The sequence below is a fragment of the Coffea eugenioides genome, chromosome 1 (assembly GCF_003713205.1).
Source record: "Coffea eugenioides isolate CCC68of chromosome 1, Ceug_1.0, whole genome shotgun sequence".
NCBI classification, from domain to species: Eukaryota; Viridiplantae; Streptophyta; class Magnoliopsida; order Gentianales; family Rubiaceae; genus Coffea; species Coffea eugenioides.
The window spans coordinates 1,638,645-1,782,823 of NC_040035.1; the positions used below are offsets into that span (position 1 = coordinate 1,638,645).

The following is a 144,179-nucleotide window of genomic DNA, read 5'->3' on the forward strand; positions in this document are numbered from 1 at the left end:
AAGGTTAATCAAGAGACTTGCAAAGCTCTTACCTGGTTTCTGTGTATGACGCAGGTAAATTAATCTGACTCAAAATAATGCTGTCACAAAACGTTTGACCATTTTTCTTCCTAATCTGTATCATCAGCCTGATATTCTGAATTTAAAGGCTTTCGGTGCATAATTTCATGACGCGAGGATTGTAAGTGTCCTGATCAATCCTAAGCCCGGAATCTTCATACTGTTGCTCAGATATTGGAGCATCATGTTTCTGATACTTCTGGCTGGCGGATGCAAATATTTTGTGTTTCTGCTGAAGGATTAAAGTAGTATTTTAAAGACTTCGGCTATCATTTGGCCAAGCTGAAGCTTGGATATCCTTCAGCAATCTGCTAGTCCTGCGTCCTAGTGATGTTGTTATTTGTGCATAGCGATGGCTGACATCAGTAGATGCTCAAAACCTTGCACATACTGCATCAACTTCCCTCACAAGTTAGTATAGAAGTCCATTGTACCTTGCAATACAAAAAAACAGGAAGCACAATGAGTTTGAGAAAGATAACACGATTCTCGTGTTGTTGATTCTCTGTTTGTTAATGTATGGGGATTGTACTTTCAAGGCATCAAATAAAAGAGTTTCCGATCTTCTATAGCTCTCTGTCGAACTTCCCCCAACTCTTCGCGTCAAAAGGCTCTAAGAGCTATAGACTGAGTCTTTTGTTACTCAAAAAAAGAAAAGAAAAGAAAAAAAAAAGTAAAGTAAAGATTGTGTTAGTATGTGAATAAGTCAGCTTGCCGGTTTGTGATCTTAATGTCGAGATTTTAGTTAATAGTTGGACCATTTGCTGATACATGTGAGCAACCATTCCTTTTTCTTAGATCATTTTGCCTTAAATTGGAGGAGTTGGTGGTTAGGAAGCTAATTGGGGTGATTTGTCTTTGATCTTGACCTGTGATGCTTGATATATGTTTTTCTTGGTACCTTGGCAATACGGCAGTTGGAGCAATGCCCATTTTTAAATATTGGTGTTATTTGTCGTCCCCATGCTTGAGGGCAAGCATGATTTAGGTGTGGGGGGAATTGATAGGGTGTTAATTGTTGGTTATTTTATTGTTAATTTTCCCCTTTATCCTTGCCAAATATTGTTTTAGTTATTAATATTTATTTATATTTGGTATTGGACTCAATTTCAGGAAATGGAGCAGAAAACTACAAAAATGAGGAACTTTTCAGAGATAATTGAGATTTCAAACTACCGGGCTCACATGGTGCTACAAAGAGATTGCATTTCCTTTGCTGATTAGGAGATTAGAGTCCTACAAGTAATAGGAAACAAAACAAGAAGGAAAGCCTCGGTTGGTGCAGGAAGCTTTGGGAGGACTTTTGCTCTCAATTGTGTGGGGACCACGGAGAAAAGAAAGGCATTAGTCTATTATTTAGGAAGAAACGTACAGAGGCTAGGAAGTCCTACTATCAATAGGAAACAAGAAGGAATTCGGAGGGTCCCATCTTTTGGATTCTTTTCTCTTCTTATTAGGTTAGAAGACTAGTCACGGGGGATATATGGAATTAGAGGCTGAATAGCCGGAGGACTGAGTTTTTTACTTTCGACAGTATCATGTTGGGAATTTCCTCAACAATGAAGAACTGAATTCTTATTTTCTAGTCAAGGGGACAATTGACGATTTAGTTCGACAATTACTGTGAGATCGAATCTGTTTTAATTATTTTCTTCATTTATTGGTATTTATATGTTCCTTGATTTTAATTGCTATGGCCTTGTGTATGATTGATTAGTGCGCAATAATTAATTATTCATATAGGCTATTTTTGCTAAATAGGGGTAATTGAATCCGTAATTGTTCGTTATCTCTACCTCAGTAGCAACTGGCATAATTGGGTTTATGTCAGGGGAGCATATGATCTAGCTTAAACAAACCCTCGTAGCGTGTTTGTTGGTTAGGATTGTGCCTTTCTAATTATTAATGCAATCTAGGAATTAAATCCTACGGTCGTACCTAGGGTTATTTTTGGGTTAGAGAAATAGCTAACGGTCGTACCTTAGCTATCGAGAAATTAAGGAAGGGTTGGTTGTTTATCGCGTGCATGACAACTATAACTAATCTATTACTAAATGTTGGAATTATTTCTGCATCAATGATTAGTGCATGAACCATTTCTGAAGTGTACCCTTGGCTAGAGCTTCTCTTAATTATTTCTTTGAATTAATTACTTCCTACATTTAATTTGTTTAATTGGCACTTAATCTCAAAACCCCCTATACTTTGAACTCTAGAAGAAACGAATTATCCCCAGTCCCTGTGGATTCGACCTTGCTTATCACTATCTACAGAAATTATATTTTATTTAAGCAGGTATTTATTATTGCACAGGTTCGACCCCTGTCAAAAGGCATAGGTCATGGCTACAATTTGACATCAGGTAACAAGTCCCTGAGCCATTCCACATGCCTTTTTACTTGCAGTAGCCAAAGCTATGAATTCAGCTTCCATGGTGGAATGAGCCATCATGGTTTGCTTCTTAGAAGCCCATGAGATTGCACTACCTGGCAATGTGAATATCCATCTGGTTTTGGAATTCTTGTCACTCATCTGAATAAGCTTCAAGTACTACTAGAAATTTATTATAAAAGAGTCCTAGACTCTTAGTTCTTTGAAATAGCCAAAAGTCCTCTCAATGGTTTTCAATGGTCCACACTAGAACTTTTAGTATATCTACCAAGTCTATAAACTACATATGAAATATCTGGTCTTGTACAATGCATTGCATACATCAAACTTCCAATTGCACTAGCATATTCAAGTTGAGCAATCGGATTTCTAGAATTTTCATGAATCTTCAAACTAGGATCAAAGGGAGTACTCACTTCTTTGCCCTTAAAATTTTGAAACTTGTTCAATATCTTATCAATATAGTGAGATTGACATAAACCATTACCCCTACTATGTTTCCTAATTTTGATACCAAAGATAGTATCTACCTCACCAAGATCTTTTATTTTAAACCTTGAAAAAAGATACTTCTTAGTATCCTCTACGTCTTTTATATCATTACTAACAATTAGCATATTGATAGGTGTTTATTATGTATGTTTTTAAGTAGCATTAGGTGTTTACTTTTGGTATAAATTTGGGTTTTTGTGGTGTAATTTGCTTTCTAAGTCTCTAAATTTTGCGAGCTTCATTTGAGCAGTATAATGTGCAAATTTTGTTAAATTTTGAAGATTTGAGAAGTGTTATAAAATTGGATCAAGAAGGATTCATTTAACTTTATTACTACATGATTCAACGATGATTTGGAGAGGTAATAGAGCATCAAATGCAAGTATTATTAGTGCAATGCATGAACAAAACGTATACACCTTCTCTTGCTCTTAGTATTGAATTGGAGCAGAAAAGAATTAAGAAGAATTTACCAAAGTGAATACGTGAACTCCAGCTCAAGTATTCCACAACTCACATATTCTCCCCTATTTTTTGTAACTTATTTTATAATATGCCCTGCTTTTACACTACTTTCGAACTCAATTCTGGCAAAGAATTTCAGCTGTATCTGCTCTAGGCACTCTAAACTTTATGTCATTTCATTAAGCACTTTTTTTACTCTCTTAACAACTATATAATGCAAGAATCATTGAATGGGGAGGGTGATCTTAGTGAGAAGCTCAAGAGCTTAGTTCTAGCTTGTTCTTATTTTTTATAGCTAGAAACTTGTAAGACACTTAGAGATTTCATTGTACAACTCATTTGTTGAAGGAATAGAAAGGAATAGAAAATCTTGGGAGCTTGTTCATCATCTTGGCTAAACTTTCTTTATCTATCTCTTTACTTGGGATTCAATACATGCTTATGTAATGAAGCAGTGTTCTTTCTTATCTTATATCACATGAGTAACTATACTTCTATACCTAGGGAGTGGATGAATCTTGTGGCTACTTGATATGAGTTGAACATGATTTGCACTTGTTACCTTTTGTATTAACTTGTCCATTTATGCATACTTATCAGTTGTTGTTGTTCGATCACCAATAACAAGCTCTTAGTTGTTGTTACACAATGAAAATTGGTAATAATGATGGAACAACATAAATGGAGCTTAAGGAGTAGATCATAAGCATAAAGGTGCACTTAAGTGGATTGTCTTTGCATTTCATGAAGAACAAAAGGGTATATCTAGTTATTCACCATGAGAATAGGAAAAACTAGTCTAATCTAGGCCACAACATCTTGAGAGTGAGTTTTGGTAATTATGGAAATGAATCACTAGATAAATAAGAGTAATAATAAGAGGTCTATTCACTAAATCTATTCACTTGTATCTTATGTGCCATAAGTGGATTCTACACCTTAAATTCAAGTATTTAGTGAATTTCCTCCATTGTTTTCTTACAAGTTATCTAGTTAAGTTAGTTAGTAAGTAATTGTGATTGATTTTACTTTCATTAATAATTAATCTAAATAATAGAGTAAGTAAGGATCTAGTACTTGCAATATTTGCTTATTGAGGGATCGACCTGATATATGTCCTAAATTATTATTTTGACCTGTATACTTACAGTCAAATGGGTATATTTTGGATTTAAACTTGCACTTATATTAAAAGCCCATCACGTTTTTTATGTCGTTGCAGGAGAGCGGCAATAGTAGGGTCTAACAAGTATTATTAATTTAGATATTTTTATTAGTTTAGTTGAACTTTGTGCTATTAGTTAGGCTAGAATATTATTATTTTTTTAGATATAAATGCTACCTTATATCTTTTCTTCTTGTTTGTAGTGCATGCACCGAGTTTCACGTTTAGTTGCTCATGCTGAACCGATAATTGAAAGAACACTATAAAAACAAAGAAGGCATTACCACAAGAGGAGGAAGAGGTACAAAAACATATAGAGAGTATCTATTGAGTTGCCTTTTGAAGAAGAAATAGTGGACAACGAAGCAAATAAGCGAGCTCTTAAAGACTTTGCTTTGTAGGGACTCAAGTTTTACAAACAAGCATAGTAAGGCCTATGGTAAATGCTAACAATTTTGAAATTAAGCCATCACTTATTCAAATAGTTCAACAATTTCAATTTGGAGGTAACGCCATAGAATATCCAAATGCACACTTAGCCATATTTTTAAAAATTATTTATGATACCATTAAAATGAATGGAGTGAACGAAAATGCTATTAGGCTAAGGCTGTTTCATTTTCTTTGCATCATAAATCCAAAATTTGGTTGCATTCTCATGCTCCAAATACTTTCATCACATGGGATGATTTATCTAGAGTATTTTTGAATAAATATTTTTCACCGGGTAAAACGTCTAAGTTTAGAACAGACATTACTAGTTTTAGCCAACAAGATGGTGAATCATTGCATGAAGATTGGGAAATGTTTAGGCATTTGCTAAGAAAATATCCATACCATGGACTTCCTAATTAGCTTATTGTCCAAACATTTTACAATGGCTTATCTTTATCAACTAAAACTACAATTGATATAGGTGCAGGTGAAGTTTTAATGGGTAAATCACCCCAAAAACTCAAAACTTAATAGAGAAAATGACGGCAAATTACTACCAATGGGCTAATGAGTGAGGTAACTCTAGAAGGCAAATAGGTATGATAGAAATGGATGCTCTTAACATGTTGAGTGCCCAAATGAATAATGTGATAAAATTTTTAAGTAAATTAACCGGAATTGGTTCTAGTTCTACACCCAATGTAAATGTTGCTTGTTGTAATATATGTGGAGAAGAGCATGACATTAACAATTGTGTTGAATGTGAGCAAGTACAATTTGTCAATAATTATAATCGAATAAGTCAAAACAACCCCTACTCCTGCACATATAATCCGAGGTAGAGAAATCATCCAAATTTTGGATGGAAGGACCAAGAAGTTCAACAAAGGCTAAATAATCCACCGAAATTTTAATCAAAACAATAAAATGTGGAGGACAAGCCAGCTTAGGAGATGGCAATTGAAATACTAGCCAATGTGTCAAATGACAAAATTAATAAGTTAGCTAGTGCTATCACCCAAAGATTCGAAACAATTAAGGGAAGAATGGACCAATTGACTAGCATGTATAGAAATGTAAAGGTCCAAGTAGGGCAAATTGCAAATTTTATTAACTCAAGAAAATCGGGAGAATTACCGAGTAAGACCAAAATTAACCGTTGAGAGCATGTCAATACCATCACTTTTAGAAATGGTAAAACGGTAGAGGGACCTAACTTTGGTGATTCTAGTAATGAAAAAGATAAGAAAATATCTAATGAAGGGATAAATGACGGGTTGGTGATACAAGTGAAATTTAAATCGAAAATACACCTATTTAACTGCAAATATATAGGGCCAATAGCAGTTTAGGGCATATATCGGATCAATCTTACAAGAAGCAACTAACGCAAGTACTAGGTCCTTACTTACTCTATTATTTAGACTAAATAACCATCAAAGCAATAGAAATCACAATTACTTTCTAACTAACTCACTCACTAGCTAACTTGCAAAAAATGATGGAGAAGATTCACTAAATACTTGAGTTTAGGGAAGAAGAATCCACTTATGGCACAAAAGCTATAAATGAATAGATTTATCTCTTGTGACTACTCTTGTTTAACTACGGATTCATTTCCATATTTACCAAAACTTACTCTTATGATGTAATGGCCTAAACTAGACTAGTCTTCTCTATTCTCATGGTGAATAACTAGATCTACCCTTTCATTCTTCATGAAATACAAGAATAATCCACTCAAGTGCACCTCTATTCTCATGAGTCTACTCCTTAAACTCCATTTATGTTGTTATATTATTATTACCAATTTTCATTGAATAACAATAACTAACAACTTGCTATTGGTAATCAAGTAATAACGAGTGATAAACATGAATAAATGGACAAGTTATTACAAGAGATAACAAGTGTAGATCATATTCAACTCGTATCAAGTAGCCATCAGTTTCATCTACTCCCTAAATCTAGAAATTTAGCTATTCGTGTGATATAAGGTAAGAAAAACATAATTTCATTGCATGAACATATAATGAATCACAAGTAAAGAGATAGATAAAGAAAGCTTAGCCAAGGTGATGAACAAGCTCCCAGGATCTTCTATTTCTTCAACAAAATGAGTTGTACAATGAAATCTCCAAGTGTTTCTTACAAGTTTCCATCTAGATAGAATAAGAAAAAAACTCTCACTGAGCTCTTGAGCTAAAAACTAAGAACTCTTGCTAATGAGTAATCATCCTCTCTCTCTTCAATAATTCTTACTTCTATAATGTTGAGAGAGCCAAAAAGTTACTAAACGATATGACAGAAAGCTTTTTTTCTTTTCCCTGAAGATTCTTGAGCATGTGCAGCGGAAATTTTGTGCTAGAATTAGCTGAAAAATAGTGCGAAAGTAGAACAAGTTGCAGAACAAGTTGCAGAGAAACAGGGGAGAACACACGACCTTTGAATACGCGGCCTGAGCTCGAATATTAGGGGTTGAGTATTCGGTTTAGGTTCACTTGGTTGCTTCTTTTATGCTCCAATTGATCACTAAGATCACAAGCAAGATGTCCATGTTGTTGTTCATGCATTTTACCAATAAAACTTGCATTTGATGCCTTATTTCCTTTCCAATTCATCGATGCACTAATGGACTTTGAGCGACAACGTCTCGATCCAACTTTTATATTTTGTCTCAAATCCTGCAAATATAACCAAATTTGTACATTAGTCTGCTCAAACGAAACTTGCCAAATTTAGAGTCTTAGAGAGCAAGTTACACCTTCAAAATCTTAATTTATACCAAAAATAAATACATAATGCTACTAATAGATATATATAATAAACAATTATCAAATTCTCTCACACTTAAATCATTGCTTGTCCTCACGTAATAAGAAAAATGATCCAACAATAATTTAATAAACGAAATGAACCAAGTGAACTTGAAATTCAATCTCTCTGAACTGGGCAAACTTTCATTATGCAACCTTAATTGTCTAGCCACCGTCAAAGCTATTAATGATACACTAGCACCTAAATCACATAATGCTTTAGAAAATTCAATGTTACCAATGCTGCATGGTGTAGAGAAACTCCCCAAATCCTTCAATGTTGGTGGCAACTTATTTTGAATTATGGCACTACACTCCTTTATTAGAGTTATTGCTTCGCAATCCTCCAATTTCCTCTTACAAGTCATGATCTCCTTCAGAAACTTTGCATAAGAAGCAATCTACAAAATAGCATCAACAAAAAGAATGTTAATGTGCAATTGTTTGAAAATTTTAACAAAATTTTCAAATTCCGTGTCAAGTTTATTAGGCTTAAACCTTTGAAGAAGTGGAACTGCCGGAGGATAGGATCGATAGAGGAAGACGAAGATTGATCAACAACTTGATTTTCCCTACTATTCTCTCCTAGACTTGCCTCTTGGTCCTCTCTCTTATCTTCTTTTTCTTCACTTTCATTTTTTTCTTACTTTCAACCACAAAAGGATTTTTTTTAATTGTCTACCACTACGTAGAGTAATAGCATTAACATGCTCTCTTGGATTCACCTCCGTTTTATTCGGTAACTCTCCTTGATTCTTACTGTTAATAGAGTTGGTAATTTGATCTACTTAGACCTCTATGTTTCTATACATAGTTGTAAGTTGGTTCAATCTTCTCTCAATTCTTTCAAATCTTTGGGTGGTAGCACTAGCTAACTTATGAAATTTGTCATTTGACACATTGGCTAGTCTTTCAATTGCCATCTCTTAAGCCGGTTTGTTCTCCACATTTTGTTGTTTTGGTTAGAATTTTGGTGGATTATTTGGTCTTTGTTGCACTCCTTGATCTTTCCATTCAGAATTTGGATGATTTCTCAACCCTGGATTATATGTGTTGGAGTAGGGATTGTTTAGAGCCTTCCGATTGTAATTATTAACAAATTGTACTTGCTCACTTTCAACGCAAGTTTTAGTATTATGCTTAGGGGTGACAATTTCTGACACGATCCGAAAACACGACACAAACCTAACACTAAATTAATGGGTTTGGGTTGAGGTTTCGGGAGTTCGGGTCAGAATCGGGTCAAACCCGATGAACCCGAAAAGAAAATAGGTCAATTTCGGGTCAACCCGTGGTGACCTGATATGATCTGATATAACCCATTTACGAATTAAAAATAATTTAATAAACATAAAAATTATTTTATCTAACTAAACTAAATCATTCATTTTTTTCAAAAGCATTAATTACTTAATCCTAAATGAATTTATTTAACTTGTGTGAAGTTGAAATTATTATATTTGGACAAATAATATATTATATTATTTTTTACTTTTATGGTATTTTAATTTTTTTTATTTGGTTTGGGATAAAACACTTTTACGATGTTTAATTTATTTTAGATTTGGTTTGAAATTATTTATTTAAACTTTTATTACTTGATAATGTAATTAATTTTGTGATAAATTGATTTTATTAGAAATTACAGTGATAAATTAATAAATTAAAATTAAGTTTCGGGTTATTTCGGGTTTACCCACCAACCTAACAACCCGAAATTTTCGGGTTTGTGTCAGGTATCCTAACCCGTTTCTGGTTGGCGGGTCAGGTTCAGGTCAACAGATTTTTTTGTTATACTTGGACCTCAACCCGACTCGCCAACCCGAACTCGACCCGATTGCCACCCCTAATTATGCTCTCCTCCACATATTTTACAATAAGTAATACTTCTATTGGTTGTAGAACTAGAACCAATTCCGGTTTGTTTACTTAATAATTTAATCAAATTGTTTATTTAGATACTCAGTATGTTAAGAGTATCTATTTCGATCATACCAACTTGCCGTTCAGAGTTACCTCGCTCATTCACCCATTGGTAGTTATTTACTGTTTTTTTCTCCATCAAGTTTTGAGATTCTTGGGGTGATTTACCTATTAGAGCTCAACCTGCGGCTACATCAATCGTAATATTAGTCGAGAGAAATAAATCATTATAGAAGATTTGAACAATAAGCCAATCAGAAAGTTCATGATGTGGACATTTCTATAACAAATCCCTAAACCTTTCGAAAAGTTCGTGATGTGGACATTTCTGTAACAAATGCCTAAACCTTTCCTATTCTTTATACAATGATTCACTCTCTTGTTGCCTAAAATTAGTTTTGTCCATTCTAAACTTAGTCATTTTACTCGGTAAAAAGTATTTATTCAACAATGTTCTAGATAAATCATCCCATATAGTGAAAGTATTTGGACCATGAGAATGTAACCAAATTTTGGCTTTATCATGCAAAGAAAATGGAAACAACCTTAGCCTAATAGCATTCTCACTCACTCCATTCATTTTAATTATGTCACAAATTTTCAAGAATGTGGCCAAATGTGCAATTCGATCCTCTATGGTATTACCTCCAAATTGATATTGTTGAACTATTTGAATAAGTGATGGTTTAATCTTAAAATTGTTAATATTTACTGCAGGTCTTGCTATGCTTATTTGTGAACCTTGTGTTCCTGGTTGATATTGTTGAACTATTTGAATAAGTGATGGTTTAATCTCAAAATTGTTAATATTTACTGCAGGTCTTGCTATGCTTATTTGTGAACCTTGTGTCCCTGGTAGAGCAAAATCCCTTAAAGTTTGCCTATTTACTTCATTTTTTGCCATTTTTTCTTCAAAAAGCAACTCAATAAATATTCCTTCTAGGTGTTGGTATTTTTCTTCCTCCTCTTATGGTGTACGCCTTTTCTATCGTTGGAGTGTCCTTTCAATTTTCAGATCAAAAGGTGCAACTATGTGTAAAGTTCAGTGCAAGAACTAAAAACAAGAAGAAAAGATATAAGGTAGCAAGTGACGAGCGCGGGGTATACATATAACAATTAAACTCATCCACACTCAAGTTTTACATTTATAAATTCTAAATATCCTACATGTGATTTTTCGCAAATATACGAGTTGTTTATTGAGCATAGGGGTATTAGGTGTTGATCCCACAGGGAAGATTGTCAACTACCGATGATTTTCGAACTTCTTTATTATTTAGACTATCACAAACGTAAAAGATTAAATCTACACTACAAACATGAAATAAAAGTAATAAAAATAATAACACAAAACTCTTAGAGGTATGGAATTCCTAACTACTCTTGCAAATGAAATTACTGGTTAATCGAAAACATATTCACAGGAAAACATATTTTGTGTATTTTAAGTATGTTTTATTATTTAGTTTTGGTGTGATTTATTTATTTTTATAGCTAATGAACTAGGTTTCTAGTGAAAATATGCATTTTATGATTTAAGTATGAAAAATTGCATTTCTATGGATTAAAATTGTGAAAACTTCATATATTTGTAGGTTTCAATGATTCAATCAAATGGAATGATTTGAGAAGATAATTGGATAATTGTTGATGATTTAAAGTAATTTAAAGACAACATGAGATACCAAATACTCAAGAGATGAAATGCAATTAAATACAAATGAAATGTTCAATTTCAAAAAGTTGGTTTGTCATTCTTAAGTGCTTGAGGACAAGTAATGGTTCAAGTGTGGGAGCATTTGATATGTTCATATTTTGTGTGTTTCAAGTGTGTTTTATTAGTTAGTTTTGGTGTGTTTTATTCATTTTTATAGCTAATTAACTAAGTTTATAGTGAAGTTATGCATTTTATGGTTTAAGTGTCAAAAATTGCATTTCTATGGATTTAAATGTTGAAAACTTCATGTTTTTGTAGGTTCAATGATTTAATAATCAAATGGAGTGAATTAAGAAGATAATTGGATGATTTTTGATGATTTAAAATGATTTGAAAAGAATATGAATTGCAAAATGCTCAAAAGAGGAAATGCAATCAAGTATAAAAGGAAGGGAGTTTGATAGTTTTGACACCTATTGATATTTCGACTATATCTTGAGTTACCAAGATTAGATTGAGGTGATTCTTAAGTCACTTTGAAGCTAACATATAGCTCTACATTTTATATGAAAATATCAAAATTTAGTTCATGAGTTTTCCTTGTCAAAAAGTAAAAATACAATCAGCCATTTTCATTGTCAAAAGTTAAAATAGGGGATTGACCAAATAAGGGTATTTTGGTCATTAGATGATTTTTGAAGCATTGGAAAGCTAACTCAAATGTTTACCATTTTCATGTTTTGTACAAGAGCTAGTTTAGCATCCATCATCAAGAAAAGTACAATTGAAGTTGGATAAAAAACAGAGCAAAAAGAGATTTGAAGCTGAAAGAGAAAACCTGCAAAAGAGAAAACTTGACGTTAGATATGCAAGCTTAGGTCACGTATTCTCCCCTATTTTCTACAACTTGCTCATCAACTTATTCTGGATTCACACAACGTTTTCAACTATTCCTCAGTTCAGAATTTTGGCTATAGCTATAAAGAAAAGTGTGAAAATTTGGAGAAACAACTTTTGGGAGTTTCAAGAGCCAAATTTGCCAATTAGAAACAACTCATTTATGGCTTGTATTCCTCTATAAATAGGGTCTTTTTAGAGCTTGTTTAATAACTTTGGAAGGCTAGAGATACTACCAAAATATAGTTTTCATTAGTTTTTTTTTAATTCATTAGTTTAGTTCATTACTATAATATAGTTAGTGTAGTTTATCTTTCTTGTACTTATAGTTAGATTTGGATGAAGAATTGAGAAGCAAAAATAGAGAGTTGGTGCTCATGTGACAAGGGTGAACTCTCTCCTATCACTTTCTTTTTTGTATTTGAGTTCATGTTTAGCTATAATACAAGTATGGTCTGTTCTTTCATGTCTTTTCTATTTCGCTAAAATTTATACCTAGAGTTATTGATGAATTTTTCATATCCTGTTAGTGATATTTACTTGATTAATTGAGGATATTATTTTGAACAAGTTATTTATCACTTTTGTTTTTCTAATCATGATTAACCGGGCATTAATTGTGATAATCTTAAGGTATTAATTTTGCAATGAGAATTGAAATTTAACACTAGCTCAAAGAAGTAAGGGAGTTCACTCATGAGAGTAGAGGAGCACCTTTGTGACTTTAGTGAATTATTTCGTGTAATTTTATGCAAAAAAAATGAACTTGTAGTTAATTTCATAACCACGAGAGTAGGTATAACTTAGTTACAAATATAGTTGATTCACCACGAGAGTAAGTTTCATATACATTAGAAAATTACACCATAATTAGCTAATATAATAACATTGAATTAACTGGTAATTTCATTTGCAAGAGTGGTGAGGAATTCCATAACTTTAGGAGTTTTCTATTATTATTTGTATTACTTTTATTTCATGATTATAGTGTAGATTTAATTTTTTGCACGGTAGTAGTCTAAATAATAAAAGAGCTTGAAAACTATCAGTAATTGACAATTTTCCCGTGAGATCAATATCTAATATCTCCTATACTTGATAAATGACCTGTATTATACAAGCTTTGCAGAAAAGGGGTTGTTTAGATTTTATTAAAATTTAGTACATAGTAGAACCTTGTCAACTAGTTACGGATATCATGACCTAAGGAGCTTTCATTTGCTATTTTCTTGCATAGTTTAGCATAATTTTTATTTTTTTTAATTTGTTGATCATTTAAATAATGGAGAATCTCTAGTAGTACTAGTTGTCCATTCTTCCTTGTGGGTTTGACCTTTAATAGTTCTCGACCTATATACTTGCAGAAAATCACGTGTGGGGTATTTAGGAATTTAGAAATGTAAAACTTGATTGTGGATGAACTAATTGTTTTATGTATGCCCCGCACTCGTTAGTGTTCTTTGTCCAAAAAGCATGATCTGTGCTTCCTAAACAAATTCTGGAAAAAAAAAATCACAATATTGCACCACAGTGTTGCTTCAATTATGACATTAAGCAGAAACATAAGCCATAGAGATGTTTGGTCTGGTAACTAGGGCAACATTTTATCACTCAAAATCCTATAAAGAGCAAAAATTAAGCCAAATTCCATTGATTAGGCCATAAAGAACACATACAAGTGCATATGCCACTCTACATTTAGGCAAAATTACATGACTCAAACATACTTGCAAACTTGGACCAATTCCCTTGTACTTCTAGTAAGTCGAGTAGAGATATTTCCAAACCACATACCTCCTCATCTTTCTTCAAAAATGATTGGAAACCATAGCCTGATGTTGCAATTGGAGGATGTCAAAAGTGCAATAAGATGTTTTAGAGGTTCCAAGCACCTGTTTGTTGCTCCTGTTTATGAAAAGCACCTGTTTATTGCTCATTTAAATTAAAAAATTTCTAATTTTCTAATGTTTGAATAAACAAATAAGTTAAAATCCAACAAGGTATTATGGTAAATGTATGCTAGTTTACCTTGAAAAATTCAACACTTAGCAAGATTGGACACCTAGAATAATCAATTGTTAGCACAAGTGCATCATGAATCTTAGTTTTGGGTGGAAAGCTATAACCTATTGTCCAAATGAGAAAGGCATTGCATGATCTAGCAGCAGTGCTTCCTTGAACCTTTGAATGAGGACTTAGAAACCCTTGCGTGTGAATACATATTCTTACAGCACATAATCTTTGAATTTCTTCCGAATCACTGTTACTGCTATCTTCAACATCGAGCTTCCACCATCAAATCTTCTCTTCTTTTGAACCAAATTACATTTCCAAAAGATAGATAAAAAAAATCAAAATAGGCTAACAAAAATTTAGCCAAATCATTATCTTCATTTCTACATTCTGAGCTCTGCAGGACATAACACTTTTAGTTTTTCTACATGGTGTTTGAGAGGCCTCCATCAATGTTAGTGCAAATTAATGAGCAAAGTAAATGTAAGTGGTAACCATCTTCATCTATGAAACCTGCCAGCTCAGTGACAATAATTTCTTCCCTTTGACATTCTCACAAAAACAACAGGGAATCATGTTTTTTTTCCCAACAAGATGATGTCTACTTCCTAAATAGATTCAGGAAAAAAAAACATCACCATGTTACATTATGGTAATATTAAACGTAAAATTAGCCACGTTAAACCATGTCATACTTCACTCCTTAAGAGAACAATTGTCTACCACATCAATATCCATACATTTTTGCTTGGAAACCACTGCTTCTTTCATGTTCCAACATAGCCCATGAGACATTTGTCTAAAATGCTAAAATATATGTTTCTATAAATATTTTATCATGGGCAAGTAAGTTCTTATGCAAGTAGGAATGGAAAAATCACCAATCTACTAGATAACCAAAAATGAAAGGCTAAAAAACAGAGCATAACAAACCCAAAATGAAGTAATGGTAGCAAAAGTCAATCAAATTTCCACAAATTGCCCTTGTGATTCTTTCTAAAAAGAAAGTGATAATCAAAGCTAAATGTTTAACTAAATGCTGAAGGAAGAGTAAGATGATAATCTTTCCTCTCTTTCCACGATGATGTCCTAAACTAGAGTTTGGCAAACTAATTCGAAGAAAAATTACAAAATTTATATTCATGTACTGACATTCATAAATTTTCTGATTGACTTCTTTTAGCTGACTGATTTCTCCTGATAGACTTAAATCTTTGGGCCAAACAAAAAATCTGAAAAGGACAACCGTTTTCAGAAAGAAATAGGTAATGGATGTCAACATCTTTTTAGTGTTGGCAAGTAATTTCCTTCTTCCTTCAATTCTTAAGAGTAATTTATCAACTTCCATTGAGTGGGCATGCTGGAACATGCTCATCTAACCTAACAAGTGGATACTTTGTGGCAAAGTACCTCTAATTAGGTGAAACCATGTGAAACATTTATCATTGATCTCCCACCTTCATTAGTCTTCTAAAATGTTACATATTTGAAGGGGGTTTCTTAATAATTATAAATTATTTTTAGGTTTGCTAGTCTTTCTTAGCTAAAACAAAACAGATAGAATGCTACAATAACAAAACCTATTTATTGATCATTCAAACTGCAAATTTTTGGATTGTGACTATTTATCTTAAAGTAGACATGCCAAAATAATTATGTTAGCTAAGAACCAAGAAGGTGCACAGTTGTATCATGAGTCTCTCTTGTTCTTGAGTGGAAATGTATAACCTGTTGTCCAATTTACAAAGGCCTTGCAAGATCTGGTGGGACCTTTGAACGAGGATGTAGAAATTCTTGCTGCCGCAATTGCAGCACCAAAACTTTGAACTATTTTCATCCAAATGAACGACTGACACTGCAATCACATGCTTCATTTATGTCGTCCAAATGATTGCCAATGCTGTCTACAATGTCTAACTTCTTTCCATCAAATCTTCAAATATTAGCACGTCCAGTTTTCTTCAAGCAAGTCTTGTACCTTGATAGCACTCCAGTACCAGCTACCACGCTCCCCTCTAATTCTTCTCAATCCATACGGCTTTCTACAAGCCTGGCACAAGCCACTCTGTTTTCAGCATGCTACAAGGAGAAAAGGTTCAATATTTGATTTATTTTGTTAAATACTTCCAGAAAATAGATTAAAAAAAAAAGGAAAAGCCATTGAAACAGGCCAATAGATATGCAGTCAACATTTTTTACCTTCATTTCCACATTCTGAGCAATATATGGCATTCTGGTGGGAAAAATCACAAATAACTACCTTCCATCTTCAAAAACTGACTGATAAGTGAAATTAACTCCTCCCTTTTGACATTCTCATAAGAACAACACGGGAACCTTGGTGTTCTTTGTCCAAAGAGCATGATCTCTACTTCCTAAACAAATTCTGGAAAAAAAATCATAATATTATGTCACAATGCTGCTTCAATTATGACATTAAGTGGAAACATGAGCCACGGAAAGGTTTGGTCTGGTAACAATTTATCACTCAAAATCCTAAACAGTCAACAAATTAAGCTAAATTCCATTGATTAACCCATAAAGAAAATACACTAGTGCAGATACCACCCGACATTTAGGCACAAACATACTTGCAAACTTGGACCAATTCCCTTGTACTTCTAGTAAGTTGGGTGGAGAAATTTCCAAACCACATACCTCCTCATCTTTCTTCAAAAATGATTGGAAACCACAGCCTAATGTTGCAGTTGGAGAATGCGAAAAGTGCAATAAGATGCTCTAGAGGTTCCAGGCTGACTCTGCCTGGAGCACACTTTTGAGCCTTTCGCAATGTTTTAGGCACTATCACTGCTTGCTGCTTCACTGACACTTGTGGCCTACAACGCCATAATATTATCAATCCAATTCATAAGACAGAAAAGTAGCAAGTTATAGTATCTGAATTTTAAAAATTTTAAAAGATGATAAGAATTTATAGTTTTAGCAGCAGCCTAGTTCCTCTGCAAACAATTTCAACTTGATCGACATTGAGCTAATTTTGTGGGAATCATAATGCAGAGTCTTACAGAGAGATAACGGTGAATATTAAGAACATATCCATCTATTAAATGCCAGCGGTAAAAACAAAAATTGTAACGTTCTCCCCATTGGTTTTAATGTTGTTTGGAAATATCAGTAACAAAAAAAAAAAAGAACATACCCCATTGAAGCTGAATGTTTACGCTTGCAATGTTAGAGGTAGAGGAATAGATATTTACAGAGAAAAAGAGTGAGGGACAAATGCGGATAGAATAAGACAGTGAAGAACAGCGATATCCAATAATGAGAAGCAATTAATCAAAATTATGCAGTGAAATCTTACCGGATGGCTCAGAAAGATGACTTTTAAAGAATTTCAAGCTCTGGAATATTAGAGATCTTGGGCCACTCGGAGTCGGAGCCGCTTTGAGGAGTGCATCTTTCGGTTAATAGAGGACAAAAACGAATTTCCAGACGTCTTAATTTGAGGCGTTCCATGGCAGCTATGGAGGGTAAATATTCAAGCTCTGGGAAATCCCACAGGTGTAGGTATTCAAGAGATGCAAGGTTCCCAAGCCAATCTGGTAAGGCTTCGATTGCTCCGAAGAAACTTAGAGATAGTGATGTGATGGCACTCAAGCATTGAAGCTGATGTGGCAGAGATTTCGTGTCAGGCATTCCACAGAAAGACACGTGTCGGAGTGTTGATAAAGATGCTAACCCAGCCCAATCAAATTCGATTGCAGAGTCATCTGAGAAGGGACCAATCTTCACTTTCCTTAAGCTGGTAAGATAGAGAAATCCACTAGGCATCTCAGTAATCAAGTTGGAACACCAGTATAACGAGAAGCTCTCGAGAGAAGGGGTTCGTTGCAAATCAAGGGGAAAGGAGACCAGATTGCTGCAATTGAACAAACTCAACTCTCGGAGAGACGTACACGACTCGAACATCTCCACTGGTAATCTTGTTAATGCATCGCACCAACCAACAGTAAATTGCTCAAGAGACTTAAGGAGGCCTTTCTGTCCAAATGAAATTTTAGGATTTGGATATCCAAATGAATCAATTCTCGGGCACTTGGATATCTCCAAGTGCTCTAAAGCTTGAAATTGATAAAGATCTTCTGGCAACTCCCGTAAATTGCCACAAAAATCGACTGTCAATCTCTCAAGACAAGCGGCGCAACTCATTCCTCTTAATGTTGTTATATTATTGGCTAATTTCAATTCTACACGCTGAAGAGTTGGAAAAAGACAGAGTCGCTCAAGCATGTCAGTAGGTAGACTGTCACAACCATAAATACTCAAGCTGCTCTCTGGTCGTTTCACAAAATTTAGAGACTCAACGCGTTGACGACCACCACCGCTTAATTCAAGGGACGAGAGATTGGCTATATTGCTCAAAACCTTTTCTGCCAGCAAAACATGGCAACTCTTTTTGATTTCCAATACGTCAAGACTTGGGAAACGACCTGGAGTTGGAATGGTGGCCAGCTTGGGGCAATCACTAATATGCAACTTTTCCAGCACGGGAAACACATCCATCACATGTACTTCACCTGCGGTTGACATCATTTCGTGTGCGTCCTTCCACTCTTCCAAATTTTTCATGCTTTCAAGAGAGAGTTTTTTAAGGGCTGGAAAGAATGTTTGTCTGCTAATAGTGCTTAAACCTCCTGATCCGCCGTCCTCCTCAGCACTTGTACTGTAGAATGAAAGCCCAATGCATGTTGTGTTTTCCAATCCAGTCAGATAGAGGCGCTTGAGGAATGGTAGCTGTCCTAGTGCAGGGAGTTTTCTGCATCTTGTGCAATCCGCCACCCGCAAATCCACCAGTGATGTCAATGTCAAATTCATGAACCATTTTGGAAACTGATCACCCATGAACTTCAAAATTTGTAACTCTTTTAAATTTGGGTGAGGTTGGAGGCCTTCCAACACATCTTCATCACAATTATCACTTTCTCGATCCCTATTGCCCCACTCAAATACCAACCGATACATATTTGGCCTTTGAGATAGGTTCGCTAGTTCAGCATCATCTTTGCCATTTACCAATTCAAGATTTCTAATCTCCAAGGTGCCTTTAAGATCTTGCAAGGTTCCAAGTTCTTGGATACCACGTCCATCCTCTTGACGACCTATGTTAAAGAACTCTAACGTTTGAAGACAAGTCAATCGTCCAATCCTGGATGGCATTTGGATTTTCCGCCCTGCATGATCATAATAGTGAAGATGTCTCATGCTAATCAAATTGCTCATCTTCTTTGGCAAACCTTCTTCAAGCATGTCAATTCTCAGTGTTTGCAAACTATAAAGTTTGCAAAGAGATTTTGGCACAGTTCTAATCATAGAACCTGAAATGTCAAGTAAGTGTAAATGTATTAGTTTGCCAATGGAGGTCGGCAACTCTTTGGCATCTGCTCCAAACAATTTTAGGACATGCAAGTATTTGAACTTTGATAACATATCATCAGCTATGCCACCCCCCAGAAATAATGTGCGAAGTGATGCTGATGTTTTTTCATTGATGGTTTCTACCATTCTTTCGGATGAGCATATCGCAAGGTAACGGTCCTGATTGCTGCTGCTACGATTCAAAACTGATTTTGCAAAATCATGCACAAGGTCATGCATTTTATACCATATTCTCCTCTCCTCTTTTACTTCTTCCAATAAGGAAGTTTGCAGCAAAATTCTCAAATACTCACATCCTATTTTCTCCATCATTCTTTCATTTCGGGAATCCGGTTGAAGAAAGCCTTCAGCCATCCAAAGTTCAACTAGTGGATCTTGTTCCAATTCAGTATCTTGATAAAAAATTGAGCAATATGCAAAACATTTCTTAACCGGTGCAGGTGAGAGATGATCAAAACTCACCTTAATTATTTGCTCGATCCCACCCTGATCTCCATGCAACAGACTCTCCTCCAAAATAGACAGCCACTCCTCTTTTCTTTTTTTAGATAACAAACCTCCAATTAACTTTGCTGCCAGAGGTAGACCGTCACATCTTCTTAAAACTTGGCGCGTCATGCCTTCCAATTCTTTTGGTACTTCTTCCCCTACATTTGCCCATTTTTTCATGATAGACCAGCAATCATTATCGCATAGCTTTCCCAGCTCATGGCGTGTCAAATTGATCTGCGGATGTCTAGATAGAATAGTTGCCACTTCTTGCAGACGAGTGGTAACAAGACACCAGCTCCCTTTCTTCGGTTTGAGTGCCTTCAATGTGGTGAAAAAGTCATCCAACAATCCTTCTTGATCATTCCACAAATCGTCAAGAACAAGCAAATATCTTTTTTCCTTAAGTTCAGTTTCAATTCCGTCAACTATTACTTGCCTAATATCCACTTCAGCCTTTTTTCCTGTTGACGATTTTAGAATCATTTTGAAGAGCTCCATGATTTCAACTGGTTTAGCCACACAAACCCAAATTTTTTTGTCAAAATGATTATCAAACTGTGGAGTGTTGAAAACGGCTTTAGCTAGAGTTGTTTTTCCTAATCCTGGCGGGCCGGTTATGGAAATAACTGAAATACGATCACTTTCAGATTCGGTCAACAACTTCTTAACTATTTCTGATTCATCCTCGTCTCTTCCTAGGACATCACTTCGAACAATCTTAGAGTCGGTCTGTGGGCTTGTTGTGGCTCCAGCAGCAATAGTAGCGAATGGTTCTTCAACGGGGCGCTTGTAGGCCAGTCCCAAACCTTCGGCATCCCTATGGATCCTCTCAAGGTTCGTGTTGATCTCCCTGATCGTTGAAGCCAACCTCGAACGAAAACCAATTTTATTAAAGAATGAAAAGCAGAAGAGTACCTTCTTTTTCGTGAGTTGATTTTGATACTTCACCTTCCGACGAAGATTTTCATAGTTGAGCTCGTCCAGCACATTGTCAGCTTTGAAAACCTCTTCTTCCAGCTGCTTGAGCCAATTTTGCACCCCAACAAGCTTCGGATCGTGGCTATGCATTTCCTCATCAGCACCGGCCAAGAAGCCTCGGATCATTTCAGCAGATCTGTTGAGTCTCTCCAGCTCCCGTGGGAATTCACGGACCAGACTAACCTGATCAGCGGCAAGGGAAACAACCGTCTGCAATGCAACCCGAATAGTAGCACTAACAGCAGCATCAGCCATTTTTTTTTCCCGCTTGGGATTGGAATTAGGATGAAAGTGTTGTGATATCGATGATGGTGATGGGGGGATGCTTTTTGCGATGAGACGCGAAAGGAATGGTTCAACTTTAGCAGCTAAGAGCAAAATCTGTGGAGGCTAATTAAAACTTGCAACTTGCCCGGCTTCAACTTCTTCCACTTTTAGCAATTTGCCCGGCTTCACCCTGCAAAGCTACACTAAAGACGTCACTTACAAAGTTTTACCGCTTTACTGTGACAATTTGTAGCATGTGTTAGCCAACTTTGGCTCTCTCATTCCTCCTTGTCACAATGCAGCGAGAGAGCAGGTACTAATATAAAATTGGCTTAACTTCTAACTCATCATCTTGTAGTTTCTCTCTTATCCGTTTTCTTTTTAACTCCTTCCGAATCCAATTAAAAATGTGATACTTTTGAATTTTAAAATGTCTCAAAATATTTATCATTTTATTAAACTCAAATTTACTTTTGATCTCTTTTTTTTCAAGGTTTTTTTTTCCATGTTTATCAATATTTCGCATTAAATTTAAATTTAAAATTTGAATTTTTTAGAACAATTTTAGATACAAATCTACTAACATCACCGTCAAGTTACTTACTATCCTTAAAAAAGTTTGATTCTCGAAATATGACAAATAATAATTGGAGCAGAGGGAGTATTATTTTAATTTCCATCAGTTGTGCTTGTATACTCAAATACAATGATGATTTCTTAATTGAATTTTGGTACTTTGTATTGCATTTAGTTATTTTAAAATTATAACACATTGCTTTTTTACCATTAAAAACTTTTGAAAGGTTTTTAATTTCCCCCCACAAACTCAATAGTGCAAAATAGCCCTGTTGAATTTATATATATATAAGATAATGAACAAAAAGGATTAATCACTAGAGGGAAAATTTTGTACAAAAGAACAATTGCTGACTTCTAATGATATAAATACACACCAATTAAACATAGTAAGTAATATGGACTTAATTAAAATACTCCCTTCGTTCCCGAAATTTTTGCTGCATTTTAGGATCTCTGCATTTATAATTTCAATAATGCAAGAACCTTAAATGATTTGGGTTTAGATTCCAGTAATACCCTGCTTGGAGTTTCCGGTGTTCATGCGTTTTTGAATGATAAAAGAATCACAACTTGTGACAAATTGAAACTGTTTTTGGCTCCTTGCAATCAAATTGAAATAAAGTAAAGGGTCAATTAGCACTAATCTCCAATGAGATCTTGCATCCCTACATTTCACCAAAAGGCAACCAAGTAGTATCATCCAAATACACAATTTCCAAAACACAAAATCACTAGTTATATCAGCAGCAGCATCAGAGAAAGGGAGGGAGGTTTCAGCAGCAAATAAGTAAAATCTGTGTGGAAGCTCTGAAGAAAGGATAAAATTTGGGTTATGAAACAAGTTTGGTCAATTGTGGCGGCCTTTAGTTGTTTAAAAATTCCATTATTTTTGTTGTTAGGAATTAAAAAAACAAACGAAAGTGATTTCAAATCATATCAGTAGGTAGGACTTGTTTTAAGTATTGCTTGGTCAATAAACCTAATAAGTGTGATTAATCTCTCTAGTTTAATTTAATCATCATTCACATCAAGTCATGATCACTTATTGGCGATTTTGTGTTCATTGGACGTACGGACTATTTCTCTTTTCTGTTTTCTTATGTTAATCCGTGAATAATTAACATCATCTAGATGAATAATTAAATAGAACAATCTTGTTTGCTTCTAACAATTTTAGTCAAACAAATAAACCTTGATTTCAATTCTTACCTATCCTTGAATATCAGCATCTAATCGCTTGCATGTGATGACTTCCCAATTTAAAAGTAGTGCTTATTGGCACACTTAACTGCCTCAACGCGTATAAGTGTAGTTCTTTGAAGTCTTCTTACCATAATATTTTGAGTTGTTATCACTTTACCCCCTTCAACTATATTACTACTATCAGTTTACCCTCTAACATTTTCTTTTAGTCATTTCACTCCCATAAAACATTTTTATTAACCGTAGGAATTACTTGCTTGTGAAATTGAGAAAGGATGAGAAATTGAATTGATCTAATCAAAATTATGGTATAATTGGTTCTCTTTTACTTGATATTTTGAGTGCTTGAGCGCAATTAAATGATTGCATAATGGTCATTTAACTTGTTTTGAGAAAATGAATTTGAATTATGCACATATGTTTAATTTCGAAGTGTTGGTTTGTAATTCTTAATTGATTGAAGACAAACAATAGTTCAAGTGTGGAAGAATTTGATAAGTGTGCATTTTATGTATTTTAAATGTGTTTTTTTATTTAGTTTTGGTATGTTTTATCCATTTTTTACAGGTAATGAACCGGTTTCTAGTGAAAGTTTGCATTTTATGGTTTAAATGTGAAAATTACATTTCTATGGACTAAAGGGGTGAAGACTTCATATTTTTGTAGAATTCAAGAATTCAATCATAAATTAGAATGATATGAGAAGACATTTGAATGATTGTTGATGATTTGAAGGGATTTAAAGAGAATATAAAGTGTAAAATGTTCAAAAGAGGAAATACAATCAAGTATAAAAGAAAAGGAGTTTGACAGCTTCAATTTCTATTGGTATTTCAACTATATCTCGAGTTATAAGTTTTAGATTAAGGTAATTCTTGAATCATTTTAAATCAAACACATAGCTCTACATTTCTTATGAAGATATCGAAATCCAGTTCATGAGTCTTCCTAGTCAAAATGTCAAAATACAGTTGGTCATTTTTTGTTGTCGAAAGCTGAAATGGGGTTCTGACTAGGCAAGGGTAATTTGGTGATTTATCAGTCTACAGACTTCCAAATCAGATTATTCTTAAAGCATTGGAAAGTTAACTCAAAGTAATATAACTTTCATATTTTTCACAAGAGTTAGTTAAACCTCTTTCATCAAAAAAAATATTAGTGGAATTTTGTGCACAAACAGAGCAAATTTGAAGACTGACCAGAAGGCAAAACATGGGCCAAATACGCGACCTCAAACCATGTTTGCTGAGGTCATGTATTCTTCAACTGCAGTTACAACTTGTTCTGCTACTTGTATTCTATTCACACAAACTTTTTGACCAATTTGTCTATATAAATTTCTGGCTAGATATGAGCAGGCAAACATAGAGACTTTAAGAAACATTTTTTGGTGATTTCGAGAGACAATTTTGCCAACTAGAAACAACTCTCTTTGACCTTGAGTTCTCTATAAATAGAAGCCTTTGGAGAGCTTGTTTAATAGCTTTGGAAGGCTAGAAATGCTACCAAAAATGTAGTTTTCAATAGTTTTTCTTAATTTATTAGTTTAATTCATTACTATAGTATAATTAATATAGTTTTTTCATCTTGTACTTGTAGCTAGATTTGGATGAATATTTGAGAAGCAAAGATGGAGAGTTGAAACTCATGTGACAAGGGTGACTTCTCTTCTACCACTTTCTCTTTTGTATTTGAGTTCATGTTTGACTATATACAGGTATGGTCTTTTCTTTCATGTTCTTCATGTTTGCTAAAGTTTATGCCTAGAATTATGGATGAACTTTCTATACTTGTTAGTGATGTTTAATTGGTAATTCAATGATATTATTTTGAACAAGTTGTTTGTAACTTTTACTTTTCTAATCATGATAATCATTAATTGTGATAATATTAAGGCATTAAATTTGCAATGAGAATTGGGATTTAACACTAGTTTAAGGAAGTGACAAATCTAGGGAGTTCACTCACGAGAGTAGTGGTGCATCTATGTGGGTTTAATGACTTGTTTCATGTAATTTCATAAAAGGAATGATCTTGTAGCTATTTTCATAACCATGAGAGTAGGTATGATTTAGTTACAAGTATAGTTGATTCTTTACGAGAGTTGGTTTCATATCATATATTTTACGTGTTTGAAGTGTGTTTTATTAATTAGTTTTGATGTATTTTGATTGTTTTTATAGCTATAAACTAAGTTTTTAGTGAAGTTTGCATTTCATGGTTTAAGTGTGAAAAGTTACATTTTATGGATAAAAGTGGTGAAATTTCATATTTTTGTAGGTTTAATGATTCAATTATCAGTTGGAATGAGTTTAAAAGATAAATGAATGAATGATTGTTGATGATTTTAAAGTGATTTAAACAGAATATGAAGTGTAAAGTGGAAATGCAATCAAGAATAAAAGAGGAAAAGTTAGACAGTTTGACATTTGTTTGTATTTCAGTTATATCTTGAGCTACACGCATCAGATTGAGATGATGTTTGAGCTATTTTGAAGATAACACATAGCTCTACATTTCTTATGAAACATCTAAAACCATTTCATGAGTTTTCCTAGTTAAAATGTTGAAATAGAATTAGTCATTTCTTTTGTCGAAAGTTAAAATAGAGTTGTGACCAGTCAAGGGTATTTCGGTGATTTCATAGTCTACATAACTCCAAATTGGATGACTTAAAGCATTGGAAAGTTAACGCAAAGGCCTGCAACTTTCTTGGTTTGGAAAAGGACTAGTTCAGCCTCCATCATTAAGAAAATATCAGTTAAATTGGTGCTAAATTCACAGAAATGAAAACGTAAGTTCTAAATACACGAGCTCAAGTTACGTATTCATGAGGTCACGTATTCTCCCCTGTTTTCTGCAACTTGCACATCAACTTGTTCTACATTCATACAACTTTTTAACTCATCTACAACTCAAAATTTCATCTGTAAAAAAGAGTGTGGAAATTTGGAGAAACAACTTTTGATGATTCCAAGAGCCAACTAGCACTAACTTTAACATGATTACTTGGAAGTTTAATCCTCTATATATAGGGGCCTTGGAGAGCGTATTTGACAACTTTGGAGGGCTAGAGACACTATCAAAATGTAATCTCTTCTTCACTAGTTTTTCTTAGTTTATTAGTATACTATAGTTAGTATAGTTTTCCCATCTTGTACTTGTAGTTAGATTTGGATGAAAATTTGAGGAACAACAATGGAGAGTTGGAAGTCATGTGACAAGGGCGACCTCTTTCCTATCACTTTCTCTTTTGTATTTGATTTCATATTTAATTATAATGGAAGTTTGGATCTTGTTTTCATGTTCTTGATGTTTTGCTAAAATTTATGCTTACAGTTATGGATGAATTTTCTATATTTTGTTTGTGATATTTACTTGGTTATTTGATAATATTATTTTAAACAAGTTATTTATCACTTTTGTTTCTCTAATCATGATTAATGGGTCATTAATTGTGATAATCTTAAGTTGTTAAACTTGCAATGAGAATTGGGATTTAACACTAGTTCAAGGAAATGCTAAACCTAGGGAGTTTACTCATGATAGTAGAGATGCACCTATGTGGATTTAGTGACTTATTTCATGTAATTTCATAGAAAGAATAAATTCGTAGTTAATTTCATAATATGAGAATAGGTATGGTTTAGTTACAAGTATAGTTGATTTACTACGAGAGTAAGTTTCGTATATATTAAAAAAATTACGTCATAACTAGTCAAGATAATACTCTTGAGTGAACTTAGCATTAATGAACTTATCAGTATTATTGTACCTAAATCCACTTGAGAGCAATATAGATTCAAATTTCTCATGCCATTGCATGTTTAGGTGGTTGTTTCAAGCCACATAATCATTTAATTAGCTTGTATACTTTCTTTTCATTTTCAAGCATAACAAACCTTTTAGGTTGTTTCATATGCAATCTTCATCCAAATCACCATTTAAAAACGCTGTTTGAATATTCATTTGATGTACAAACAAATTGTACAATAAAATTAGGGACAATAGCACTCTAATGGAAGTTATTCTTGTAATTCGTACATATATTTCAAAATAGTCTATTTCTTCCTTTGTTTAAATTCTTTAACTACTAACTTTGCTTTAAAGGTTAGTAAAGATCTATTCGTGGCATATTTTCTTCTAAATACCCACTTATAATCTATTGGCACTACAAGAAAATTGTTCATCAGTGACAACACAAAGTCATCACAGAACATACAAATATCGTCACAAATACCTCTTATTGACGACTTTTTGATCGTCACAAAGTCGTCACTAAATCCCCGTCGGTAAAAGTAAACAGTGACGACCTAAAATGTCGTCACTAAATAGTTCTCATTAGTGACGACTTTAAGTAGAGTATTTTTGACAAAAGATCAATTCGTCAATAAAACACTTCCAGATTGTCGTCACTAATGACAACTATTTAGTGACAACTATTTGGTCGTCACTAAATAGTTGTCATTAGTGACGACAATCTGGAAGTGTTTTATTGACGAATTGACCTTTTGTCAAAAATGCTCTACTTAAAGTCGTCACTAAAAAGCACCGAAAGCCATTGTATATAACTATTTTACTGACAACAATTGTCGTCACAAATGTAACTTAGATTTAGTGACAGTCTCTGTTGTGATAAGGAGTTTTTATTTTCTATTTTGTGACAACTTTTTTTTGTCATTAGATAATTTCATAATAGCTTAATAGTCATAATTTGGCCTGTAATCATTGCTAAATCATTGATTTTAAACAAACCATACAAATAAACATGAACGATTGATAACCAAAAGTATTTGCATTAGATTACATGGTAATAATATAGCATTCTCAAATGCCAAATTCAAGTGTACATTGCCCAACTAATGCCTACAAAAATAACATTTGTCCAAAATATCACTTGTACATAAGGTACATTTACAAAAGAAATCACAGTTTAAGAAATTGAAGAACATCTAAATGAACTACTCCATGAGCAAAAGGCAATTTTGTCTTCAACATTCTTCAACCATAACCATAGATATCTTCCAAAAGCTAGTATGAATAGCATTTATCTGTCATAAAAGAGTAAAAGAAGTAGGTAAGGGGAGGAGTACAATAATAAAGAACAAGTAATGAGACTTAGATTATTAAGACAAAAATTACAATTCATTAAGAACCTCATATAATTTGGGCCCACATATTACAACACCAGCAAGAAGTTAGAAATCACAATCCAATCTATACAAATACAACACTGCATAAGCTCAACTAAAGAGCTCTCTAAAACAGTTTTTTTTAATTTTCTTTCTTCTTCTTTAAATAGCTCAACTTATTGAACAATGAAATTGGACTCCCACAGTAATTATTGTTTAATGTTTATGCTTTTGGTTGTTTATATATTAAAACTAGGTGATTGCTTCCCACGCAAGGCGTGGGAACTTTAGACCTGTTAGTAAGGTTGTATTTGTTATTGTAATATTTTTAATATTTTAGATGATGAAAAGAGTGATGTGGTGTGTATCGTGAACTTGGGTTGGGAGTGAAAAGGAGTATTAGTCAAAAATATATTAGTTCAAAGAGTAGTCATGTACTAATACAAAGGATACAGCCAATGCAGTAATGATGATTCACAAGAAAAAGGAAAGCATGATATTTACATATACAGCAGTAATTTAGTATAGATGATTCAAAAGAAAGAGGCTCCTTTGACGTTCAAATACATTCCATTAACATGTAACAACAACTCAGATGACAATGAAATAAATTCACAAGTACCAATCACTTGGTCATTACTGCAGTAACAGTTAATGGAAGTAGCAAGATATTGCTACAACTTGATCACATGCAATTTTTTTTTTTGTTCTGGGTTCACAAGGAATGAATTCATAAATTATGAAGCAGCAAAATAAATTCACAAGTACCAATCACTTGGTCATTACCGCAGCAACAGTTTCAATACCAACAGTTTCAACTTTCTTGAGACAATCAAGTTGCATCTTAAGTTTGCAAAATATCAAGTTTTACATGTCCATTAAAAATTTTAAAAAGTACCTTTGCTTTCATCACCACCTTTCCGGCTTAGAATACCTCCTTGAACACCACCCCCATAAGCCACTGCTTCATCTGGTTTTACAGTCTTTTTGGGTTCCTTTCCATCAAAGTAGTCTTTGAGAAGTTATTAGACTTTTGGGATCCTGGTAGCCCCACTAACAGGAACAATTTCATGCATCTGGTGGTTCTCCAAACCAGCATCCCCCATAGCCTTCTTGACAAGTCCCATGTTTTTGCTAAAGAGGTCATTGTTCAACTCGTCAAATCAAGCATGAGTCCTAACTTGCTGCTGGCTGCTTAAAGCTCTTTTGGCACGTTCAGCTTCCCTCAGTTTTCCAAGCGGTCTATTGTGGTTGCTGATGTTCTTTCCATGTTTCTTGTTAATCAACTTGATGAAATATTCTATAATCCTTTGATGAAAGCCTTTGCCGACAATAAAACAGAGCAATTAGAACCATATGAAAGCTTTTTATAAGAAATGTAACTAATAAAACTTATACAAGAAATTGGTTGCTTTAATCATTGTTCAATATTTTGCAAAATCAACAGTTAATTAGTGTAGTTAGATAAACTTTTTTAATTCGTAGTTAGACAGGCAACTGCTGCTGCTCTGGGTTCATTGATAGTCCTAGCAACATTCAGCCCAGCAATAATACCTGCATTCTTTGTTGCCTGCCTCTGGGCATCATTGAAGTAAAATATGATTCAACGAGTAACTCTAGAAATTGAACTATACCGGGAACAGTTACCACAGCATCCTTAATTTTCTTTGCAAGGAAAGCTTCAGCTGCTTCTTTCATCTTAGTTAAAACCATTACACTAATTTCCTCAAGACTGAAGACTTTAACCATACTATCCTTAATTTTCACCTAGATATAAGGTTTTCCATCCTTGTTCACAATCTTACAAGGAACGAGCTTCATATCCCTCTAAACTTCATTAGTCTCAATCCTGTTATATAACAGTTAAGACTTCAGTGAGCATATGTATACACACCAAAATGTTCCAGCAAAAATGATAAATACACGAGTGTGCCTTACTTTCATCCAATAAGTCTCTTGACATCAAAGATAGTTCTTTCAACATTAACATCGAATCAGTCTTTCGCTACCAGCAAATGCAATCCATGATGGCTTAATACGATTCCTTGGTCATTTGCTGTGATTTCAACATGACCATTTTTGTAAATATGAGCACATGAATAGGTAGTTCCAAGATCTATTCCAATGACTATTCCCAATTTTGCAGCTTATTCTTTGGTGATGGAAATTGTAGATAGACAGCCTTTTGCACCGAAAATATTATTGGAAAAAGTAAAACTCTTATGTATAGTTTTTGAGAGAAAAAAACTAAAACACTGCAGGATGAAGCAATTCCACACTCATGATGAAATCCACAATTACTCGAGCAACTGTGGGATTGAAGAGTTCGAAGAGCTTGCTCAAACATTGTGGTGACCATCCCAAGAACAAGTGGAAAAAATAAGAACTCATTTAATTTCAAGAAAATGAAATGAACATCAAGTATCAAACTAACAAACAGTGCAGGAACAGAAGAAGGATATGAACTGCGAAGAACAATCTGATAGATAGCCTAGTGGTTAATGGTTTTTTTTCCCATCTCCCTTTTTTCTTCCTTCCCAATCCTTCCTTGCTAAAAAATGGCTTTGAAAGTATCAAATAGTACCTATCAAATTAGCGAACTGAGTTAGTTTAAAGAAGATCCTATAATAGTTATTCTAAAAATCTTTAGTCACTTGCTACGTGAGGAGGGCGTGGCAGATAATAACTCTTTGTTTTTTGGCTCATTTCGAATTGATATACTTTTTGGCTTAATTGGAGAGAACTAATTTGAATCATTTCCAACCAATTTACAGATAAAAAAATTTCATTTATGAAAATGAAATAGAAAAAATAATAGCACAAAAACAATGAAAATAGACATCAATGGCTAGTAAAAAAAAGGTGTTCTTTTATCATTGAAAATTAGGCCAATGCTGATCAATGAGCTATAGTTGTTTGACTATCAACAGACATAATATCAAGAAATTATGAGAGCTTTTTTTGCTGTAACATCAACAGGCATAATATCAGATGTGTAATCTTGTTTTACCAGAGTTTCTGCCTATACAGTGATAATCTAGCACATTAACAGGCAAAAACAATAATCAGGCAGACAGTCACTGAATCGAATAATCAGGCAGCTTATTTTCATTGAGCACCACCTTGCCATCAGAATAGTAAAAGTTCGCTGTCTCTAAGTAGAATTTTTTCACTTCACAATATTTACAATCCAATGCATCAGGCAGACGGTCAACATTATGGCTAATGAAATTCAGAGCATCTAACCAGCTATATTTTTATGAGTGTGTTATGTGCATATCAATGGGTTATAAATATTTGAATATGAATAGATGTAAGATAAAGAAAGAACGAGACCTTTGTTTTGCATACAAGTCTTCTCATACTTCATCCTCCAAAACTGGGAATCCTAAAATTAGTTCAGGAACTCTGGGGCTAAATTACAAAAAAGAAAATGGAATGACCGGAATTGCAAATTTAAGCAAACGATCGTCTTCCCCAAACAGATTAGGCATCAATCTTCTATTTAGACCTTCACTCGGGCATTTTAACAAACAGTACATGGGCATAGAAGGATCCAGCAATTTTTGCTCAATTGGGACTGTAATTAGCCCCCCAAAATTTGTCAAAACACAAGAGATTTCAGTCCAAACAACATACAATAGCATACAATCTAAAATTGTTAGCAATCAACATGAAGTTGGCACTGAACAAACGCACGGCAAACATGCTTTGAGACTTTTCAATGTTCATACTAAAAATGGAAAACTAAAATTCAAAGAAGGCAGACGGCTTACAGCGTTTGCTTGGCGAAGTCTGCAGGCGATGGTGATGGTCGAAGGAAGGTGCGAATGATTAGGCGGCTATAGCTGCCATGGTAGCTGCGCTGGAGCTGGGCGCTAGTGGTGGGTGGAAACATGAAATCGAGGAGTGACAGTGAGAGAGAAAGGCCGTGCGGGAAGGGGAGATGCGTCAGGCAGCTAGGCAGCGCACGAAATGGAGGTGCCGTGGCGGAACTTGGAGGCGGCGGAAATTGGATGAGAGCAGAGTGACGGCAGCTATGGAGATTGCGCGCTGTGATGGCCGATGAGCGGCTGTTGCTCTGTATTTTCTTTGTGTCCCCTCTAGGCTAAGACCTTTCTCTGTTTCTGGTTTCACTTCCTCAATCACCAGCACCAGCCCCCAAATGAAACTTTAGTCTTTTCCTTCGTTCCCCTGCCGACGTCCCCCTTTTCTTCCTCGACAGCTAAAAGATTTTGGGCAGAAATTTGCAAAAAAAATTGTAGAATATTAGGGATTTGGAAAAATTGGGGAAAATGTATAGGAGAGAGAAAAATGAACCTTTCCAATGAAAACCTTGCCCTTTAATGCTGGACAGCCATGGTGATGCTAGTGAGAAGCCAGAGAACGGATTTGTTGTATGGGTGAAGGTATCAGGTGCCGTGCGGAAGCTCTGTTTTGTGCTCAGTGCAGAAGCTTGTTTGTTTCAGCTCGGTGAAAGTTTGTGTTGCTCAAGTGTTCCGTTGCTTTAACTCAGACCAAGTGTTCCGTTGCTTTTGTTTTCAGAATGTGTTCCGCTGCTTTGGTCTTTGCTTTGCTTTGGATATTGTTTTTGTTGCGCGGCACTTTCACTATGATTTGATCAAAATTTTGACTTCACTCATTTTCCCTCCATTTGATACCAAAAATCATGTTTTTTTCTGGATTTGTAATATGGTTTGAACCATAGATTTTAATGCTATAGTATTATTCTTTATTTTTTAGCAAAAAATAAAAATTTTCATCAACATAGGTGGCAAAATTTGTTAATTTCATATAATTGAAAATGTACTTTTATAATTTGCTAATATTTTATACTAATTTCTTATAATTGCAGCACTAAAGAACATCATGTAATTGAAAATAATTAAACTCAAATTATATGGTTATAACATAGTTTCAATAAAAATAATCATTTTCCCAACATTTGAGACCAATCATCATGCTTTTTTTATTTTTAATTTGGTTTGAAGCATAGATTTTATTGCTATAGTATTATTCTTTATTTTTTAGTACAAAAACACAAATTTTCATCAATATAGGTGGCAAAATTTGTTAATTACATATAAGTGAAAATATACTTTTATAATTTGCAAATATTTTAGCCCTGCAATTTTTTATAATTGCAGCACTAAAGTACATCATTAATTGAAAATAACGAAAGTCAAATTCTATGGTTATAACAGACTTTCATTAAAAATAATCAAATGCTATTAATAAGACATTATTGTTAAGTCAAAATCAAAGAAAATTTAGTGATGACATAATGTTATCACTAATTTATTCAAGATTATAATGACAAGAAAAGTCGTCACTAATTAAATTGCTAGTTTTTAATATTGTCAATTGCTAGTTTTTAATACTTTTGTGAAAATATTGATAATGGTTGAGAAAATTTTGTTACATTACTGCAAGTGATAAATGTACTTTTGTTCTTTTTCAAACATTTATTTTAATGTTTAATTTTGTTTAAAACTATTGTACTAGTATAGATTTGCAAAACAAAACTTAAGTTCTCAATAGTTAAAAAATTCATTACAGAGAAAACACAAAGTAGTAGTTGCAAAATGTGTATAAATTACAGATATTTTAATGTGTATAAATTACAGTTTATTTTAATGTTTAATTTTGTTTGAAACTATTTTACTAGTATAGATTTGCAAGACATAGATTTATGGGTAATTTCTTTTTTTTTTTGCTTTCACATATTTAATTTATGTTAAATACAAAACCTACCAGTTTCCCTTTCATAAAAATATTAGTGCAACACTTTTTGAATTTTACTTACAAACATTTATGTATTTAACATAAATTAAATGATTCAGAGTGAAATGCCCATAAAGAGCAGAATATTTGTTCATGTAATGGAGGAAACCCACAAAGAGTTGGTACTTTATGGGCCATTTCTTTTTTTAAAAAAATTTAATTTATGTTGAAAAGATAACCTGCCAGTTTTCGTTTTGTAAGAAATCAGTGTAACACTTTTTGAATTTTACTTACAAACATTTATAAATTTATCATAAATTATATGTTTGAGAGTAAAATGCCCATAAAAAGTTGGTACTTTGAATAGATAATGCTCATTTGCCCATAAACTACACTCCCTAAAGGCTATTTTGTTAATTACTTTGTAGTACTTTGTTATTCCTTTGCTAATACTACTTGGCATGTAGTACAAAGGATAAATCTGGCATAAATTTCTTATTCCATTGATAAAAAGACATGCCTGCCTTATAACTATTGTAATGAAAGATATATCTTTAGAGTTTATAACAAATTATTACTTAAGTTTGAGAAAATTATAAAATATTTATGCATAGTTTATCAAGATACCATTCGCAATTTCCTAATAAAAAAATAGGGCCTAAATTGTAAAAGCTAGGGTGCCATAATAGAAATAATAAAATTGGTGTATTACATATGGGGGTTAAATTGCAAAAGTTAGAGTGCCATAGTAGAATTAATAAAATTGGTGAATTACATATGGGGCTAAATTACAAAAGTTAGGGAGTAATAATAGAATTAAAGAAATCGGTGCACTACATATGGGGCTAAATTGTAAAAGTTAAGATATCATAATCGAATTAATGGAATTTTTTACAACATTTGGGGCTAAATCGCAAAAGTTAGGGTGGCACAGTAGAATTACAGAAAGTGACTTAGAAATAAGTACTTTAAACAGTGACGATTAATTCTTGTCACTAAATCCAAATCGGTAGAGCGACAGTGACGATATTAGAAGTTGTCACTATATAGATCATTTTAGTGACAACTTTTTCAAGGTCGTCACTGAAGATTTAGTTGCTTTGAGCAATTATGACAACTTTCCTTGTCGTCACTAAACAACCACGTTTTGTGACGACTTTTGTCGTCACTAAAAAATGTTGTCACTAATGACCATATTTCTTGCAGTGTAGTTTGTGACGAAAATAACGGGTCGTCACTAAACATTTAGTTGCTTTGATGCAATTATGACAACTTTAGGTGTCGCGACTAAAGAAGCTCCTTTTGTGACAACTTATTGTCATCACTAAAAAATGTTGTCACTAATTTTTTTTTTTTTAGTGATCAGTGACGACAACAAAAAGTCGTCCGTAAATAGGCCAAGCAATAGTGATGATGTTCTTAATGTCGTCACTATTGTGTGTTCTAAACACTCCCGCGCTCTTGCTAAAACTTGGCGGGAATTTACTAGTGAGAAAAGTCGTCACAAATGAGTTGGCTCCCATTAGAGGTTTGTGACGAGTTAGAAAGTCGTCAATAAAGGATCCACTTTCGTGACAACTTTTTTTCGTCACAGAGAAAAGTTGTCACTGATGACCAATTTTCTTGTAGTGTGGTTTTGAATATTTAGGTAAATCAACTAGAAATTAAGTATTGTTAGACAATAATTAGTCCATTTCATCATTTACCACTTCTCTCCTAAAAGAAGCATCTCTTGATGACATAATTACACTAAATATTTTAGAATCATTTTCTACATTCAGCAAGATTGGAATCTTATTTTGTAGAGATTCCCTATTGCTTTCAACTAAGAAAACAATAGCTCATGAAGATATGAAGTATGAGAATAGATGCTTTTCTTTCCTTGGTCTTTGACATCTTTTAATTTCAATAGGAGTGTCACTTACCTTCTCCTTATCACTTGAAAAAAAAATCAATATTTTGGAGTTGTTATAAACCATTAGTAGGATCCACAACAGGCTCTAAATCTTTGAAAAACTTATTCTCAAAATTTTGCAATTCTCTTGATTTAACTATAATATTAAAATCAAGGTCAACCAACCTATAAGTTTTAGAATTTTCTGCATAGCCTACAAACGTACCGACAATTTTAGCCACACCTTTGGTCACATCTGTAGCATATGTTAGCCAACCTGCAACTTGACTCTTCAGTCACATTTCTTATTGGCTAAAACAGCATAGCTTCGGGATAAGAAATTCTGATAGGAATGTCAATTTTAGAATGTTGCAGCTCAAGATGTAGGGCCAGTTTAGTTCAAAACAGAATTGATTTAGCAATACAGGGAGTTGAGAAAAAGTCAAAGAGTGCAATAGATGCAAATTTTACTGACGTAAAATGTTACTACGTGAAACTTATCAAATGATGGGTCCAAACTTGTCCTCATAGTTATTCATAAGGAAGTAATGCTAGCAAAAGTCAATCGAAATTTCATAAATTGTCCTTGTGATTCTTTCAGAAATGAAAGTGATGATCAAAGATAAATGTTTAACTAAATGTTAACGGAAGAGTAAGATGATAATCTTACCTCTCTTTCTAAAATGATGTCCTAAACTAGAGTTTGGCAAACTAATCCAAAGGAAAAATGCAAAATTTATGTTCATGTACTAGTATTTATAATTGATAGGGTGTTAATTGTTAGTAATTTTATTGTTAATTTCCCCCATTGTCCTTGTCAAATTTTGCTTAATTGTTAACATATACTTATATTTGGTATTTGAATCTATCTACAGGAAGTGGGACTAAAAATTGCTAAAAAAAAAGGACTTTCTGGAGCAAATTACTTCACACGTGGGAGACTTCTGAAAAAGCTCCATCGACCTGGCCCACAAGGAGAGGAAGAAACGGACTTCCTTTTCCTTGTGCTGATGAAGAGTGCTGACTAGGTGTCCTCTTATGAAGAGGAAACGAGAAAAGTGGAATTGGCAGGGGCTCTCTTCTTGTACTGTGACTCTCAATTCGGTAGGGGCCACTAGAGGGCATTAGTCATTGGGCTTTGAAAAAACTAGAGATCCGTTTGGATTAACTGTTTTTTAGGATATTTTTGAAAAACTTTGCTGTAACAGAGTTTTTAGAGTATATTTTGAAACCAGCTGGAGGAAACCGCCACTGGGTTGGGTTAAACTCAATGTTGATGGCGCATCCACGAGAAATCCAGGTGAATCAAGTGCTGGAGGTCTCCTAAGGAATGAGCAAGGGTGTTGGCTTCTGGGATTTAGTGCAAATGTGGGGCGTTCAAGTAATGTAGCAGCAGAGCTCTGGGCGATTTTGTTGGGTCTGAGGCTGGTGTGGGAGCATGGGTATAGGAGGGTGGTTATTGAATCAGACGCACAGGTAGCACTGACATTGATTAAAAATGCATCTGAGGAGAGTCCATATTGGAATATGGTTGCGGGAATCCGAGAGTTGCTAGGCTATGATTGGGAATGTAATTTGGTACACTCGTGGCGTGAAGGAAACTGTTGTGCAGACTACTTAGCGAAGCTAGGGAAGGGTTTACCGCCGGGGATGACTATCTTTCAGGAACCTCCGCAAGCTTTACGAACACTTCTGAGCCGTGATGTTTGTGGAGTGGCAATCCCTCGTTTAGTTAATTTATAACGGGCTAACGCCCTCCTTTGTACCGAAAAAAAAGAGTCTATTTTGAAATATTTTTAGAAAATATTTTTGGATATTTAAGAGTAGAAGAGTTTCTAAAATATATTTTGAGATATTTTTTAAAATTTTAAAAAAATTTAAATTAATTTTTAGATTATCTTTTAGAGTATTTTTTAAAAATTTTTATTGTATTTAAAAAATTAGATTTTGAAAAATACCCAAAAATAAGGGATCCAAACAGAGACTTATGAAGAGGAAACGATAAAAGTGAAATTGGCAGGGCTCTCTTCTTGTAGTGTGACTCTCAATGCGGTAGGGGCCACTAGAGGGCATTAGTCATTGGGCTTTGAAAAAAAAACGTACGGAGGCTAGGATAGCTTTTGAGCAATAGTTTTTTTTTCTTTCTTTTTCCTTTCACGCGTGCCTTGTATTCGACAATAGTCCCGAATAGAAAAACGGCTTTGGCTTCTTGATTATTAGGGAAGAAATATGATGTTTTCGAACTCAATTGAATTGCGTGGCGATTTTTTCATGAGGCGTGGTTAAGCCTTTCATTTAGTCAAGGATCAATTCGACGGCGCAGTCCTGAATATCTGTGAGATCTAATTAGTTTTCACGCGTTTCTTAATTTGTTAATATTTGCACGTTGTCTATTTGAATTTTCGTGGGATTATTTTGTTAATTAGATGTCAAGGACCCGATGTTCAATGCAACTTATTAATCTCTTGTCAAATTAGTCAATTAAATCCGTAATTGTTTGATTGATTAATATTAGTGGAAACTAGCGTGTTTACACACTAGGGGAACGTGCAATCTAATTTAAGTAACCCTCGTAGCGTGTTATTGATTGGAGTTAGGTTTTTCTAGTTCTTAATGCAATTGGAAAATTAATTCCTACGGTTGTACTTAGGAGTATTTTCTGGTTAGGGGTAATCAATGGTCGTACCTTGGTTAACAATAAATTAAGGAAAAATTAGTCGTTAGAGTTCGTCGGTGACTGTAACTAACCTATTAATAAATTAAGTGAACCTCCCTTGCATCAATGATCGGGTGAGTGGACTGTGTCTGAGTAGTTGTATCATTGGCTAGAACTTATCTATTCTTGGTTTAATTCTTGTTTACAATCGTGCTAGTTAATTATTCGTTTTTAGTTTAATTGTTCAATTATTTTTATTTTTACTCCGATAAAACCCCCCATCGTCAATTGGCACTTTAAAAGAAGTAAATTTTTGCCCAATCCCTGTGGACCGACCCTACTCACCGTTATACATAGAAAATTATATTTCCTCCGAGTAGGTAATTATTATTGCGTAGGCTCGACACCTGTCAATAATTCTCTGATTAACTTCTTTTAGCTGACTAATTTCTCCTGACACGCTAAAATCTTTGGGCCAAACAAAAATCAGAGAAGGACAACCGTTTTCAGAAAGAAGCAGGTAATGGATGTCAATATCCTTTCAGTGTTAGTAATTAATTTCCTTCTTCCTTCAATTCTTAAAGTAATTTATCAACTTCCATTAAATGGGAATGCTGAAACATGCTCATCTAACCTAACAAGCATATACTTTGTGGTAGAGTACCTCTAATTAGGTGAAACCATGTTGGAGAACTTCATGTGAAACAATTATCATTGATCTCCCACCTTCATTAGTCTTTTGAAATGTTACATATTCCAAGGGGGTTTCTTAATAATTATAAATTACTTTTAGGTTTGCTAGTCTTTCTTTGCTAAAACATAACAAATAGAATGCCACAATAACAAAACCTGTTTATTGATCATTCAAACTGTAAATTTTTGGATTGTGACTATTTATCTTAAAGTAGACATGCCAAAACAATTATGTTAGCTAAGAACCAAGAAGGTACTTAGGGTTCGTTATTTTACTAAAACAAATTCAACACTGAGCCTGGTACCCAGAATGACTAACTGTTAGCATAGTTGTTAGTACCACGAGTCTCTCTTGTTCTTGAGTGGAAAGGTATAACCCATTGTCCAATTTACAAAGGCCTTGCAAGATCTGGCGGGAACCTTTGAACGAGGATGTAGAAATTCTTGCATCCGCAATTGCAGAACCAAAACTTTGAACTTTTTCCATCCAAATGAATGATTGACACTGCAATCAGATGCTTCGTTTATGTCGTCCAAATGATCACCAATGCTGTCTACAATGTCTAACTTCTTTCCATCAAAGCTTCTCACCTCTGGAACTAAAGTATCAGCACGTCTAGTTTTCTTCAAGCAAGTCTTGTATCTTGATAGCTCTCTAGTACTAGCTACCATGCTCCCCTCTAATTCTTCTCCATCCACATTACTTTCTACAAGCCTGGCACAAGCCACTCTGTTTTCAGCATGCTACAAGGAGAAAAGGTTCAGTGTTTGATTTATTTTGTTAAACACTTCTAGAAAATAGATTTTAAAAAAGCCATTGAAATCGGGCAATAGACCTGCAATCAACATTTTTTACCTTCATTTCTGCATTCTGAGCAATATATGGCATTCTGGTGGGAAAAACCACAAATAACTACCTTCCATCTTCAAAACCTGACTGATAAGTTAAAATAACTTCTCCCTCTTTCCATCCTCATAAGAACAACACGGGAACCTTGGTGTTCTTTGTCGAAAAAGCATGATCTCTGCTTCCTAAACAAATTCTGGAAAAAAAATCACAATATTACACCACAGTGCTACTTCAATTATGACACCAAATAGAAACATGAGCCATAGAAAGGTTTAGTCTGGTAATTGGTGCAACAATTTATCACTCAAAATCCTAAAGAGTAAAAATTAAGCTAAATTCCATTGATTAAGCCATAAAGAACACGTACTTGTGCAAATGCCACCCTATATTTAGGCACAATTACATGACTCAAACATACTTGCAAACTTGGACCAATTTTCTTGTACTTCTAGTAAGTTGGTGGAGACATTTCCAAACCACATACCTCCTCATCTTTCTTCAAAAACGATTGGAAACCATAGCTTGATGTTACAGTTGGAATATGAAAAGTGCAATAAGATGCTTTAGAGGTTCCCGGCTGACTAAAAAATGTAGATAAAATATGTACTCTCTCATACACACACAAAAATTTAGATTTCATATTAGTTTCATTTTATCAAAATTATAAAGTAATATTTAAAAATTAATTCCATCTAAAGTTTAAAAAGATATTGGTATTAAATTTTATAATGCCAACCTTGAGGAGCATAATCTAATTAATAATTACAAAGTAACAAATACATAACATTCCAGATTTCAGTGGTGTATCATGCTAGGCTTTGCTTAACATTGTAATGATACTAGAAGAGCAACACCCAATTCCAGGTAGTCTAAAGTCATATCTTGGTCCAGTGGATTGATAAAATACACAATTAAACGAGACAGAATCAGTATACAAGTATATCTTTCTTTTCACTTTTTCTAGATATGAATACCCCTTCCTTGAGAAACAATAAATTAATAAAGATATGAACAAAAAATAATGATAAAGAAAAAAAAGAATAAATAAATAAAACATATATTTCTCTGTTAATTAATTAAAACAGACATTTTACTTGCTGGTGCTGATAGAGATGATCATGATGATACTTGCTGAAGTTCCAGACTTTGCTGCATTGATAGAACTCGCAAAACGTCTGCATGCAGAGTATGACCAGCAGCGCCACAGTGGAAACCACGGCCAGACATTTCGATGAAGCATACAAGTCCTCCTTCTACCGTCTAACCGTCACGACCAAAAGTTTCTTGATGTAGAAGTCGTTAACTTTGTCAATGGCAACCTCAATGTTGGAGTTCTGATCTGAGCCCGCGTAACATCTTTTTATACCATTGAATTGATCAGCAATTTCATCATCCATGAGAGCACCCTTGATCACCCCATTTTGCTTCAGCAGCTTCACGTCTTCTGCAGTGTCTACAATCCCATTCATGAGGTTGACGTACGTAATACAAGCAAATACAAGGGTTGATTTACACATAGCAGCCTCGTAATATATTTTATGAGAGAGTGTAAAATCTAAATAAGATGCTACTTTATTGGTTTTAATGTTGTTTGGAAATGTCAGTGTCAGAAAAAATTAGTGAATTTCGTGGACAAATAGTCATATATGGTAGTGAATTTTACCATGCTTATTAATCCTGTTGATGGTTCAGAAAAGCAGATGAAATTCACAATTTTTATTGTCTTTCAATTTTCTCGTAACACTACTTTGTTAAGTTAATGAAAAGATTTAGTTTATAAATTGAAAGAGAAAGTAATCTTCACCAGAAGAAGTAGAGGAACAGATAATTATTATATAGAAAAAGAGTGAGGGACAAATACGGATAGAATAAGATCGTGAAGAACAGCGATATCCAATGATGAGAAGCAATTAATCAAAATTTTGCAGCGAAATCTTACCGGATGGCTTAGAAAGATGACTTTTAATGAATTTCACGCTCTGGAATATTAGAGATCTTGTGCCACTCGGAGCCGCTTTGAGGAGTGCATCTCTCGGCTAATAGAGGACAACGATGACTTTGCAGACGTCTTAATTTGAGGCGTCCCATGGCAGCCGTGGAGGGTAAATATTCAAGCTCTGGGAAATGCCACAGGATTAGCTCTTCAAGAGACGCAAGGTTCCCAAGCCAATCTGGTAAGGCTTTGATTGCTCCGAAGTCATTTAGAGACAGTGATGTGATGGTAGTCAAGTCTTGAAGCTGAATTGGCAGAGATTTCGTGTCAGGCATCCCATCTAAAGCCAAGCGCTGGAGTGTTGATGAAGATGCCAATCCGGCCCAATCAAATTCGATTACAGAGTAATCTGAGAAGGCACCAATCTCCACTTCCCTTAAGCTGGTAAGATAGCCGAATCCACTAGGCATCTCAGCAATCAAGTTGGGACACCCCCGTAACCAGAAGCTCTCGAGAGAAGGGGTTCGTCGCAAATCAAGGGGAAAAGAGACCAGACTGCGGCACTCGAACAAATTCAGCTCTCGGAGAGACGTACAGGACTCGAACATCTCCACTGGTAATCTTGTTAATGCATCGCACCCATCGACAGTAAATTCCTCAAGAGACTTAAGGAGGCTTTTCTGTCCAAATGAATTTTTAGGATTTGGATATCCAAATGAATCAATTCTCGGGCAACTCCGTATCATCAAGTATTCTAAAGCTTGAAATTGATAAAAATCTTCTGGCAACTCCCGTAAATTGTCACAGTAAAAGACTGCCAATCTCTTAAGACAAGCGGCGCAACTCATTCCTCTTAATGTTGTTATATTACCGGCAAACCTCAATTCTACACGCTGAAGAGTTGGAAAAAGACAGAGTCGCTCAAGCATGTCAGTGGGTAGACTGTCACAGCCATCAATACTCAAGCTGCTCTCTGGTCGTTTCACTAATTTTAGAGACTCGATGCGTTGACGACCACCACATAATTCAAGGGACGAGAGATTGGCTATATTGCCCAAAACCTTTTCTACCAGCAAAACATGGCAATTCTCTTTGATTTCCAATACATCAAGACTTGGGAAGCGACTTGGAGTTGGAATGGTGGTCAGCTGGGGGCAATCACTAATATACAGCGTTTCCAGCACGGGAAACACATCCATCACATGTACTTCACCTGCGGTTAACCTCATTTCGCGTGCGTCCTTCCACTCTTCCAAATTTTTCATGCTTTCAAGCCAGAGAATTTTAAGGGCTGGAAAGAATGTTTGTCTGCTGATAGTGCCTGAACCTCCTGATCCGCCGTCCTCCTCAGCACTTATACTGTAGAATGAAAGCCCAATGCATGTTGTGTTTTCCAATCCAGTCAGATAGAGGCGCTTGAGGAATGGTAGCTGTCCTAGTGCTGGGAGTTTTCTGCATCTTGTGCAATCCACCACCCGCAACTCCACCAGTGATGTCAATGTCAAATTCATGAACCATTGTGGAAACTGATCACCCATGAACTTCAAAATTTGTAACTCTTTTAAATTTGGGTGAGGTTGGAGACCTTCCAACACATCTTCATCACAATTATCACTTTCCTCATCCCTATTGCCCCACTCAAATACCAACCGATACATATTTGGCTTTTTAGATAGGTTCGCCAGTTCAGCATCATCTTTGCCATTTATTAATTCAAGATTTCTGATCTCCAAGGAGCCTTTAAGATCTTGCAAGGTTCCAAGTTCTTGGATACCACGACCTTCCTCCTGACGACCTATGTTAAAGAACTCTAATGTTTGAAGACAAGTCCATCGTCCAATCCTGGATGGCATCTGGATTTTGCGTCTTGTATAATCATCAATATAGTGAAGATGTCTCATGCTAATCAAATTGCTCATCTTCTTTGGAAAACCGTCTTCAAGCATGTGAATTCTCAGTGTCTGCAAACTATAAAGTTCGCAAAGAGATTCTGGCAAAGTTGTAATCATAGAATCTGAAATGTCAAGTAAGTGTAAATGTATTATTTTGCCAATGGAGGTCGGCAACTCTTTGGCATCTGCTCCAAACAATTTTAGGACATGCAAGTATTTGAACTTTGATAACATATCATCAGCTATGCCACCCTCCAGAAATAATGTGCGAAGTGATGCCGATGCTTTTTCATTGATTCTCTCGGGTGAGTATACCGCAAGGTAACGGTCCTGATTGCTGCCATTACGATTCAAAATTGATTTTGCAAAATCATGCACAAGGTCATGCATTTTATACCATGTTCCCCACTCATTTTTTACTTCTTCCAATAAGGAAGTTTGCAGCAAAATTCTCAAATACTCATATCCTATTTTCTCCATCATTCTTTCATTTTGGGAATCCGGTTGAAGAAAGCCTTCAGCCATCCAAAGCTCAACTAGTCGATCTTGTTCCAATCTGGTATCTTGGTGAAAAATTGAGCAATATGCAAAACATTTCTTAACCGGTGCAGGTGACAGATGATCAAAACTCACCTTAATTATTTGCTCGAGCCCACCCTGATCTCCATTCAAGAGACTCTCCTCCAAAATAGATAGCCACTCCTCTTTTCTCTTTTTAGATAACAAACCTCCGATTAACTTTGCTGCCAGAGGTAGACCGTCACATCTTCTTAAAACTTGCTCCCTCATGTCTTCCAATTCTTTTGGTACTTCTTCCCCTACATTTGCCCATTTTTTCATGATAGACCAGCAATCATCATTGCATAGCTTTCCTAGCTCATGGCGAGTAAAATTGATCTGCGGAAGACCGGACAGAGTAGTTGCCACATGTTCTAGACGAGTGGTAACAAGACACCAGCTCCCTTTCTTTGCTTCAAGTGCCCCCAAAGTGGTGAAAAAGTCATTCAACAATCCTTCTTCATGATTCCACAAATCGTCAAGAACAAGCAAATATCTTTTTTCCTTAAGTTCATTTTCAATTCCTTGAACTATTACTTGCCTAACATTCACTTTAGCATTTCTTTCTGTTGACGATTCTAGAATCATTTTGAAGAGCTCCAATATGTCAACTGGTTTAGCCAAACAAACCCAAATTTGTTTGTCAAAATGCTTATGAATCTGTGATTTGTTGTAAACGGCTTTAGCTAGAGTTGTTTTTCCTAATCCTGGCGGGCCAGTTATGGAAATAACTGAAATACGATCACTTTCAGATTCGGCCAACAACTTCTTAACTATTTTTGATTCATCCTCGTCTCTTCCAATGACATCACTTCGAACAATCTTAGAGTCGGTCTGTCGGCTTGCTGTGGCTCCCGATGCTTCTTCAGATTGGCCCTTGCATTCCAGACTCAAACCTCTGGCACGCCCATGGATCCTTTCAAGGTTCGCGTTGAAACCCCTGATCATTGAACCCAACCTCCAACGAAAAGCAATTTCATTAAAGAATGAAAAGCAGAAGAATACCTTCTTGAGTTGATTTTGATTTTGATACTTCACCTTCCGACGAAGATTTTCATAGTTGAGCTCGTCCAGCACATTGTCAGCTTTGAAAACCTCATCTTCCAGCTGCTCGAGCCAATTTTGCACCCCTGGTCTACGCATGTCCTTGTCGGCACCGGCCAAGAAGCCTCGGATCATTGCAGCAGATTTGTCGAGTCTCTCCAGCTCCTCTGGGAATTCACGATGATCAGCGGCAAGAGAAACAACCGCCTGCAATGCAACCTTAATAGTAGCACTAACAGCAGTCTCAGCCATTTTTTCTCGCTTGGGATTGGAATTAGGATGAAAGTGTTCTGCAATGGTGATGGGGGGATGCTTTCTGCGATGGGACAAGGAAGGATATGGTTCAACTTTGGCAGCTAAGAGCAAAACCAGCGGAGGCTAAAACTTGGGGGAATGAAATTTGCAACTCAACTTCCAAATTTCTCCACTGCACGCTCTATCGTCACTCCTGACAGGTGTCCGTTATTTACGGATCACAGCTCCAGCAGCTGCACGTTCTCTCAAAAGTCATGAGAGTAATATTAAGGCTTTGGAAAGCACGGCTCCAGCAGACATGCCGTGATTTACGGATCACAGCTGCATATGACCGTGTTCCTGATTACAGTTATTTTCTTTTAAGAGCAGGTCAAGAAGTTGATTTGTTAGCTTCACAGAGGTAGAAACAGATTTGTCTCCTTCACGTGAAGGCACATAAGAGATTAAGAACCAGAAGCAGAGTCGTCAGCTTCGCATGAAAGCACTTCACAAGAGATGGAAGCAGGTTTTTCAGCTTCACGTTGAGGCACATCAGTAGAATTATGTGAGCTTCCCATAAAGTATCAACATCTGACTGATGATCAAGTGGCGATGATACAGATTTTGGTTAAGTATTCAATGAAGCCAGGTCCATCAAGTATTCCCTGTTTTGCATTTTGAAGTTTAAAGCATTAGGCAACGGCATCAATTTAACTAGCAATGGCATCAAGCTTTTTTACCTTGCTTTCAAAATAACCTCCACACATAAGCACTCTCAAAATTAGCACAATGCTCTCCAAGCTTAATCAGAAAAACATTCGAGTAATTCCTGAGCACGAAATCATTGAAAAACAGATGAAAATTTAGGTAGTTGAAAAATTAAGGAAGGCGAAAGGCACGACTTTTACAACTGAAAACACAGAACTTAATTGGTGAGAACCATTTAGCAATTGTTAAACCTTGCATGCATATGTGAGCCAACCTGCAACTTGACTCACATTTCTTATTGGCTAAAACAGCAGTAAAACAGGTACCATGTTAAGATTGGCTTAACTTCTAACTCATCATCTTATAGTTTCTCTCTTATCGGTTTTATTTTTACTAAAATGTTATACTTTTTTATTTTAAAATGTCTCAAAATGTTTATCATTTTATTAAACTCAAATTTACTTTTGATCTCTTTTTTCAATGTTATTTTCATGTTAAAAAAAATCAATATTTGGCACTAAATTCAAATTTAAAATTTGAATTTTCGAGAACAAGTTTAGAAACGAATCCACTAACATCACCGTCAAGTTATTTACTATTCTTAAAAAAATTTTGAATCCCAAAATGCAACGAATAATTTGGAGCGGAGGGAGTAATATTATAATTTCCATCAGTTTTGCATGTATACTCAAATATAATGATGATTTCTTAATAGAATTTTGGTACTTTGTATTGCATTTTTTTATTTTAAAATTAAAACACATATTGCTTTTTTTTTTTTTACCCTTAAAAACTTTTGAAAGGCTTTTTCACTTTCATAATAGATTAGTGCAAAATCATCACTGATTATTTCCCCCCCACAAACTCAATAGTGCAAAATAGTCCTATTGAGACAAAAGGATTAATGAACAAAAAGGATTAATCAGTAGAGGGGAAAAAATTTGTACAAAAGAACAATTGCTAACTGCTAATGATATAAATACACACCAATTAAACATAGGAATATGGACTTGACTCAATTAAAATACTGCCTTCCTTCCGAAATTTTTGCCGCATTTCAGGATCTCTGCATTTATATTTTCAATAATGCAAGCATCTTAAATGATTTGGGTTTATGTTCCAGTAACACCCCTGCTTGGAGTTTCCAGGTGCTCATGCGTTTTTGAATGATAAAAGAATCACAACTTGTGACAAATTGAAACTGTTTTTGGCTCCTTGAAATCAAATTGAAATAAAGTAAAAGGTCAATTAGCACTAATCTCCAATTTTATTAGGGATAAGTTGCACTTTGCCCACTTGAGTTTTTTTTATCGTCACTTAAAAAAAACACACCTCTTCTTTTAAGACTAGCTATTTCGTTTCTTGGTTCAAAATAGAGATGCACGATGATAGTCTCCTCAGGGCCTCAAAAATCAAGCTTGTGATCTCAAGTTAATCGAACTTTTATTCCTTGAAGTAGATAATAATCATTGAATTATTGAAACTTCTACTCCCTCTCTCCATTGTTAATGTTGTTTGCGTAGTCATTAATTGGCTCCAAATTATTTGGTTGCATTACAAACATAATTTCCAACACACTATTTTATCTTTTCAATTACCTTTTTATCTCACATACATCACATCACAAAAATTACTGCAGTAATTATTTTAAATAATATTTCAAATAATTTCCTATCCAAACACACTAGTTATGTTTTTTACATTTTTGCTGTCCCAAAATAAGAGTTTCATAACAAAAGTCAAACAAATTTCAATGCTGATTTCCTTTTACACCCTTCACTAATAATGATAAGATTCCATCAATTAACAATAAACAATTCCATATGGCCAACCATAACACATGCACACTTTCAGAATGCCTATGACCTTGTATTTATTTGGCTGGTCTCCATATTCAAACGTGGATAAGACCGGAAGAATCTGAAAATTGCAGCTCTGTTGTAAAACTAATAAAATGAAATACTATTATCGGAATTGAAATATGAGGGAAATGAGTAGAGGAATGGAGAGTGATATTCTTATATTCTAACAAGATACAAAAGTCCTTACAAAGGGTGTCAAAGTACCTCTATATATAGGTACTACAAGATTGAAGGTACATTAATCCTATTAAACACCCACTACTACAAGAATATGAAGAAACCTATGAAACGGTTTCTCCACTACATGAATAGATTTATGGATTGTAACTTCTATACATAATGTAACCATAAATCATGAATTAATCCTCTTAGGAATACAAAGGGACATCCATACTTTTAATTGTTTCATAACACTCCCCCTTGAATGTCCATTACACAACGAATATGCCTCGTTAAAACCTTACTAGGGAAAAATCCAGTGGGACCAAAAACCCTAGTGAAGGAAAAAGAGTACACTATTCTTGTGTATTAATTTCTCCCCCTGATGCTGATAGGATATTAATTGTTAGTAATTTTATCGTTAATTTTCCTCTTTATCCTTGCCAAATATTGTTTTAATTGTCAATATATATTTATATTTGGTATTTGGATATAATTTCAGAAAGTGGAGCAGAAAAGTGCTAAAAGGGGACCTTCTTGAGAAGATTTCTCCACACGTGAAAGCTTCTAAAAGCTTTCCACCATCAGCCCAAATTGTGCAAACCAACGGAATTGCTGATGAAGAATTGAATTGATATGATGAAATCCACTAGCAACAAGAAATCAAAGCGGGGACCACGTAGAAAGTTTGTTCTTATTGTGGGAGATATACTCATTAGTCAAGGTGTTGGCTTTGATGATGGAGCTTTTCCCTACGTCACTAGTTCTCTTAGGAAACTAGTGCTAAAATAAAATAAGGGAAAGGCACTAGACGAGTGCTTCATAAGACATTAGATTAGTTTCTCTCTACGGAGAGGAAGATAGGTAGTTTTAGTCATAAAATAGGATTTTGTTCTTTCATGTTTTGTGTGGTGTGAAGATCTTTTCAGTTGGTTTGTTTTGTATTTTTCTTCCGTCTCTTCCTTTAGACTAGTTTCTTTCATGAAACTAGTTCTATTTCATTAGATTACGGAGAATCAAATTTTCATTTTCAGTTACTAGCAAGAGTTATTTATGTCTTCGAATTCAATTAAATTGCGTGGGAATTTTCTTATGAGGCGTGGCTAATTTTCTCCTCTAGTCAAGGATCAACGCGAAGACGCAGTCCCAAATATCTGTGAGATCTAATTAATTTTACGTGTTCCTTAATTTGTTAATATTTACATGTTTTCTATTTTAATTTCCATGGGATTATTTTGTTAATTGGATATCAAGGGCCCGATGTGCAATTTGACTTATTAATCTCTTGTCAAATTAATCAATTAAATCCGTAATTGTTTAGTTGGTTAATATTAGTGACAACTAGTATTTTCACATACTAGGGGGACATGCAATCAGATTTAAATAACCCTCGTAGCGTGTTATTAATTTGGGTTAGGCTTTTCTAGTTTTTAATGCAATTAGAAAATTAATTCCTACGGTCGTACTTAGGAGTATTTCCTGGTTAGGGGTAATCAACGGTCGTACCTTGGTTATCAATAAATTAAGGAAAAGTTGGTCGTTAGAGTTTATCGGCGACTATAACTAACCTGTTAATAAAATTAAGTGAACCTTCTTTGCATCAATGATCGGATGAATGGACTGTGTCTGCGTAGTTGTATCCTTGGCTAGAATTTATTTATCATTTATTTAATTGCTATTTACAATTGTATTAATTATTTATTTATTTTTGGTTAAATTATTTAATTATTTTTAGTTAAATTGTTTAATTATTTTTAGTTTATTTCTGATAAAAATCCCCCGTGTCCCGAACTTGAAAGGAATCAAATTTTTCCCAGTCCCTGTGGATTCGACCCTACTCACTACTATACACAGAAAATTTATTTTTCTCGAGTAGGTATTTATTATTGCACAGGCTCGACACCTGTCAATTTTTGGCGCCGTTGCCGGGGACTGGCGTTAATCATTTGTTTCTTTTTAAGTTCATTTTTTTTTCTGGTATTTTTCTAGTTTATGCCTCGCTCTTCTCATACAAGCGAATTAATTTTCGACCCTGAAGTAGAGAAGACCGCGCGTAGAACGAGGAAAGAAACCAGGCGGCTCAGGGAGGAGCAATACGATATTGCACCTCAGGAACTTGATCTAGAGGTTGAGCCGACAAATTTGTCTAGTGACAATTCAAGTGATTCAGACCAAGAGGAAGTCACTATGGCAAATGCACGAACACTAAGGGAGTTGGCTGCTCCTGATTTAAATCAGCAGCCCTTGTGCATTACTTTTCCACATTTAAATGATGACACTCCCTTTGAACTAAAATCTGGTCTAATTCATCTCTTGCCATCTTTTCATGGTCTACCAGGTGAGGAGCCCTACAAGCACTTGCAAGAGTTTGACGTCGTTTGCAACAGTATGAAGCCTCCGGGAATTACTGAAGAGCAAATAAAGATGAGGGCCTTCCCCTTCTCTTTGAAGGATTCCGCAAAAGACTGGCTCTACTACCTACCGCCTGGTAGTATCACCACGTGGAACCAACTGAAGAAAAAATTCTTGGACAAGTACTTTCCTGCGTCTCGAGCTGCGAGCCTAAGGAAGGAGATATGTGGTATCAAACAACACCCAAGCGAGTCTCTCTATGAGTACTGGGAGAGGTTTAAGAAACTGTGCACCAAATGCCCTCAACATCAGATAAGTGAGCAACTGCTCATTCAATATTTCTATGAGGGGTTGCTTTTTAGGGACAGAAGCATAATCGATGCTGCAAGTGGAGGGGCGTTGGTGAACAAAACCCCTCGAGGAGCATGGGAGTTGATTGAAGGGATGGCTGAGAACTCACAGCAGTTTGGTTCAAGAGAGGACATCCCGACGCGTAGGGTGAATGAGGTGGAAACGTCCTCTATCCAACAGCAGATCTCCGAATTAACATCTTTCGTAAGACAATTAGCTGTGGGGAGTGCTTCACAAGTCAAAGTGTGTGGGGTGTGCACTGCCGTGGGTCATCCTACGGAAATGTGTCCACTGGTTCAAGAAGAAACTGCAGAACAGGTGAATATGGCTGGCCACGCGCCCGCGCCAAGAAAGCAGTACGACTCGTACTCAAACACCTACAATCCTGGTTGGAGGGATCACCTCAACCTTAGCTATGGAGGAAATAGGCAGTCTAACTTTGTGCCAAATAGACAGCAAGGACACCAACAGCAGTACCATCCTCGCCCACCACCACCACCAACCCCTTCAAACTCAAGTCCGTCCATGGAAGAAATGATGAAGCAATTACTTGCTAACCAACAAAAGACGGATTCAAACTTGCAAAGCATGAGGAATCAACTGGGACAGGTGCAATCATTGCAAAATCAAATGAATCAAATGGCCATAACAATCAACCGTTTGGAGTCCCAAGTTCAAGGGAAGTTGCCATCTCAACCTGAGGCGAATCCAAAAAATGTAAGAGCAATGACCTTAAGGAGTGGCAAGGAAGTTCAAGGACCCGAACCCGTGATTCCTAAAGACAAGGACGAGGAATGGATTGAGAAAGAGTTGGAAGAGGAGGGCAGAGATAACAAAAATGCAAAGGTGCTCTCGAAACCAATTCCTACAACTAAAACTAATCCACCTCCCTTTCCTAGCAGGTTTGAGAACCCAAAGAAGCAAGACAAGGAGAAAGAAGTTCTGGAGATCTTCCGCAAGGTACAAATCAATATTCCCCTATTAGACGCCATCAAACAAGTGCCGAAGTATGCAAAATTTTTGAGGGACTTATGTGTCAATCGAAGGCGGTTGAGGGGAGATGAAAGGGTCATTGTGGGAGAGAACGTATCAGCAGTTCTCCAAAGGAAGCTTCCACCGAAGTGCGGGGATCCAGGTAGGTTTACTGTCCCATGTAGAATAGGTAATACTTTGATTAGAAATACCATGCTGGACTTAGGAGCATCGATCAACGTAATGCCTAAATCTATGTATGCTTCTCTGAACTTAAGTCCATTAAAAGAAACTGAGATAGTAATCCAATTAGCTGACCGAACAAATGCATACCCTGATGGGTTGGTCGAGAATGTGTTGGTCAAGATTAACGATTTGGTATTCCCAGCTGACTTTTATGTACTTGACATGGATGATGATCACTCTTCCGATCCATCGCCTTTGTTATTAGGTAGACCGTTTTTTAGCACAACCCAGACAAAAATTGATGTTCATAAGGGTACTTTGTCCATGGAATTTGATGGAGAAATGGTCCACTTTAATATTTTTGATACAATGAAACATCCTGTTAACTCTCACTCTGTGTTTGCAATTCATGCTATTGATCCCTCTGTGCAAGAATTTTCTGAGTTTGCTTCTAGGGATAAATTCAAAACTGCTGCGAACAAATATCATGGGATAAAAGCAATTCATGAGGTGAAAAAGAGAAGAAAATTAAGGAAAAAGATTGCACTCAATGGCTATTTAGATCCCGGAGGAGAACTACTGATTACAAGGAAAATTGGATTACACCCAAATTGAAGAGTTGTGTTTAACGTCTGGCCAAAGACGTTAAAGAAAGGCGCTTTTGGGAGGCAACCCAATTTTTGATTTTGTTGGTTTTTGTTGTGCGATTCGTTAAATATGTCGTTTCTCATCTGGGTATTGCTTAAATTTGATATTTTCTCTACTATGATCAGGACAGGTGATCATGGCGTGCCCGTGCGAAGAGGGCACGCATTAATCTCACAAGTTCCAACTTCAAGGTCAGAGGATGTTTCTAAAACATGGCATGCCCACGCCATGTTCGTAAAATCTCAACATTACGAAGTGGAATCTTGGCGTGTCCACGCGGAGAGGGCACGCGTTAATGTTCAAAAACTGATTCTCAAGGTCAGAGAATGTTTTCTAATCTTGGCGTGCCCACGCCATGTTTGACGAACTAAAAAAAAAAAAAATTCAAATTTTTGCAATAAAAAAATATACAAAAATCAAAAAAATTAAAAAAAAACAAAACAAAAACAAAAACAAAATACAATTACTTTCCTTCTTAATATGCAGTTTAGTTTATCAACAATTCAATTTCTGAATTTGAAAAAAAAAAAAAATTGTAAGATCAAAAACTATTTTTTTTTCCCTTTCTTTTTCTCTTTTTCTTTCTTTCTTTCTTTTTCTTTTCTTTCTTTCCTTTCTTTCTTTCTTTCTTCTTCTTTTCTTTCTTCTTCTTCCCGCTGTCCGTGTTTTCTTCTTCCTCGCGCACTCCGCCAACCTCTATTCTCCACTTCGTGCGCCTCACCTCCATCGCCACCACTGTCCACCACCCATCCAGCTCCTCACCGCCTCCCTCTTCTCTCTCTCTTCACACCGCACGACAACCAGCTCGCGTCAACCTCCTGCAACCCAAGCTCCACACCAGCAGCTCACAGCCGTGCGCAACCCAGCTCACGGACAGCCTAAGAAACCCACGCCACCACCAGTTCTCTTTCCATCACCGCAACCCCAGAGCTGTGCGCAGCTCCTCCACCCTGTCCATAGCTGCCACCGACTTCCGCCTGAAGCCCACTGCTGCCCAGCTCATCACCAACAAGCTGTCCGCGCCTCCTTCTATCCATCGAGTTCAAACTCCAGCTGCCGCCAACTCTCCAGCTAGCCCCCGCCTCTGCGCAACAGCTCCAGCTCTCCCACTGTCGCAGCCACCATCCGCAACCCCAGTTTCCTCTCCACCGCGTCAGCTTCTCCTCTTCGGACCAGCTACCAGCCGCGACCGAAGCTGCATTCCACTTAACTCGCCGTCGACACCTGCCAATTTTTGACAAGTGGAGCATGTCAAATGGAGCCCTTAGACATCCCTTGTCTACAGAAAATGGGCTTGGCTAGGGAGGGTGATAACGGGTGGGAGGTTCCACCACCGGGACCGTCTTGTATTCCCCCTCGTTCATCTCCACCTCCTCCAACCCCAAGGGCTGATGACTGGCACCAACTCCAGATGCGAGTTCAGAAATTGGAAGCTCAAGTATCAAATATTGATGTTAATGTGCATAGCATGGCACAGAATTTGGCGGCGTTTATGCACCACGTGGGTGTTGAACCTCAACTTCCGCCTAACCCGCTGCTGTCTTGACAACTTCAGGGGAGTTTCGTTACCCTTCTTCTTATTTTTACTAATTAATTATCACATTGAGGGCAATGTGTATTTTAAGTGTGGGGGAGATTTGGATTTGATTGGAGTTTCTTTAAATTGTTGCTTTTCTTATTGTTGTCTTGATGAATAAATGTGGCATCTCACTTGTCTATTGCTGGTTATGATTTATTCTATGAATTTAGTTTAAGTGGCAAGTAAAAGCATGTTATCTTGGTGAATATCATGAGTTTAATGACTTGGTGCAAATTGTGGTTAAATTGTTTAGGCAATATAAATATTTTACTAGCAATTGTTGTGTGGATTAGGCAATTGTTGATCTTAGTTCTCCATATTAGGAGATGACGTGGGCCATGATCTTTAATTATCTGGTTTTCTGGTGCTTTAATTGTGATTAATAAATGACCCTACTCCGCTAGTGTCGTCACCCAGTAACCGGGAGTCTTCACCACAAGTGTCGACTTTCGCGTCAAAAAGTGACTATATATATGAGTAGTTAGTCCTGAAGCTGTGAAGAGTTGAGTAACTGGGCTCTTTCATCTAAAAATGTCAGAGTTCACGTCAAAAGACTTGAATAGCTTGGGACTGAGCATTTATTGAAAAAAAAATTATTATAAAAAAAAATAAATAAAAAAAAGAGAGAAAAGAAAATAATAAGTAAGCTTATGATTATGTTGGCCTGCCGATCCTTGTTCTTCAATGTTGAGATTTTGATTTTCAGTTGACCCAATTGCTAACTTTTGCTAGTTTAATATTTTGATTTCTTAGACGACTTAGCCATGAATTGGACGAGTCTATGATTTCAGGAGCTAACCGGGAGAAATATGTCTTGACACTTAGCCACTAAAACTTGATTTTGGGATAAGCGTAGCTTGGCAGTAAATGAAATGAGAGTTAGCCATTGTTGAGTTTAGTGTTCCCATACTTGAGGACAAGCATGATTTAAGTGTGGGGGAATTGATAGGATATTAATTGTTAGTAATTTTATCGTTAATTTTCCTCTTTATCCTTGCCAAATATTGTTTTAATTGTCAATATATATTTATATTTGGTATTTGGATATAATTTCAGAAAGTGGAGCAGAAAAGTGCTAAAAGGGGACCTTCTTGAGAAGATTTCTCCACACGTGAAAGCTTCTAAAAGCTTTCCACCATCAGCCCAAATTGTGCAAACCAACGGAATTGCTGATGAAGAATTGAATTGATATGATGAAATCCACTAGCAACAAGAAATCAAAGCGGGGACCACGTAGAAAGTTTGTTCTTATTGTGGGAGATATACTCATTAGTCAAGGTGTTGGCTTTGATGATGGAGCTTTTCCCTACGTCACTAGTTCTCTTAGGAAACTAGTGCTAAAATAAAATAAGGGAAAGGCACTAGACGAGTGCTTCATAAGACATTAGATTAGTTTCTCTCTACGGAGAGGAAGATAGGTAGTTTTAGTCATAAAATAGGATTTTGTTCTTTCATGTTTTGTGTGGTGTGAAGATCTTTTCAGTTGGTTTGTTTTGTATTTTTCTTCCGTCTCTTCCTTTAGACTAGTTTCTTTCATGAAACTAGTTCTATTTCATTAGATTACGGAGAATCAAATTTTCATTTTCAGTTACTAGCAAGAGTTATTTATGTCTTCGAATTCAATTAAATTGCGTGGGAATTTTCTTATGAGGCGTGGCTAATTTTCTCCTCTAGTCAAGGATCAACGCGAAGACGCAGTCCCAAATATCTGTGAGATCTAATTAATTTTACGTGTTCCTTAATTTGTTAATATTTACATGTTTTCTATTTTAATTTCCATGGGATTATTTTGTTAATTGGATATCAAGGGCCCGATGTGCAATTTGACTTATTAATCTCTTGTCAAATTAATCAATTAAATCCGTAATTGTTTAGTTGGTTAATATTAGTGACAACTAGTATTTTCACATACTAGGGGGACATGCAATCAGATTTAAATAACCCTCGTAGCGTGTTATTAATTTGGGTTAGGCTTTTCTAGTTTTTAATGCAATTAGGAAATTAATTCCTACGGTCGTACTTAGGAGTATTTCCTGGTTAGGGGTAATCAACGGTCGTACCTTGGTTATCAATAAATTAAGGAAAAGCTGGTCGTTAGAGTTTATCGGCGACTATAACTAACCTGTTAATAAAATTAAGTGAACCTTCTTTGCATCAATGATCGGATGAATGGACTGTGTCTGCGTAGTTGTATCCTTGGCTAGAATTTATTTATCATTTATTTAATTGCTATTTACAATTGTATTAATTATTTATTTATTTTTGGTTAAATTATTTAATTATTTTTAGTTAAATTGTTTAATTATTTTTAGTTTATTTCTGATAAAAATCCCCCGTGTCCCGAACTTGAAAGGAATCAAATTTTCCCAATCCCTGTGGATTCGACCCTACTCACTACTATACACAGAAAATTTATTTTTCTCGAGTAGGTATTTATTATTGCACAGGCTCGACACCTGTCAGATGCAAACATCATTTGAGATCTTTTAATCGTCGCATTCCAATATTCTTTGCCAATTGCACTGAGATATGGTACTTCAGGACCAAGTATCTCTTCATCTTCCTCTCGCGATCTAAAAGGATCCTTATTAGGATCTAATGATCTGACGACCATTGGAATACTTAATATATGTGCCTTATCCATATAAAATCGCTTTAATACCTTCCAGGTATATGCAGTTTGGTGGATAAAAATTTCACTTTTCAAATGCTCAATTTGTAAATCAAGGTAGAATTTTGTTTTTCCAAAATTCTTGATCTCAAAATTCTTTTTCAAATATTCAACACTATTTTGAATCTCTTCAGGAGTTCCAATCAAATTTAGATCATCAACATATACAGCAATTATCACAAATTTTGATCCATTTTTTTTTTTATAAAAACACATGGACATATTGGATCATTGGTATAACCTTCTTTAGTTAGACATTCATTAAGGCGGTTATACCACATACGTCCAGATTGTTTGAACTCATACAAAGATATTTATAATTTAATAGAATAAATATCTTTAGGAGTTGATTTGCATGCTTCAGGCATGTTGAATCCTTCGGCGATTCTCATATAATTATCATTTTCAAGATTTTCATATAAATATGCAGTAACGACGTCCATTAGACGCATATCTAATTTTTCATGTACTGCAAAACTCACAAGATATCTAAATGTGATAGCATCCACTACAGGTGAATACGTTTCATCATAATCAAATTCAGGCCTTTGTGAAAATTCTTAAGCTGTTAGCTTTACACCTTTAGGTGTTTGGACTACAAGTCCAAAAACTTTTCTTTTAGCCAGTGAGTCCAATTCAGATTGGATCGCGTCTTTCCATTTTTCCAATTATTTCTATACCGACATTCATCAACCGATCTAGATTCATGATCCTCATCAACTTCTATAATATCAAGTGCTACATTTTATTAGGCTCCAATTAAAATTTTTTTATGATTTCATTCTCTTCAGAAGTTGACTCTTCAGGAGCAACCTCTTCAAGAGGTTGAATTTTGTCATGACATTTAATCTCCGGAGATATTTGAAATCAATTTATACCTTATTTAGGTAAGCCGGTCTTAAATTTATTTGTAGCACTTGTGCATGTCCTTCAGGGACATCAATTTTAATCAAGGTATTTCCTGCAGGAATAGTTGATTTAATAACTCTTCTGGAGTCGATAATATATCTGACAACTGGTTTGCAATTTTCTGCAAATGAATAATTTCTTGAACTTCCAGTTCACATTATTTTGTATGAGAATCGAGGAAATCCAATTTTTCAGGTGATTTCCTTTCGGTTGATTTCTTCCTCCCCCTAATGTCGGGAATCGTAACTCATCAGAATAAATAAATCATTTAATAGATCACCCATCAAATATTTTACAATATTTAATCGTAAAAGGTGATTCATATCCGACATAAATTTTAAATTTCTTTTGGAGCCATATATAATATAAAGGGGGTATGTATAAATACTTGTCGACTCTCAAATATTCTCACTTTTGTCAAATCATATATCTATTGGGATCAGTAAACTTCTGGTTTACTGCAATTGATGATTATAAATCAAAATGAGAATGAAGACAACTATATCGATACCCATTTCTCTCGCGAATGGTTATTATAATATAATTAACCTTTATCTCACTTGATTTCTAAACATGATCTCTATTATTGTCTCATTTAGTGTCTCAATTTGATATCCATTTCAACGGATATTCAAATTTAATAAATTTTTCGAGACATAATAAAAAGTAGTGTTTCATTTATCATAAACTTTTCTCCTACAGGGAGAAATATATCAGTGGCTCTTCTAGAGCTTTCAGCTTTCAATCACTTAAGCACTACCACTGATTGTATTTGCCTCTTTTGTTGGAAAATAGTGCATATAGTAGCATTTATTAATGAGACACATATCATTGTCACCATAATTCTTATGGGACAAATATCATCACCATAATTCTTTGATCCTAAATATTTAACATCCATTTCTTCTTCAGGAAGAAAAACTAATTAAATCAATCATCATACACCTTCAGAGCGTTTAAAGAAATTGACCATATGAAAATGTTGTTATAATTTGATTTGTCAAATGTACTTCGGGACATTTGTCTTCGGGATTCTTACTTTCTTGTCCTTATCATTATTATCCCACTTCAAGTGGTAACTTTTTCTCTTGTCATGGTAAAATATATATTTACCAAAATCATAGTCATGGCATCAACCATAACTAGTAAATTGAAATTTAGTCATATTCACTTCTGGGAATGGACTAGAACTAGTATGCAATAAGTACAAAATATGGCTCAAATTTTCTCTCAATATTGCTACTACAAGAGCATATTTGAGAAATATGTAGAGAATATTATTTTCAACTAAGAAATAATTTTAAACATAGCAGAATCGTGTACTTACAGCCATAAGTAAATTTATCATACCAAATTTTGAAATAATGACCATCTTCTGGTGACCAAATCTTTTTGTTCAAGAACGACCATCTTCAGGTGATCGAATATTTTTCTTTAAATATTTCAAAGGACAAGTAGATCCTCAAATATACTTGATTTTCTATAATAGCATCTCCAAAATTCATTACATCAGAATATAAGTATTTATAATAAATAGTTTTAAAGATAAATAAGTAGAATTAAAAGGAGAAATATTACCTCAAAGATGTCAACCAGTATATATTTGTGTTTAGTAATTGTTCAGCAATAGGCACTTGTATTTTTTGATCATTCAAATGTTAGCCATAAGAAATTGAAATAAATTTGTGAGTTAGAAATTTACCTCAAAATTTACTTGAAGAAATGCGAGCAGAATTTCAGCAAAATCTTGTATTTCACTTTTGTTCAAGGTAGAGCCGCCGTTTTCATCTTTTGCACAAAAGTAGAGACTCGTGCTGATAACGTGTTGTAAAACTAATAAAATGAAATACTATTATCGGAATTGAAATATGAGGGAAATGAGTAAAGGAATGGAGAGTGATATTCTTATATTCTAACAAGATACAAAAGTCCTTACAAAGGGTGTCAAAGTACCTCTATATATAGGTACTACAAGATTGAAGGTACATTAATCCTATTAAACACCCACTACTACAAGAATATGAAGAAACCTATGAAACGGTTTCTCCACTACATGAATAGATTTATGGATTGTAACTTCTATACATAATATAACCATAAATCATGAATTAATCCTCTTAGGAATACAAAGGGACATCCATACTTTTAATTGTTTCATAACAAGCTCACAGTTTTACTGCATCAAAAGTGCTACTCGCAAAAATGTCCCAATTTTTCAGACAAGAGGAGTATTAATTTACTTTGTTTAATTTGTAAATATCATTAAGAATTGAGACCTTGAACTTTACATAATCAAGAATGTTGAGTCCAATATCATAGGGGATTAATATGTCATCCCCATTCTACATCCTAGTATGTTTAAAAGAAATTGTAATAAATGAGCATTGGTTTAGAATAACTTGAATAATGCAAATGAGAATGGCTCTCGAGTTCGACACCTCCTACGTACAATTTTCTTTTAAAAAAAAAGAATAATCTTTTGGGAGGAGAGGAAGGGGTTGGGCGGTATGGGAAGAGAAAATGTAAGTGAGAAATCCTGAGTTCGAGATCTTCCACTTATTCAAAAAAAAAACTTGAACAATGCATTTTTTTTAATCCTATCACAAAAGGAGGCATTAACAAAAATTCCCTGTTTTTGTTATATTGTTGGACTAAGGAAGCTGAGAAAGAGTAACTTGAATGGTTTTAAGAGGTCTCAATTATTATTAGGTTTAATTGCTTGAGACTATTTGTGGCGAAGATTAACCTTGACATTCATTACAACCCAAGTTCATGCTGATATTGTACATTCATTGTGTCAGAGGTGTACATGATTTACCCCATGGATGATCCACAATCAGTGTTGGGGTAGGAAAATGGTTTCCTGGCAAATTTGAGTAATTAAATTTTGTATGCCAAAGTCAATTCATTGCAAATTCAGTAAATGCTTCTAGTATATAAATCATATGTTACCACAAGAACTTAGGCACATGTAAGTTGTTATGGGGCACTAGGAGTGTGGACTGCTGCATGATGAGACCTTGCATCCCTACATTTCACCAAAAGGCAACCCAGGCAGTATCATCCAAATACACAATTTCCAAAACACAAAATCACTAGTTATATCATCAGCAGCAGCCACTTTTTTCTTGCTTAAAATTGGAATTAAGATTAAGTTTTCTGAGATCAGAGGAAGGGAGGGAGGTTTTAGCATCAAATAAGTAAAATCTGTGTGGAAGCCGAGAAGAAAGAATAAAAATTGGGTCATGAAACGAGTTTGGTCAATTGTGGCAGCCTTTAGTTTTTTAAAAATTCCATTATTTTCGTTGTAGGAATTTAAAAGACAAGCGAACGTGATTTCAAATTATATCAGTAGGTAGTGCTTGTTTTAAGTACTGCTTGGTCAATAAGCCTAATAAGTGTGATTAATCTCTCTGGTTTAATTTAATCATCATTCACATCAACTCATGATCACTTATTGGCGCTTTTGGGTTGACTAGTGATACCGCACGTGCATTGCACGTGGTTGGATGATATGTGGTTATATTATTTTGTTTTATTTTTATAATGAGTTTACCTTTGTAATGTAGAGTTGGGAATAGAAGCAAGGATGGGAATTGCATGTTACAAAATATTGTAAAGTAAGCAATGCAAAGCAATCTTATTGAATGTAAGATGAAGAAAAAGAGAAGATATTAAACGTGAAATAGTAATCATTAGCGTTTTAATCTTTCTCGACTTTTGTCTTCTTTTTCAATTGAGTTTTGAGGTTGGATGCATTACTTCTTGCTCCCTCTTTTTTGGTTTTGAAGGACTGTAGTGGAACATCATTGTCAATTTCAATCACATTTGAATTTTTGTCTTTTATTATGCTTTGCCAAGCATGTTGTTCAGATGCAATAGATGGAGTGACATCTTCTTGTTTGTTTGTATTTGGTAGTTGTTCGAATGCTATTGCCACCATTGATAGATGTCCATGAGAGGAGTGCCCGATCCTATATATTAAGCTTGATGAGGAATTTGAACTCCTTATGCTTTGCGGCAATCATTTTCTTATACAACTTTGATTTCTCCTTGTCCTATTGGGTTTTCAGTATTTGTAAATCAGATAGGTTTAAATTGAATGCTTCACCAATAAGAGTTGATGTGTTTATTATTTTAATAATTTTTAGGAACTTACTTTGAAAGATGTAGTGCTATCTATATATTCTTGTATTGGGCATCCAATAAAATTAGTTGCCAAGTCCTCAAATAATATTATTGTTGCTACACCTTGCCCATCGGCGACTTCCATCCTTATATTGTACCTATTTTGGAAATGATATTAAGTTGTTAACTGTGCTTTTCAAGTTTGCCTTTTTAAAGTCTAGCTTTCATGTCATGTATTTAATTGACTTAACTTGGTGTAAAATCCTTTGTTGGATAATTGCATTTGGGGCATTCTGCATCTTCTTTGAAGTTGATAATTTTGGTGTTGCATCCTTTACAAGCATTATAGTATAGTTCGACTTTGTTCTCTATATCGTTAACAATTGCGTTGGAAGTGTAGAAAGCATGCTGCAAAAAGTAGTTATTTGTTATTGTTTTTATGATGTTTGGCTTTTTTTTCAAGGAATTTTCTAAATTGAAGATTTATGAGGCGATAAATTTACCTCTTTCAATGAATGTTGTTGATGAATAATATTTTTGAGTTGAATGTGCTTGACCAAGTCCATCTTGTTCTTCAAGATTGAGGCTTCAATATTTTCACTTTTCTTTGTAGTAATCCTATATAAATTTTTAGTATTGTAATTCAAGGCATTCAATTTGTATAAAAAAAAAAGTCTAAAAAAATTGTATTCATACCACTTTTGAAGTTTCAAAACTTCTTTGCAATTTGGATTGACTTGTAGAGTTGACATGAATGTTGTTGACAGTTGAAACTCTCCTAGAATATTTTAAAATGTCAAGTTGTAATTATAATGTTATTTTATTTTTACTATTGATATTTTTACCTTGGTATTCAGACATTTGGAATTGTATTGCTGCAATTGCTGGTTTTTGAGATGCAACTTGTTGTAGATATTGACCTTCGTTAATTGCCATATCTCCCCATAAGATGATTTTCATAGTGGCAAACCTACAGTGTGAGGATAATTTTTATATTTTAATATAAAAATGTTAGGCATGAAGTAATGACTGCAAAGTTGTGAAATAGGAAAAGTATTAGGTGGCCGAATTATGAACACTCTATATATAAAGGAAAAAGTGATGCTGGACACATTTTTTTTTTTTACTTGGAGCTTCAAACATTTATATAGTAAGAAAGCAAGCTAAAAAGTAATCTTACTTTTTGTTTATTATGGTGATTTCTCTCTTTTGAGTGAATCCACCTTTTCTTTTTGGAAGCACCAATATTTGAGCCACACTTGTAACAACTCACTCCAATGACATTTGTAGAAAATAAGTTTATTTTGAATGTAAATAAGTACAACGATTTAGCCTAATAGTGTAGAAAATTGTTAGAAGTTTTGCAGAAAAAATTTGATTGGTTTTGGAAGAAAATGTTACCTATTCGTTTGTTGATAAAGACTGGATTTTTTGCCTCTTCAAACTCGATAGGTGCATAGATAATGTTCCTTGTTGGTACATGAGAATGGTCTTTTTTTATGTGAGTGTAATTTCGTAGGACCAATTCAATCTTATTGTTGACATTTGCATACGAAGTGTTTGTTTTATTCACACTTCCATTTGAAAGTGAAAGTAAGTACAACTTATTATATTGAAAATTATTTCCAAATCTTGTGATGGTATCATCAAACATGATAGCTTGAATTTTTTGTTCCCTGTAAATTTATTAAAATGTAAATAAGAAATGGTAATAAATTGCAAAATATAAATAAAATTTAACAGATGAACATGAAAGTATATATTTTCTCACTTCATCATGGACCAAAATTAAATTTTGCAAAGTTGAAGAAGAAATAGAAAAAGGAATAAATATAGTGGTGATTTGATTATTGGTCGCCATATAAATAGATAGAATATTAGAGTTTTTTTGTAATTTTTTTAAAAAAATAGGAGTAAGTTTTGACATGTTCACTTTAAAAAAAATCCTTTTCTAGCCAATCAGTTAATTTTAAAATTTGAAAAACCCAATACAAAAGCAAAAAAAGAAATAACAGTAACTTGGTCCTGGAAATGGGAATAAATTACAAAATATATATATAAATTAAGAGATGAACATAAAAATATATATCTTCTCACCTCATCATCAACAAAAATCAATTTCTGCAAAGTTCCAGATTTCTATTTTTCAACATGATGCTCGATATTAAATTTTCGTAACAGTAAAACTCGAATTGTCCACATCTTTTCTTTCGGCTTCAGTGAACCGATGAAACGGTTCTCTTGTATTGCCATGATACCTAAAAATATGAGGGAAAAAAAACTCGAAACTAGTAGATTAGTAAAATGAAATGTGAAAATACAAGTATAGTAAAGGTTTTAAGTATAAATATAATACGTAAAAGGGTATTTGAGAAAGTAAATTAATGGTAATAAAAAAAACAAAAAAAAAGGAAAGGAAACAAGAATAGCATATCGCAGATGTGGCAATGTTTTCCTAACATCTACACGTAAAATCGGACAATTTCTACTTTCCTTTCCACCTCCTCCCTCTCCTGCCCGGTTCTCTCTCTCTATATTTTTTTTGGCAAAATCGAACTATACTATTTGTGTAGGCTGATCGATGAATTTGCATTGCTTGGTTGTATTGGAGGGAATGTAAAGAGGTTTCACCAAGTTTGCGAAAGGTATGTGTATTGCAGGTACCTATAATACTTCTTTTGTTCTTCTTCTATTTCTTTTCTCTCTTTTCTATGTCTAAGGGTGTTGGAAATTGGGTGTAGAACTTAGTAAAGATGTGATATTTATATAAATGTAATGTTGTCTTCTATGTCATATGAATTAATTTTTTCAGTTTCATTGATTAATTCGTTGTTTACCTTCATATGATTTTAAGATTGTATTTTAAGTTTTGGTAGGGGTTTTCAGTTTTTGCTTTTTAGCTGTTAATGATTGGTGTAAATGATTCGTAGTTGGTGTTAATGATTGATAGTGTTATTTCAGTTTTAGATTTTCTGTAACCTGACTGTTCAGTTTTTAATTTTCATTATGACTGTAGGGGTTGTATGATTACAAACCATAATTTTGAAAATTGGAAAGGTGCAACCCGCATTAGTTCAGGAGTAGTACATAGCACACCCTGATGGTGAGCACACCCTGATGGTGAGACTATGGTAGATGAAATTCAACTCTTTGAAGATGCAAGATGGGTTTCAGCTTAGGAAGCTATCTAGAGAATTTTTGAATTCAATCTTAATGAGATGTCCCCAACAGTCATCAGTGCATCTCCCTGGAAATAATGTGTGACTTATTGAAAGAATCAAAATCTAAAAAATCTTCTCCAATGGTTAATCTTATTGGAATGTTATTCTCATCTTCTTAGTTCGTTTGCTATTCACTTTATGTCATTTTATGAATAGTTTTCAGTTTTTTTCAGTTTTTCTTGTTTTGAGGGTTGCTATTAATGCACTACCACTTACAACTATATCCTGGATGCTTTTTTTTTTTTGGAAAGTTGTTTCATGTCCCGAGAATATGCAATGAATGACATTTTCTTAATTAAATATGACGTTTTTAGTTTTGGAGTTCTAGTCACAGTAGACTCTTGTCTTACCTTGGGTGCAATAATTAAACTTTAACCCACAATTAAGATTATATGAAACCTCCTTAACAACAAATTTAAAAGGGCATAATTGGAATAACAAAATTTCTAGTCACTTGTGACCCTTTGTCTTACTTGGGTACAATAATTTAACTTTAACCCACAATTAAGATTACATGAAGCCTTAACAACAAATTTAAAAGGGCATAATTGGAATAACATAAATTAAGATGAAAATACTGCTTACACTCACACTCCAAAGTAGACTCATGGTACTTTTTATACACTACCACTTACAACTATATCCTGGATGCTATATTTCTTTTTTGGCAGTGGTTTCATGTCCCGAAAATATGCAACGGATGACATCTTCTCTATTAAATATGACGTTTTTAGTTTTGGAGTTCTAGTCACTTGTGACCCTTTGTCTTACCTTGGGCACAATAATTAAACTTTAACCCATAATTAAGATTATATGAAACCTTAACAACAAATTTAAAAGGGCATAATTAGAATAACAGAAGTTCTAGTCACTTGTGACCCTTTGTCTTACCTTGGGTGCAATAATTAAGCTGTAATCCACAATTAAGATTAAATGAAGCCTTACTAACAAATTTAAAAAGGCATAATTGAAATAACAGAAATTAAGATCAAAATATTGCCTACACTCGCACTCCAAAGTAGACTCATGGTACTTTTTATATAGTAATGATAATGATAATGATAATGATTGGACAGTCTAATTCTCTTTTCTGTTTTCTTATATTAATCTGTTATCCACCCAACAAAGCATCATCTAGATGAGTAATCAAATGAACAATTTTGTTTGCTTCTAACAATTTTAGTCAAACAGATAAACTTTCTGAGATCAATTCTTACTTGTCCTTGAATATCAACATCTAATAGCTTGCTTGAGATGACTTCCCAAATTTAAAGTAGTGCTTATTGGCACATTTAACTGCCTCAAATTGTACAAGTGTAGTTCTTGGAAGTCTTCTTACCAGAATATTTTTCTAACTAATACACCAAGTGTCTAAGGAAATGTGGAGCTAATTTTGGTCATCCTGCTACTTTGCCTGGTTCCCACGTGTGTGTTGGTTTTGGTACGAGGCTTTTTTGTATGTAAACCAAATTTCTTCCATGAAAATTTTATATAAATTTTTTGTTGTTACAAACAAAATCTATACAAAATTTATTCATTTCAAGTGTCTCCCAATTGCACACATATTGGGTGTTATTGTGTCCTTAACATTAGTAAATTTCTGTTGCTTATCAAAAAATAAAAAGGTTTCGGAGCTTGAGGTACTTATTTAAGAACAGTTTGGGGGGCATGCTAAAAAATAAATGGTTCCGTATGAAATTGCTGTTTTGGCGGGGCATACTCGTTTTTATGCTCAACTCATTTACATTCATATTTGTCATGTGATTTTGGTTTTTCAACGGATTTTGGTGCGTCCAAGACTTCAATTTGTGGGTTTTTAATGTTTTGGCCAATACTTGAGGGTTCTTTCAATTTCTTTAAGAAAGTTGGGAATTTTACTGGATATGATGAAATTGTGCTCAAAACCTAATTATTACCCTATTACGAGGACTTTGACAATCCATTATTTTTCCTAGTTATTTTTTGTAGGATTGCAAGGACTTAATTTGAAAAATGTCATTGAATTGTCGTTGTACTAGAATCTACAGTTAGAGAGGAAAGAACTTCACAAGCCATCCAGTACCTTTTTTTTTCCCTTTTGAGGGAACAACCTGTAGTTCAATAAGGTGTGAAAAAAGGAACCTTTTTTTTCCTTGAAATTGAATGGACTGGGTACAGTTTACCAACTAGTGTTTCGGACCAATACCTGATGGAATCGACACAGTTGGATGAGGATTGAGTTTACATGGGGCTCAGAGTTTCCATGTATGCTTATCTTGTATACCATTTATTTGCTTGTAATTCAAAAGGTTACAATGTTCATTAAGATACCAAAAAACTGCATAACTGAGGAGATATAGGCCTTCATGGCTATTATGTGCTTTGTTTCACACAATTTCAATCCCCTCCTTCGTTAAGTAGAAAGGTTAATTGGCAAAGGCTGAATTACTTTAGGTTAGAATTGGCTGGTTTTCATTTAACTCTATGGGCTCTATTAACTGCTGGAGCCAGCAAAGAGAAGAAAAAGAAAATATATGGGGACAGTGTGTTTGAATGTAAAGATTGGAGGTGCACAGTTGAAAAGTGAAATGACTCAATTTTGAATTGTCTATTACTCAGTAGGAGAAGCATAACTCAAGTGTTGCCTGAGACAAAATCAAATCATGTGTATTATCCTTACTTTCTTTTGTACTGAATGTCTTTCTTTGTTCCGTAGGTGCCATGGTTCAAAGACTCGGCCGAGTCGTCACTGGAACGAGGCTTCTCGATCCGATATCTGGATGAGATGACTCCGAAATAATGAATTATCGAGAACTCGGCCGAGACGTCTCCGAGATGGATAGAAACTGCCGAGTTGCCTCGAGTAGCCCCGAATCATCCCAAGTCAGCTCGAATTTTTATTATTTTTGCTAATTTTTTAATTATTTTTTATTATATTTTTTTATAATTTTTAGAATATTAAATATTTCAAAAATTTGCGTCTCGCTGAGACCGCGACCGATATGCGAAACCGATGTGGAACGATTTGGGTCGCGACCGTGACCGTGACCATGACTTTGAACCATGTCATGGCGGGGATATTCTTTCTTGATATAACTTTTTCTTGTGATGATCCATTCAAACCACCATAGGTATGCTGATAGCTACAGGAAATACTAAAGATCACTAATTCCTTTTTCATTCTAATTTCATTTTCACTACAAGCTAGAAGTAAGTGTGTCTGCATATGATGGCTGAGTTAAATGTCTCTTAAAATCATCTGATTTACCAAGGGACTGTTTTAGCTCTTGTATACGTGGTTCGAAGACTTGGCCGAGACCGAGACGACTCGACCAAGTCGTCACCGTCTCGGCTCTCGTCGATACGATACCGTGACGAAACGATACCGAGATACTCAATTCGTCGAGACGTCACCGTGAAGGGTTGAAACAGCCGAATCACACCGAATCACTCCGAGTCATCCCGAATCAACTCGAATTTTTATTATTTTTACTAAATTTTTAATTATTTTTGTTTATCATATTTTTTACAATTTTTAGAATATTAAATATTTCAAAAATTCGCGTCTCGCCGAGACCGCGACCAATATGCCGAAACCGATGTGAAACGGTCCAGGCCGCGACCGCAACGGCGACCGCGACTTTGAACCATGCTTGTATACAATCAGCAGTCCAAGAATGGATTAAAACGCCACTCTATGCTTCTTTTCACCTTCATGCTTCAGATTGTTTGCATGAAATGTTGGCCTCTACGAAACTGTAGTCTTGTCATGATTTCGTTTATTGATGGTGTCCAGCAATAAATGTTATCTCAGAATGAGGACAGTTTGTTCAAGTTGTTTCATATCTATATCCAATAATTCTGACACCTGTAAGTAAATCTGTCCGCTTTGCCCAAGTTTATCTGTGAGGTTCTGTGTGTAAAGTTTCATCTAAAGCTACAAACAGTGTTCAAATGTTATATGTTGGTTCTTGCAGATAAGTCCCTTGTTCCCAGTATTGCCCACTTGTAATCGGCAGACAGAGCAAAGCATGATAAACTGCCTACAGAGTAGACAACGCGATTCGCAAGGTGAAATGCAATCCAGTGGATGAATAATCATTAAGCCCATAATATTCAGTCTTGGGGATTACATATTACTTTCTGCAGTTGGGAGAATAGAGCTCCAAGCTTTGCCTATAGAACCAGAAGCTGCCTTCTTGCTTACATGGTTACCTGGTTCTGAATTTCGATCAATACAACTAGGTCTCGGGTTGGCTATAGTTGGATGTGCAGCCAATCCATAGCTCTTATGTAATAACTACTCAGCAAGTTCTTGGTTCTTCCAATATTAGTTTGTCTACGAGTGTGGCTAATGAGTATGTATATATGTAGCAGCATCTAGCTGTGATTATTCTTTTCAATGCTCGATTGAAGCATGATCTTGTCACAAATTTGCTACACCCTGTATTTTTATCAATGGGATGTATGCTTATGAAAATTCTTGAAGTTCTTGGGAACAAATTCTAATTCTGGGTTTTGCTTGATGGTTCTTATTCAAATTCCCAGCTCCTGAAGATAGGCCAAATTGGATATCTGTCGATTGCTGTAATTTTTCCCTCCTCTGTGACATTCCTTGGCTTCCAATGCTTATACAAGAATTTGACCTCCTATTATTTTGTGCATTCTTTTACAAGCCTAGGCAACAGCCATTTGGGCTATTGTCCACCACCAAAGACTTTAAATCTTGATGAATGGAAGGTTAAAGGTTCAAATCTTATCACAATATGTAGTTTTTTCAAATTCATACAAGTACATAGTGCATCCGTCTGATTCGACGAGGTTCAGTCTCCGTTGGCTCCCCTATAGATCCAATTGGGCCTCCCCTTGATTAGGTTAGAGTAAGAGTAGAGTAGATAAATGATAAATAAAAAAAATGCAATAATATCAATTTTACCTAGACAAGAAATTTGTTGATTACCTTTGAATAATATCACTGCACCCACATTAAGTGGTGGTAGATTATTTGAATATCAGGCATACCATCTGATACAAGATTTTTACTGACAGCGTGCCAAACCACCAAGCTTTTACTTAGCCATATATTTATGGTGTTTGGTGTGCTATGCCAGACCTTGTACTTTTGCTAAGTAAAATGTTACTACGTGAAACTTATCAAGCATTGCTTCCAAATTTGTCCCCATAGTTATTCCCAAGCGAAATATGAAAAGATATTGGTCGATAATTTAGTCACATGTAACTATTTTTTCGTTTTCTATTTATCAAGTGTTTCATTCTACCCGTCTCATTCAATTCATCAACAAAAGATCCTATGTTTATATAAATATAAATTGTACGTTGCAAGGGCATTTTTCTTTTGTTCACTTCACCCTAATATACATTTTTTGTTAGCGATGAAAAATGAGCATTTTGGTAAAGTAAATATACAAAAAAAAAATCCTTAAAATAAATAATTAATTTGTTTAAGTGTTTCATTCTACCATCAAGTGTTTCATTCTACCCGTCTCATTCAATTCATCAACAAAAGATCCTATGTTTATATAAATATAAATTGTACGTTGCAAGGGCATTTTTCTTTTGTTCACTTCACCCTAATATACATTTTTTGTTAGCGATGAAAAATGAGCATTTTGGTAAAGTAAATATACAAAAAAAAATCCTTAAAATAAATAATTAATTTGGATGGTAAGACATAAATTAATAAAGATAACAGACAAAATTAGATGAGATGGACCTAATATGACATTCATGACCGTCAAATAGCTAATTCGAAAAGGAAAAAAGATGTGTGGCCAAAATAAGACATTGAGACAAATTTAGTGGCCACTGATGTATGTTGTCCTTAATTTAAGGTGTTTCTGATTAACGCTTTCATGCTTTTGGTCGGTGCCTTATCTCTTCAAGCAAGACATTCCTAGTCCTAACCCCATAAACATAACATACCACAACTGGGAAACAAAATCTCGCTTTTCTTGAATTCCAACCGGATTGGTTTCTTTTCTTTCTTATAGCTAGTTTGGGAGTTCAGATTTCAAAGGAATAGAAAAGAAAGGAAGGGAAAGGTGGACTTTTCTATGTTTGGGACATTTAAGTAGGACGGAAAAGAAAAGAAACGAATGGATCTTGAAGGGAAGCCAAAAGCTGCTACAGTGCAAAATTTTTTCTGACCAAAACGGGCGGAAAGCGAAGGAAAACTGATGGAAGCTTACAAAATTTTTTCTTATTCTTTCTTTTCTCTCATAACTTATGCTTTCTGTTCTTTTCTTTTCTATCCTCAACTCACAAACTAAAGTTGAATACCATTAAATATTTAAACCAAATTCATTCCTTTTTTTTTTTTTTTTTGTCGACGAAGTGGGTGTCCGGGTCAATTCCGTAAAGGCGGCCCGACTAATCCCACTCCGGCCCGGCCCGACGCCTTTAAACCAAATTCATTCCTATAGTCCTCGAATCACTCAAGTAAACATAAATCAGATTACTTTGATGCGGCTGCATACCAAAAAATAAAATTAGTCTATCCCGAAATAGTCTACCACTCTAGTATTGATGATGATGATGGGCAATTCAGTAGCATACAGAATTGAATACAAAACAGAGCTCTGAATTGGTCGTTGTACGGAGCAACATAGATGCTCCACCGTCCTTTTTAGTTACGGAGCAGGCTACGTTTGTCTTTTGCTTTTGGTAAATAGTACCAAGAAGCAAGCACTACTTTAAAGCTCCAGTTGTTTTGTTTATGTGCTTTGGGGAGCGTAGAGGAGAAATTGGCAGAGCCCAGATAGGGAAAGGGGGGGGGGGGGGGGGGGAGAGATGGGGAAGAGCATTAGTGATGTGGGAGTGGAACACTTGGTTGGAGCAGGCCTGTCAGTTGAGGAGGCAAAAGGGTTCCAAAGGCACCTCAAAGATTCGATTTTTAAGGTTAGCAGAAATAGTGATAACGGGGAGGAGCCGTTTGACCCCAAGGAACTATGGAGGGAGCTGACAGCCCAGAAATTGTTGAAACCATGGCATCCACATGCTCTTCATCAGCTCATTTACTATTCTGTTTATCATAACTATGATGAGTCCACCAATGGGCCTCCTATCTATTGGTTCCCTTCACTGTAAGCACTGTATTGATGATTCTTTTCAAGTATTGGTTGATTTTTGCGATTTTGATTGGGTTTGACAGTTTGAAATTTTGAAGCTTTTCTGCTTCTTCTTCTTCGTTTCTTTTTTTTGGGAATTTATAAAAGATTAATGCAGTTGAAAAGTTTGTATCTTGTGACATTGTATTAGCATGGGAGTTCTGAGGCACTATGCTGTCAGGTGATATGAAAGTCAAGACTTTACCTAACAAAAAGAAATGCAAGTCAGACTTTCAATGTTGATTCTCATGTTCAAAAATTTAGATACCATTTTGTTGTTATAAAGCGTCCAACTTTTTTAAAATAGAAATGTAAATTTCAAGGTTTCGATCTTGAAGTTTTTGCTTTTGTGACAGACAGTAATGTTCTTTTAGGGCGTATACATGTCGAAACTAATGAAATTCATTTCAGGGCCTGGGGATATTAAGGCTTGGATAGATTTTTCTTCTATTCACTGCAACAGAAATCTTAAGAACTTTTTCCTTTGAAAAATCAAACTGCCCTTTAGGCATAATTTTGGTCAAAGCATTGAGAGAAGCAGAAATTGAACAATTTTTCAGAACCAAGAGAGCAATTTTGTTGCAATTTTCACTTGATGATTGTACATGAGCAGGAAACCAGAATCTGCTTTCTGCAGTTTGATGAAAGGCTGGCATATGTATTTCGCTTTATGGCTAGTTTGTGAGTTGAGGATAGAAAAGAAAAGAACAGAAAGCATAAGTTATGAGAGAAAAGAAAGGATAAGAAAAAATTTTGTAAGCTTCCATCAGTTTTCCTTCGCTTTCCGCCCGTTTTGGTCAGAAAAAATTTTGCACTGTAGCAGCTTTTGGCTTCCCTTCAAGATCCATTCGTTTCTTTTCTTTTCCGTCCTACTTAAATGTCCCAAACATAGAAAAGTCCACCTTTCCCTTCCTTTCTTTTCTATTCTCAATGGATGCTTTCTTGCATAAATAAATGATGTAGACCGACCATTTGATATGAACTCAGAACTGAGATACGGATATATTCTGAGTTGTAAATTACACACATATGCATGATTAGACAATAGATAGGCAGATATGGGAAATTTTTGTGTCTATGATGCAAATGCAGGGCATGAGTGGTGGACATATTAACCGACAAGAAAAGTCTTCTCTAGTTGTTGATACGGTGCAGCTTATATTTAGCTCAAATTTATAAAGGCCCTTTAATGCTTTTTAGGTTCATTTAACTGTTTGAGGATGGGGGCCTAGCTGGTAGAGACCATAAACTTTTGCTTGTATTAACTTTAAAATTTCAATGTGTGAACTGAACTTTCAGTGTTTTCAAACCTCAGTTTCAATATTGTCTCTTGCTGTAGTAGGTCTAATGCTTGTTGCTTCTGTCTTACCATTGTTTGGCAAGTGTTTTATGTAGATTTGCCATGTGTAACATGAGGTCAGAAAGAAAAAGAAAAAGAAAAAGAAAAGAAAAGGATCTTTTGGACATTTAAGCGGAAACTCTTTTGGAGATCTGAATTCATGTCTTTCCTAGTGCTGGTGTCTTAACACTTTGCATTTGTGGTCCCATAAAAAAGTATATTACATGGTATGACAATGAAGGCTACTGTACAGCTTGTCAATGGTTGGCTGATAACACAGATCTTCATGTTTGAGCGTGTACTGGTTCGTTTTTTCTGATCTTCCTGATGCAAGGTGGTTAAACTTGTTTTCTTGATGATCTTGTGGGATGAATTGATCAAAGGTGTAAAGAAACTCTAAGAGAGTCGCAGGACTAATTAATTCTATGGACTAAATGCATATTGACCATACTTGTCCCAGTAATCAAAATGTGGTATCAAAATGGTTTAAAGCATGAAGTTAGGTCAAAAACATGAAAATTGATTGACCTCTTAATGTCTATTCTACATGAATACTTCAATTCCTAACCAGACACAAGGACTTTAATAATGAAGATCTAGTCAATTGATGTTTATTTCTTCCCAACATTAGGTTGATTCTAGCATAATCTTCATGTTAGGTACCAGTCTAAAAATACAAATTTGGGACGCCTAATGGAAACTCATTGTCGGAAGCTTCTGGGAGCACTATACAAGGACCCAATTGCAAGTTTTAGACAATTTCATAGATTCTCCGTTGAGCAGCCTGAGGCATGTACTCGATTATTAGTATTGTAATCTTTTGTCAATTATGAAAATTATATTTACTGTTAAATCCAATTTTTCTTTGTTGTTGAACAACTTTTTATTGCCTTTACAGGTTTACTGGTCAATTGTTCTGGGCCATCTCTCAATTAAATTTCTTAAAGCTCCAAATTGCATCCTTGATACTTCAGACAAATCAAAACATGCGGGAAAATGGTTTCCAGGTTCTGTGTTGAATATTGCCGAGTGTTGCTTAATTCCAAGCAGTTGTCCAAAGAAGCAAGATGACAGTTTAGCTATAAAATGGAGAAATGAAGGATGTGATGACTTAGATGTTAGCCAGATGACACTAAGAGAGCTTCGAGAACGAGTAATGTGAGCTCTCACTTTGAATACTTGGATCCATGAACATACTTGTATTGAGATTTACTAGTCATTACTTCAAAAAGTCGATTTCTTTGGTGGTCACCATGTAATTTGCAAAATCTGGCTCAGTTGGCCTTATGGTGGGGCTAAGATTACCCTATGAGATTTTCTATGCTGTGAAGGCATGGTATCAGTGCTCTAGGGCTTGATTTCCCAAGCTGACAGTGCTTCTTCTGTACAAAATCGAAGCCCCTCCTGGCCACCTACAAGCCCCACAGCATGTAGAATTGGGGATCTGTGAGCAGATACAGTCCTGCTAATTAGGCAACGATGTCTCCCATCTAGCTTCAGGAGCTTGATCCTTACAAGCTGCATCTAACAATTTTCTACAAAGTAACAACCCAAAAACAACAGTTTCATCTAGTAGTTTATTCTTGTTGTTGTTGTTCCTTTTTTCCTTTCTTCATATTTATCCTCGCTAGTGTGCTTTGCTAAGATACAATCCTTTGAAAAGTATTCACCAGGGCCAACAAAGATCTCCTTAGGAACATGGCATGTTTATGGAGTGTCCTCCTTACTTACCTTAGGTCTGAGATGTTAAATCTTTATTTCTTTCCCACTAGTAATGAGAATTGGTTTCCCTAGAGTGCCAGAGGATAACAAAGTTTCTGCAGATAAATGACCACTTCGTTCTTTTGTTCATACAAACTTCTTGTTTGATAGCCTCATGTTTTCTATTGTTTATTGAGTTCATCCTTCTCTATCTATTCCTTTTCTCATATTGCATCCACCAAAATTTGCATAGGTTAGTGGCAAATGCACTGGCTGCAAAATTCTCAAAGGGGGATGCAATTGCAATTGACATGCCAATGACAGCCACTGCTGTTACCATATACCTAGCAATTGTGCTTGCAGGTTTGGTTGTTGTCTCAATTGCTGACAGCTTTGCAGCACAGGAGATCGCAACCCGGTTGCGTGTGTCTAAAGCAAGGGCTGTATTTACTCAGGTAGTTCAATATAATCTCTACAAGTCTTCTTTACTTTTGAATTGCAAAACTGGTATTGAACTTGCCTACACGCATCTCATGTTTAGATTTATGCATTGGGTTGATGTCCCTGTAGTCGACAGTAAATCTTTATGGTGAGGTATTCTTTAGTTCGAGCGCTATGAACTCCAAAAATCTCATCTAATCTTTACGGTGAAAATGTTTCCTTGTTTAGTGTATTCTGATGTTACGCATGATTCCCATATGTTGACACTGAGATCAATGAAACAAATTGGATGAATTTTGAAGTTCCGCAAGCTTTTCCTGAAGGCTTAGATCCTGGTCCATCTAATTTCATTAAATGATATTCTTTAATATTCTGTTTTATAAATTCTAGCCTAATGAGAGGGTTTTGGAATATCAGCCTTGTATTTCAATTCTTCATGAAAATTATATTCTGACGAGTTGGATTCTTTTTCTCCGAGTTATTACAATTTTGGACACCAACAATTGTGAAGTAAATATAACCGTAGTCCAATAATGTATAAAAATACACTGTTTGGTCCAATCCTTTTATCTGCTACTGATTTGGTTTATTTCCAACTGGCTGGTTCCAAGATTAATTTGTTTGATTTGTCTGTTTGAGGCAGTTTTAGGGATTGGAATTGCTTCTAAACTTTTGAGAAAATTCAGGATTTTATTCTTCGAGGAGGTCGAAGAGTTCCTTTATACAGGTAATGATTTGCTTCTCATCGTGGATTGGGTTGTATTACTTCGTAGCAAAGCTCTTACTAGTTCACTCAATAACTTAACAATAGCGTTTTCCCTCATCATCTAGGTTTCTTTATCAGAGGTCTATTGTCCGTTATCATCTGTAAGCATCATGGACAGTGAATCGGCACTTTGACCTGGAATTTATTTTGTAAAATTGGACTATATCATGTATCATCAGTCTTTAGGATCATTGGACCTCTTATTAGAACAAACTGAGACACAGAGAGAGAGAGAGAGAGAGAGAGTCCAAAAGAGAAAAGCAAGGAAAGAAAGGAAAGAACCAAATAGACAGTGGAGACAACAAGCAATAACTCAGAGAAAAAAATATTTCAGTGAACAGTAATGTGTTACCATACAAGTCACCTTGTTACCTGATCATCTAGTTCCTTTGATTCAGGATTCAGAGCAGTGCTAATTTTCATTGCACTGTTTGAATGCCTTCAGTTTCCAGGACATTTTTTCATTTTTCTTTCTTATTGGTTTTCCTTGCATCACATAATTGGTTTTGAAGTACTTGGCCTTGAGAGTTTGATTAATCTGAAAGCTAAGCTCAATTTTCAATCTATTGATCTAAACATAACCCGTGAAGAGGAAAGTCTATTTGTTAAATGCAGAGAGAATTTAAGGAAGAAGTCCTCCTATTAGTGCAGAGGGAGGTTCACAATGATGGAAGATCTAACAGGATAGTGGAATCCTAAGGAAAGATGCTGTTCAAAATTTGATGGTTCCTAGTCTCTTCAATGTTTAGTTTGTGATAAGATTTGGTTTTGCAGTCGAGTGGTGGAAGCTGCTCCTTATGAAGCTATTGTAATTCCTGCATCTGGAAAGGAGTTAACTGTCCAGTTAAGACGCCAGGATTTGTCTTGGAATGATTTTCTTTCTAGTGTGTGTAACCTTCCAAGGTAATACTGATACTGTTCTCTGAAATTTCTTTTTCTTTTATAACATATATTGATTCTCTCTAAGAAAGGTACATGTCTAACTTTTAAAAATGTAGTCTTTTCCAATTTACTGAATATGTAATTTTGAAACATTTTCCATTCTGGCAGTTCAAATTACTTCACACCAGCTTATCAACCTATAGACTCTGTCACCAATATCCTATTTTCATCAGGAACCACAGGTTAAAAAATTATTTTTGATGGCTGCTTGTACCTTCACTTTATTATCTTTTTTATTTTATCAATCATTTTCTACATGTTTTTTGTGTTTTTTCTTTGTTGTTTAATAGGAGAACCAAAAGCTATTCCATGGACCCAGCATTCTCCCATTAGGTCTGCTGGTGATACATGGGCACATATTGATGTTCAAGAAGGAGATGTTTTCTGCTGGCCCACAAATTTAGGTTGGGTGGCAGGGCCAATACTGCTTTACTCATGCTTTCTGTCTGGCGGAACACTTGCTCTTTATCATGGTTCTCCTTTAGGCCGTGGTTTTGGGAAATTCATTCAGGTGATTGCCACAGATTCCAGTGTCGGTTAGAGTAAATCATTTCTCCTTGAAATGAGGAGAATTATTATTTGATCCTAATAATGAACATGCTGCGTGCATTGGTCCCTTATTAATGCCATTATTGCTAACACGAATTTCCTACCAGTCCCCTACCTCTTGCCTCTTTCCAATTTCTGTGCTTTATTAGGATGCAGGAGTAACTATATTGGGTACTGTTCCAAGCTTAGTTAAGACTTGGAAGAGTACAGGGTGTATGAATGGCCTAAATTGGACAAAGATAAGGTATGTGTATGTGAGATTTTTATTTTAAGTGGTTCTAATGGTTTGCCAATAAAGTACTAGAGTTTAAAATCTTGTGCAGGACTTTTGCTACCGCTGGAGAAGCTTCAAGCATAGATGATGACCTTTGGCTTTCTTCAAAGGCTTACTACAGTCCCATTATTGAATGCTGTGGAGGCACAGAGCTTGCATCAGCTTATATCCAAGGAAACCCTTTACAACCACAAGCATTTGCTGCATTTAGCTCTGCATCAATGTCCACAAGTTTTGTCATCCTGAATGAAAATGGGCTTCCTTACGTAAGCACTTTGACTGGCCTCTACCAGGCTTCAGTATCATTTATTGCAATAGAATTGCTACGACAAATAGTTTTGAGTTCTGCAATCATTTTATGAAGAGAGCTCATTTTCTGTTCGATGGGCTGTATTTCCAGTGACTAGTTGTTGCTGTTTCTTTGTGCTTCTTATAGTATCACTTAAACAATTTCAGTATACCTTTCAATTGAGATCAACTGATTCTTAAAATCTAATTTTTATGGTGCAGCCAGATGATCAAGCATGCGTTGGTGAAGTGGGTTTATTTCCTCTCTACATGGGAGCAACTAATAGATTGTTGAATGCTGATCATGAGGAGGTGTATTTCAAGGGCATGCCATTATACAAAGGAATGGTACGCTGTTTTTTGACTTGAATTGCTTTCTGTTTTGGGTTTTATATTAAGTCTTTTTAGCTTTTATATAAAGTTGGATGGATTACCTGTTTATATAGCAATCAATACCTAGAAAATTCACTTCAAAAGTCATTTCTAGAATTCTCAACTTTACACACATTATCATGGACTATGAAACAAGCTACAGCAAAATGATTTCCGCCCTTGAAGCCTATGCAGTTGCTTCCTTTAGCTGCTGTTCCTATTGTGTTTGCAATCCTTGAGATTTGGGCCTCACTAGCTGTGTACTAGTGTCAATGGAGCTACCAGGATCAAAAACAGTGCACTGATTAAAAGAACAGAAAGTATGTGGCTGGAGTTCCCATGCTTGTGAAGTTGGGTAGAAATTCATGATTGCATTGTTATTATGAATGATTTCAAGGCCACAAGCATCAACTCACAGAATCCAAAATAACAATGTGCCTAAGAGGAATCATGCATTTTCTAACAATATTTGTCTTGTTGATCCATTGATAGCTGAGACTTCCTTCGGGAAGAACAATATGAGACACATAACAGTAGAAACAGCTAGTTTCTCTGTAGGAAACAGCTATGCATTGAGACTATAAGATGCAAAACAATACTAAGAACCACTTCAAGTCTAGCCCTTCTCAATAGATGAGAGCTCTGTGATTTATTACTGTGGATAAAATCAGGGTGGTCCTCTACTTCTTTTATAACTTAATTTCTATTCTCAGCAACTTAGGCGACATGGTGACATCGTCAAACGTACTATTGGAGGGTTTCTCATTGTACAAGGCCGGGCTGATGATACCATGAATCTGGGGGGGATAAAGGTATATCTCTATCATATTGCGGATACAGTGTCTTTACCTGCACTATCTTTCTGTCTGTCCATATTTTTATCCATTTTTGTTTCTGAGATTGCTGCTCTAGTTAATTCAAAAAACACTGAGAGCTGTTACCCTTTTCTTATTTTGTAGCTTGCCTTTTTACCCATGTTTCACTGAGAAAACTGATTGTATTTGTATAGAGTCCAGGATGAAAGATTTCTACTTGAAAATTTTCTTTTGAAAAATAACTTCTTGAGTTGGAAATGGATTTAATTTTCTTCTCTAATATAACAGGATGGCTGGTCTTGAGCTGTTATTCGTTTTCTGCAAGTCAGTTCTTTGTTTATTTGCTGCTTATTTATTTATTTTATTTCCTGTGCAGACTAGTTCAGTTGAGGTTGAGCGTGTATGTAACCAAGCTCATGATGGTATCTTGGAAACTGCTGCAGTCAGTAGTCCACCTCCAAATGGTGGCCCAGAGATGTTAGCTGTATTTGTTGTGCTAAAGGAAGGAATCAGTGCTGACCCTGATTTGCTGAAGATGAAATTCTCAAGAGCCATACAGAGCAGCCTCAACCCTTTATTTAAGGTTTTGCCAATGCCCCTGAAACGGCAGTGATTGTCTTGTTTTCATTTTTGATTACTTTAATTCTTGGGGTGCTAATCCCTGCAGCACCTAACCATTGGAGTACACATGCTAGACAAGGACTAATGTAGGGTGTATGAAGAAAATCACAAAGAACCTTAGTCACAGCAATGACTTTTTCTTTTTTCCCCCTTTTTTAAGAACAAAGGATCTGAATCCATCACTGTGTCAGTGATGGAGCTAGTTCGAAGTTCTGACTTCTCCAAACCCCTGAAGTTGAAATGAATGACAACCTTGGGATAGAGTGCATAAGCTTTACCATGACACTAGAAAAACATATTCCTAGGATAGAGTCAATTGCAGTTTGAAGTGGATGCCAGGTAAATGACATATTGCATGCTTGCAAGTCCAAAAGTAGTTTGTGCATGATCCGGTGTAGAAAGAGGGTGTCACTGCAAGTACTTTTTGCAACATCAGAGGATAGGTAGAATTGTTCTGGCCTTGCACTTTACTGCTGAACTTATAACTTAATTGCTATGGATAATTTTCCATACCAAGTGCCTGCAATACTCCATACTTGGTGATCATGAATCTGGATGAGCAACATACTATATGGAAGTTTTATGAGTCAAGTTATACTTTAGCATCATCTCCCTTGGTTAGTCAAACTTATTTTGCACAATGGATTTTAATGTTTCTGTGCAAGTGCAGATGTGTTACTGTGAAGTGCATTAAATTTGTGCACTGCAAGAAAACATTCAGTAGAAGTGGGATGACATGGGATGATCAATCTATTCTCTAATCTTCTCTTTTTCTTCCCTGTTGAAAGTGAACCAGAGTCACTGATAAAGTCACATTGCACTAAGCTTGGGTTGATTGGTACAGGTATCTGATTTCTGATCTAACTCATTGTAGGTAAGCTTTGTGAAAATTGTCCCGGTGTTTGCTCGAACAGCATCGAACAAGCTTTTAAGAAGAGTTTTAAGAGATCAGTTGAAGCAGGATCTCAACATACGGAGCAAGATCTGAGCATGTGATTGATGTTTCCAAAACTTTGTGCAATAATTACTTTATTTCCTTTGCCTGACAGGTCTATGTGCAATAAGATCATTGAGTGGTTAGCTTCTATGTTTTCGATCATAGCAAAGAAGTGTTGATATTGTGATCAAGAGGTCATATAAAGAAATTGGCTTTGTTATAAAGAAGTTAAATTGACACAAAGTTCTGCATCTATAGTGATAATTTACCTTGTTCCAGAATTTTGGGCACTTTTTTTTTTTAATCCCCTCTGCCTTTCAGTTTGGTTAAAGCAAGTGTAAAACCAAAATGAATCAGAAAAAAGAAAGAAAACTGGTCCTTCTTTGCTGGTAAAAGTTCCTGCAGGCTATCATTTCGTTAAGCAGGTTTAGTAGGCCAATTGGGAGTAAAACCGGTCCTTCAATTTTTTTTCCCCCTATTTTCTTCCTCGGCTGCGGGAAATTCAAACAGCTATTTTATTGGGTTTCTATTAACAGGTCTGGTCGGGACTCAATTTGATGTACTCGCTTTGCATCAACGTAGAATTGGACTTTTGTGTCCCACCAATTTTCATGACATTATTTATGCTTTTTTTTTTGTCCAATTAAAAAAGTTGAAATATTTTCTTATTTATGTTTGAGGGCTAAACATATACATGTTTTTCCCTACACCACCTTTTTTCCCCCATTTTATCTATTCTCTGATTCTCTCTCCATCTTGTTTTCCTTATTTTGCTTGTTTCTCTCCATTTTTTTTTTTTTTTGCCAAACTAACAATACATTACGATTAACAATTGACAAACCACATGCTTTAATTTTATTATACGTGTATAAATTATGTAATTTTTGAATCATACATGTGCTGTAATATAAGGAACACAACCTATTACACAGAATTTCTCTGCTCATTCTTTTGAAGAGTTACTTCCAAAACATCCCTCTAAAAATACTTTTCTCACTTTTGACACATTGAATATGGAATTGGACTAATCCTACTTCACAATCAAGTATTACAATCTATATAGCAATATATTAGCTCAATTTCTCTCTAAATAGCAATATTATTAGGTTGGTAATGCACAAGTACTCAGTACAATTATTGTTTTATATAGTTCCGTCTAGTCGTGTGTGGTACATGTTTAAATTTTTTATGTACAGACACATCCTAATATTGTATTGAGTATATGTCAAATATTTTATGTATGTATATCACTTTTATCGCAAATACAATAATGTAATGTAATTGTATATCAAATAATGTAAAAAGTACACCAATTAGACCAAATTGTAATAGACCCTGGCCGGTTTACTTACACCAGCTGAGAGCTTTGAAGATGAAAACTTCGAATACCAAAGCCACCTTTCTGCAGAAGTCCTATAGAAATCTCAGGAATCGCCTCATCCAATCTTACTCTATGCTTCACGACCCATTGATCAGTTCTTCTTGTAGTCGTGTCTGACATATTGTATTTGTATCTTTCCTTGAGAACGACCAAACAAATTAATTGGCAGAACGGCCAAACCTTTGGTCATCTTGCTCTGGAGCCTCCGTCACTTTTGCATGTTTGCTTTGCCCGATCGTAAGATAAAAGGCAACTATGTATACATGTCCAATAGATGCCTTCCTCAATCACAAATCCCTCAACATAGAAACTGAATGGTGAATCAGAATCCAAACTTGTCTTGGTCCCTCTATCTGTAGCAGAAGAATACTTGTCCAACTCCAGCTTTCTATCAAATATACAAGGATTTGAAACCGCTGCTTTGATAACTTCATAATGAACCTCACCCAAGGACGTTAGACGATTTCCTTTGCAAACGAAGGCTACAACCGAGTAGTAATAAGCTTTGTGAGGTTGATACGGTAGAAATACTCATACAGATGCAATTACCATATAATGTAGGAAGCAAGGTGTAAATACCATGTTATCATAACCGTGTAATAGTCACGTGTAGAGCAAGATTCAAAAGGCGGTTACAAGGGTAGTCAGTAGTCAGTTAGTTAGCTGTCAACGTCGGTATCATTTCTGAAACAGATTCTGTGTAACTAACTCTGTGAAGGCCACAAGGATAAAAGGCCAGAGGGAAGGAGAGATGGAGTCAGTTGTCATTTTCCAATATCCAGACTTTTCCACATTCTACTTCTTCTTGTACTTCTCCTTGATTCAATAATATCATTCATTCATCCATCATCACCGAGAGATGCTCTTCATTTTCTTTCATTTCTCCTGGTGTGGATTGTGATCTTTTTCTGTCTTCCGTAACAGTGGCATCAGAGCTAGGTTCGCCCTAGCTCAGGCCGAAGAAAGGAGTAATGGCGGAAGGCACTAGAGGTCAGGAAAACAGGAAATTCGATCGAAAGGGAAATAGGAGCTCTCAAGGATTTGATTCTGGAAGTCTATAATCAGCGGAGTCAAGGATAGCAAGGATCCCCATAGGCATCTGAGACTGGCCAGTGAAATGCGGTGGGGGGAGTTAACAGGCTTCCACCTGATTCTCCCGTATGGAGCTTCCCACATTTGGAGGCGAAGGTTTCAAGAATTGGTTGTATAAATGTGATTGGTTCTTGGAAATAGATGAGACTCCATTTGAAGCTAAAGTCAGAATTGCAGCCATGCATTTAGAAGGTAAGGCTCTTCAATGGCACCAAGTCTTTATGAAGGCTAGAATTTCTAGAGATCTACCTGCGTGGGAGGAATATGTGAGAGCATTGGGATCAAGATTTGGAGATTGTCTCTATGATGACCCCATGGGAGACCTTAAGGGTTTAAGACAGACCAGGTCAGTAAAGGAATATCAAGATGCATTTGAACAATTGTTAAACAGAGTGGATCTTCCTGAACAGTATGCAGTGAGCTATTTTATAAGGGGTTTGAAGGAAGAAATTCAATTGGCTGTAAGGATGTTCATGCCTCAGGACTTACAACATACTGTTGGTTTGGCAAAGATAGAAGAAGCTAAAATCTAGAATTCGCTAAGGCAAGGTAAATATGGTGGACCACCAAGGTTTTCAAGCTCTTACTCCAAGGGTACCTATGACAACTACGGTTACCCTGGAAACACTAGTACCAGTGACATCCCTTTGTTGCCTAGACCTGGACGGAGGAAGGGGAGTAATTTAGAAGAGCAAAAAAGGCCATCTTGATTCTTGAATACATCAGAATTGGAAGAGAGAAGGGCCAAGGGGTTGTGTTACTGGTGCGATGAGAAGTATGGTCCCAACCATCAATGCAAGAAAAGGCAGCTATACAGGATTGAATATGTCGAAGAACTTGAGGAGGCCCTGGAGGGGGTAGATCATGAAGGAGAAGAAGGGGAAACAGTGACAGAAAGTGATTTAGCACAAATATCAACAAATGCCATAAGTAGCTTGAGGGTCCCCAATTTCAGCACTATGAGAGTGCATGGCAATATTGGCAAGAAGGCCTTTAGTGCCCTTATAGATTGTGGAAGCTCTCACAATTTTTTGCATCCAGAGGTGGTGAAAAAGTTTGGCCTTAAGACATTGCAGATTGATCCTGTGAGGGTAGTAGTAGCAGATGAAAATTCGCTCACAACCACCACTCTGTGTCCAAGATTCCGGTGGAGAATGCAAGGACAAGAATTTGAAGGAGATATGCTGGTCTTACCTATTGGGAGATGTGAAGTAGTATTGGGAATGCAATGGCTTTCCAATCTAGGTGATGTCGAATGGAATTTTGCAAAGCTAAAGATGGAGTTCATACATAGAGGTAGCAAAGTGGCATTAATGGGATCCAAGCAGCAATCAACTCAGCTGATTCCGAGGAGGCAAATGCAAAAACTCTTGAATAAGCCAGAATAGATTGACTTAGCTCAGCTATGCTTCATTTCTATAAATCAGATGAACAGCCGGGAGAGCATCTCAAGCTGTCTGATTGCAGAAATTGACATGAAGGCAAAACGCTATTAGTCTCAACTGGACTTGATTTTGCTTAAATACAATGAAATGTTTGAAGAACCTACTGAATTACCTCTTGCTAGAACACGTGATCATAGAATCTACCTTAAAAAGGGGTGTAGCCTATCAATGTTAGACCATATCAATAGCCAACATTCTAGAAGGGTGAAATCGAGAAATTGGTGATGGAAATGTTAAACAGTGAAATTATTAGACCTAGTAATAGCCTTTTTTCTTCCCCAGTAGTCTTAGTCAAGAAAAAGGATGGCACATGGAGGATGTGTCTGGACTATAGAGAGTTGAATAAGGCCACTATAAAGGACAAGTTCCCTATACCACTTATTGAAGAATTATTGGATGAGCTATTTGGAGCTGTTGTTTTTACTAGATTGGACTTAAGGTCGGGGTACCACCAGATCAGAATGCAACCAGATGACATCTCTAAGACTGCGTTCCGAAACCAAGATGGTTATCATGAATTTATGGTGATGACATTCGGGTTAACCAACGCCCTGTCAACATTCCAGAGTCTAATGAACAACATTTTCAAAGCCTTCTTGAGGAAGTTTCTGCTGATCTTCTTTGATGACATATTAATCTACAGTAAGTCTTGGAGTGAACACTTGCAACAGTTGACAATTGTATTTGATACCTTGGTCCAACATCAACTCAAGGTGAAGAAGACCAAATGTTCTTTTGCTGCTAACCAAATTGAATACTTGGGGCATTTGATTTTAGTTGAGGGGGTTAGTGCAGATCCTCAGAAAATTGTTTGCATTCAACAGTGCCCTACACCTAAGAACATTAAGAAGTTGAGAGGCTTTCTGGGATTAACAGGTTACTATTGCAAGTTTATCAAGGATTATGGAAAAATGGCACACCCCTTGACTGATCTACTGAAGAAAAATGCTTTTTCTTGGCTCGAAGGGGCAACCATATCATTCAACCAGTTAAAGTCTGCGATGTCTTCCCCGCCTGTGTTGGCTCTCCCAGACTTTTCAAAGGAATTTGTAGTAGAAACTAATGCCTCTAACAATGGCATTGGTGTAGTTCTTTTACAACAGGGGAGACCCATAGCATTTTTTAGCAAGGCATTAGCAGTTAAACATCAGGGAATGTCAGTTTATGAGAAGGAAATGCTGGCTGTAGTGAATGCAGTACAGAAATGGCGGCCATATCTACTAGGGGGGCATTTCATTATCAAGACTGATCACCAAAGTCTCAAGTATTTGATGGATCAGAAAATTTCTACCCCTAGCCAATAGAAATGGTTGTCAAAACTCATGGGGTATGATTATGAGGTGCAGTATAAGAAGGGTATTGAGAATGTTACAACTGATGTCTTGTCTAGGCAACCACACCAAACAGCAGTCCTCCAATCTCTTATTGGGATCAATACTAACCTCCTAACTAAGATACAACAATCTTGGAGGGACGACCCTAAGGCTCAGGAAATTATTAGGCAGCTTTCTTATGGAGATACATCTAAATTCAAACATTACAATTGGGATCATCAACAGCTGAGAAGGAAAAGAAAGTTGGTAGTGGGGATTGATATGGCACTCAAGAGACAATTGATTGAATTATGGCACTCCAGCTCATTCGGGAGGCACTCTGGAATTCTAGTCACATATCATAAACTGAAGGGCACTTTTCTATTGGAGGCAAATGTACAAGGATGTATATGATTTCATCACAGTTTGTGACACCTGTCAGTGACATAAATCTGATCTGTCAACATACCCAGGTTTACTGCAACCTTTGCCAGTCCCTGAGCATATTTGGTCTAATATCTCAATGGATTTCATTGAGGGTCTTCCTAGATCACACGGAAAATAGGTTATCCTGGTTAGACTCAGCAAATATGCTCATTTCAGTGGATTATCACACCCTTACATTGCTATGGATGTTGCTCAGTCTTTCATGGATCACATTTTCAAGTTACATGGCCTACCTCAGACCATTGTGAGTGACAGAGACCCTATTTTTCTTAGTCAGTTCTGGAAGGAGTTATTCAAGCTTTTGAAGGTCCAATTGCAATTTTCTATCTCCTACCACCCTCAGACAGATGGGCAAACTGAAGTGGTGAATAGGTGCTTAGAGAATTATCTTAGATGTATGACAAGTTACTTCCCCAAGGCCTGGTACTCATGCTTACCTTTAGCTGAGTATTGGTACAATACCAACTTCCATTTAGCCATCAAGAGCACACCATTTCAGATTGTCTATGGTCAAGCACCCCCTGTGCATACCCCTTATCTACCTAGATCAGCTACAGTGGATGCTATAGATAGGAGTTTAGCTGCTAGATAAAGGGCACTGCATACCCTCAAACATCATCTCAGGAATGCTCAACACCGAATGAAACACTTAGCCGATAAGCACAGATCTGATAGGGAGTTTAAGGTGGGGGATTTAACGTATGTGAAGCTACAACCCTATAGACAACATTCCCTCAAATCTTCTAGTTGCCAGAAGTTGTCTCCCAGATATTTTGGCCTTGTTCCTGTTTTGGAACATATAGGGAAGGTGGCTTATAAATTACGGCTCCCTGCTCATGCTAAGATTCATTCTACATTTCATGTTTCCTTACTCAAGAAGAAGGTAGGTCAGCAACCTATCACTCTGTATTTGCTAGCTACTACCACTAATCAAGGACACTTGCTGTTGGAACCATTTGCGATTTTGGATAGACGAATAGTTAAGAGGGGGAATCAAGCAATTACTCAGGTATTGGTGCAATGGAGCAACTCCTTCGTTGAGGATGCTACATGGGAATTTTGGCATGATTTACACCAGAAGTTCCCCACATTCGGTCCTTGAGGACAAGGACCTTCTCGAGAGGGGGCATATGATACGGTAGAAATACTAATACAGGTGCAATTACCATATAATGTAAGGAGCAAGGTGTAAATACCATGTTATAATAACCGTGTAATAGTCACGTATAGAGCAAGATTCAAAAAGCGATTACAAGGGTAGTTAGTAGTCAGTTAGTTAGCTGTCAACGTCGGTATCATTTCTGAAACAGATTCTGTGTAACTAACTCTGTGAAGGCCACAAGGATGAAAGGCCAGAGGGAAGGAGAGATGGAGTCAGTTGTCATTTTCCAATATCCAGACTTTTCCACATTCTACTTCTTCTTGTACTTCTCCTTGATTCTTTAATATCATTCATTCATCCATCATCACCAAGAGATGCTCTTCATTTTCTTTTGTCTCTCCTGGTGTGGATTGTGATCTTATTCTGTCTTTCGTAACAGAGGTCTTAAAGGCTTCGAAATTCTCTTGTAACAGGATTGCATGTGATATAATCCATGTTTCCCATTTGATTCGTGCAGCAGAGGAGGAACCAACTATGTAAACTTCTTGACCTATGAAGCTTAAAGATCCATCAAGATTGCCGCATCTTTCCTCATTAAGTTCCTGTCCTTTGTCGTTGGTGTGGATGAATTGAGGCAGCACAATGATGGTAACCTGTAGTTTTTTTTTTTTGGCAAATTCCACTTTACCCCACTGTGGTTTAGTATTTTTTTATATAACTCTCGTATGGTTTCAAAAACTATACATAACCCTCTCATGGTTTGAACTAAAGTGGCAAAGTGACGGAAATGATTATTCGGAGTCACCTAAAATGTCAAAAATACCCTTATGTAAAGTTAAAACTTATTTATTAACCAATGGGGTTATGTGTTGATTTTGAAAATCATAAGAGGGTTATTTGGTAAAGTATTAAATCATAAGGGGGTTATATTGTAAAACATAAAAATCATATGGGGTTAGTGTGTCATGTGTTTATAAGGGTAATTTCGATATTTTTAGGAGTTTCGTTACGATTGACTATTTTTGTTACTTTGACACTTCAATTCAAACCATAAGGGGGTTATGTATAATTTTTGAAACCATGAAAGGGTTATTTAAAAAATATTAAATCACAAGGGATAAAATGTAATTTGCCCCTTTTTTTTTGAGTGAACAACCTGCAATTCAACAAGGCATGAAAAAAGAAACTTTTTTTCCCTTGAAATTGAATGGACTAAGTACAGTTTATGAACTAGTGTTTTACAGAATTTCTACTTTGCTTATCGTTCTTGTGTTTCGGACCAATGCCTGATGGATTCTATAGAGTAGGATAAGGATTGAGTTTACATGGGGCTCAGAGTTTCTATGTGTGGTTATCTTGTATATCATTTATTTGCAGTTTTCTAAATTAAAGAATGACCATCCTAAACTTTTGATTAGACTGAATTGTGACAAATAAATGATAGATAAATTGATGTAGGATCTCTACAAGTGATGAAATACTAATAGTACGTAAATGCACTAAAACTTAATTCTTTGATGAATAAAAGCTTTAAAAAGGAAATTGATGGATAGATGAATTTAATATTTGATCAAACTAAAAAAAATTGATACAGAATAACTGATTTGGGAAAGGAAGAAAAGAGAGAAGATGAAAACAAATTAAAAAGATGGGCATGATAGGGGCGGTGATATAATCTCCCATAACTCTCTTAAATAGTGTTGACTCCAACTGCCACATTTCTTCTTTTATTATTGTATAGATATCTATATGTATACTATATATAACGGGTGATATCTATACAACATATAATGTTTGAGCAATGGCAATTGGTATAAAACACTTTTTGTCATCTTTTAAATTTTTAATTTTACCTTTATAGAAATTAATTTTTACGCCAATCATTTAATCATATTTTGCCAATATAATTACTTATAATCACCCTAAGTATAGTAACCACCAAATTACTATAATACATAATTCAAGATTCAGTATACAGCCCAAAAGTACGAAATACAAAATATATCAAGTGCAGGCATGCTCACTTCTCTCAGGGTGCTAACACCTTTCCCCTGTTAAGGAAAACAAAGATACAGTGAGCTTTCGTCCAATGAGGTTATCAAAAAATCATGCAGTCAAACCAACAAGAACATTTAATTTAAGACTATTTCAAGAAAGAATAAGACAAATACTTGAAGTGCAAGTTAAGAAGTAACAATCCAATTCAAGGATACAACGGCTTCCAAGACCCATGTAGCTTGGACATCTTGCAGGTGGTTGACACTTTGTCAACATTTATCAAACCAATAACTATAGAACACCGTTTTACTCCAATTCCCGTCCACCGTTTCACCCCTATACCGGACCTGCACGTGACAATAAATAGTGGTGGTAATACTCAATCATATCAATTAGTCGAGAAGATAACACTTCACTCGACAAAATAGTAGAGCCAGAGTTCGTTATCTAATCGATCAGGCCCTTACCGGATCGACTCGAATAACTAACCAATAGGGTTTTGGAATTCCCAACATACAGTTGTGTTGATGGGATAACGGCCCAACCAACCAATCAAAATAATCATAAAATAACAGTTAACAATAAACAATTGGTGGGACAACAATCCAAACAACTAACAGGACAAGTACAAACAAGAAAGGGGTTGAACAAGATAAAGTACATGTTCACCCAAGTCAAATATTAAATAGTTCAATAACAAACAATTTCACAGGACACATGTATGTCAAGCAAGTATGAAGTGCAACATGTATTTAAAACACTCACCGCGTTGAGAAAAGTTAACTTTCCTCGGTGATAGGGTCCGGGGGTTCGCTTTCAAAACCTGTGACTTAATACATTGTTCAAATGTTTTAAAGTAGTTGAGCCCTTAAGTGCAAGTTTTTAGTTAAAAGTATCATGTATCCTTGCTCAAACCACAAGGGAAAACTTTTGATACTAAAGTCAAAAATACAAATTTAAACGGGGAAAAATAAGGTTTCAAATGAGGCAAGGATATAGTAAGATGATATAATAACGTTCAATAAGCGACTCGGGAAGAAAAGCCACTCGTTCTTTAAAACACCCTAGTTTTAAGTGAAAATCCAAGTATAAGTAGTGATCCAAGGGTTAACAAGGCATAGTAATGTAAAAGCCACAAATTCACCATCTTAGTACCAAGTTGTAGCTAAAATTCTTCTTCATAAGTCCTATACTAAACCTTTAGCAGCATCGAATAAGGATTTCATGCCACACTCTATTCGAATAATGACTAAGGGCTAGTAGGGAAACTCGGTTTCTAACAATCGACAATCACTATTCAATTTCAAAGGCATAAAACTGTGAGAAAACCTCAATTCCAATCATAAAACCAAGTTCAAATGATTCAACAACTCCAACTTGAAGTTGGAAATGAAAGCATGTACAACTTTAGAAAAATAGAATTTTCTCTAGTTTTACGCGATGCTGTTTGAAAAATCATATCTCGAGGTTCGTAAGTCCAAAATTTATAAATTTTATACTGTTGGAATATAGACTCAAAGGGCTACAATTTCCCAGGAACATTAGCGAGATTCTGTCCACAAATCAGGCAATTTCCAGTTTCAAGTTGTTGCTTTATCACGTAAAAAAACCGAGCAGGTGTGAAAATTCAGTCAATTTTGGAAAATCACAGATATTCATAGAAATTGAGAAAAATTCTGAAATTTTCACAGTAGAAATTGCTCTGAATCTAGTTTCAAAAGAAAGAGGCAGAACTTAATTTAAATTTTTCTACAACAAGATATGACAGATTTTCCAAAACTGCTTAGAGTTTCATGCGGAACAAAATTTTCAGCAACACCCGACTCATCCTTCCCACTTAAGCTCATGATTTTTGGTTCAAATCCAACTTGCAATCAAAATTTAATGTCTACAAAGTTTGTGGAGCAAGATTTCCCCTAAAATTTCTTGAAAAATAAGGGCTAACAACACTCAAAAATTTTGGCTAGCATGAAGCTTTCAAAACAGAATTTTTCCACCACAATTTGCAACAAACCAACCAAGATTCAAGCTTTCCAAGAAATATACACAAGCCACAACATCAAGTTTTAAAGCACCAAAATCTATCACAACATTCATCATAAAAGTAAAGAATGAATCTCAAGTCCTCTACCTAACTTGCCATGGAAACACAAGAAATTTTTCCTCAAGTCCTCTACCTAAATCAAGTTTTCAAAGAAACCCATAAAAAATTTAATCTTTCTATCTACAAATCTACTAGGATATAGTCCACAATTGTTTGAAAAACAAAAGAGTGAAGTAGATTAGTCACTTACCTCTTCAAAACTTCAAATCCTAGCAAGATTCACTCAAGATGATGGCAAGACCAACCCCTAGGAGTCTCTTTTTCTCAAGATCTTACAACGGTGCAAGTAGATTAGGCGGAAGGAAAGTTTGGAACTTCAAAATTTTCAAGAAGGAAGAAATTTCTCTCTCTCTCTTCCTCTCTCAAGTTCGGCTAGCCAAGAAGAAGAAATGAAGGTTTTTTGGTTGTTTTTGGAGGTAACATACAAGCCACAAGAAAAGTTTGCAAGGTCAACTTTAAATAGTGCCCAATAGTGTCTACAGTTTAAGCTTTCTTACTATCCACCCTTAGCTCTTCTAACCTTCTTTTAACTCCCAAAATTTTTCTTAACTTCACTATTGTCTCAACTTATATTCTCCTAGGGTTTTGGCCAAATTCACCAATAAGTCGCAAAATCAACAATTTTTAAGAATTTAATTGCTCAAAAGTTAAAATAAACAAGCAAGAGAAACTCACTTATCAATTAACAAGTAAATCACTAAATGAATGCAAATGTTATAAAATATAATTTAAATAAAAATATAAATAGTTGGGAGGTGAGAAAATAATTATAATTTTTGTTTGGGTCATCACAGTTGGCCCTTGAAACTAATGTGTGTGTGTGTATACACATACAATAATAAAGCAGGAGCAGATGGTTTGGTATAAATCCGTTATCACTTTTTAGAATTCTTTTTTACTCTTTAAATAATTTCTCATCACTAATCCACTTCAACTCGACCACTAACTTCACATAACTAATCTCTACAATAATAAACTAGGAGCAAATGATTTGGTGTAAACAATTTATTGCCACTTTTTAGAATTATTTTTTTGGAAAAATGACCTATTTCATCCCTCACATTTCACAAAAATATTCTTTTCGTCCCTCACTTTTAAAATGAAGCAATTTCATCCCTGACATTTAAAAATTAAAGCTATTACATCCCTGAACCTAATTTTCAATTTGAATCAAACCATCCAATAACCCAGTAATAAATTTTGGAGATAGAGTTGATAGGTCACTCGGTCAATTTCATCATATTCACATGACATTTATCAAACCAAAAAAATAAACATTATAACATAAAGGCCATTATTTGTCTTGGAATAGTTGGGTTTTTCTTTTGGGTAAATCTTTTCATGCATCGTTAGTATATTCGCTTGCGAGTCTAGATGTGTATCACAAATACAAAATTTGGTGTTTAAATTTAAATTGAAATGATATGGTAGGTACATAAAACCATCAATGTATACAATGACAATGTAGGAATTCAAGTTGAGTTATATTCAAGTTGAGTTAACCAAGTGATCTACCAATTATACCTCCAAAATTTGTAATCAGGTTGATAGGTGGTTTGATTCAAATTGAAAATTGGGTTCAAGGATGTAATAGCTTTAATTTTTAAATGTCAGGGACGAAATTGCTTCATTTTAAAAGTAAGGGACGAAAAGAATATTTTTGTGAAATGTGATGGATGAAATAGGTCATTTTCCCTATTTTTTTTAATCCTTCAAATGACTTCTTACCACTAATCCACTTCAACTCAACCATTAACATCACACAACTAATGAAGTACATGTTTATCACTTAAACATAACCATTTATAGATACTTGCTTGATTTAATTTTCTGTTCAATTTTTATGATTTTTTTGTATTAACATTTTAAATTTCCTACTACTAGATTTGTTGCGAAATAATGAATCTACATTCGTTAGTTCAACAGAAGATTTTTTTATCACTTGTACACACATCTGAGTGCATGTTGATTACTAGTATATATAATGGTAGAGGGGACTTTTGATGTAAACACATTTTGTCATTTTATATTTTTTTTCTAAACTACTACAAGTCCTTTTAGCAAATAACATGTATTTCTTACTATTCTATATCTCAATATATTTAATAAATCTTTTTTTTAGCAACTACCGGTTATGGTTATGTTTTACCACCAATTAATTATCTGTTTATAGATTTTATTTTTGTGAATTTTTCACATTTTTATTGTTAATTGTAAAACGAATTCTCTCGAAAATAATTTCAAAAAATATATTCAAAAAATTTTACAAATATTTTTCCATTAGTTACACACACATTGTTGTGTGCCTTGAACATTAGTATATATAAAGGTTAGGGGAAAACTAAAAATCAGGATATATATATTAAGGGATAAATTGTAATTAACTCAAGCAAAAGTTAATAATAGTTAAAAGTCATTAGTATATTCTAATCTCTAAACACCTACACCTATGTTATTCATTTCAGATAATCGTGGATTTTTTGAGAAGAATATAGGGTTTGTAGATAGAAAAAAGAAGATGAGGAGTTTCAATTTCGAAGACCACAGATGACGGCAGCTGCTGCTGCTGATTTCTTGGCTCCTCTGCAATATTAGTACTGCTTAAAACAGTTGGGGGGATTTCTTCAACTGATTCAATTCAATTCCCCATCCGTTTTAGCCTCTCTTGGTTCCAGGTTCTCTTTATCTATTTCTGTTGCCTCTTTTGTAAAAGGTTAGAGCTTTATCTGAAATTTCTTGAAAAAAATCCCTTTCTTTCAAATTATGTAATGCTACGTAAAAAGAGAAAATAAATGATGTTGGGTTATAGACAGAAGGCTGTTAAAACCATCCCAGATGATGTTTATGATACTGACGTTGATAGGATCAGTAATCTTCCAGAGCATCTTCTCTGCCACATTTTATCGTTCATCCCTACCAAAGAAGCTGCAGTTACCTCTGTTCTATCCAGGAGATGGAGATACCTTTTCACTTTGATCCCAGATATTGATCTCCGATTCAATATTTATGACTCCTCTGGTGAAAACATCGAGTACAAGAAAAATGCTTACTTTCGTCGTTTCTTTAGTTTCATAAGTTTTGGCTACAGAGTGATTCTGTGCAGGAATGTGCGTTCCATTAGAAAATTTAGGCTCTCTATTCAGAGAGTTCACGATTACTGTTTGCCGGGAATTCAGGCATTGCTATCTACTGCATTATTGAGTAAAGTCCAAGAACTTGAAATTCATTTAGAATATAAGTACGATCCTACCAACAGCTTATCCCCTGCGGGAGCAGGAGTGTTCATGTGCAGAACACTAACTTCTGTTAAACTAGGCTGGCCAGATGTGGATTTGATTGTCCCTGATTCTGTTTGTTTACCAAATCTTAAGTTACTGCACTTTGATAGATTGAGATTGGTGGATAAGGATACCATAAAGAGGCTTATGCAGGGTTGCCCTTTACTTGAAGAACTGAAGTTAGGCTTCACTCGCTTTACATATGGCTTCAGACATATCATAGTTGAAGTTGTTGATATTTCCGGTTCATTGAGAAAACTGATACTTGATTGCTCAAGAGCTGAATATACTGTTGTTGTCAAATCAAATAGTCTCGAAAATTTGAAATATGAAGGTGGATGTTTCAGAAATTCTATCATCTGTATAAATGCTCCCAATCTTAAATCTTTGGCCTTTCATGCTGATCCGTATGGGGTAAACTTTATTCAGAGCCCAAAATCTCTTGTTAGTGCCAAAATAAAAATTCCTTGGATTGATGATGAAGCAACATGTCAGCATGTGTTTAAGCTTTTTAATACGGTGCAAAGTGTGAAGTCACTGGAACTAACCAAATATTCCCTAGAGGTATATTTACGTTCTTCTTTTACAATTTGGGATTCATTTAAACTATTCTAAGCATTTTTCTCATTTGAATGAAGGCTTTGGCTGATTTTGGATTGTCGTTGCCAACTTTCAACAATTTAATCAGATTGAAAATTGATGCTATGCCCAGCTGCTACGCTCTATCAAAGTTAAATGAGAGCGTCCCTAGGATTGAAGAACTTGTTCTTCATCAGGTGAGAAATCGTAATGATCAACTGTTTTGCCATAGAATTAGAATTTCATGGGATCTTTTGCTTGTAATATTCTTTTTATGGACAGGTGGCCCAAGATGATGATTTTTTTGATTTTGAGTGTCCGTCGTCTGAGGTCCTCCAAATGTGCTTCATAAAACATCTCAAGGTGATACAAATCAACAGATTCTCTGAAGATGAATACGAATTTGAGCTAGTTGAGTGTCTTTTGCAAAGTGGAGAAGCTTTAAAGAAGATGATTATTGGTGGATTTGTAAAGCCTTCAGGTCATGCAAGAATATGGTCGTTCAAGAGATGCTCGCAGGAGTGCCAGATTGTGTTGTAACTTGTAAGAAGCTAGAGATGTGAGGTTTATTGGCCTTGAAGATGCTGATAACTCTGGACACGGAATTTTCTACTCATCACGGTAGCTGATTTTGATATATTTATAGCTTATTGCATTTCGGAATGGTTGATCTATCTATATTGAAATACTAGTCAATGTTTCTTTTTTGTTTTTTTGGGTTATAAACCACTGATATCTACATCTGTTTTACGATCTACAACTAATCCTGTTCGAGTCAGATCGAACATCTCTTTTATAGCTTCTTACAGGTTTCTTTTTCATTCTGTGTAATGCTTGCTTATTCCTATGAGCTTCTAGTAGGAGTGGTAGGTCAAAGAAATGGTTATAACACCATTGCTGGTTTTGCTCTCGAAAACAGAAAACCTAAGGAGAAAACTAACAATCGAAGTGAAGAGCAGAGAGAATTAGTTTAGTACAGCTGTTGTTATCGTGAAATATTGAAAAAAATTGGTTATTGCCCTGGCTAAAAGGTAAGCCAGCATAAGCTCTTGTTGAATCTATGAAGGATTGCATGCTCTCTCTTAGCTGGAGCAAACATCCTGCAAAAACTTCTACAAGTTCCTTCACTTTTGGGTTATATATAGGTCATATCTGATCCCTTGATGTCTTTTCGTCCTATCTTTTACTTATTTATATTTAGGTATTGTCTTTTGCTACTCCAAGTTTTCTTTAGAAAATCAAAATCTTGTTCTATTTACATTTTTTTCCCTTAATATGACTCCCTTTTTCTTGAGATTGTTCTCTGTAACTAAGTTTTTTTTTTTTTTTTTTTCAATAGTGCAAGTAAAAGGTCTCAAACCTGGGATCTATCACTTACAGTCCCTCTCTCGTATCACCCAACCCAACTCTCCTTCCTTCTATAACTGATGTTGAATGAGAATTAGATTAAAATCTCTTCAAGTCATTAAAGATCATGTATCAAGCTATGGGTGTTTTTCTTTCCTTTGGCTGTTTGAATAGTTTGGACTGGTTGTTGATTGGCATTCTCTTCAAGATTTTTGTTCTCATTTATCTTGTCCATATTCACCCAGAAGTTCTTAGTTTATGCTATCCAATTAAGTAGTTCGGGCACGAAGAAATACATTTCACAATTTAATTCACAGATTAGCAGAGGAGCTTTTGTTTGCTGGGAAAATCCTTAGTGAACTTAGGTTATGGCTTTACTGTAGATTTTGTTATCGTCCAAATAATCAATTTGACATCATACGGCATTCACATGAAGCCCAATTCATGATTTAGACACTATTTAGCAGTTGATTTTAAAATACAAAATATAGCTTTTTCGGATCTTGCTATTTCATAACATGTATTAGCCTTTCCTTTTTTTTGAAGGCAAAAATATTTGAATCAAAAGCAGTAAAATAGGTGCTTTTGAATTTATATTTTGCTTTTGAAGATGAGAAGCAACCATAAAAGTATCCATACTATCACTTAGAGTTGAGCTAATATGTGTTTGGATTAATTATTCTATACACTGAAAATGCATATACGAGTTTTTATGCGTAACAACTAATTTTTATTTGAATTTAAAATCATATTTTGCATATATATCATACATCTATTGTATACACAACAAATGTATATAAGACTAATTTTAGGCAACTGATATCAGCACTTTAAATAGAAACTCCAATCACCACATCCTTACTATTGTTAAAAATGACATAAACATCCATAGACTAGGTTCTCTAATAATTTGAATGCTAAAATTATCTTCAAGGTATAGTTTAATTATCATTTTGCATTACTTTTATGGAGACCTTTACAGGCTGACTAACAAAATCTTCATTTTTAAATTCTTTAGAAAAACTTTAACATTTTTTTTTTTAAAGTTATACAAATCCACTTGAAAAATAATAAAAAAAATTCAAAAGTAATAGACAATTTCAAACCACAAAATCTAGTAATTTATTCAAGGGTTGTCAAATAACTCACATAAACATGGCATTTTAAGTATCATCATTATTAGGAATTTTCTTTGTTTTTTTTTTAATATCCTCCTACTCTCCCCATGCCCTATCCATCCAACTGTCAGGCAAATGATTCAAACTTTAAATCTCAAAGTAGAAAAAAAACTCTAAAAACCCTCTCCTAATCACTGGTTATTAGGAATTTCCTTTGTTACTAGTTATACAAACAATTTAAAACTAATTTAAGAGTAAAAAAAACTAAGTGAATTGAAGAGACAAAAGTTATTGATGAATACATAAAGGAGCAATTTTGTCTCTTAGAATATTTGATAGGTTTTCCTATCATTTCATCAAGTAAAAAGGAAGGGTGGAGTGTCTAAAACTTTTTTTTTTTTTTCAGAGTGCAAATGTCATCTGCCTATAATCTTCTGTCTTTTGTTATTGATTTAAATTATTTTCCTCCTTTATGATAAACTGCTTGAATTGTGAGCTATCATTTTCCCCTTTTGTAAACTACAAGAGGGCTATTGGTGTTTTAGATGCTAGTAAAACTTCTCTTTGTAGCAGCCACTTATGTAGAACTGTTTTGACTTCTTACAACAAGAGAATTGGTTGAATTTGTTGTTGAAATTTGCATACAAAAGAGTGAAAGTGCACTTTAAGGTATAATTATGACCCTTCATTTTACAATTGGAAAGCACACAAAATATTACCCCAAAAAAAAATTATCCCTCTAAGATTCATCACATCTACTAATATTATCAACTAATTAAGGACCTCTTCCTTTAATCTTTGGAACAATGTCCAGTGTTTAAAATTTAAACCAACTTTAATTCAGTAACTAATGTCATAAACATCCTTGTTAATGGATTCTTTACAATTAAAAGATCTTGTAAAAATGAATTGATAGGATATCCCCTGCTCTTCTCCTCCTGTAGCGACTAAAACTGACAGTTCTTTTCATAAAAAAAAAAAAAAAAAATATTATATGTGATACTCATACATTCAATAAATTTGACAAGTGATTTTCTACTTGCTTCCTCGAGTAGAAGAGTTCTTAGTACACGGGTAAAAACCTTTACTATAGATTTGCTCGTGACTACAATTTTGTCTATAGGATTGATGTTCTAAGTCCTAATTTTGAGAATTATACAGCTAAAACTCAAACTTAACTAAATTCTTTTTCTCTTTCTTTTTCTAAATAAAAACTATATATTGTTGTAATTATATTGTTTATAAGACCATTTGTTCTTTAAATAATCTCATTCAAACAGTATATCAAAGCTATATTGGTACATTAATTTATGTGCACGGGTTATAATGCTGCGATTTTGATAACAACTATTATCGTAGTAAAAGCGATAATAAAAAATTTATAGTACAATAGCATCTATTTCTCATTTTACACGTTTTGATAATCGAAAATACCAAAAAAAAAAGGAAAAATAAAATATCAAATAACCTCAGCACAAATAATTGAAAAATGAAAACTCCGAAGAGAATAAAAAGGAATAAATCTCACCGATTCGAATTGTGTGATATGTGAAATTTTACTTTGGATTTTATAGCTTTTATGGAATTTTAGTAAAATTGAGGTCCTATTTGCGCAAAATCCTGCACTCTTGCTCTTTAGAAACTCGCTAAATAAAACCCAAAAGGCTAAAACCCCAATTTCGCAGATTATGCTAAGAAAGAAAGAAAGAAAAATTCTGCGAGAAAAAAGAAGCTGAAAATTTGGAAAAAAAAAATGAGGAATTGATGTCGAAGAATGTTGAGCAGAGCAGCTGAATCCAGGGGTTCTCTGCAGCTAGCGGACATTAGGGATTTCTTCCCAACGCCCAAAAATGTTCATCCCAGGTGTTATCTCTGTTGAACTTGCTTTTTAAAATTGCATAATCTGATATTAGTTGGAGTTGCATTCGGTTTCTAAGCTACTTTTACACTCTTCTTGAGGAGGATTCGAAAACCCGATTTTGGCATTTATGTTATTAATCAGTTAATTGGGAGAGATCAAGATCAGGAAAATTTGTGTAAATGGGAGGGATCAAGATCAGTGACCTTCCAGATGATCTGCTCTGCCATATTTTATCTTTTCTTCCCACAACCAAAGGAGCCGCTGTTACCTCTGTTTTGTCAACCCGAACTCGATTTTAATCCTCGGAAGCATGTGAATGAACTCCCTGACAACAGTGATGAGGATGCCCCGTGATCGCCTGTTCTCTGATTTCGTAAGTTTTGTCAATAGACTGATTCTGCTAAGGAATGGGAATCGTCCAATAAGAAAATTTGAACTCTTTCTTTTGGCGGTTGAGGAAAGGTTTCGGGTGGCGTTTGACTCCTTAATTAGTGCTGCACTTTCTTCCAACCTTCAGGAACTTAAGATTTTTGTGGATTATAATCGGGGTCATTACAGTCCTCGCTTATCTCCTGAGGAGGTGAATTTTACGTGCAATACACTAACTTGTTAGAAACTACAATGGGAAGTGAATTTGAGAGTCCCCAAGTCAGTTTCTTTACCAAACTTTAAGGTATTGCACTTGGAACAATTCGCATTGGTCGATGGGGATTCCATTCAGAAGCTTATTCGTGGTTGTCCTTTGCTTCAAGAACTAGTGGTGGATTGCATTTTGGACCTTTCCCGTGCTGAGGTTAGAAGTATTTGAATTGAAATTCTTGATATTTCTAATCCTTGTATAGAAACTCTGAAGCTGAGACTTAGTTCCTACTATGTGGATACTACTGTTCTTGTGGAGTCCAACACTCTCAGGAGTTTGGACCATGAATATTTCGGTTGCGTCTTTCTCAGTCATCATAAAATCTTTATCAATGCGCCAAATCTCAGACATCTGGCATACAAAGGTGTTGCAAATGGACTAGACATCATTCAAGGCTTGAACTCTCTTGTTAGAGCATTTCGTACCATGATCTATTAGTGCCACATGTTGTGAAGGTACTTAATGGTGTGCAAGGCATGGAATCGCGTTGTTTGTGTGCGTACATTCTGGATGTATGCCTTTTCTATTCTGAACTTTAACTTCTTCCTGACTTTAAAGATTTTCCTTTGAGTTATAGAGTAATTGGAACTTCATACTTCCACTCACAAATGATGAAAATTTTAATTGCTATTTCTTTCGTTTTATGTGAAGGCTTTTTATGATTCTGGGTTTTCCTTGCCCACTTTCAAGAATTTGATCAGTTTGGAGTTGGTGGCATTTACCCAAGTTCAGTCCCTAACTGATCATGATATTAAGATAGCCTTTGACCGCATCCATTCCTGGCAAATGGTACAAAGCTTAGTTGCAAGTGCACCCCAACTGATGAAGCTTGTCTTTGATCAGGTGTGTCATGCTGAAAATGTTTTATCATGAACTAGTATTGCATTCAGTGTTCTGTTTTAATCCTTTTTTTTACTGACAGGTGATTGGGGATGATAACATTAAAGAAGAGGAATTTGAGGTGCTATTGCCACAGCTTATTCCAATATGTTCCAATTTACATCTCAAGGAAATAGAAATTTCAGAGTTCAACGGGAAAGAATATGAATTAAAGCCAGTTGAGCATCTTTTACAAAACGGGCAAGCTTTGAAAAAGATGACTCTTGGTGGATTTTTAGAAGCCGCAGTTTGCAAACGAATATTGTCATACAGGAGATCTTCTGAGGATTGCAAGGTTTTGTTACCTGAAGCTAAATCAGTTTGTAGTTCTGATGAGTACTAATGGGAACAAATGATTGTTTTTCTCTTTGTTGGTCAGAGAAGTTATTTTACATGTTATGACTGCTTCGTTTGCTGAACAGTGGATATTTCGAATCTGGTTTTGGCATTCTAACATGCCTCATAAATACTCAATATCTGTTAAAAACTTCAGGAATTAAAGATATTAAAGCAATTTATGCTGACTTCTATTTCAATCAGGTGCAAGAAAGTACGCATTTTAATTGAACGCCAAAACTCGTTGTTCCTAGTGGGCTTGGTTTTGTCAAAGTTCGTAGAAGAAAGCTTCTCTAGATATACCTGAGGCAGAAACTATGTAGAGCAAATTTTTGTGTGGAGCAAGTCATTTTAATTATAGTCTGTATTTATAGAGAAAATTTCTAGGAGACCCTGGATTATTTTGGATATTTAGTGATTCATCATGCATTGCAGTTTTTGTTATGATCACTGCTTTTGCCCCTTCTTGGCTTTTCTCATTTGTCTCAAGTTACATCTTTGTCTTCCAACATGTGGAGCTATAAAAAAGGAATTAATTGTTCAACCTTCAACTATATCGTTCAGTCAATCCAGGAATTCAGGAGTAAAGATTGGGAATCAATTGATTGTCTTTTGCTTCTTGAATTGATCAGTGATTGTTATTCCCTCTATCTTATTTGCTTACGCGTTTTAAGAACAAGTAATAATTACTATGGCTTGCATCTGACTGCTTTTCTTGTTTACCACTTTTTTTTTTTTAAATAATGCCAGTTAAGGATACGAGTTTTTCTTGCCTTTTGATGCATGAACTGATTATTGATTGCTAATCGCCTTTGTCCATTAGATAAAAAAGAAACAAAATTAAAGAAAAAAAAAGAGTTATGGTTCTTGAAGCCTGCAACTACGTGCTTTTGTCATGTTGTTGCTCTTAGTCTTCCATTTTGTTTTAATTTTTCTTCCTTTTTCTGAAGGAGTTTGCGAGGAGATTTCTCTCTAATTAATCTTTGCATTGAGGTCCAGTGGTTTGCTTTTATTAGATTGAGAATTTTCAACTTTTATTTCATTGCGCAAGAATTATAGGAATGTTTAAGAGATGCTTTGAGGACTGATTGTATCATAAGAATCTAGGGATGTGATGTATATTGGTTTCGAAGATGCCGATAACTGTAGAGGAGATCTTCTACTTATCGTGGTAGCTGATTTTTGATGTATTAAAACGTCTTGGATATGAGGAATGGTTGATCTTTCTACAGTGAAATGCCAGTCAAGGTTTCTTTTTCAAATTCTGTTATGCTTTCTGAGTCGCTCATATGTGCTTCTAGTTGGATGAAATTAAACATAATTAGTTGATATAACAACATAGCACCATTGATATTTGCTAGTTGATTCATAATTTAGGTAGTACATTTGTTATTATTGTAAAACATAGAAAAATTGCTTATTGCCTTTAGGTTAAATGTTAAGTCATATGCTCCTGTTGATCTATAAAGGATTGCTTACTTGTATTATAGGCGAAGCATAAACTATGAAAAGCAATGCTGTTGTACCGTGTATTTATCATTTCAACAATTGCCTGAAAACTTCCAGGAGTCCCTTGATCTTATGGTTATAGGTGATATCAGATCCCTTGATGCCTGTGTTCCTATTTGTTTGTTGCACTTGTCTTCTTTTACTGTATGTTTTCGATTATAATCCACTTCTGTTCACATCTTTCTTTGAGATGTTTTCTGTTTCAAAGATTGACCTAGAATTAAAATTTGTGAGTAAAAATCATGTATCAAGCTATGGGTGTTTCTCTTGCCTTTGGCTGCTTGAACAGTTTGGATCGATTTTTTATTATCATTCTTTTCAAGAATTTTGCTCTAACTATTTGAACATGCATGGAACCCTGAAGCGTGCTATGTGAATTTGTTCTGTACTCTTGCTGCATCCGTGGAAAAGGAAACTTGAATTTTTGGCTTTTGAGATTGGAGAACACAAAGATTAAAGCTTTAGCTTTTGTATCTCTATAAGCTTTAGCTTGCAATATTTCACGGAATTTGACTCAGAAATTTTGTATCTCTATAAGCTTACAGCTAATTGTTTCTATTCGATTAAGAAAGCTGTAACACCAGTTCTGAACCATGGCAATGAGTTGAAGCACTAAAAGAACTTGACAAAGGCTAGTTTAAACTAACAAAGCATATTGGTAGTGTGTTCTTTTTGTTCTTGTCAATGCAGCAGCACCTCCTGCTGAATAAACTTTCAAGCTTTTGGAACCAGCAACATTCCTAGTACAGACCACCCTGGTAAATCTTGGTAATGATTGGGTTGTAGATACTCTGAAGCTCCTTCATCTCGGTAAGCTGATTCCTTTCCAACCATTCAATGGACTGCTGAATCATATCCTCAAATCTTTTTGTTGTTTGCCGTTTGCAGCTTGGCTCTTCTCATCCCTGACGGCAATTCTCAACATGTAGATATAATCCTGTAACGCAATCTTTGTCGTAACCTTTTTCATGAACTCCTCGTTTTCTTAACTTCTGGGCTTCTTCCACCGTCTTCTCAGTTTCTTCTTTTGACAGTCTTCCAATTTCATACAGATTTCTTCCTCCATTTGATGGAGGTGTTCCTAGGGATCACAACATTAATGCGATCTCCAATAAGTTCTACACCAGGAGATAATGGGGGTTACAGCCATTATTTATGTAAAAGAATAGTCACATAGTAATTTACCCTATTATCAATATATCATTAGTCACATAGTAATAACAGGGTTCTTGATCTTTCATTCTTCTCAACTGTTAATAATAGTAATAAAATTCATTGTTTATATATTAGATGATGATTTGATAAACAAGTCTTCACAATCACAAGAAATTATTTAGTAATATACCAATTCCTAACTTATAAAATTGCCATAATTTATTTCAATAAATTACTAAAAGCTTAATTCAACTAAAATATTGCTGTTTTTAGGCTTAATTTAATAATTTCATACAGGATTAATATGACATTAATTGCCTATGTTAACTTGTATGACGAATTATATTTTACACTCTTCACAATTAAGTTTACAATCAATAAATGATGTTTTACCATTACTAAATGATGTATATGTGCTAGGAAACAATACTGACCGAAATAATTTGATACTACGGGCAAAAATGAAATATATAACCATTTTTTAGAATCGCCAATCCCTATGTTTTTTGGAACACTTGCTTGCTTGGATTGTGAGTTCTTGAGGAAAAATTTGGAACATTCCCTCCATATATTTGATAATATTTTTTTTTACCTCACATACATGATATTGCGATAATATTTTTTTTTACAAAAATTCTAAAAAGTTGCAATCCAAACGGGCTACTCAAGTCTTACTTTTAATTAAGTAAACTTAGTAACATTCGAACTTAAATGATTAACTAATTCACTTGCCAGAACCACCCAATGACTTAGGAGACAAATTAACTTTCTTGAAATTAGATTTTTTTCACAAAACAGGTACCTATAAATAAAAAGTTTATAACTTAAACGCTAACGAAAGTATTTTCAAGTAGGTAAGCATCAGGCTTCTTCATTTTGGAAAAAAAAAATTTTCAATCGCATTTTTCAAAAAAAATTATAATACTATTCAATCGCATTTTTCAATCCCATTATTCTAAAAAAATTTTCTTATTATTCAACAAAAATATTTTTCAATCGCATTTTTTCAATTACATTTTTATCTTACATTATCATGTAACAAAAAGTGTTATAATACTATTCCAACAATTTTTTTTTTGAAATAGTCTTCAATCCAGTTGAGCTACACGTCAAGATTTTTTAGACATTACCATCTTATTATAGAAAATTAGTAAAATTTGGTGCCCATTTGTGCAAAATCGAGGCCCTTTTGTTCTATAGAAAAATAGAAACTACCCAAAGCTGTAGTAAAGCACCATTTTTTGTCCATCTTTCCCTAAAACCCCAATTTCATTGCTTCGAAAAGTGGAAAAGCTGAATTCCACATTGGTCGATTGGAATTCCATTCAGAAGCTTATTCATGGAAATCCTTTTGCTTCAAGAACTAGAGCTGAATTGCACTTGGGAAATTCCCACATTGATGATCTATAGAAGTATTCGAATTTAAAATTCTGGATATTTCTATTCCTTGCTTAGGAAATCTGACTGTGAAACTTATTGGAAATATATTGCCACTAGTGTTGTTGTGGAGTCCAACAATCTCAAAGACTATAGACTATGAATGTTTGGATTTAATTCGTCAGTCATTAATATTTATCTTTATCAATTCCCCGAAATCTCAAACATATATCAGACACAAGAGTGATCCACATATGTTTTTTTTTTTTTTGATATTTTAGAAGTCAATATTATTAATACACTAATTGGAAGTCGTCCGATACGATTTGCTTGACAAAGAAAACTTTACTAATGACAGAAAATCACCTCTATTATTAAGTGGACTTTCTCACACATAGAATGGAGAGAAATCCAAAGGCATACAATACCGAAATGCATTGATTTGTGAAACACAGATCCAACACTGATCTTTTATTGTCTTCTTGGTTTTTGCTGATGCAATTTGGAAATAAATAACCCCCCTTTACGTGCATATAGGAGTGTATGTTCCCCTCTATTCCTCAAAGTTCCAAGCATGCAATTGTGTTGAATACCAGTGCTAAAACTCTGCAATAGATATACTGGAGACTGATCGCACTTTGCCATTTCAAGATACTAAAAGCATCATGCAACATTTGTAAAATCAACAGCCAATCCCTCCAAGACGACTAGTACTGCTTAATTTGAGCCCAACAGTTCTCTGAACAAAATTCACATGACTTTCTTCTGAAACTCCCAAACAAAGCTCAAAAGAAACATTTACTCCCTACTAAAAGAACGACAAAGAAGAAGAAAAACAAAAAGAAGAGAGAAGAGTAGATTACAAGCAAGCTGAAACGAGACAGCGAGGAAGTACAAGTTTATAAGCAAGTAGATAGGAGTAGTGGCAAAGTCTAATCAAGCTCCGTCTGAACCTGAATCCCCATGGACTTCGCCGTTCCAATGATAGACTTACAAATAGATTCCAACGGCATACCTTGGCAATATCGTAAACGTGCTTCAAGGTTATGGCGGAGGCTATCACTTGACTACCAAGTCACGGAGGGCGGCTTTATGATGAACTCAAAGGTCCTGTCCTTGAAGGCCATCACGTTGATCTTGTAAAAACCCAGGACTGGGGACACCAGCTTGTCTCCCGGCTTTGCTCCCCTGGCTGGAAGGGTTAAGCGGATGGCTGCTGCCAGTGGCCAATGAGTCAGAATCTCCTTCAACGCCGACATGGCTGGTTTTGGGTGATGAAGTACGGTCGTTTTTTTGTTTTATAAATCATATTTTATCTTTTCTTTTCTTTTACGTACCAGTGATTTCTTTTTTTCCAAGTCATGTTGCCTAAAACATCTAGTTATTGTATATTCTTTTAAAAGAAAAAGATGTTTGGATTGATTCAACTCCATTCACCACCACAGTTAGCAAATGCTCTCGAAATCATAGGTTATTTAAGCTTTTACGCTGCCCCTGTTATTGCTTAAAGCTTTTGAGTTATTCTTGACTTCTAAAGTTTTTCCCTGAGTAATAGACACATTTGGAATCAAAACTTCCACTAATCACAAGTAGTAGTAGTACATTATTCGGATTACTCTTTCTATCAATTTGTGCCAAAGGGCGCCCAAAGGTTTGGAATATTGTCATTTAGATGATGTTTTGGGGATTGCAAGGTTTTGGTACAAACAGCTCTTATAAAAACAAAAAGGAATGTTTCTCTTTGTTGGCTATAAGTTATTTCTACATATGTTAATTGAAAAATGATATTAACACTCCTGAAAAACCTCAAACACTCCTTAAATTTCATCTAATACAAGAGAAGGAAAGGGATGCCTGAGGTTTTTTGAGGAGTCCTGAAATCATTTCCCTTTTAGGGTCCGTTTGGTTGGACTGAAAATATTTTTCTAGGGAAAATATTTTCCATCGAAGTCATTTTCCTGGAAAATCACTTCCTTCTCCATAATTTTCCAGTGTTTGGTTATTAAGTGAAAATATTTTCCGAATTCCTTTTTTCATAATTTTTCCGGTGTTTGGTTTATCAATGAAAATATTTTCTGATATGTTTGTTGATATATTGCAAATATTTTTCTACTCACAAAACATTCATTTCATTACAAGTTAATTTTAGTTTCTATCCATTATAATCATATTATCATTTTTATAAAATATTTATTCATATTACACCATGAATTCTTAAATTTTCCAACTCGAATTGGTAATAAGCTAGAACAATTCAATGCATACAGAAGCAAATATATGCCAAAATATAAAATATTGCTCAACAAAAACGAAAATCCATCTCCAAATGGAAAACGGTCCCAAAAATAGCAAAAGAATCAATTTTTCTCCAAAAAAACTTCTAAAAGGCAAGACTCATTGTATATCTAGATTTTTCTGTATCTTCATAGATGTTTTTGTGTGAGAGTGTAGAGAAAAGGAATAAGATAGCAAAAGATAAAAAAGAGGGGAAGGTCGCCAACCATTATTACTTAAATTCCTGGCGGTTCACCGTTCATGCAAGGCATTATACGATTCATACTCCAGAAATATCAGTAGACTTGTGCCTAAGGAAAATCCTTTGTCGTTACATGATGCTTCTTGTTGATGATGGCATTGATGTAGAGGAGCAAACTGATCACCTTTTGGCTTCCCGAATGTGGAAGCATGGAAAGAAGCAACGAAACAAATGAGCCCCGAAGGCAAACATGCATTCAAAAGCTCCACCCCTCCTTTCTCTTCGAACTTGAGGTAGAAGTGGAACACCGTAAGCAGGATTTGGCACCATGTACTGCTGATAGGAAGTAATGCTGGCAGCAGCTGGCATTGTAGGATCTTGCGGTCTGGGTTGTGGAACCGAACCGAAGTCTTGTGGACCAAATGTGGGATCTTGAACTTGAGCTGGGTTTGATGAGGTAAATGAGATAAACTTAGAGTTTGCATAGATGGTGTCTTGAGCCTCGTGATCGTACTCAACCCATGATGATGAAGATGATGATGTTGGTAATGGTGGGGCAGAGGGCTCATACGGCGGACAGTAATATTGGTACTGACAATGGCATGGTGGTAGTGGTGGGTTATCAATGAACAATGCCTTCTTCTTCTTCTTCTTCTTCTGCTTTCTTGACCAGAACTTGAGCTTCTTCACGGCCTTCATCATCTTCATGGCTGGCCTTCTTGTTTTTCGTGGAAAAAATGAAAAAAGTCCACTGGTGCTATATTGTTCAGCAGAATCTTGTAAGTTGATTTATTCAAATAGAAGAGATAACTTGGTTGTGGCAAAGTACGGATCTGGAAGTGGAAGCGAGATTTGATAGTCTTTCGGAGGACACTTGACAAAGCATTCAAAGACACAGAAGTTAAAAAACTTCTACAACTCTCACCAGCTCCTTTTTCATGAGTCCTGAAGCCGTCGGAAATTAACTTCAGGAAAATTGTTGTGGAAGTCATTTTCCACCCGGTGGCGTGAAAACATTTTCCAACCTCTTTTGCTTCCAAACACCAGAAATTCTGGAAAACCTTTTCGGGAAAATATTTTCAGTCCAAACAAACATACCCTTAATTTCTTAGTTTGTGCTTTATGCTGAACTGTGAATTCAAATAATCAGATAAACTTTCAAAGAAAAAGTACTGTACAAATTAATAAGTTTATCATTCTGTTGCTAAGTACCGTTTTAAGTGGCAAAATTTGTCAACTATCTTCAAGGTTCCCCCCCCCCCCAAAAAAAAAAAAAAACTTTGGGAATGGTTACTGATTTGTTCCAAATTTCCAATCAAACATTGATCATCACATATCATTCATGTAGGCCAATTTTTTTTTTTTTTTTTGCTGAATTTCATGAATACTTCACAGTATTACTAGGTAAATTAAACTTTCGCTACACTAAGCACCCTTAGATGGACACATATTAAATATATAATCTTTTTGAATTTTTTACCTATTAGTGCAAAATATTCCTTACATTGACACATCGAAAAAATCTACTAGTTTTGGTAGATAATAACAAAACTAAAACTAAGTTAGGTTAAGGCTAAAACTAAGGAGTAAGGATATAAGTTTGGTCGGATCTTAAGGAGAATAACTTATGGAAAGAGATGGATTACTTTACAATTAAATGGTTGGGATTGAATTGTGTGCACAAATTTAAACAACTGGCAAAGATTGTCATGTCTTTTATAATTTGTTGTTTTAGTATTTGTTGCTTATTAGTTTGGAAAAATAGTTCAAAACGTCTCTCACGTTTCGTCAAATGAATTTTTGCGTCCTTTTCTTTTAAAAGGTACCATTACGTCCTTTACAAAATCAAATCGATAAAATTTGATCTAACATAGATTTTTTAGCACTTTTTATCTTGAATCCGCCACGCAATCTACACATGATTATTGTTTTAGGGACAAAAATATTAGATTCCATTTATAGCTAAACAAATAACCCGATCTATATTTTTTTTTGCACCAAAAAACAGGATCTGATGTGAATCATATTCAATCTTTTTCCAAAAAAGTGGGATTTACCTAATATATATTTATTTTTGCCATTAAAAAAGTGGAATTTGAACTTTTTATATGTAAAAAATGATTGCATATGAGTCATATTGTGATTTTAAGTTAAAAAGTGGTTGGAGATTTAGGTCGAAACTAAATTTTGTTAACTTAAATTTATAAGGGACATAAAATTAATATTTTAAAAATGAAGGATAAAATTTTCATTTGATAAAAATGAAGGATAAAAACTTTCTCTGTTAGTTCAGTGTCTACATTCATTGTATTTGGGTCTATATTGCATACGGGTTGCAAGACAAGCCAACCGACATTTACCTTACATGTTTTAAAAGAAAATGGTCCTAAAGGCAGAAGGCCTCGAATGAGAGAGGCAGCAACGTTATGACTTCGAGAGGAGTAGGTTTCTTTTTCCAACAAAATCACCTAAACCCTTCAAGCCCAGGCTTTAAAAGATTTGTATTGAAATTTCTTCAAAAAGATGCTGTAATTCTTATAGCCTTGGTAAGTTAATGGATCCGGAGCAAAAGGTAGCTAAAATCACACCCCAACACGATGCTGATCATGTTGATGGAGTTGATAGGATCAGTGCCCTTCCTGACGAAATTCTCCTTCACATTCTGTCATTTCTGGGCTCGAAAAAAACTGGTAAAACCTCAGTTCTTTCCACCCGATGGAGATTCCTCTTCGCTTCAACTCCTGATATCGATCTCGACCTGTCTTTCGATTCACAATCTTTGGATCCTTCTCAAAATAATGGGATTGTCATTGATCATCCTCCTTATGAGCGCTTGTACGCTTTCATGAATTTTGGCTACAGACTTGTTATGCTAAGAAATGGAGCCCCGATTCGAAAGTTTAAACTCTCTCTTCATCAGGTACCTCGAGCGTATCAGGCAGCAATTCAATCTCTGATATCTGCTGCACTTTTGTGTAAAGTCCAAGAACTTGAAATTTCAGTGGATAGTAATGCTTTGTCCAGGGCTCATTCAATCGAACAAGTATCTGTCGCAGGAATGTTATCGTGCAAAACGTTAGTTTCTCTGGAACTAGACTGCTGGCCTGGAGGGAATTTAAATGTCCCACCAGATTCAGTTTGGTTACCAAATCTCAAGTCATTGCACTTGAGCGCATTGATATTGGTAGATGAAGATTCTATTCAGTGGCTTATTCAAGGGTGTCCTGTGCTCCAAGAATTGGATTTGAGCTTAGCAGGTTTTAGCCATAGCACAACAGGACAGCAGCAGAGAGGTATTATAATATCTAGCTCTTCCTTGATAAAACTAAAACTGGATTGTTGGGCCAGTGAGTGTTCTGTTCTTGTGGAGTGTAAAATCCTCGAAAGTTTTGGGTACTCGGATATTTGTGCAAGAAAGCGTAAAATTATTCTTGTTGCCCCAAATCTCAAGTATTTGGCTTACACAGTCGACCGTCTTGGGGAAAGCTTTATCCAAATCCCAAATTGTCTTGTTGGAGCCAAAATAAGAATCTGTCACTGGGGTGAACAAGACAGTATTCAGGATATTTATGAGCATCTTCATCGGGTAGGATGGGTGAAATCACTTTCTTTAGAACAGAATATTCTCAAGGTATATATTTTATGTACTGCACTGATTCAAATTTCGAAGTTTTGAGTTCATAATTTGAACGTCATACTTTCAATTACTAATTAATATTCATCTGATTTTATGAAGGCTCTCCATTATTGCGAACGTCCATTTCCAATTTTCAAGAATTTGACTAGATTGGAGGTTCGGTCCCTGTCTTGCTGGAAAATGCTGCCAAGCTTATTTGGATGTTCCCCTAGCCTTCAAGAGCTTGTTCTCGGTGAAGTGAGTTAAAACAAACTGCTTCCAGAATAGAGTTCACTGCATTTAGTTTTGTCAGTTTTCATTTTCTTTCTCTTCATTGACAGGTAGCTTGGGATGGCAACTTACAAGAATTCGAATGCCTGTTACAACAGGTTATTCTAGTATGCTTCATTCAACATCTCAAGGAAATAGAAATCCGAAGATTCTGCAAGGAGGAATATGAATTTAAGCTCGTTGAGTACTTTTTGCGCAACGCAAAAGCTTTGCAAAAGGTGACTCTTGGCATGGGGACTTTAAACATCCCCGAAAGAATATTGTCACTGAAGAGGTATTCCAAGCATTGCCATGTTAAAGGTAGAGGTGTGGTGATATATTATTAATGTTAAGGAATGCTAACAGAATCTAAAGACAAGATATATATGTATATATATCTTCCCAGAATGTATATATTATATTTGCTAGTGGTGAAGTATTTTTTATTATGATTTTTTTTTTTGTTCTTCAGTTAATGGTGATGTAAATTTATCACAGGGGTGGATTTAAAGTGGAGGCACTGGGGGCACGGCCCCCACTGCCCCCCTTAAATTCCTATAATACATCTACAATTTTGACAAAATTTTAAAGGTGCCTCCAAAATTTTTTTAGAAAAAATGTGAAAGAATAGGTCACAAAATTTATATCATTCACTTTCCTCCTCTAGTTCCCATTTTCCCACCAATAGGGCCAAATACTAATTATATCAGTCATTCCTTTTGGTCCCCACTCCCCAAGTTCCCTTTAGTCCTGTGGTCCCCCATTTCCCTTCACAACCTGCTCCTCTTTTTCCACACTCAAGCCAACTACTTTTTCTTTTTCTGACTTCATCCAATTATCATTTACTTCCTTTGTCCCCACTCCCCAATTTCCCTTTCCTCATCTGGCTCTCGGTTGTCCCCACTCCCCAACATACATACGAGAGCCATTTCTTTTCCACAACCAAAGCTTGTTACTCTTTCTTTTGATCACTTCATTCTATTTAGAGATTGCACCAGAATCAATTGATCTTCTAGGACTTGGGTCCGCCACATTTTGCAGCTCTTTTCACCAACTTTAGGAGACCATCAAAATCAGGTTCTAAACAATTACTTATTATTATTATTATTTTAAATTTGTTTGCAAATATATTTCTAGAGCATGAGGCTATTACTATTTTAAAGAAATTTGAAAATTGATTAGTTAATGTAATAACTGATAAATGTTTTATTTGATAAATATTTTAACTTGTGAAATGATGATTTTATGCATGAGACTTTTTTTTGCTTAAAAAAATTAGAAAAAGACTAGATAAAAAATTTTAGTGTTATTTTTGCCCCCCACTAAGATTTTTTTCTGGCTCCGCCCCTGATTTATCATGAATCCTTTTTCCCTAAGTTCTCATGGAAATGTGACCTTTCTTCCTCCTGGTGACCAACCTCATGATGCCTTTCTTTTACGAAACTCACAAAGAGCAAATTCATCCTGGACCCAAAGGTTTTTTGTATCAGATGCATCTGGAGCAGAAATATTCATTACATTTTCTTCCACATTTACTGTTCATTTCAGCTTTATTTGAGTCTTAGACTTGTATTCTTTTAGGGATTTGTTAATATGTTTCTTGGATGGTGTGACAAGAGGATGCAACTTTGTTGATCTTTCGAGTGAACAAATGCCTGTGAGATGGCACTTACCTGAAAATACCCACAGAAAGGGCAAAAAAAACACTGAAAATGTTCCTTCCTGTTTGAGAAAATGAAATAAAAAAGATGGTATATAGCATTTTCTTTCACAATTACTGTTCAGTTCAATTTTTTTTTTTTTTTGGCTTTTGAAGATTGAATATGTGAATGTTTAGAGCTTGCAATATTGCTTGGAACAGATATCTTGTGATGGATTAAGCAGAGCAAAGCCCATAGAACAGAACAAGAAACAGTTTATATTTGTTGGATAAGATAACTGATAATCTAGGGGCTCTTCATTATCAACTCTTCAGAACCATCTCCAAGAATTTGATAGGTATTTCGGATGCCAATTTCACATACTCAAGTACTATAACTACTTCTTTATGCAATCAACTCCAAATTCATGCTCCCAAAAAAATTCAATAGCAATAACCTGGCATTATCTAACCAAATTTGTGCAAATAAAAGCTACCCCTACACTATACAAAATAGCCGTTCGTAACTACATTCTATAAAATGTGATTAGGACGGGATGTAAGTTGAAATTGTTTTTCAAATTAAGAGTTGGCGAAAGAGCGGTTGAATATCTAGTGAATACTTTAGATCAAATTTTAATTATACAGGTTTGCATTTGAAGTCCTGGGTTCAAATTTCCATACTCCTTCTTCTTTCTTAAGTCTCACTCCTCTCCTATTGGGGAAAAAAAAAAAAAGGGCTGCATTTCTACACAGGCCTTTGGTAGGCTAGATTTGAGTCAAGAGTTTTGGCTGAAGCTAGAATTTGAAACTAGTATGGTCATGTACAATTGCCATGTTACTATTTATTCATGCAATCAACATATAGGGTACATAAAATCTGCATATTTTCATTTCAATACAGGTGTCCATATGCGAGATAGATAGTTGTTCATGTTACTATCTATCTTTCCTTTGTCTTTTGATTTTTGTTCATCTTCTTTTTTTTTTTCTTTTTTTACAATTATGAGTAGTATTTTGTCCTGACTTCTTTATGAATTTAGGAAATCTCTTCATAGAGAAAAAAATAACAGATATATATATATATATATATATATAGAGAGAGAGAGAGAGAGAGAGAGAGGACATTTTCAAACGACTAAATAAGGTAGTCGAGTGGACCAAACTTTCTTCCTCATTACAGAAGAAGAGGTGAAAAAAAATTTAATTTTTTTTAAAAAAAGAAAGGGAGAGAAACTTAAATGGACAAATGATAATGATACTGGCTTTGATTGAAGCATCCACAGCATATGCAACTATTAGTAGGCATGGAAACAATAATACTATCAAAATCAACAAATAACACTATGGTTTCATTAGATAAAATGTTATTAAGAACAACCATACGCAATTATTTTATGAACATCAATAGATTTCGAAGGAAGGGAGGACATTTTATTAGGAACGGTAGATCAGTGTGATCTACCGTTAAAAAAAATTATTATCCAGTATTCGTTTGTTAGAAAAAATGTGATTCAACCAAAGTTTGTCCGAAAGATTGCGCTGCAGCCAAATCATTGATAGAGGTAACTTCAATATTTGATTCAGTCCTTGATTTCCAACATCATTGGTCGTAAAGAGTAGAGAATTTTCTTTGCAAACATTTAATACTCTCTCCGTCCCAATTATTTAGTCAAGTTCAGGGAATCCGAGTTTTTAAAAATAATGGTTTGATTGTGATGTTTGTGTTTCTTTTTTCAATTTTATCCCTACAAATTCAAATTTTAAATTTGAATGGTAACATGTATATGATTAGAAAGAAAAGTTATATTGGAAAGAGAGACTAAAAGGTGGTTTAATTTTTTAACATGACAAATGTTTTGAGATATCTCAAAATGAAATGTATAACGCTTTCAATAGGACGAAGGGAGTAGTAAATTTAATTTAGTGATTTAGTGATTTAATTTTATATTTTTAATAATACTGTCATCATAATATCTTAAGACTTTGTTAAGATATTATCTTAAGATATTATCTTAAGACTCCAAATTTACATGCCATTATAACATTATTAAGGGTATCGGTGTGATATCAATCTTAAGATATTATGTTACATAGAGAATTTGAAAATAATTTGATTTGGAATGAAGTTGGGTTAATATCAATTTCCAAAAAAAAGGGAAACTCAACAAGAAAACTAAAAAAAAAAAAAAGAAAAATTTAGTAGATTCAATTATAGTTTTATGAAGAAAGAATAATGATATATCTGAGCATTTTAGTGTGTAAGGTATGTTTTGCTAATGGTGTCGCTTTAGGGAACAAAATTTTTGAATACGTGTTTAATTTGAGCTCGTACCCTGAACACATGCAATGTGACACAAGGAAATGTGAGAACCCTTCTATTGGATTTTAGAATTACATTGAACCATGATAGAAAATAATCTTTTGCTGAATATTCGAACTTAACTTCTTTGAAATTGAAGAGGAGGGATGGTTTTGGTGATACACAGGGAGGGAAGGCAAGTGAAAAATCCTGTGTTCGAAACCTTTCACTTAAAAAAAAAAAATTTTTGAAGTTTGAAGTCCAATGCCCGGGGCACCATCACAATGGTCTAAATGAATAAAACGAAATTAAGACAATAAAAAACAGGCAAATGGTAAGGAAATTAAGTACTAAAAAGTAACAAATGGTTCAGCAAATGATATGAAACTTTAGCAAAATGAGACAATACAGCCAATATAATTCTTGTACTCGGTAGCTATATTATGGTTTATAAGGGTAAAATACAAAAAAAACCCTTGTAGTTTGAAGTTCTGTCATAATATCTCCTTTTTTGTTTAAAAACTTCTACATAAGTCCCTTATGTTTTGGACTTATTTGAAACTTTTCAAAAGAGAAGAAAATGCCCTTGAATGCCCTATCTGTGTTTTCATTTGGTCAATGTAACTGTTTTCCGTACAAGAGCTTAATTTGGGTGAACAAAAACATGTTTGTGGCAGGACACCGCATAGGTCCTAAATTGGCATAGAATTTTAGTTAAAGGACTAAATTCATTAAATAAAACTTTTGGGGACAAAATCAACATAAGTGAAAAAGTTTCGAGACTGAATTGGCAATTTCCCCTTGTACAAAACACGTGAGTTTGGAGACTAATATGGTTTTCGTTGTAATCCTTTATCTTCCTACTACTATGAGGGGCAATCTTGCAAGCAAATAATACTTAAGAATGTAGGTTTGTTTTCCCGAACATATGCATGCAATAATTGCAAGGATTATGATATGTCTAGAAAGTTTAATGCCTAATTTACCCTTCTCATGGTCATTCATACAGAATAATTGAGGTTGCCTTCATGATATTCTGCTAATTGCACAGTGAAAGGGCATAAACATACAAGGGAGGAATGGAGTGGTACAGGGGAGGAAGTGTTCGAGACCATCATACCTATTCCTATCAGGTAACTTATTTTGGTTACCCAATGTAATGCATCTTGGTAAGTGAATATCACAACTTGTTTGTGAAAGTAGACAATTACTAAAATTTGACGCAAAAGAAGCACATTTCTAGTTCAATAAGGATGAAAAGACATGAGTCCTATTACCCATAAGGATGAAAAAAATATGGTCTGATTGGACTTGTATATAAAGTAAACAGAATAATATACCAGCAGCAAGCAGCTTTAACATTTTCTTCAAATTTGCACCTCAAGTTTGAATCAAACATTGGTACATGAAGCTGCAAACGGCATCCAGCCAGAGGACTATTTTTATGCAGCGTCTCACACAAAATGTGGAGATAAAATCAACGCAATCTTGACCAGTTTCAAGTAGAAATATCCGCTTTCTATTGAGCTTCTATTGGCCTAAGCCTGTCTTTCAATCTTAGACCTAATCAGACAGTGAATTTTTTAATCTAATAGCAGCAGCAGCAACACCGGCTTGCCATGTTAAAATCTAAATTAAAGTTCTCATCGTGTTGACAATTTGGTATGACATGCTTGACACCAAATCCATGAATTCCAACATAGCAAAAGCTACATCCAAAAGCAGCTAGGATTTCATGTATCTCATCCAATACCTCATGGCCATTCCATTCTGGGCAAGTTGCATGAGGTGCATATCAAGCAAGTATTCCTCTATTAAACATTATTACGTCTAACTAAGTAAAGATCAACTATCCGGTCCTAGAAAGCTTTCCACTGCAATCCTTGTTCCATCTAGTTCAACCCTCACAGGTACAACACCTAGGCTTAAATACTGAAAAATCTATTCATATTGAGATTCCGCTAGATTCAGCTTCAAGATACTTACAGATTCTCTCCATGACTTCCCTACCCTTAGCACTATTCTGTTGAAATTTATCCACACACTTTTGCTCAATCTTCTCCGCCATTGACGCCAGTGATGATAGGGGTTTTATTCTAATGCTAGTTTCCTGTTTGCAAATTGTCCATTCATTAGGATTCTGTGGATGGGGATCATAGCGGATCTTCTCCTCCACCTCAATGAACTTCTGCAGACTGATATTGCGGGTGGCAAGTTGCATCGATCGAGAATTGGCATCAACAACTGTAGATTCAACACAATGACAGATGTCTTGACCAATGATTCTGCGAATAAACCAAGGTCCGGGGGCATGGATGGTGATGGCTCGTGTTGTGTAAAGCTTTCCTGAAGTAGAGTCAAGCTTGCGGTTCAGAGTATCCACTTCAAGGATGTGAGACAGCGTGCTCTTGTTCTCAGGATCAGCAAATTTGCGCCAGGAAGCAGTAGTCACACGCTCCCATGGGTGTTTGTAGGTGTGCTCTTGTGCATATGCCCTCACCATCGTGTCCCTGCAGTATTTAGTCATGAATCAGAAACACAATCAAAAAAGAAACAAACAAGGCTGAGATAAAAGGCAGTTAGCAAATTTGTCTCTGAAATCAAATACATTAAGTTTACGACTAAGCAATTTGCTAAGATAATAGTAATATGAACATCTTTCTGACAACCATCCAAATGCTATCACACGATTGTATCCAGCAAGCTGCAGCAAAATTTCATGTCAAAAACCAACCACTGACATAATCATTGCTTGAAGAGGTATAACACCAAACTTCAATAGTATTTACAATAAAATGCCATTAAAGCAGGATAGCAGGGTAAAAAACCATGTAAAAACTAGCTAGATAATAAAATCCAACCACTAATCCTCAAAAACCAGAATTATATGGAACCGGTGAAATTAAATCACTAAACAAAGAACTAATTAAGCTACTTCTCACCACCACTGCACTTTCCTTTTCATCTTGCTCAATCTCTGTATCCTTGAGAAAGAAATCAATAATTCTTGCTCAATCTCAATATCCTTAAGAAACAAATGAGAAGTTTATTAAAAAACTCACCATTACAGACCTAATACCACAAACATTTATGCATATGCTTAACAGAGAAGAACTGAGAACAATAAAAAGATAATATCAGCACAGCCATCACAAATATTAACCCCAAAGCAACAAAAGAAACGAAAAACTTTGGTCAAGTGATAGCCCAAAACTGACAATAAAACAAGATGGGTTCTTCACAAAATAAAAAATCCATCTCAAAATCAATGACAGAAAAAGAAAATTCCAAAAACAAGAACAGAAAGCAGAATTCAATCATAACTACACATAAAGAGGCAATTTTCCCAATTACTGGAGCAAATGAAGAGAAATCCCAAGCAGGATTTGCAAAGAAATATAGATCGAGAGATTTACCTTCGAACTGGATAAAGAGTCATTATAGTAAATACAGAAAGTGGCGGCAAAGAATGCTGATGATACTCTACTATGACTATCCAAAAATAATTGTTGTGGCTTTTTCAACATGTTCTTGGAATCATGGGCTTATTCATTTTTGCAGAGTGCCTTTGACAAATTAACTTATGTAAGAGTTGTCATCAACCTTTACTTTTATCTGTAAATCAGAATCTATCCATCCAAAAAGGTTCAAGAATTTGGAATACCAAACGAAAGTGTTAATCTGCAATTTTGACATCCATATAACCTAATAACCTCATGAAACTGTCGAAACTTGATTGAAGTAAAAATTTTGTAACTCGATTCAAGGAAAATTTTCTAGATACAACTGGAAGGCCGAAATATCCAACTCATGCACTGTAGAATTTACGGTTTTTTTCAATTGTTGGCATATACCCTGAGCCTCTTTAACATAGGAAGCAGAGGCAAAGAGCTCGTAATGATTGACAATAGCCAATATTGGTGGACCTAAAATATATTTTGGCAGCACTTAGGTACTAAAGAGTGAAAGGAAACTGGTACTATGATTCAGCTCATCTAATTTTTACCTAGTCTACAGGTTGTACTCAGGGTTCACTTAAGAAAGCGATTCTGCCCCCTAAATCCTAGATAGCATTGCAGCTGCATCAAGGTTTATTTTCAAATAACAACTTTACCAGAGATACCCCCCCAACTAATCATCCCAGTCCACAGTTTCGGATTTGGAGTTTACCAAGTTACCTCTAGAGCTCCAGTAATCTCATGATCATAAAAGGCCTTAGGAGATGCATCCAACGAAACTATTCTTTCTCTGACAAGCAGATACAGAACTTTGAAGTTGACTAGCTCAACTTCTCATCTATAAATGCAGCAAACTTTCCCATTGTAGTCCACAGTAGTTCGTATCAAAGTAACCTTGATACTTGACCAAGCAACCGAAAGGTTAATTATCAGAATGACTATTCGTTTATCTTGTTTTATAGTGCACCAACATAGAACATATTCTAAAAGACTCCGGTAATCTCTGAAAACACTGAATATACTTACACACACACACACACACACACATATATATATAGAATATACACTCAATAATTTGTCAATGTAGGCGAATGACAGCGGAGAACATAGAGATTGGATTGCTTACAGTGTCACTTAACAATAGAATTTTTTTTTTTTTTTTTAATTTGGGCACTTGTGCTATAATGCCTAACTACAGTTGCAGTTGCATGATCCATCCAACTGGAAGGCCTCAAATTGTCCACAAAAAAAAAAAGGGCCGGCGAAACAGCCCTTGATAACATAGCCTGCAAATGTTTCATCTAATTTATTTCCAATTCGTTATGGAATTTTTTTTTTGGGTTTAATTGATTACGGTTACTACTAGCTAGGTTTCCAAGGACTTGTCTAAAATAAACTATGTCAGCTTCACAAAACATGAAAATTGGGAGTCTTTAAAGTCACAAAAAAATTAGACAATCAGAACGCTGGCCAAGTAGAAGGAAATACCGAAGAGAGACCCGTCCAATCGAAACTGATAGCTTCACGGCGGCGGCAGCTCTAATGATCAAACAGAGAGGAGGGTGCGTTCCGGCGGTGAACAAGAAAAGGCCGATACAAACTGACGGCGGGGAGGGGTAGGGCTACCAATTGTACTGATGAAAAGGAGGGGAGAGACGGAAGAAAGAGCCGATTCAAACTGTCATCGTCGCTGTCACTAAGCGCAAGCGGCGCCTAAACCGGCTCCTCCGACCCACATGGCCTATACCTGATTTCCAGTAAAATGACGGAAACACCCCATAAATTTGACATTATCACACTATACCCAGCCCGCTTCACAAGCACAAAGCAGAATTGTCAAAATGGGTGATTCAGAATTCAGATGGATTTCGACAAGTCATTATAGAGATTTGGATTTTAAGTAGAGGTGTCAAAATGGATGAGTTCAACGGATTTGGACGGATCATAATTCATCAATGGATATAATTCGGTCAACAAATGGGTATAAATAAATAGTTTTAGGTAGAGGTGTTAAAATGGGTGATTAAGGTGGATTTGGACAGATCGTGGTTGGATCAACTCATTATACCCATTTAAATAGATGGGTATAAATGTGTACCAATCCTTGAAGATGGAGATACCATCTCAGATGTAATAGCAATATTAATATTCACTATTATAAAGACATTCGTTGGTGACCTAGAGATATTTAGGGAAAAATCATTAGAATTATTAAATAACTTCAAATGCAAAAGTCTCTCAGATTTCAGATGGTAGAAAGATACATTCTTAACTAGAATGTATGCAAGATCAGACGACAACAAAGCCTATTGGAAAGAAAAATTCCTTAATGACCTTCGCAAATCACTACAAGACCTAGGTCGAGAAGAACTCAAGAGTCAATTCAATGAGATTGTACCATGGAAAGCAATAACCTATGGACAATTAACTAGTCAATAAATAGGTATGGGTATGCCTAATTATTTAGTTACGAGTCACTTAAATTTCTACTTATTTTTTTAAAAAAAATTTCGCATGTTATTTGACGAGAAATAATGGTATTTTATTGTTATTAGATTGGTAAGAAATTTAAATTTATCTACTTAATACTCACTAAAAGTTGAGTTGAGATGTATAATTATTTTTAAATAGGTAAGTTGAGTCAATTCACTGCTCATCAATTAAATGGGTTTAATTGAGTACCCATTCAAGATTAATGGGCAAGTTTGGGCAGATAATTAGTGAGTCAATATAATTGGCTGTGATTGACTCCTCTATTTTTAGGGTCCGTTTGGTTTATGGGATGACATAGAATTGGATTAATCATCCTTTGTCATCTTATGTTTGGTTGCATTTTATATATGAGATGATACATCCTACCTATCCGAATTAATCCCCTATTCATGGGATAAAATAATCCTACAGGGTAGGTGATATTAGTCCTACCGGGATGACTAATAGATAGGATGATAAAATTTTAGATCAACTTATCTTTACAAAAAATACAAATTTATACTCTTATAATTATATAACCATACTCTTACAAGATAATATAATATGAATAAACTAATTTGCCCCTACTAATTAATTTTAAAATTTGTTGACTAATTTGTCCCTACTACCAGCATAACAATATTTGGACTAATTTGCCCTTATGAATGATGCAAATTCATACTGACTATGATATAATCATACTCTCACATAATAATATGATAATAAAGGACTAATTAACCCCTACTAATTACAATAAAATTTTTTGACTAATATGCCCATATTCATTATTTTAAAAATTTTGACTAATTTATCCCTATTAATTATTTTAATTTTTGACTAATTCGCCATAGTAACATCATAATAGAAGGATTATATTGTCCTTGGACAAAATTACCCTTACTAAGCTTATTTTCGAAACCAAATTCTATAGAAATACATAACCTTATCAATTGGGTTTTTTGAATGAGTATTTTAATAAGGGCAAAAAACCTGGGCGGCCATTAAACTTTTCCCAAGATCATGTTTTGGCCATCGAACTATTTTTTGTCAATAATTGGCCACTAAACAACTTAATCAGGCCACTCGTGACCATTTCGTCGATAATAGCTCTTAATTTCTGAAATTAGCATTACACGTGGCAAACCACAGGGGCAATTTTGTCCGTCAATCCACTGACCGTTCACTTACATTAATACATCAACTGAAAAGAAAAAAAAGAGCGGTAGAAACAAGCCAACTAAACAAACTGAAGTGTCTGGTCTTGTGGAGGAAAAAATAGGGACTCAATTTCTAGCCCTAAATTCTGTGTCAGAAATCGAAGAAGCCAAGAATGTCGAGACGCTCTCCTAAACCCATACCTAGATGCTCCTGCGGATTAACAGCAATCGTGAAGACCTCATGGACAAATTGGAACCCAGCAAGAAGATTTGTGGTCTGCACTTTAGGAGAGGTAAGATCTTAGAGAGGTAAGATGTTAGATTTGTAATGGAAATATTATAACAAGAGGATTTAGTCTTGGAAAATGTAAATTGCAGGATGAGGGATGTGGTTTTTGGGAATGGTATGATCCAACAATGTGCGAAAGATCAACTCAAGTGATTCCTGGTTTGCTGCGAAGAATGAATAGAATGGAAAGTAATATGGAGGAATTAGAAACTTCAGCAAGAAGATGGGAAAATAAAGCTCAAAAATTGGAACTTAAAGTTGCAAAATTGAAGGGTGAAGTGAAAAAGCACAAGACCAGAGAGCACTATCTCAAAAGAGCTCTTCTCGGTACATGGGCTTTTATATTGTTGTATTGTTTTTGCTGCTATCTAAAGACTGTTATTAAGAGTGACCATATGTTGGCCATCAAGGGATAGTTAATGTTGTTTGGTGATTGTGAAGAAATGGAAGTAGCAAGGTTGAGTGGATACAGCTTTTGGTGGTAGTGTCCGTAGCAATAGCAGACCAAAGATTCCCATGTTGTATTTTATAGTGAATTTTTCATTGGTTTGTTTTCTTATGTAATGGAATCCTTGCTGTAATTATGTTACTTTTTACTGAATGAATGGATGCAAGTTTTTTGTCGTTTCTTATGAATTGCTGTAATTGTAGTTTCTTATGAATGCGGCATTATAACACAGTAAATTAAGACAAAAGGAGTATTTCCATTGGATAAAACTAACAACAAAAGTTTCCAATTTGCAGAAGTACACAGCTTTCTGTTGAATATGCAAAAAGATAGTGGATGAAAAACAAAAGGCATCCACCATAACAAAACAAAAGCCATCCACTATCAACATGAAGTGGATCCTGCAGTTAAACTTTAATGCATCTATTTTAACAGCCCACTGAACTTAAATAAACTATTATAAGTCAAAAGACTTATGTACATATCAGTCACCATCATCAACATCTCAGATCACATCTAAAACTGTATCCAATTCCATCTAACTTGCACCTGCACCTCTGCCTCTTGTAGATCTAGATCTAGATCTACCAGCATTTGCACATCTTCTACCCCTCCACCTACCAACCTTGAAGGGTGGTTCCTTTCCCAAGTAGGCATAGTTAGCATTAATCATCCCTTTGTCAGCATCAGTCAAGGGCCGTTTACCATTTCTGTTGAATTTCCTGCCAGATCTAGAACTTGTAGCTGCTGGATCTGGTTGCTGAACTACTGGTATTGGCTGTTGAAGTGGTGGAGTTGGGTGTTGGGACATTAGATCTGATTGCTGAGTTGCAGATGCGATTGGTTGGCTTGGTTGGCTAGCTGATGGAGTTTCCTGTTGCTGTTGCCCTTGGGTCTCTATACCTTGTGACTGAACTACTTTTGCTTGCTGTTTTCTTCTTGAAACCTTGTACAAATGGAAGTTGATTAGAGACTATATGTATGTATACTATATGACATTTGAAATACATTGAACTGTATGTATACTCACATGTTTTTTCTTCTTTGGCTGGCCAGATTGTTGGTGCTCAGTCACCTCTTTGCATGTTGCAGCATTGTGCCCTGTTTTACCACATTTTCTGCAATGCATAGTGACATTTTTTCTAAGTTTTCTTCCATGGTTCTTCCCTTCTGTCTCATCTCTTCTCCTTGCCTTTTTTGGCCTCCCAGGCTGGACAGTGGGAATTGGAGGATCAAGTTGAAGCATGCTGGACTCAGGCCACAGTACTTGGCTGCTGATGGGTTGCAAGACATTATTATAAATCTGTAAAAATAAGCTCTTGTAGTAACATTCCACAATCATTTCATGTGGATCATCCTCAGTTTGCTTAATTGCTGCAATGGCATGGGTACAAGGTAAACCAGATAATTCCCAGATTCGACAAGTGCAACTCTTCTTTCTCAAATTCACAGCAAACTGGGAATTCCTTGGGCCCTTTACCTGATAACCATCAATCCCATTGAACTGTGGGAACCACTGGAAAGACTCTTCAATTCTGTCCTCAATAATTTTTCTAATCAAAGGACCAGTTGAGTGTGGATATCTAGTCATGGCAGCCTTTCTTTTTTGAATTCTTTCCATCATCAGTTCTCTAATATTCTCCAAGCAAGATATAATTGGTTTATCCCTGGCCTCTAGTATATGTGAATTGAAAGATTCGCATAGATTATTGACAATCATGTCACATTTAGTGTGAGGAGAAAAGTAAGCCTTACACCAATGCATCGGATGAGGAGCCTTCTCCACCCACTTGTATGCTTCATTGTCATACTCTTTCAAGTCCTCAACAGCTTTCTTGTACATCTCAATTGTACTGCTCCTAGCTATCGCCCACAGCATCCCTTTAAGTGCCTTTCCAGGATATTTCTTCTTGAAATTTTGATACATGTGCTGCACACAGTATCTATGCTCAGAGTTGGGTAGCACCTCGGATAATGCTCTGTCCAATCCCTGCATAAAAAATAAATGAATTATTGGTTCAAACAGCCACAAGGCTCACATCAAATGTTGGATAATAAGATCCATACCTTTTGTTGATCAGAGATGAAAGTGTAGTGACACTGATTATCTATTTCCAGATCCGCTTGGAGAAGTTGTAAGAACCATTTCCACTGTATTGTAGCTTCCTTCTCCACTATGGCCCAAGCAATAGGCCACCAACCATTGTTGGGATCAACTGCCACTGCTGATAACAGTTGACCAGGGTAAGGCCCTTTTATATGGCAGCCATCAAGTCCAATCACAGGTCTACACATTTTGAATCCTTCTTTTAGTGCACTTAAACAACAGTACAGTCTCATGAACCTAGGATTCGAACCTGGATCTCTAAATGGAGTGAACTCGACTACCATGGTAGAATTAGTATGAGTCTTCTTAATCTCCTCACAATATTCCCATTTATGCTTATACTGCTCGACTGCACAACCTTTGATTCTGTCAACAGCTATACCTCTAGCATTTCTGGCTATTGTTTTCGATATTTGTATCTTGTACTCCTCATGCACTGTCTGCCTTAAAGAATGGATTGGAATGTTCATATTGGCCCTAATTCTGTTCTCATATCTCTCAGCAACCCATTTAGCAGTCATCATTTTATTTTTCCAGGCATGACTGCAGTTTTCATGTACATCATAAAGGGTCTTAATCACCAAATCATTCGTCCCAAGTGCTTTCTCTTGAGAAGCATAACACTCCCAGTTACATGGATCCTTGCACCTTACCCTTACTCTCAGTTCCTCATTAGTGTAATACCAAACAGGTCTACCATTAGCAATCGAATAATTCTGCATTGCGGCCTTAAACTCAGCTGATGATGCAAATCGCATCCCAACCTGGAAATGTGGATTTCTCATGTTCTTTTCAGCATTGAAGTCAACATATTTGATTCCCTTCTGCACTTCATCATCTTCATCAGAAGAAGCATCAATGCTATGCAGGTCATCCTCCATCATATTGTCATGCAACACATCTTCATCATCAGCTTCTTCCATTTCCTCAGCAGCTTCCTGTGATGATGTGTTATGGTCAGCCTGTGCTGATGATGTCTTCTCCCTTCTTGCTGACCACTTTCTTTTTCCTCTTGTTGTTTTTCTAGGATACTTTTTCTTTGCTCTCTTGCTGCCACCAGATGATCCATCAGTTGCCTGTGATTGTTTTTCAGCTTGGGCATCGCGTTGACCATCTCCATGTGTACCACTTTCCAAGCCATTTACATCCTAGCTCTCATGGAGTATAGATTCAGTAGTTCTCCTCATAACAGGAGAGGGAATTTCAACTGTGGGAGTTGGTTTCTCACTCCCAAGCATTTGATCATCTTTGCAAAACTCTTCATCATCAGTGAAATGCTCCCTTTCTGAACTGCTGTCATTTTTATCATCTTCTTCACCTGCCCTTGCATTCACATCAGTTTTATCTCCTTGACTCCTACTCTTTACACCAGTCCCACTAGTTTCTCCCTCAATGACAACACTTACTTTTACACCTTTACCTCTACTTGTACCTCCTATTGCTGGTCCAGGGACAATCATATTTGTACTAACAAAAGAGCTATCAAAAAGATTTTTTCTAACCACCAATTGTTTATCAAGTTCTACAACTCCACTGCCATGTTCATCTACAACTACACTACCATGTTCATCAATTTCTTCAATTACAACCCCTGTTTTTTTCTTACTACCTAACAGCGGGGAATGTGACTGGATGTCAAGAATTTCATGTAAAGGCCTATGGTCACAGTAAACATCTATTAGTTTGTGCTCGTACGCCCATTTGCACATTGCCACTATATCTGCATCTCCTTGTAACTCTCTTAATCCCTTATTCAAATCACTCCCAGGTTCTAAGTAATAGTAAAGCATTGCACCATTATATCCTAATTTCTCAACCATGTCATTTATCTCATGGACAGACATTCTCTCCGCATCACACGCATCAACATAATCTATTTCACCACCAACGTATGTTTTATACTAACGCCCACTAAATCTACCACCATGAAACATTCTAATACTGAATAGTTCAGAATTAGGCACTGCAATGAAATGGGAAAAAAAAAGGAATCACTTCATTTGAAAAAAAAAGACTAAAAAAAACACTTGTTTATTTCAAAATTTTCCACTTTTACAACCGGCAGTTGGATGAAAACCCTAACATTTAAACTCCATAATGCTGCTACATATTCACAACCCACAAATAAGCACCTTCGATTTCAGACACAAACTTGAGTAATACACCCATTACATTTAGTTTAAAGTATAGTTTCAGTTCATTCACATGATTTTCCCCAAACAATAACTTACCGTAAATTTCATATGGATCAATGTCGATGTCTCTTCTCCTGATTTTCCACTCCATAGATTCACCACGATTTTCCCTTCTCTTCGATCTTCAAAACCCTTCTCTTCGATCTTCCCACAACGATTTTGAGAACTTCAGTTTGTTTAGTTGGCTTGTTTCTACCGCTCTTTTTTTTCTTTTCAGTTGATGTATTAATGTAAGTGAACGGTCAGTGGATTGACGGACAAAATTGCCCCTGTGGTTTGCCAAGTGTAATGCTAATTTCAGAAATTAAGAGCTATTATCGACGAAATGGTCACGGGTGGCCTGATTAAGTTGTTTAGTGGCCAATTATTGACAAAAAATAGTTCGATGGCCAAAACATGATCTTGGGAAAAGTTTAATGGCCGCCCAGGTTTTTTGCCCTTTTAATAAACTCAAGCTCAATCCAAAGAAAAATCTTCTATATTAGCTTGAGTTAAGCTCATTTATTTCTCTTAAATGGTTAGGTTTTAATCGATTTAACCCTAATTTAGCCAAAACTAGGCCCATTATTTAATTGAATTTCAAATTTATGTTCAAAAACTTGGTTAAAATCTATTTTTAAGGGTCCGAATCGGTTGAGTTTGAGTGAATGCAAATTTTTATATATCAAAACCCTCGATTTACTTTATAATTCTAAAGTTTCAAACTACTCTATTTTAATAAAAGTTATAAATGTTAAAATTTTTATTAAATTATTTTATTAAAAATATTAAATTAATTTATTAATGTTTTATAAAATATTAAATTATTTTATGAACCCAATTGATATCCGACCCATGAACCAAAGCGCTAACCAACTCATGAAAATCGAATAAGTGATTTTGTGAATTGTCTCAAGATTCGCTAATGCGGATATCCATATATTTGCATATCCGTATTATGCGGATCGTATCAGTTGGATATTCAATCCGTATTCGATTTTTTTCTTTTAAAAAATTATAAATTCTTAAGATAGAATGAAATTTAAATGTACTATAGTTTCAAAAATATCATATAACTGAAATATTGTACTTACATATGAGTATTTAGTCATTAAAATAGAGTTTTTAGTCTAAATTAATCTTTTTTTGTTGCAATATAAAGTAACTTCCATAATTTTTGTCATTTTTTATTCAAACAAAAAAGATACAATATTTCATCTATAATTTTTTGATCTATAAAATATATGACCATATTTCTAAAAACTTAACACCATATACAAAGAAAGCCTATTTTGAAAGAGGACACAAAAATAAAAATAATAAACAAGAGATAAAACTATTACAAATTAGTGGATTCAATGTATAAAAAATTCTAAAAAATTTAAAAAAATACTACACAGATCACAAAAAATAATATCTAAATCCAATATGCATTACTCCTTGATCCGGATGTAACCCAATCCACATATGATCTGCCGGATTGGATATCCCCTAATTCGAATCGGATCACTAGATTTTTCATATCACGAGGTCAAGATGCACACCCCTATTGTTGGATGCGCTCACAGGATATCAAATAGAAAGTAAATAATAAACAAAAGGGTATTAATTTATTAATGAGTACCTGTTAGGTACTTGTCAAGATCTACGTTAGATATTAGATTTTTGAAAATGTAAGATTTATTAGCGAAAGCATATACCACCTCCTCACCCCTGATGGTGATGGTTTGATGACTATCAAGTTGGAATCTACATACTGTGGCTGCTTTCTTTTCAGTCAGTGTGGAATGGTCTAATCTGAGCCAATATATATCTTTTTCATATTTTAGTGTATGATTTATTGATCTGTAAGGATATATATTTGTTTGCTTTTGCAGTTTATTATGCTTACAACATCCGCCCTGTGTTTATACTAGGACGAATCTAATGTAGTAATTCATTGTACATACGTTAGTTATTGTTTTGTTTGTGGGATTAGGGTGTGGAAGAAGGCGAGTTGTTGAGATGCAAATTCTCACCTAAAGCAATATTGTTCAGCAGCATATCATTGTTGTACGTCATCATATGGCCCTATTTTTTATTGCATGTCTTAATCTGTTTTCTTCCGGTCAAAATTTCCAAGTCTTCCTTCACAATTCTGGCTTTCCAAGTCTATTCCTTATTTCAATTGCCTTCTGGCTTGCCTCTGCTGATTACATCTAGTATTGCAGAATGATGAAGCAATGAAGAAGAAAAAATTCCCAAGTATCTGGGATAGCTGAGGACGTTTGGACTGACTTCAAGAAATCAGTTTATGCACAATGAAAATCAAAGTTTGATCAGTCATTCCTCGAAGTCGTTGTTAGTCATCGGTTGATGGGATTACTCTTGTCTTTTTTGCTGATTGATTTTAATATTAATTGTTCTTTCCTCTACCTCAAAATCGATAGATACATGGTTCTTGAAAGTCGGCAATATGCTTCTAGATGCCGGCCAGGGATGCTTTTGTTTGCAGTTCATCACTGTTCATATCTTGTTATCCTGTTTCATTTGATACTGTTCGTCTTCCGTTTCTATCAGTTTTGATTACTTCAGACTTGGCAACTGATAAGTTCATTGATCTTGTTATCCAATTAAGTAGTTATAATGGAATTGACTCATGGAACTGATAGTCTTGTCTAATGAGACGCTACCCTTTGAAGGCATACTAAGAACACTGAATAGTTCATGGTAAAAGACCAAAATAGCTAACCGTGTATCATTGAGCAAATACTAATTATCAAAACTCAAAGCCAGAAATCTGGATTCTATCCAACTATAGTCACGAGAGAATCCACCTTGTTGAACTTGAGTTTGATGGGAATTCCCGGCTTAATCATGGGAGAGGACGTGCATATATAAACTTGAGATTCAATTCCATCCAATTCGGTCCAATCCGATCATAAAATTAGGATACTCAATTTGTATTATTTAATTGGATCAAAAGAGAATCAGATACACGCTTAGATGTGGGGCGGGTTAGGATCACATACCCACCCCACATATGTTTTTTAATTTTTGTATATATACTATAAAATAATATTTTTAGAGCTATATAAATAATTTCAGTGAACAAATTGCATTACACATATGAGAGACTATAACTTATTTACAAGATTCATTTGCAGAGATTATAATTTTATGTTTTATAGAAAAGAGTTTAATTAATATGGAATATATATTTAAACAAAGGTGCTACTTATTTCAAACTTTTGTTGACTTTGAATTCTTTGAATTTTTTTCCTTTTTTTTGTATTCTCTTTGCATGTTTGTTTCTTGGTGGGAAACTTTTTTTGAGAAAAAAAATCTTTGTTAAAGTTTAGATGAATGTTTAAAATACAAAATTAAATTGGTAAAATCATTTTTTAAAAAATTAAATAATAAGTGGGGTAGGCTGGGTACTCGTTGCTCTAATCCTATCTCAGCGGGTATCCTATAACCTGATACCTCTGTTTTCAAACTCGGACCGGACCGGCCGGTCGAACCGGTCGAACCGGGAACCGGCCAGGTAGCCGGTCCGAGTCACATTAAAAAACCGGAAAATTAAAACCCGGTCAAAGCCGGTCAAAAACCGGGTTTGACCGGGAAAAAACCGGTTTTTCCGGTTCAACAGTAGTTTTTTTTAAAAAAAATTCAAACTTTTTAATATTATGTTTTGACCCCCTAATTTGTTAAAACTTATTGATATACCTCAAATATTTGATACTTTATAAATATTGTCCTAAAATTTGATGTTATTTTTCAATTAAATTCATAATTTTAATTCTAAACTTGTTAATATTTATTAAATAATATAAATTGCTACTTGATTGTTCTAATTTCTTTGTATTTTCTTGTTAAATATATTTGAAACATCAAATATATATGGATATACCTTTATTAATATCAATATATTATTAGATATTATATATAATGTTTTAATTTTTAAATAATTTTTATTTATGACGTCATCCGGTTCGACCCCTATCGACCCCCGGTCGAACCCATTGACCCCTGACCCCTGACCTCGGCCGAGTCGCTATCCGGTCCGGTTCTGAAAACATAGCCTGATACTTGCTGATATGCGAGACAGAAAATGGTCAGAAAATAGCTGACTCGTAAGGTACAGATTGGGTCGGGTTAACCAAATGGTGCACGTCCCAACCCATGTCTATCCCTACTGGAAGGTGAATATAGAAAACATTTTACTCGTAAGGTGCATTGTCACTTACTAAGTTTAGAAAGCTACTAAGATTTTCATCAACTTGGAAATTTAGATCGTCAAATTTGAAAAAATGGAAATTGCTAAATGCCTAAGATTGCAGGGAGGAAGTGTCTTCTGATTTACTTTCAATAAACCATCAATTTGAAGCCGAAATTTAGCCAATCATTCAACGAAGGTTTCTTCTTGTCCCTTGTTTGTTTTAATTCATTATTGATTGCTACTTCTTTTATACTTTTTTCGTCTTTCTGTTTAGATGTTCTTTGGGTTCTTGAAGCATCCAATGTATTTGACTCCAAGAATTAGAGATTTTTCTAGGTTCGAATCCCCATGTTCTCTCATCACTTTTTAGATCCTATCTCTCCCCTGCTGGAAAAATGCTTATTTAAAAAAAGCATCCAATGTGCATTTTGTTTGTACTCATTTAGGATGTAAAATATGTTGAAGAAGATAAGACTGATTTTTCCTTATTTTCTTCTAGATATACTTTCTGTAGGTTCACGAAGACTCCCCCCCCCCCCCCCCCCCCTCTCCCTCTCCCTCTCCCACCCTAAGAACTATAAGCCTTCAGATCCTTGGGTTCCCAGGCAATATTTTTCGGTGATTTACTTTAGTCATGAGGGTAATACAACGTTATAGTATTTAATAAATAAAACAGACTTTCCTTGTCAGTTTGAAATGATTATGGATCAAGTACTGAACTGAAGCATGAGAAGAATGTAAATGTTCGTTTCAATAGAAAATAAAATTGAGTGATTGGATCGCAAAAACAAGATTTCCTAAGTCCATCTACCTGAAACTTTGCTAAATTACAAGTTGGAGTTTTATCAAGTGGAACTCATCACCTCATAACAATGGCGATATGTTCAACAAAATCTCCTCAATTTCCACAAGGGTTAAAAACATTTAAATCTCATGAATTTCATTTTCAGTTGTACTTTATCCACCCCCAACTCAATAAATAGAGATTTTGTCCCCCTACTTTTTGTTTTAGAATAAAAGTGTCTAGTCGATATTAATTATTATTTTACTTCTTTTATTTCTCTTTTTTTACCCTTTGTCTACTTGTCTCTTTTCTTTTTTTATTCCAAAATTACTCTCTTCTCTCATATGATCAACAACTTTCTTCTCTTTACTATTGCAATCTATATATTGATTTTAATCTTCTTAAACTTATCATTTATTTATTTTTTACTTTTTGAATGATCATAAAGTCTATGCTATAATAAAGTAATGTTATTTATACATATAGATTATTTCACATATTACTTAAATCAATACATCTAGAGTTTAGAATAAATTACTTTTAATAACAATGGCAACAAATTTAGATCATGATACATAATGGCTTATTAACTATGTACAAAAAAAAGAATAAAAATATGGGTTACTTTATTTTTTGGGATATAATTTTAAATATTAATTAATTTAAAGTTCTAGTTCACTAATATTTTTTAAATAGCCAAATTGTTAGTAACATACACTTTTTGACTATAACAGACATATATTAGTTTTTTTACACTATAAAGTTTTTCTTGAATTTTCTAAAAGTGTAAGTAAATAAATAAAATAAGAATGAAATTGTAAGTAAAAAATAATTGCAATATTATAATAAACATACAAATTAGTAATACTAATAGAAAAGTGAAACAAAATAGTGACAGAGAGAAGTGAAAAATAAAAAAAAAATAAAAAAAAAATAAAAAAAATAAAAGAAAGTAGTGGAAAAGGAAAAATAAGGGAATGAATAATAAAATAAAATATAAGAGAATTTTTGTTTTAAAATATCAAATGGGAGTGAAGTACTTATTTAATGAGTTCATAGGGGCAAAACACAATTGAGGCTAAAGTATATGGAGATTTAGTGCATTTAACCCTTTCTATAATGAATTAGTTCGGAAAGAGTACAATCTTCTCTTTGCTATATCAATGAAAGTTATTATTTTGCCAAAGAAAAAAAAAAGTGCAATCTTTGGTTAAATACAAGTGATATCCTCCTTATGAATGATAGACAATTTTAAGGGCTGTTATCACTTTTTTATTTTTTAGATTATTATCATTTTATCCCCTTAAAGTTTGGTGCCACTTCTCAATTTCCCTCTTTAAGTTACCTTTTTAGTCATTCTACTCCCAAAATTAACGGTCAAACTTAACAGAATCTATTAATTCAAATGAAAAGACATGTTTAGCCCTAAAAATTATTATCATTTTATCCTCATAAACTATAGCCTTATGATCAATTTACCCCCAAAGTTATTTTTTAGGTAATTTATCCTACCATTAAACCAATTTTGCAAGTTAAAAATTTTTTAAAAAGTACCCTCCTCTTTGTCTAATAAAAATAATAAAAAATTTAGAGTGGCTCTTCTTTTTTTTTTTTAGTATCAAGCAAAAAATCAGAAAATTAATCTTTTTCTTCTTGGCAATCTTATTAATTTTGAAAAAAAATTAGAAAGATAGCTAGGGAGGGAGAGAGAGAGAGAGAGAGAGAGAGCTCAACTCTTTTTTATAAAAAGAATTTAATATTTTTATTATTTTAAAAATACTTTACTTTTCTGTTTACCACCCAATTCCAATTGTAATCCTGATAATGTTAAAGTAATACGATAATATTTGATTGTTCCTTATTTTTTCTTTGTAAAATCTAATTTTCTATCCTTCTCTCATAGCTCTTTTTCTTTTTCTAGTATTAATAAATGTGAATAAAGTAATTTGAGAAAATTTTTTTCTTTTTATGTTTTTGGAACTCTTAGAGTGGGAAAAAAAGAATAGCCATTCCAACTTCTTTATTTTTAATTATATATAAAAAAGAGTAAATACTTTTAAAAATTTTTTGAACATACTGGCTAGGTTGACAATGGGGTAAAATGAGTAGAAAATAATGTTAGGGAGTAAAGTGATTGTATCACTATAATTTAAAGGGATAAAATTATAATAACAATGTAGTAATGCTATAAAGTAAAAGGGAATTTTTATCCAAAATTAATTAGTATGCTGAGTTGAATTACCTATGGGAGTGAAATGACTAAAATATAACATTAAGGGGTAAATGGATAGTAATGATATAATTTAAAGGGGTCAAGTGAGAATTACCCTAATTTTAAAGAACAAATATAAGATGGAACACATTGAGTTTTGTTCATTAAAAGTACTGCAGCTTTGTATAACTTACTAGAAGCCCATTCTTAGAGACTTCAAAATGATTGCCCAAAATTGAGAAATTTAGTAACATCAAAATTGACAATGGGAATCCAAAATTGTGAAAGGATTCAAAACATCGCCTAAGTGTATTGGTTAAGGGATTTGGAGTTTATGCGGCAAGTTGTAAAACAAAACATGTTCAAGTTTTTCTTGATAAGATAATAGAAACTACGAAAAATCATTGTAAAGAAAGCAATTGAAAAGAACCTGAAGCCCACCAAAGTCCAAATCTGTAAAGTCGAAGTAAAAATTACATTATTATAAACATAGACCCACAGATGAGCAAAACCAAACCGCCATACCCAGGGCTGTCCTTTGCTCGAAGAGCTGAAGTTAAGGTACAAATGTCTTAAGGAACTTCTTAAGATCTCTAATTTTTCATTAAAGAAATTGAAAATCGATTGTTGTGAGAAGGATTATGGATATACTGTTGTTATAGAGTCCAAAAGTCTTGAAAGTTTTAACTACCAAGATACATCAGCTGACATATCAGGTGAAACAATGGTAAAGTTTGAGATAAATGCCCCAAATCTAAAATATTTGGCTTACAATGCTCAAAGCATTGGGTTGAACTTTATTCAAGTCCCAAAGCACCTTGTTAGAGCCAAATTATTGATAGGAGGGATTGGTACAGTAGATAGATATGCTCAGGATGCTTTTGAGCTTCTTCATAGCGTGCAACATATGAAATCACTTTGCTTAACAGAGAATATTCTAGAGGTACGCACTCTTTCGTGAGCACTTGGTTATGAATTTAAAGCTCTTTGCTTGAGTAGTAAATTGTAAGTTGTTCTTAATTCTTCTTCTCATTTGCATGAATGCTCTCTTTGGTTTTGAACATTCTCAGCCAAATTTTGAAAATCTCACCAGATTGGAGCTTGACATTATCTTTGATTGGGACAAGTTACCCGGCATAGTTGAGAGCGTCCCTAACCTTGAGTCACTTATACTTGGCAAAGTGAGTTTTCATTAACTTTTTAATCAGACGATTAATCCTTTATATTGATATTTTGTCTTCAGTTCATGTCTCTGATTTTTGTGGGCAGGTATATTGGGACTTTGATCTAAAAAAATTTGAGCTACCAAGGCTTCTTCCCACACGCTTCATCAAACAGCTCAAGGAAATATAAATTGCAGAGTTGTACGGGAAAGCTTGTGAATTGAAGCTAGTGCAGTATGTTTTAAAGAATGGAAAATCTTTGAAGAAGATGACACTTGGTGGCTCTAGAAAACCTTCAACTAACAAAAGGATAATGTCATTCAGGAGATGCTCAAAGCATTGCCAGGTTATGTTAGAAAAGAAGAGAAATATGTGGTTTCACTGGCGTTGACGCATGCTAAAAAAAATTTAAAGACACGATGCCTATGTATGGTGAAGGAGTCCAACTATAAACCGAATTGTTTTTCATATATTTCCTCCGTGCTTACATTGGCGGAAGATAAGATGTTCATGTATCTTGAGTGCTTGCAATTTCTACTGTTTAAGTATCATCCAAAGATGGCCTTCTAAGTTGGTTTAATCAAGTATGAGTGATAAGAATCTATAATGGCATGCTTCCATCTGGCTTTCTTGTTGAGGTAGTATTGTTAATTGTTATTACTTGCAGGTTGATTTCTTGATACTATTAACGATTTTAAGGTTCAACTTCTTGAAATTCCGAGTACTTCAGTGAAAAGGTTGATTGTGTTTTGCAGTGGACATGAAAACAAATTACACAATATAGTTGTGGATGCGATCAATCTGAAGACTTTGAAGTATTCTGGACAATTTAGTTAATGCCCGAATCTTGAAAATTTGAATTTTGACTGTGATTCACGTTCTAAATTTGATATATCAAAAGCCTATAATCTCAAATTTTCGGTCCATGCAGATCATGAGCTAGGATTGTGCTTTGGTCACAATCTGAAGTCTCTTGTTAAAGCCAAGATACCAGTGGACTACAAATTTTCAACTGAAAGTAGAGCAAAATACAGTCAAGCTTCTGAGCTTATGCATGGATTGCAGAGTGTAAAATCACTGTGTCTATCAAATAAAATTTTGTTGCTAATTTCTTCTGAATATTCTTCAAATAGCTAGGAAAATGCATGTGCCGAAAAATGTCTAATAAAATGTACTTTTGTGAACTTTTAGAATAAAAATACAATATAGTCAACTTAATTATAAGAAAAGAAAGGGAAATTCAAGCATTGATTGAATGCACGTGCTCCACACATTGTATGACTTTGAGGGAACTACGTGTGCTTATTATCCTGATACTATAACATCAATTAGTTATGTTGTCTATACTTGCTGTCATTAGGTTTTGCACTTTCTTGTATTTCCATGAATTCAAGCTTTCCTTTAGAGTTGTAGAATAGTTGATTTTCCACTTGCACATTGTTTTTGTTTTCTTCTCATTTCGTATGAAGGTTCTTTCTTATTTCCAATCTGTGTTGCCAACTTTTGCAAATCTGATCAGTTTAAAGCTTGAAGGTGGCTTTTGTTGTGAAGCTGACTCCATCTATTTGTGGAAGACCTTAGAAAGATTACCTGAAAGTTCCTCACATCTCGAAGTGCTTGTTTTTGGCAAAATGAGTTACTGTAACTCTTGCCATTTTTATTTTTTTTTTTTGCGTTTTTTTTTCTGCATATAATAATGTTGAAATGGACAAGTATTTTGGCATGATGATGCCAAAAGATACTAGAAATTTAAATGTCCTTTCGCTGTGGCTATTCCAGTATCCTTCGTTGAATGTCTTAGGAAAGTAGAAATCCAAATTCTCTATGACAGCCAAGACTGTGAATTCAAGTTTGTTGAATATCTTTTACAGAATGGAAAAGCTTTAGAGAAGATAACTCTTGATACATTGCCGGATTGTACGCCAAAGGAGACAACAATCTTTCCTTGGTGAAGGTAAGTTACTAGAGGAGTGCCTAGAGTTACAGCTCTTAATTGTGAAATTATGCCACTATTGCCTGGTCAATGTCTGTGCAGCGAAAATCTGTATTCTTAGACATATTAGGAAAGGGGAAAATCGTCCAAAACGTCCCTCACATTTTATAAAATAACTTTTTTCGTCTCTCACTTTTAAAAGTGTAATTTTATATCCCTTACATATTCACATCGGACAAATTTAGTCCCTAACTAGGTTTCTGATCATTTTTTGGCCGGAATCCATCATGTGCAAGGCACGTGATTATTTTTGAAGGGTAAATTTGTCAAATTATATTTTACATAATCTGATCTATAGTCCTCCACATTTTATAAAATAAATTTTTTCGTCCCTCACATTTTATAAAATGATTTTTTTCATCCCTTACATTTCACAAAATGAATTTCTCCATCCCTCACATTTCAAAAAATGAAATTTTCATTTCTCACTAATTATGTGTGTGAATACATTTTTTTAAACACATGTATATATCTATTTGATTTTGCTTAATAATAATAGCATAAACACATGTATGTAATTGGGCCCAACTTGTGGGCTATCTTATCTTTTTGTATGATTATGACTAATATTTACCAATAGAACCTTAATTTGCATATTCTTATTGTATTTTGATCGAAAATAGATTTATTGGCCAACTTGACAATGAATGCAAGATTATTTACTAGTTAATACCAGATGAAATCAAATGATCACGTATAATATATGGTATTCGTATTGTTAAATGAAATCAAATAGACACATACATATATTTATGCTATTCGTATTATTAAGCAAAATCAAATATACATATACATGTGTTTAAACAAAATGTATTCACACACATTTTTTTTTAGGGTTTTCCTCACATATATAATTAGTGAGGGATGGAAATATTCATTTTTTGAAATGTGAGGGACGAAAAAATTTGTTTTATAAAATGTGGAGGACTATAGATCAGATTATGTAAAATATAATTTGACAAATTTATCTTTAAAAAATGATCACGTGCCTTGTACGTGATGGATTCCGGCCAAAAAATGATCGGAAACCTAGTTAGGGACTAAATTTGACTGATGTGAATATGTAAGGGACATAAAATTACACTTTTAAAAGTGAGAGATGAAAAAAGTCATTTTACAAAATATGAGGGACGTTTTGGACGATTTTCCCTTAGGAAAATGCATACTATGCTCTTGTCACGCACGCAAGCACGCACAAAACGGGTTAAGGGTTTCATAAACCGCCTCCCAAAAATCCCATTTGCCCCAGGCTTTTTTCCCCTATTTGTCTTCTTTTCTTACTTTTTTTTGGCCCTCTTGCTTTACTGTTGCCTGCCCTTGTTGTTAGACTTGGAAACCTAATGAAAATAGGAATGTTTGAGCTGTTGTTATCTGCTTATGCGGCTGATTTCTGGACACTTTTGGCTGCTCTGCAACTATACCGCTTTAAGGGTTTCATAAATCGACCCCCAAAAATCCCAGGTTTCTTTGCCTAGCTTTAATTTTTTTTTTTTTTTTTTATCGTTTGACTGTTGTCCGCCCTTGTTGTTAAGGCTTGAGTGTTTATCTGATCATACGAGTGTTTTTTAGCAAAAAAATCCCTTTCCACTTTATCAGCTCTATAATATTAGATAAAAATGGTGACAAATTTGAAAGCACCCCATGCCCAGATGTTGGTGATGTTGATAGGATCAGTGCCCTTCCTGAATCTCTTATCCGCCACATTTTATCGTTTCCCAACTAAAGAATCTGTAGCCACCTCAGTTCTATCCACCAGGTGGAGATACCTTTTTGCTTTGGTTCCTGAAATTGATCTCGAATTTGATCCAACAGATGATATTGCTCTAGATACAATTAAAACTGCTTGAACTTATTGATATTCTGCGGCTCTTTAACTTCTTGAATTTCAGTTATAGAATACTTCAATTCCGAGACATGACTCCCATTACAATATCAATTGGGTTTATGAAAAGTCTCACTTTCTTGGAGAGTATTATCTAGCTTGTTCAGAAAGACCCCTAACCTTGAAGTTCTTATTTTCAACAACATAAGTTCTGATGCACTATTTTTGTTGTAATAATAATTGCAATAGGATTTTCACTTTTAATCTACTTTGAATGGATAGATGATTTTGGACAACATCAGTGAAAGCAACGAATTCGAGTCTCTCCTTCAAGAGGCTCTTCCGATTTGCTTCATCGAACAACTGAAGGAGATCGAAGTCAGACATTTCAGCATTAAGGAATGTGAACTCAAGCTAATTGAATATCTATTGGAGCATGGAAATGCTTTAAAGAAGATGAGTGTAGGTCCAGATCTAATTCCTTCAGTATGTGACAGGATATTGTCATTCAAGAGGAGCTCTGTGGATTGAAATGTTGTATTGTCGACTTCTGATGATTTATGATAAAACTTGAAGAAAGGACAGGCATATATCATTAGTTTCTTTCATTTTTTGTGTACTGAGATCATCTGCTACAATCACGATTTGGTTCTTAATTTAATAATGCTTACTACATCTGCCTATATGCTTTTAAGTGGAGGAATCTACGATAATTAAAACCAATAGTTTTGCAGTGTGCTAGAATTTTTGTGTTACCGTTCAGCACAACTATTTGATTCTCATAGATAGCTTGCTCTTATGAAATTTGGGGAAGAAAGCTTAGTGTTGATTTGCACGAGCCTTGAACGTACGTAAAGAGGAAAATCAATTCTTGCAGTGACAAATGTAGCATGTAGCCTTTAGTATTATGTTAAGACATCTAAAGAACCTTGATTCTTTGGATATAGGTTATGGGAAAAATCCATAGGCGTTTTCTATTTTATTTTTCCACTGTCATATTACTATAGTCTAGTGGATCTTTTTGTAGGATTTTTCTACTGAAATTGGAAATGCAAGTGTGTTACGATATGTGAAACGTTGACAGTGATGCTTGGAAGATAGCCATGTCTGTGCAACCAAAATTTGTATTCTTAGACATATTAGGAATATGCATACTATGTACTTGTCGCGCACACAGCACGCACGAAATGGGTTGAGGGTGGTTTCATAAACCTCCTCCCAAAAATCCCATTTGCCCCAGTTTCTTTTTTTCCCCTGTTGTACTTCTCTTATTGTTATTTTTTGGCCCTTCTTGTTGTACTGTCGCCTGCCCTTGTTGTTAGACTTGGAAACTTAATGAAAATGGAAATGTTTTAGCTGTTGTTATCTAATTCTGCGGCTGATTTCTGGACACTTTTGGCTTCTCTGCAACTCATAGCACTTTAAGGGTTTCATAAATCGACCCCAAAAATCCCCCTGCTTTAGTTTTTCTTTTTCGGGTAAAATATACTTTACCCCCTCTAGTTTACCGCCTTTTCACGTAATTCCCCCATAGTTTCAAAAGTTATACATAACACTTTCATAATTTGGATTAAAGTGTTAAAATGACAAAATTTGCATTCCATAATGAGTCAACTAGAATGTCAAAAGTACTCCTATATAAAATTAAAAATCATTTATTAACTACAGGGGTTATGTATATATTTTGAAAATTATAGGGGGTTATATGGTAAAATATAAAACTAAGGAGATTAGAGTGTTATGCATATTATATTCATATTTTTTGTCACTTCAGTCATTTTAGTTTTTAAACAAGGGTAATTTCGATATTTTTATGGATTCCATTACAAATGATCACTTTCGCCACATTAATATTTTAATTCAAACTACGAGGGGGTTTATATAGTTTTTGAAACTATAGGGAGATTATGTAAAGAATCACTAGTATTTTGCCCTTCTTTTTCTTGTTTTACTGCTGTCTACCCTTGTTGTTAAGGCTTGAGTGTTTATACGATCATGCTAGTGTTTCTTAGCAAAAAAATCCCTTTTCATTTTACTAGTAATAGGTCACGTACTTTGCACGTGATTATAATATCATAAAATATAATGTTTCTTAGACATTAAAATTTATTTGTGAAAATTATTTTAGCAAATTTAATATTTGCATATATTTTATTTTTTATTTAATTTTTTATCTTCTTTAATTAATTATCCTTACAAGCATTATTTTAAAAGCAAAAAAAAGTCCACAACATGTTATATTTACAAATTCATATAAAATCTCTAGAGAATTTTTAACAAATAGGGCTAAGGTAATTGTTTGTTAATCACTGGGGTTGGCTGAGTGGCTAAGGTAGAGTTCTTAGTATTCTTTCCAGTTTAGAATTCGAGCCCTATGCGTGACAGTTGGGTATGGAAAGGGTGTAGGGAGGGATAGAATGGCAAAAAATAAAATAAAAATAATTTTTTTGCATAAATATTAGTTGCACGCTTTACCATTATAATTGCTCCTGTTATGTTTCCTTGTTTTAATAATTGCTTTCTGTATTTATTAGTTTTCATGTTATGTAAGTTAAATTTGCAATTCTTCAATATGAAATTATATACACCATTTTTTAAAAAGTGAAGAGATGTATATTCTTTGAAATTGAACTCTCTATATTATTTTCTATGTTCTTTCTGTTGAAAATGGAATATAAATGATTCACTACATATAAACTTTTCCGTCTAACAGTTCAATTTTTTTGAGAATGAAATTTCATTGGTAGAGGTAATTGAGTATTTTTTTTTTTTTTGCTTTTGTCTTCTCTAACTTAAAGCACAAACGAAAGATTCCATTGTCATAAGAGCGTCTTGTTTTGGTCTCAATAGCAATATTTTTGAAGATTTAAAAATTTAATTAGGCTATGATTAATTAAT

The 144,179-nt window shown here is 34.9% G+C and overlaps 10 protein-coding genes, 1 long non-coding RNA gene and 3 other non-coding genes across 15 annotated transcripts; 7 read left to right on the plus strand and 7 right to left on the minus strand.

Annotated features, from left to right (window-relative positions):
• Positions 1–5,311: 5,311 nt before the first annotated feature.
• On the minus strand, positions 5,312–5,419 carry LOC113752684. The gene has a single exon (XR_003464893.1). It is a non-coding gene; the product is annotated as a small nucleolar RNA R71 (small nucleolar RNA).
• A 4,636-nt stretch (positions 5,420–10,055) lies between these two features.
• LOC113752771 lies at positions 10,056–10,162 on the plus strand. Its single transcript, XR_003464906.1, has one exon. It is a non-coding gene; the product is annotated as a small nucleolar RNA R71 (small nucleolar RNA).
• A 5,722-nt stretch (positions 10,163–15,884) lies between these two features.
• Positions 15,885–17,146, minus strand: LOC113783765. The gene is made up of 3 exons (XR_003469973.1): positions 16,973–17,146; positions 16,514–16,700; positions 15,885–16,393 (listed from the first exon to the last, which is right to left on the minus strand). It is a non-coding gene; the product is annotated as an uncharacterized LOC113783765 (long non-coding RNA).
• A 513-nt stretch (positions 17,147–17,659) lies between these two features.
• LOC113760066 (putative disease resistance protein RGA3) lies at positions 17,660–21,436 on the minus strand. The gene has a single exon (XM_027302643.1). The coding sequence runs from the start codon at positions 21,434–21,436 to the stop codon at positions 17,660–17,662; it is 3,777 nt and encodes a 1,258-aa protein (XP_027158444.1).
• A 20,705-nt stretch (positions 21,437–42,141) lies between these two features.
• On the minus strand, positions 42,142–45,858 carry LOC113760074 (disease resistance protein RGA2-like). Its single transcript, XM_027302651.1, has one exon. It carries the CDS (start codon positions 45,856–45,858, stop codon positions 42,142–42,144), a length of 3,717 nt encoding a protein of 1,238 aa, XP_027158452.1.
• Positions 45,859–51,128: 5,270 nt separating this feature from the next.
• On the minus strand, positions 51,129–51,235 carry LOC113752750. The gene has a single exon (XR_003464903.1). It is a non-coding gene; the product is annotated as a small nucleolar RNA R71 (small nucleolar RNA).
• A 130-nt stretch (positions 51,236–51,365) lies between these two features.
• Positions 51,366–53,441, plus strand: LOC113760082. The gene is made up of 3 exons (XM_027302658.1): positions 51,366–51,881; positions 52,020–52,743; positions 53,209–53,441. Exons 1-3 carry the CDS (start codon positions 51,366–51,368, stop codon positions 53,439–53,441), a joined length of 1,473 nt encoding a protein of 490 aa, XP_027158459.1.
• An 18,934-nt stretch (positions 53,442–72,375) lies between these two features.
• On the plus strand, positions 72,376–81,885 carry LOC113775037 (probable acyl-activating enzyme 18, peroxisomal). Of its 2 annotated transcripts, none has more exons than XM_027319760.1 (14): positions 72,376–72,668; positions 74,691–74,820; positions 74,930–75,189; positions 75,986–76,187; positions 76,860–76,900; positions 77,714–77,842; positions 77,990–78,063; positions 78,172–78,392; positions 78,580–78,674; positions 78,754–78,970; positions 79,215–79,340; positions 80,078–80,176; positions 80,556–80,762; positions 81,675–81,885. In XM_027319760.1, exons 1-14 carry the CDS (start codon positions 72,376–72,378, stop codon positions 81,786–81,788), a joined length of 2,208 nt encoding a protein of 735 aa, XP_027175561.1. In that variant the 3' UTR covers positions 81,789–81,885. The 2 variants fall into 2 exon arrangements, with proteins under 2 accessions (XP_027175561.1, XP_027175569.1); XM_027319768.1 differs by lacking the exon at positions 81,675–81,885 and adding an exon at positions 80,847–81,668.
• Positions 81,886–95,414: 13,529 nt separating this feature from the next.
• Positions 95,415–97,016, plus strand: LOC113760096 (F-box/LRR-repeat protein At3g59190-like). Its single transcript, XM_027302670.1, has 3 exons — positions 95,415–96,461; positions 96,536–96,673; positions 96,759–97,016. Exons 1-3 carry the CDS (start codon positions 95,415–95,417, stop codon positions 97,014–97,016), a joined length of 1,443 nt encoding a protein of 480 aa, XP_027158471.1.
• A 5,084-nt stretch (positions 97,017–102,100) lies between these two features.
• Positions 102,101–102,742, plus strand: LOC113767594. The gene is made up of 2 exons (XM_027311775.1): positions 102,101–102,285; positions 102,365–102,742. The coding sequence occupies exons 1-2, from the start codon at positions 102,229–102,231 to the stop codon at positions 102,662–102,664; spliced, it is 357 nt and encodes a 118-aa protein (XP_027167576.1). The 5' UTR covers positions 102,101–102,228; the 3' UTR covers positions 102,665–102,742.
• A 6,612-nt stretch (positions 102,743–109,354) lies between these two features.
• LOC113760117 lies at positions 109,355–109,882 on the minus strand. The gene has a single exon (XM_027302689.1). The coding sequence runs from the start codon at positions 109,880–109,882 to the stop codon at positions 109,355–109,357; it is 528 nt and encodes a 175-aa protein (XP_027158490.1).
• Positions 109,883–111,728: 1,846 nt separating this feature from the next.
• Positions 111,729–113,407, plus strand: LOC113760129 (F-box/LRR-repeat protein At4g14103-like). Its single transcript, XM_027302700.1, has 3 exons — positions 111,729–112,805; positions 112,911–113,048; positions 113,132–113,407. Exons 1-3 carry the CDS (start codon positions 111,729–111,731, stop codon positions 113,405–113,407), a joined length of 1,491 nt encoding a protein of 496 aa, XP_027158501.1.
• A 5,224-nt stretch (positions 113,408–118,631) lies between these two features.
• On the minus strand, positions 118,632–122,193 carry LOC113777617 (protein slowmo homolog). The gene is made up of 2 exons (XM_027322768.1): positions 121,948–122,193; positions 118,632–119,511 (listed from the first exon to the last, which is right to left on the minus strand). Exon 2 carries the CDS (start codon positions 119,502–119,504, stop codon positions 118,947–118,949), a length of 558 nt encoding a protein of 185 aa, XP_027178569.1. The 5' UTR covers positions 119,505–119,511; positions 121,948–122,193; the 3' UTR covers positions 118,632–118,946.
• A 2,068-nt stretch (positions 122,194–124,261) lies between these two features.
• Positions 124,262–124,793, plus strand: LOC113760133. The gene is made up of 2 exons (XM_027302707.1): positions 124,262–124,381; positions 124,467–124,793. The coding sequence occupies exons 1-2, from the start codon at positions 124,262–124,264 to the stop codon at positions 124,791–124,793; spliced, it is 447 nt and encodes a 148-aa protein (XP_027158508.1).
• The last annotated feature ends 19,386 nt before the right edge of the window (positions 124,794–144,179 follow it).

Bases quoted from the DNA above. Each gene is read 5' to 3' on its own strand.
- LOC113760066 (XM_027302643.1), bottom strand. From the start codon at position 21,436: ATGGCTGATGCTGCTGTTAGTGCTACTATTCGGGTTGCATTGCAGACG.
- LOC113777617 (XM_027322768.1), bottom strand. From the start codon at position 119,504: ATGGTGAGGGCATATGCACAAGAGCACACCTACAAACACCCATGGGAG.
- LOC113775037 (XM_027319760.1), top strand. From the start codon at position 72,376: ATGGGGAAGAGCATTAGTGATGTGGGAGTGGAACACTTGGTTGGAGCA. The intron at 72,669-74,690 runs GTAAGCACTGTA...TCTTCATGTTAG, and splicing joins ATCTATTGGTTCCCTTCACT to GTACCAGTCTAAAAATACAA. The intron at 78,971-79,214 runs GTAAGCACTTTG...TTTATGGTGCAG, and splicing joins ATGAAAATGGGCTTCCTTAC to CCAGATGATCAAGCATGCGT.
- LOC113760082 (XM_027302658.1), top strand. From the start codon at position 51,366: ATGGCTGAGAACTCACAGCAGTTTGGTTCAAGAGAGGACATCCCGACG. The intron at 51,882-52,019 runs GTGCAATCATTG...AGGAGTGGCAAG, and splicing joins TGAGGAATCAACTGGGACAG to GAAGTTCAAGGACCCGAACC. The intron at 52,744-53,208 runs GTACTTTGTCCA...TGATCAGGACAG, and splicing joins AAAAATTGATGTTCATAAGG to GTGATCATGGCGTGCCCGTG.
- LOC113760133 (XM_027302707.1), top strand. From the start codon at position 124,262: ATGTCGAGACGCTCTCCTAAACCCATACCTAGATGCTCCTGCGGATTA. The intron at 124,382-124,466 runs GTAAGATCTTAG...TGTAAATTGCAG, and splicing joins TGGTCTGCACTTTAGGAGAG to GATGAGGGATGTGGTTTTTG.
- LOC113760129 (XM_027302700.1), top strand. From the start codon at position 111,729: ATGGATCCGGAGCAAAAGGTAGCTAAAATCACACCCCAACACGATGCT. The intron at 112,806-112,910 runs GTATATATTTTA...GATTTTATGAAG, and splicing joins TAGAACAGAATATTCTCAAG to GCTCTCCATTATTGCGAACG. The intron at 113,049-113,131 runs GTGAGTTAAAAC...CTTCATTGACAG, and splicing joins AAGAGCTTGTTCTCGGTGAA to GTAGCTTGGGATGGCAACTT.
- LOC113760096 (XM_027302670.1), top strand. From the start codon at position 95,415: ATGTTGGGTTATAGACAGAAGGCTGTTAAAACCATCCCAGATGATGTT. The intron at 96,462-96,535 runs GTATATTTACGT...ATTTGAATGAAG, and splicing joins TAACCAAATATTCCCTAGAG to GCTTTGGCTGATTTTGGATT. The intron at 96,674-96,758 runs GTGAGAAATCGT...TTTTATGGACAG, and splicing joins AAGAACTTGTTCTTCATCAG to GTGGCCCAAGATGATGATTT.
- LOC113760074 (XM_027302651.1), bottom strand. From the start codon at position 45,858: ATGGCTGAGACTGCTGTTAGTGCTACTATTAAGGTTGCATTGCAGGCG.
- LOC113760117 (XM_027302689.1), bottom strand. From the start codon at position 109,882: ATGAAGATGATGAAGGCCGTGAAGAAGCTCAAGTTCTGGTCAAGAAAG.
- LOC113767594 (XM_027311775.1), top strand. From the start codon at position 102,229: ATGGTACAAAGCTTAGTTGCAAGTGCACCCCAACTGATGAAGCTTGTC. The intron at 102,286-102,364 runs GTGTGTCATGCT...TTTTACTGACAG, and splicing joins TGAAGCTTGTCTTTGATCAG to GTGATTGGGGATGATAACAT.